At 41.8% G+C, this 144,179-nt stretch overlaps 5 protein-coding genes, 1 long non-coding RNA gene and 1 pseudogene across 9 annotated transcripts; 3 read left to right on the top strand and 4 right to left on the bottom strand.

Annotated features, from left to right (window-relative positions):
• The first annotated feature begins 923 nt into the window (after nt 1-923).
• Nucleotides 924-19,541, top strand: NMU (neuromedin U). 2 transcript variants are annotated; one of them, XM_053455133.1, is made up of 9 exons: nt 924-1,089; nt 10,877-10,935; nt 11,486-11,530; nt 11,616-11,669; nt 12,585-12,614; nt 15,764-15,841; nt 17,542-17,598; nt 18,153-18,191; nt 19,201-19,541. In XM_053455133.1, exons 1-8 carry the CDS (start codon nt 933-935, stop codon nt 18,186-18,188), a joined length of 516 nt encoding a protein of 171 aa, XP_053311108.1. In that variant the 5' UTR covers nt 924-932; the 3' UTR covers nt 18,189-18,191; nt 19,201-19,541. The 2 variants fall into 2 exon arrangements, with proteins under 2 accessions (XP_053311108.1, XP_053311116.1); XM_053455141.1 differs by lacking the exon at nt 15,764-15,841.
• Nucleotides 19,542-22,676: 3,135 nt separating this feature from the next.
• On the top strand, nt 22,677-30,627 carry PDCL2 (phosducin like 2). Its single transcript, XM_053458198.1, has 6 exons — nt 22,677-22,718; nt 23,188-23,308; nt 25,570-25,657; nt 28,855-28,998; nt 29,343-29,551; nt 30,368-30,627. Exons 1-6 carry the CDS (start codon nt 22,677-22,679, stop codon nt 30,505-30,507), a joined length of 744 nt encoding a protein of 247 aa, XP_053314173.1. The 3' UTR covers nt 30,508-30,627.
• A 1,726-nt stretch (nt 30,628-32,353) lies between these two features.
• CLOCK (clock circadian regulator) lies at nt 32,354-67,350 on the top strand. 3 transcript variants are annotated; one of them, XM_053458520.1, is made up of 22 exons: nt 32,354-32,442; nt 44,412-44,516; nt 46,873-46,963; nt 47,543-47,602; nt 49,817-49,965; nt 50,129-50,220; nt 55,588-55,677; nt 56,245-56,365; nt 57,066-57,179; nt 57,462-57,580; nt 58,147-58,229; nt 60,166-60,272; nt 60,980-61,127; nt 61,410-61,485; nt 61,952-62,096; nt 62,331-62,422; nt 62,679-62,771; nt 63,454-63,600; nt 64,390-64,590; nt 65,585-65,787; nt 66,036-66,291; nt 66,722-67,350. In XM_053458520.1, the coding sequence occupies exons 3-22, from the start codon at nt 46,944-46,946 to the stop codon at nt 66,881-66,883; spliced, it is 2,478 nt and encodes an 825-aa protein (XP_053314495.1). In that variant the 5' UTR covers nt 32,354-32,442; nt 44,412-44,516; nt 46,873-46,943; the 3' UTR covers nt 66,884-67,350. The 3 variants fall into 3 exon arrangements, with proteins under 3 accessions (XP_053314495.1, XP_053314476.1, XP_053314485.1); XM_053458501.1 differs by having other exon boundaries at nt 63,442-63,600; XM_053458510.1 differs by lacking the exon at nt 44,412-44,516 and having other exon boundaries at nt 63,442-63,600.
• Nucleotides 45,615-46,821, bottom strand: LOC128478997 (uncharacterized; annotated as a pseudogene).
• A 6,203-nt stretch (nt 67,351-73,553) lies between the features above and the next one.
• LOC128482658 (uncharacterized) lies at nt 73,554-74,866 on the bottom strand. Its single transcript, XR_008351009.1, has 2 exons — nt 74,827-74,866; nt 73,554-73,732 (listed from the first exon to the last, which is right to left on the bottom strand). It is a non-coding gene; the product is annotated as an uncharacterized LOC128482658 (long non-coding RNA).
• A 720-nt stretch (nt 74,867-75,586) lies between these two features.
• On the bottom strand, nt 75,587-83,019 carry TMEM165 (transmembrane protein 165). Its single transcript, XM_053458468.1, has 6 exons — nt 82,642-83,019; nt 79,112-79,334; nt 78,669-78,844; nt 77,590-77,772; nt 76,039-76,144; nt 75,587-75,763 (listed from the first exon to the last, which is right to left on the bottom strand). The coding sequence occupies exons 1-6, from the start codon at nt 82,786-82,788 to the stop codon at nt 75,687-75,689; spliced, it is 912 nt and encodes a 303-aa protein (XP_053314443.1). The 5' UTR covers nt 82,789-83,019; the 3' UTR covers nt 75,587-75,686.
• An 8,545-nt stretch (nt 83,020-91,564) lies between these two features.
• On the bottom strand, nt 91,565-94,428 carry SRD5A3 (steroid 5 alpha-reductase 3). Its single transcript, XM_053458458.1, has 5 exons — nt 94,166-94,428; nt 93,562-93,692; nt 92,963-93,154; nt 92,208-92,336; nt 91,565-91,864 (listed from the first exon to the last, which is right to left on the bottom strand). Exons 1-5 carry the CDS (start codon nt 94,372-94,374, stop codon nt 91,605-91,607), a joined length of 921 nt encoding a protein of 306 aa, XP_053314433.1. The 5' UTR covers nt 94,375-94,428; the 3' UTR covers nt 91,565-91,604.
• Between the last annotated feature and the right edge of the window lie 49,751 nt (nt 94,429-144,179).

Genomic DNA, 144,179 nt, shown 5'->3' with positions numbered 1-144,179 from the left:
ACTGACTTTAAATTGAAATTAATTTATTTATTTAAATAGCTCCATCATATTCAGCAGCGCTGTACAAAGTTTGATGTTTGCTTCCTCCCATACATGTATGGAGAACTGCGTTTGTCCGCATTCAGCTGTGTGTAAACTCAAAAGAATAGCATCAATTACAATTATACATCACACATTCTGCAGGGCAGCACTTTACATGTGCTCATTAGCAATATGTAAAATGGATATTATGTATGGAAACACTGCTGAATCTGGTCACCCTAGTCCGGGGGCGGGGCTATGATACAATTGGTGGGATTTTTCCCTACATTGGGTTGCCTATTCACTATTATTAATAATATATAAAATGAATACAGATCCTTATAAATGTAGCCATATGTGTTAGAAAACTGAGCATATGGGGTGACATCACTAGATCTGGGGGGCAAATCCAGCCATTTTTGTAGCTGTCAAAATCCATTCAGCAGACAGCTCACTCCACAACAATGAGGGAAAGGGGAATGCATTGAAAACACATAAAAGGAGCACAGAACGGATCCAGTGAGGATGCTGCCCAAAGCCCTCGTTTCTTTAGATACTCTGGTGGCTCTATGTGGAATTTGACTGCCTTTGGCTATTAATATGTATGATGTTTTCACAGTAGCTAAAGCAACATCACCAATCTGATCCATGCCCATCTCCTTCATCCACACCCCCTGGGAGCCCCGGCAGGCACATCTTTCGTTAGTCACCAAAGGGTAAACCGTTGCTTGCACGCTGTGGGGGGCAGGAATGATTCAGCGGGTGGTGGGTGGTGAAGCCGGGCTGATGACGCGCTCCGGAGCGCAGCTCAGCGATCGCTCCATGCAGTCTCAGTATAAAAGCGCAGCGCCGAGCGCACAGCACACACCGCGAGCCTCCGCACCGCTCAGGGAGAGCTGCACTCAGAGGGGATGCTGACCCACACGAGCTGGAGGAAGAAGCAGCCAGCCCTGCACAATGGCGATGAGGAGAGACCCCCAGGCAGTCACCAGCACAGCTTCAGGAGGCATCCTCTGGGTGGGCTACTACTCGCCCTCATCTTGGCATCGTGGGCTTCCACCTCCCAAGGTAAGATTCCTCCCCATACACTGGGCTCCTGCCACCTGGTTGCAGCAAGTGCCAGACATGCCTTTTTCACTGTTCTCTTTCCATCTTCATTTCCAGTTTTACTTGCAAACTGAACTTTTTTGTCATCAAACACACAAACTTCATTTTCCCTTCTTTTTCTACATTTTTCTGCTAACTGTAGTTTTTAAACAGCCATCTATTTTATATCAATATTTTCAGGTTTTCTCTCCTAAATATGTTAGTTTATTTCTGACCTACAGTGTTTCATTAGCACTAAGTCATACAGGTGCACAGTATGTGTTTGGTGTGTGGCATTGTACAGCGCTACAGAATATGATGGCGCTATATAAACAAATAATAATGATAATAATGTGTAGAATGGTTTCTGTATGTTAGATCTTGTCATACATCATACAGGCGTGTAAGTTAGATCTTGTCATGCATCATACAGGCGTGTAAGTTAGATCTTGTCATGCATCATACAGGCGTGTAAGTTAGATCTTGTCATGCATCATACAGGCGTGTAAGTTAGATCTTGTCATGCATCATACAGGCGTGTAAGTTAGATCTTGTCATGCATCATACAGGCGTGTAAGTTAGATCTTGTCATACACCATACAGGCGTGTAAGTTACATCTTGTCATGCATCATACAGGCGTGTAACACACTCTGGCCATTAATTTGGCTCGTGTTCTGCTGGAGTTGCACACACAGCCCAGTGACCTCTCCATAAACGCAGACAGAACTTCTCTTTCCTGTCTGTCTTCATAATTTCGTTTTCTCCAAATATCGGTCATTAAAATGCAATGTATTAGTGCAATAGGAAGCTGGAGCCCGGCTCCAATGAGGTTATTAGGAACTGCGTGTGGATGGACTTCAATTCATAAACCTGAGCTGAGATCAATCTTTACTTGAATCAAATAAAGGACTCGGCGAGACCGAAAATCATAATTCTAGATTTGGATTTCAGAGTTGAGATTTCATCACTTGTTGCTTTTGAGGGATAAAAGTCTGCAAAGATAGGCGACTCATTTCAACACTTTAATCTAACTTCTGGAACATGTCTAACAACGATTTATAAAGGGCTTCACGTGTACATTTTATAAAGTGTGATATCATTAGAGCAACCCATGGAAAGTCACTTGTCATATTGTGCACTGGAATCACTCATTATAACCCCCCCAACACTAAATGGGTTTAAAAGAAAGTAATTTGAATGTATAATATTCCCAGTGATTTGGGGTTTTTTTTCAAGAGGTTCTTTTATATTTTAAAGGCATGCGGTGTCCCTAGATTAGAATGGATATATAATATTTATATATTATTATATTATAGTATTATATATAAATATATTATTATATTTTAGTATTATATAAATATATTATTATATTTTAGTATTATATATATATATTATTATATTATAGTATTATATATATATATATATATATATATATATATATATATATATATATATGTGTATATATATATAATGATGTACAATATTCTGTCCATCCAGAGAGTTTGGCTTTTATCACTATACTCCTATACTATATGCTTTTGGTCAGCAGTGTGTTTCCAGTTTCTTTTATGTCTCTCTTTTTATTATAAATGTAATTCTATTTTTACTGTATGTGGAGTTTTCTCTTAACAAGGCAAATAATGAAATCTGTACAGTACCAGCATTGTGTGCTACTGTATAGCCTGGTACTGAAGGGGTTAAATTAAATTATACACCAATTTGAAGATTTGTAAAAACCCCACAATTTCTCTATATATTTATATATTGTAAGCTGGTTTGAACAGGGTCCTCCTCGCCTGTTGTTTCTGTGAGTCAAATTGTTCTGTTACATACTACTTGTTCTGTCCTGTCTACCCTTTGTACAGCGCTACGGAATAGGATGCTGCTATTTAAAACAATAATCCTAAAAATATCTCTAAACTCTTCTTTTTAATATTAGTTCTTTAGCAGTAGCACTGCTTGTAAAACTGTCGTCCAGGTGGGCGTTAAAATCACATATATACAAATTAATAGAAAAATGCAAAAGTGTATGTTTCGAAAAGTACTCCTGCCATAAAAATACCACGGCTGTACTTAAATAAAAGGCTTTAAATCTGTGTTTTTTTAGCTTCTTCTCCAAAATCTCAGGTATAATATACACGTTTAATTCAGAATTCACAAAACCTAGAGATCTTGTTATTTTTATGCGTTCCCTCTCCAGGGGAAGACGTGAGTATTATACATGAGATTTGAAATCATTTCTTTACTGTTTCGGTACTTTATTATTTCGTTCTGTATATATTTTAAGCTCATGTTTCCTTTCTTCTGTCTAACCTCTGTCTAAAGCTGTCTAACTTTTTTTAAATTGGCAATTAATTAGTAATACCTAAACCAGCACAAAAAAAGAAAACTGTAAATCCTTTTTTTATTTTATTTTTTTAGTACTTTCCTTTTTTTTGACCCTTTCCTGGTCCATGAGACTAGTCCTGTTTTACAGGCTTTCATGCCAGAGCAGACTGGGTCATGAGCTGGACTCATTCTATATGGAGTCCTAAACACTAAAAGTGCCTGTCCTTTACTGACCAGGTTCAGTTATTGAATATGTTATGTAAGGTATTGAAAGTATGGAAATTGCCATTTGTGTGTTTTTTGTTTGTTTTTTAAATAGTTGAGTATTAATTTAGTAGGGAGTGTTTGACTATCGGAAATATTGTGTCACTTCTGGATCTGTTCGATTGGATAGCCTGATATAGAAATAGCGTTAATGATTTTTTTGTATGGTAAGGTCACACAAAGACCATTTTAACGGACATCTGGCATTAAAAACAAAGGTTTGGGAATCCTGGATTTTTGGGATATAAGGATGACGGGACGTTATTTCATAACACAGTTTAACTCGGTTGTTGGTAACTCTGTTAATGGTCCTGTCTGGGTCTGGTTCCACTGACCCCGTGACAAATACATGTATGCAGACCATCTTACATAAAACAGCTGCAGTAGCTACTGGAGGAGGTGTATTATTATTATTATTATTATTATTATTTATTGACTTCTATAGCGGGGTCATATTCTGCAGCGCTGTACAATGGCTAAACAGGACGAGTTAAGGAGAACTGTTTACTAGATCCATCGTATTTAGGCATCATGGGGTGGAAGGGTGCCAGGATACCACAGCCGACAGGTGGCATTGCTGCAAACAGGGGTCAAGTTCTAGCACTTTATTTCAGCAGAGATTGAAACAGATCAGCATTGTGATCATTTTCCAAAATGATGCTTTAAAAAAGGGTGAAAAAACGAATCCGTTGTATACAATGTCTGTTACAAGGCTGTCTTACACACAGCATCCTCTCTGAAGCTGGAGGTTAATGTCCTTATTACTGACATTTTCATAGGATTGTAAAGAAAATGCTATTTGGGTATAACTGGGAAAAAGCAGACTGGCTTTTCCAAATAAAATTAAATTCTCTTGGCAAGATTGAAACATTAAGACATTTAGAAAACATGGAAATGGTTTTCGTGGAGAAGACCCGACTCTGAATTGTGAAATATGTTTTGTGTATTTATACAATTCCTAAAACACTCCTACATTTACTAGTCTCCCTATTTAATATAGTTAAATTATTTTTTATGTGGAGCGGTTTCTCAATATCGGACCTTAAGTCCAACAGTGCAACATTGTTGTTGAACTCCCATGATTCTCAGACAGCATCTTGGTAATCGTGGTGAACCATAGAGATACATCTGCTAGCCTACGGCTGCTGGGATAGTTCTTGGCTACCTCTGGGTTAGCCTTCCAGGATCTCTTTCTACTAAAGCGTGTTGATCTTTAATTAACAAAGATGAATGTCTCTTAGGGAACAAGATCGTGATGAGATCTCCGCTGTTGGCGTGTCAGTAGAGAAGATGGTTCTTATATATAGAATATACAAGATAATATACAATAGTACATCTTTAAAAACATTGTTTCATTCCACCAAATATTTGCCCATTTTATCTGAATATAACGGGATAAAATAAAACAGTTTTAATTTGTTGTAATATTGTCACCTAAAATGCATGAAACCAAGTTTTACTAAATGTACCCCAGTTAGTGCATCACTATATAACCAGCATTATACAAAAAAAGCCCTTTTTTTCTTCAGTTCCCACAAATGTCTTGGTTACCAGCCCATTAACAGGACCTGACTAGGAATGAAAAGCAGCCCAGGAAATATTTGGACACCAGCCCCATATTGGGTGGTCACGCTTATGTGCTCACAACACACTAGGGGCGTAACTAGAAACCACAGGGAGGACCCCATTGTGCAAATTACCCCGGGACACTCCAACTTAACAAGCAAGACCTCCCACAGTGCCACCTCTGCCCCTTCACAGCCTGCCTGTACAACCTTTGCCCACTCAGCCTGTCTGTCCCATTTCTGCCCCTAAACACTTGTACATTCATTTGTTCGCTCATTCATTCACCCATTCAAAAGGAAGGGGTGCTTGTGTTAAGATCTGATGGCCACCATGCAGCCAATTGTTAAATGGTGACAAGCAGAAAAACTATTTCACATTAAGGGGGGCCACGCTGATCGCCTTACTTTGCCTCTATTTCAAGGGAAATATTTTTATTCACTCATGATATGGTGTTTAGATTCATTCTAACAAAGGTTTTTTGTGGCAACCTTTTATTAGACAATTCAGTGGATATACAACAAAATGTGAAATATACACTATATGGACGAAAGTATTGGGACACCTGACCATTACACCAACAGGGACTTTGATGACATTGCATTCTAAATACATTAAGATGGAGTTGGTGTAATTGTATGTGTGTGTGTGAGCATGGATGTGTAATTGTGTGTGTGTGTGTGTGTGTGTGAGTGTGGGCATTGATGTGTATTTGTTTGTGAACACAGATGTGTATGTGTATGTGTATGAGCATGTATGTGTAAGTGGGGTGAGATGGATTGTATGTATGTTAGTGAGAATGAGTGTGTGTCATTTGTGTAAGTGTGTTTACATATGTGTACCAGAGTTATGTTGGAAGAGGGGCAAGGGGCAATGATGGCACAGGCTAGCTGTTGAAGTTAAGGGTCCTGGGGCAATTTTCACACCAGGGCCCTGTGGTTTCTGGTTACCCCCCTGGATGAGGTCAGGGCTCTTTGCGGGCCAGTCAAGTTCTTTCACATCCGTTTTGGACCTTGCTTTGTGCACTGGGGCACAGTCATGCTGGAATAGAAAAGGGCCTTCCCCAAACATCCCACAAAGTTTGAAGCATAGCAATACCCTAAATGTCTTGGTATTCTGAAGGGGAGACACCCCCTGGAGTCATATCCAGACAGCCACTCATTCAGGTCTATTCATTAATATATTCTTTAACTCTGCGACCAGGATTTGGAGACCGGGGCAACTTTGACTCGGTGCATGTCCAGGAAAGATGTCCATGTGGGACATATATACATTATATATATATACACACACATACAGTTTTAGCAGTTTGCTGGTCTGGAGCATTCAGGTGTGTGTTAACACAATGCCACTGAGCAAAGATATCAGCAATGACCTTAGAGAAACCATTGCTGCTGCTCATGCATCAGGGAAGGGAAGTCCATCGTTATACAGTGAGAGATTATTCAAAGGTGGAATATCCAGAAGAGCAGGGTGGGTTGGTGCACCAACAGCCCTATAAACGCAAGGCCAGGATTAACAGATGAAACTACCAGGACTAATTAGGAGGGACTAAAAGGACCAGCCGGGTGTAATTCAGGACCTTCTTATCAAAAATCAAAAGCTGGTTTGCACTCCTTTATAATGTCATTTCTGAATGCCGAGTCGCCCTGGGCATCATGGGACCCTCAGACCACAGAAGCTTCAATTTGACTATCCTTGTTTTCAAGTGGCTGGTTGGCTTTGTCGATTAATATCTTCATAAACCAAGTAATCTATGTCTAGTTTTAATGTCATTTAGCAATCATTTTAATCCTAACATGAGTCACATCGGTGTGTTTAATATTATGAGCATGACTTGAAATGCTATTCTACCTTATGTATTGTAGTATGGGAGATATAAAACACACAATCATGTCATCGTCACACAAAGGCTCAGTAATATGTATCAAACTACTGTTACACGTGTCTGGAATAGTACAGTGGGGTATAACTAATTAGGTGATCATGGGGATCACTTTGCTGATCTTCAACTAATGCTATTTATTAAAGCGGGATTGTAACACTTGGCATTTCAGATTTTAGTTTTTTTTTAGCTACTGTAACTGCTTACATCAGGTATTTCATATGTTTTATAGTCGGTAATAATTACCACAAGGAGTGAACAGTTAATGTTAAATAAAAACCTGATTTTTTTCTTCAAACCAATTCAAGAAAATAGAAAGGTGAGTGAAAATGAGTGTTTATTCCCTCATTGAAATTCCAGTAGATATACCAACAGGTTGGAATCTCCCGAAATAATGTGTATTTTGCACACAAAGGGTGTCTCCAATTAGAAGATGCATATTTAAATTTGGATAATTTTTAAGATGATCTGACGAAGAGTGTGCAGGCAGAAAATTCAATTTTTTATATATTTTTTTTCTACCTTCTCTGAATAATTCCAGATTATTATTAGCATACATATTTCAAAATATCCTTAACCCCTTAATGACAAAGCCCATACATGTACAGGCTCAAATTGCATTGTTTTCAATGGGTTTAGGGACCGCCCATTGTCCTTAAGGGGTTAAGGTAAAAATCACTTTGTGGATATTCCTGTCTGTATTGTTGAAGTTGAGCTAAGCCAGGGTAGCCGTTTTGGTTTTCATAGCTTGGGTACTTGCTTAAGCCACTAACATCTGTATGCCATCTGTTTGTACCGTAATGCACATGAATTATTGCTTCATAACGTAGGAATTATGACATTATGATAATGTAGAAGATTGGAGGCCTAACTTAGTCAAGCATTTTTTATTAGCTGTCAGATCTGTACATCTCCATAGACCACAATCGGAATAAATCATCATACTAATTATTTACTGCATATTTCTGCAATAATAACTGTCTCCAGATTTAATGTTCAAATCACATTAATACATATCATTTCTAGTTTTAGTTTGTTTTAAGGTGACTTTTGCCGTAATGTCAAGTTGTTGCATTTTTTCTGAGAATAAATTATATATTGAGAAACTATTGGTGGTAAATAACGTGATTCTGGGTCAAGTAATGACAATTCAGAGATAAAAATCAAGTGAAACATAATTGTATTGTGGAGTCAATCAGCAAGTTCATCAATGATCTGTTAAACCTAGATTTTGCCTAGCGGATGGGGTGCAAAGTACGGAAATGAGAAAAACATATATATGTGTACATTAGATGCCTTCAAAAGGGGTCTGGATATTTTTTTTTTTAGAAAGGCATGCCATACAGGGATATAAATAGAATAATGTTAATATTTTAGAGCTTCTTGATCCAAGGAGAAATCCTATTGCCTCTTGGAGTCAGGAAGGAATTTTTTTTCCCCTGATGGCAGAATTTGAAGAAGCTTAATTAGGGGGTTTTTTTGCCTTCTTTTGGATCAAGAATAGGAAGGTTAGGTAGAAGCGTTGAACTTGATGGACTTAGGTCTTTTTTCAACCTTATGAACTATGTTACTATATTTGTAACTATGTATTAACAGTGCCTAAGAAATGCCTTACTGGTACCTAACATACTTGTTTGGGTGATCAAAAATCCAACAGAATCAAAATATCCAATCAAGATAGTATACGTTTGTCTTAAGCACTCATCACAACAGGTATAAAGGTGTAACAAAGGACACATTTTCAAGTGGCAGGATATAGCTCTGGTATAGCTATCTGGACTAATGTTCTGTCCTTAAAATGAGGGTTTATAGGTTGGTAGGCAGTGCCCTCGATATTACACTTGTGATCCGAGGTATGGCATAGAACCTTGGGAGGGTTGAGATGTTGACACAAAGGTGAAGGAGATCAGGTGGTTGAACTGCCAGAGCTTGGAAGATGGAACCTGAGTCTCAGATGTCACACAATGAGAGGATTATCCTCTTTGTCAATCAAAAGCGGTCATAAGAGACCCCGTTGGTGGTGGATGCCAGTATACCTGTGACCTCATTACTGTCTTACTGGAGGATTGAGCATGTCATGGATGATATGTGGTGGCATTTTCTGTCCTGACCATGGACATGCCTGGTTTATCTCATTGATTTTTTTCAAAAGCACTTGTAAGGAAATTCTTAATGGAGCTTTGCTGAGACGTGTTAAGGACTGAGTTGATCCCTAACTTTCCGCTAGTTAACAACTTTTAGTTTCTCTTTAGCAAAAAAAAAAAAAATCCTATTACTTCTGATTACTCGTATTATATCTAAAATAATGCATGTTTACAGGATAAAACTTTAAGAAAAGCTAACAGCTCTCAGCACATATTACTCTTGGGAAAGGTTGATGGTAGAAGTGGTTAAAAAGGTACAACAGAGGGTAAAATGGAGTAAAGAGGAATAAAATGCTAAGGTGTGATTTAAAGTTTATATAGTATAAGCAGATATTTCATCACAGAAAAGGCAATGAATAAATGGAATAACTAAGCAAAAATTGTAGAGTTTAATACAAAGAGGTTAAGCTTAAATAATATAGGCATTGGGCTATTCTCAACATATTTCATACCGTAAGGTATGAAATATTACTGCAGATACTAAAATGGACAAAATGAGCCGATCTTCCATGCGTTAAACCAAATGAATGCTTCTTTCAAGGTTAAAACACTTTTTTTTTTCTTGATATGTTCTGTAGTACCAGCATTAATTTGCTCACCGTGCAAACGATTTGTCAATAAATTGCAGAAAATAGAAAATCTTTCTTATGTTTTACTATTTTTTTCGTATTTTAATGAAGTGCTGCGTGTTGCTCATTTAATTAAAACCAGGAACTAAACTAATCATCAAGATGATAACCTTACTGTAATCTTAAGCAATTATACGCAAAGCAAGCAAGGCAATAAGCTATAACTAAATCAAATAATTAAGAGCAGGATTTATACCGCCACTTTAGTTTATGTAATTATTCCCTTAAGTGCCACATAATAAGGTATTCTGAGTCCCCCCAGGTGTATAGAGAGAGGAAGGAGAAAAGATCCTTTTTTAAGGCATGAGCTCCGTCCTAGCAACAGGCGAGTGCAGCTGTTGTAATGTAACTGTTGGCAATGGCACATATATATATATATCTATATATATATATATATATATATATATAGATATATTATAGATATATAGATATATATATATATATATATAATTATATTGTTAATACAGGAAAGCACTTTCTTGGATATTCAGGCCTGATCTAATGTCATAAATAACATAAGGATTGTTGATTGCTTCTAAATTCACAGCAGCAGTTCACAGGCTAAGCTTGCCATTCATTTGCTCTTCAGAGCTGGCTCTTGTGATTTGTGTCTGTGATGTCCTATATGTGATCACCAACCTACCTTGTAGTCTGTACCGATAGAGGCTACCCAATAATGATATCATGGTGAGATCACACGATGACCCGGTAAAAATGCAGTTAATATATTACCTTTTCCTAATCCTGTATCAACAGATTCCACAATGCAGTATACTGGATTATATAGAAAATATCACATACATTTTAAAGGGAATTATTGCATGGGGCAAACATCCTAAGGTTAATACTGTAGCATCTCTTGTTAGATTTTATACTGTTTATATTTGTCAAAAGCAAGATACAATAGCTACATTGTGTAACATTATGCATGCCCTTTTGTGTGTTTATTTTGTAGGTGCACCTTTCTCGTCATACACACTCCAAGCAGAGCCGGACCTGCAGTCGCCGGTGGGAGTAAGTACTGACACTATGGAGGTTGTGTTGGCTCGGCACAGTCCTCCATGCTAAAAATGGGCTCGGGGGTAATGAAAGATCTCCATTGAGCGGCAGCTCACCGGGGAGCCTGTTTACCCAATGGGGCAATCTGCCTTGGATTTGTTGTAGATGAGCTGCATCCTTCATGGACCAGGCTCGTGTAGATTGCCCCTGACTGTGGGTGTGCCTGCTAACCACGGCACTTTCCATTCACAAAGACCCTAAAATAATACTTCTTTGGAACATTGCTTACAGTACAATATGGGACCGCAGGCAAACCCTAGGTGGTGGGGATAGGAAAGTGCTGTTCTCAGGTATGTTAGTTCTCCATTATCTGGATACCTCCTTGATAAATGCTTGATACACTTGGAAGTTGGAGTTATCCGAGGTCTCTGTGCCTCTGTTCACTATTTAAAGTTGCCATTTGGCTCATCTCGGTTATATTATTTGAACTGGCGTAATTGCTGATGAATTGAGCGTATATATTTCAGTTTTCATTGACACACATTTCATATTTCTGTGTTTACAGATAATGGATACATGTTCCGAAATTCTTTCAGATTCCCAGACAGTGGTAAGTTCACATGCATCATCGTGTATGTTATTACCTGTATTTATGTAGAGCTGTGAATTTGCACCCTTTTGTCTTTGGAATACAGGTATCATATCCATTAAAAGTATTTTGCTTGAAGATTATGGCTGAAATTCTGCAGGTAAAAACATTTTTTTAAACACATTGTGGTTTTGGATGCATCCAATGATAAAATACCCAAATACCATGCGGTGTACATGCCTGCTGATTGCTATTGTAAGACATTCACAGATTTCCCTACAGTGTTAGATGCCAAGTGATCATTGGGGTGGAAGAACATCTAGGATGCCTCTTCAGGAGATCCCTTATCTGTCAGAAAACGCCCCCGGGGCTGAACGTAGTAGAGCCACCAGAAGAAATCTTGTTATCCTCAGAACAGACCCGTTCCATCCATTTAACCCACCTATTGTGCTGATTCACTTGACCTAGTATGGAAAATAAAACTTATATATGGTCACATCCCTTATAGAGTTGGTAACACAGGTTTGCAGGAAACCAAAGCTGATGATATCCCTTGTGATACTTGTGGCTTACTGGGCAGATCATGAGTTATGCCCCATAGCATAAAATGGTATCCCTCAATAACCACTAAAATTCTGAACAAAATCAGGCATGGCACAACATAGTTAGGGTATACCTTTAATACGCACTAATTTTCTTATGGAACATAAGGACTGATGACTATCCTAGGGTACAAGATACAAATTCCTTAACAAAGACGAATGAGAGTTCCGGTTCTGTAACATGGTGTGACGCCATTCATTTTAATACCACCCAGCACACCAAACTCAGTATCTAAATTGATTTAAGCCATCTAGATGTTCGGAAACATAAATATGCTATAAGCCTGATAATGTTTTTTAAGGCATCAGTCTGATGTCCCCCAAGTGAACACCTTTGTTTTTAAAGAGGACCGGATGGACTTGGTTAATGACGCTATACATGTGAAAATATAAGATGTTCTAATTATCACAAATTGTCGTTTATTAAGTTTTTTTTCTCAAATTCTCCACATTTCATTGTTTTTGCTGCTCAGGACTCTGAAGAAAAAGACAACACCAAAAGGGTAAGTTTTGTACTTTGCACTGTGGAGATATCCTTAACAACTGAATTAGTTCTGTAGTGAACAAAAGCATTTTAATCTCTTTTCCGCACAGTTCTTATTTCATTATTCAGTCATGTCATGAATCAGACATCACTGTAAATTTACACAGTTTGTGGGAGATCCCCATATTTAACATTAAACTTAGGTTAGTTTTAGGGAGGATTTTTCCACCATCTTTGCTTAGCAAGGCCACACGTTATAATATAAATGAATTATTAAGATGATTGTCCTTTAATTTAGATTAATTAGTGGGTTTGTAAGAATATATGGTTGTGTGAGGATCTTTATGATATATTGATGAATATTTGCTCACTGAATTCAAAAAGTTGCTATACCTAGTCCACCATTTTCTTTATTTTTCTAGATATCTAGATCACTAGATCAGGGTGCTAGGGTATTCTAGGGTATTTCTGATTAAATACTTTGCCGATCAGTAAAAAGCCAACATATAATTGTAATATTGTTCATATGAATAAATTTTCATATCTTTAGATAAGACCTCAAGCTCAGCCAACACATTAATTATAATGGCTACTGACTCACTACTACTTCAGTGTGACTGGAATTTTTCAGAATACCATGTCTTAGTCTTTATGCCAAAGACACATCGCACCACCACCCAAAATACACAGGATGAGACATACTTGTTATTATAACTATATGACATGTTCACGAGATCATCTCTGTCAGAAGTTGGCAACTGGCAAAACACGTAGGACTGGACAGGACCCTCTATCGAGGAACACAAATAACGTCTGCTATTATGTAACAAGAACAGATGTTGTACCAATTGTTTTATCTTAACCCCTTAACGACAATCCCCGTACATGTACGGGGTTGCCGTGCAACGTGTTAACGACAATGCCCGTACATGTACGGGCTGCCGTTAAATAGCTGCATCGCCGCGATCGCCTCACAAGTGAGGCTGACCGTGGATCCGGGGAGGGCAGCCCTTGGCAGCCCTCCCCGGAAGAAAAATGGCCGCCGCCGCACCGATCATCAAAGATCGCGGCGGCGCCCGGCTAAAACTGCTTAGGAAGCGATAGGAATCGCTTCCTAAGCATAAACTGTGTTGCTGACATGCCTGAGTATCGAGGCATATCAGCAACACTACCCCCCTACCCCGATCGCCTTGTGATTGCTCCGAGGAGCAACCACAAGTGCCATCCTGTGAATGACGTTGCCGTCATTCACAGGATGGCATTAACAATAGATCTGAGTTCACAGAGGGTCTATCCAGACCCTCTTGAGAACTCTCGAGCTCCTCCTGCAGGTTGAATGCAGGTACTGCATTCAACCATGCAAGGTCAATGGAGCCCAGCTCACTAATGAGAGTGACTGGTAATTAAAAAAAAAAAAAAAAAATTGGTCAAAAATGTTTAAAAAAAAATTAAAAAAATATTGTAACATGTAAAAATCCCCACTGTCATTAAAAAAAAAAAAAAAAAAGTTTTTAATAAGCAAGTCCTAAAATTCTTTATCATTACAAAAATTCCAGCATGGAAAGAGTTAAAATATTGGCATTACAAATGCCCATAGGGTGTCTAGTATTAAAAAATATATGAGTTGATGGGGTAAATTGAATTGGCCGGGTTCAAAGATGTCCCAAATATGGGACATGGGGCAGATGTCTAAATGGCAAAAAAATACACACCTCACAAAGGCGGCATTTTACCTCCCAAATAACCCTACAAACCCATGCATGGGGGTATCTCTGCGCTCAGGAGATGTTACTGAACACATATTGGGGTGTTGTTTCACACGGACATAGACCAGGAGCGATAAATTTATACCTGAAGTACAACGTGTGTGAAAAAAATATAAAAAAAAAATGTCCTACCATAAAGTTTCACTAAGGGTGGTGGTAAGGTAGTGCATGGAAAGGGTTAAAATACCAGCATTTCAGATACCTTGGGGTGTCTAGTTTTTAAAAATATATGATTTGATGGGGTAAATTGCATTGGCCGGCTTCAAAGATACCCGAAATGGCACATGGGGGGAAGAATTACCAGATTTGGAAAAAAAGGTTTTGAAATGGCAAAACGCTACCTGTACTTATTGCCCCATAATGTGCAGAAAAAAGCAAAAAAACATAAAAACATTGGGTATTTCTAAACTCAGGACAAATAGTAGAATCTATTTAGCAGGTTTTTTCATTAGTTTTTGCAGATGAGTAAAAGTTTTCTGTTTAAAAAGTGAGAAAAAGTAATTTTTTAACAAAAAATCCCCCATATTTTATCATTTTTTTTATAGTAAATTAGATGATATGATAAAATGAATGGTATCTAAAGAAAGCCCTGTTTGTCCTGGAAAAAACAATATATAATATGTGTGGGAGCACGAAATGAGAAAGAAGAAAATCACAGCTAAACAGTAACACTGAAAAACGTCAAAAGAGCCATTATCCCGCAATATTCTACGAGTAAAAACCCCTATTGTCCTTAAGGGGTTAAGCTTTTGGATGTATGTTAGGGACATTGGGCTCCAAATAAGACCTGTATTACAAACAAGCCGCAGGTATTCAGAACATGTTACTACCCAGGTAAAGAGGGCCATTGTGGTTGCAGTGAAGTAGTAGCTCAAGGGTTTAGGTCTATGAACATTGGTGAGAAGAAGGTGAATAAAAGAAAAACAAGCCCATTGGAAGCTTCGGCTGGCTCCTCATCTTCTGTACCATAGCCACCAACAGTCCTGACTGGCATAAACTCCCACTGGAGTACTTTGGAGTACAGTAAAAATACAATTCAATATTGAAAGGGAAAAAAAAAGAAATCACCATGGCAACAGAGATACTTTACATTTACTTCCTATAAACAGCAGAAAATAATTAGCACTATTCACGGAAATCACAGATTTGTTTTTCCATATATTTTATTTCTGCAACCACACATTGGGTCAGTGATTGTGTTGTTTATTGTATGTTGCGTTCTTTTTATTACAGAACATTTGCACATTCATTATTCTGAACTGTCAGTTTGTAAAACACTAATCTTAAGTAAGGTGGCATTTTCAGTTTGTGTGACATTATTTGTCCATGTATTAACAAAGAAAGCATTGTGTGCTCCTCAATCGGAGCTCCGTTGCTCATCCATATGTCTTCATGTCCTCAGTCCTCCTCTGTTGTGCATCCTTTGCTGCAACTCGCCCCTCAGCTTTTTGACAGAAGAATTAAGAGATCCAGATCTGACGTATGTACAGTTATGCATATCACCTTGTTATTTGTCGATTAGGTTTTTTTGTTCTGTTATCGCTTTGTTTTTAAATCTGAATGTCTGATTATAGTTCACATGTCATCTAACAATTTCACATGAGCCAAGCGATGCACCTTAATGTCACCTGGGTTTGATAACTCAACTATTAGTTCTAGGATAGTTAACTATGAGGTTATTATCACTTCTGCTGCTCTTAATGCATAGCTTGGGATGCACATAAAGTTATCCTAAAGAATAAACAAAGGTAGACTAGATGGGCCGCATGCACAATGCCTATTTTTAGTGATTATGTGCTTAAGACAAGGGGACCTACAAGTTAGGAACCAATGATTTATTGGTTGATCTCCAAAAAAGTCCCATGGTTAAGCTTCCAATATCTTCAGCGCGAACCTGGAAACAATCTGGGCTGAAAGATGGTTTTCTCCTGATCAAAACAACTCTTTAAATGAACTAAGTATTGCTGCAGGCGTTGAGACATAGTTGGCAAATTGGACTGAATTGGACCAGTGTAAATGTCAGTGATATTCCATAAGGTTTTTTATTCCATAATTTTTTCCCATTCTCCTTCATCTTGTTATAAATATAACTCTGTGTACAAAAAGAAATGCATGATTTTTTTTAAAATAATCAGGTGGTGTTTATGATATAATTAGAGAGGACCATCATTTTAGATGTTATGTGCTGAGGACATTAATAACTAACCCGTTTATATGCAAATGTAAGCAACACAGAACTTAAACTGACAAGGTGTCATATGGGGAATTCTAGGCCCATCAATAAAGAGAGTGAAAATGTATTAGATGAATTTCCCTTATGCACCATCCATAATTTGATGAGTGAGTATATACCAGTGTTCTACAGACCTAAATTACCAATAATTTCTATAGCCACTCCTCCCCCCGGAACTGCCTTATACTCCCTATATCCCACTATGCCCCTCTGAAATGCCTTATAACCCCCTATATGCGACTCTGCCTCCCCTATATGCCACAGTACATCCCGAGACTTGTCCCCATGCTTCGGACTCCCTGGTGTCTAGTGGGGGCAGCCGTGGACATCTGCGGAATGTGCGTAGACCATCTCTGCTGCTACCCGGCTCTTCCACCAGGGCTTCTATTAGTGAGCACTGGAAGGTCATGTGCTCCATCATAGAAGCCCCAGCGGAAGTTCCGGGGGTGGAAGCGTTGTCTGCATGTATAGTGCAGACGTTCACTGGCTGCCAGAGAGGATCCCCCTGCGCTCAGTCTGTCATAGAAGCCCTACGGAAGGGCCGGCAGCAGCGGAGATTGTCTGTGTGCATCATGCAGACGTTTACCAGCTGGCAGAGAGAAGGCTCCAGGTCCCCTGTAGCGCTGCGGGGGATCTGGATTTTAGTGTTATAGTCAGACCTCTATTTGATTATAAGACGACCTTGAATATAAGACGAGGGCTATGTTTCAGAGTATTTTCAGAGCAAATACGGTAAATATCTAAATGAAGGACGTCAATGACCATAAACAGTCCATTATTTCTAGGTATCTCAGTCTGGGTACAAAATGAATTATAGTTGCACTGTTTCTATGTTTTACACAGAGTATCTAAAAACTGAGCTCTACTAAGGCAGAGGCTTGTTTTTAAAAATGAATACATTTTATACATTTTCTTGGTATAATAAAATTGTTGTTTTTCTTTTTCAGGCACAGGTTCAAGGTCCGGGAGGTATTATAAGCAGAGGAGGTCATTTTGTGTTCAGGGTATGATATATCATTTCTCAGTTTTGAGGTTGGCAAAGAGGGCAGATAGCTTCAGTTGTTAACTGGGAAGCTGTGATTTTAGCTTTGGACACCCCCCCCCAAAAAAAAAGCAGGGAAAGTAGGTTTTTAGAAGTAGCTTTGTGAAATAATTAAACCTGAATACTTTCTTTGCCCCTTCAGGGAAATGACTGGCCTTCAATGAGCAGAGAACACTGGGCGACTTGGCCGCACTTGCCATAAAGCTGTAATTTCAGGGATTTTTGTTTTCCATTTTAGATGAAAGTTTTGTCCTTTATAAGAAAAGTGAATAAATTCTGATATATTTTGAGAATTCAATTGTTAATCCTAAGAGTGATAGACTAGGCTTTAAAGATACGTTATCACCTTCATGTTAGTGACTTGGTGCCCTGTGCTACAGTTAAAAGGCAACACAGATCCAGCTCTCCATGATTAATCCGTATGAAAATCTAAAAATATAACTGTTAAGAGCAATATACGAACCGTATGTTAGTTACTTGATCATATTGATTATCTGACTTGTCTTTAATGTTTAGCCACGCAATGGAAGGAGAGCAGTGGACTTCGACTGAAAGGTATTAATACTTGTTTAGACTTTTCATGATTTCACCATCAATATTATTAGGCGTATGGACTGTGATGTGTTCAATATAAAAATCTATTTAAAATGGTGACTATATCCTCAAAAAAATGGGTTTCTCTTTGTTACCCTTGAACCAGCTTCTTACTTTGTGTGAATTCTGGTTTCAAAGCACAGTGATAGCTATAATAGTTAAGGTTAATAGACCGGCTCAACGCCTAGTTTAAAAATCCTTCTTGCTTGTGCTTTTTTTATTTTGTACACTAAAATACCTTTCACACACCTGGTATTATCCAAAGGAAGGATGTTGAAAGGTCCTCATGATGACTGGTGTTGCACAGACTCCTATTTGACAAGGACTATCCACAAGAAACAGACACTGAGTTTAGAGAGGGATGCAGATTTGAATAGCATGTCAAATGTACATTGGATGTTGTTGGGTCTGGTGACTGATCCACCAGTAGCCAGTGTTAATTTACAATTTAACCCCTTAATGACAAAGCCCGTACATGTACGGGCTCAAAATGCATGGGTTTAGGGACCGCCCATTGTGCTTAAGGGGTTAAACCCTACAAGATGCGTTTTATTCATATAATATATTTATATATAATATATTTATTAGCTAATGAGTAGTACGCCTATATGGATCCATTTATCCCATCCATGTATAATGGGAATCATGGTTGAGCAATTACAAAGATGTAAAATTAAGGCATATATAAGGTGAGAAAGCTGTTTGTCCTTAAAGCGAAAAAAAAAAGTTCATTCATTCATTAATTGCTCTTACGTTTTAAATGAATTAGATATTGACAGCCATGTTATGTGTTATCCGCTTGTTATCTCTACAAATGAGCAATATATTAATTTCTCTTACTTAATACATTAAAACTGTGATGATGTAAAATTACATTCTGCTTAAATTCAAATATATTAATATAATTATAAATATGTTCACATCATTTAATTATCACAATATGTAAATTTTGCCATTCTTTCTATTATAGGTTGATCCAGGGACGCAGAACAGATAACATCTGATCTTCACAAAATATTTGGTCTTCTTTAAAACTGTGTAATTATTTAAAGGTCACTATAAAATGTAAATGTTCATATCTTAAATTATTTCGGCTGGCACCTTCAGCCTTTCCTTAATTTACTAAATATATTGAAAGCATTATGAACTTATTATATGATTTCCATCATTGTAATGTTTATAACTATGATGTAATAATGAAAACATGACTGGTTGTGTTTTAAAAAAAGTCCTGCATGTATGCTACATTAATCTTTAAAGTATGGCTAGGCATATTTATTTTGCCATGTAAATAAATGGACAGTTTATTCAGATCTTGTAATTTGTCTTTTATTCTGATTGTAGTAAAATTTTGACATGAATAAAGATATGTTTTTAAAAAGTTTGGACATCTTAGTAAAGGCAACTTTATAGCTCTCTGGAGTGATATTTGGAGGGTCCTTAGGATATTTGGAGGGACTCTGGGGATGATTACGGGGAGAGGACCTCTCAATGTCACGGTGCAGTCAGAAGGAGGGAAGACTGCACCGACTCTCAATGTCTTCCCCTGATCAGCAGTCAGTGTGGCAAATATTTTTTTTTTGTGTATGGTAGCGGAGGGAGTGATTGCATGTTTGGGAGCGTGGAGCGGGGCCCAAGAAAATTCTTGGGTCGGGTCCAATTTTTTCACTATAAAATATATTGGCAGCAGGGTCTAATATTTATGTATATATTGGCAGCAGGGGCAAATATGTATATATTGGCAGCAGGGGCTAATATTAACATATACTGGCAGCAGGGGCTAATATTTATATATATATCGGCAGCAGGGGGTAATATTAATATATATTCGCTGCATGGGCTATTATCAAGAAATATTGGCTGCAGGGGCTAATATTTATATATATTGGCTGCAGGGGCTACTATTTATATATATATATTGGCAGTAGGGTATAATTTATATATATATATAGGGTATAATATAAGTATATATCGGCAGCAGGGGCTAATATTAATATATATCGGCAGCAGGGTATTATATAAGAATATATTGGCAGCAGGGGCTAATATTAATATATATCGGCAGCAGGGGCTAATATTAGTATATATCGGCAGCAGGGTCTAATATTAAAGAATGAAAAATAACTGCCAGTTCAGCTGTTATTTTTCAAATCCTATTTCAATCACGGTCTTTACTTCAAAGAGATAAGCACATATTATGTCGTTAAAAATGGATGTCTAACGCATATATATATATTGTATATGTAGCATTTTATAATTGGCCCCCTACTTTGGTCCCTGTGCCCCCCAAATATGAAAGCTGGAGACACCACTGATCACTGGTTGCTAGGGAAACCAAGGGCTGTTGTTCCTTGCTGCTACACACAACAGGTTGGACACTTACATCTCTAGAAGACATGCAGGTACATCTCTATGTAGCAGGGATGTTGTATGTGTCCTTGGTTATGACAGTGATGGTAAATGGGATAACCTTCACCATGGGGATGAAGACAGAGGTTATATAGGCCAATAGATCGTATATAAGCCATTCACATAATATTCCTTTACATCTATATATGTTATATTTAAGTACATATATTAAAAACCACCATGATTTAAGAAAATATTTGGCTTTAAAATGGAATATGAGTTCAGGAGAGACTATATGGTTTACCTACATTAGGTATGTTGATCTTGGTGGAATGTACACTTGGATCCATGTAACCTGATACAAACATCCTAAACTAAAGATACATCTGGGGACGGGCCACCTATAGGCAAAGTAGGCGCCCGCCTGCAGCCGCAAACAGCCGCCTGCAGTCATTCATTAGAAGCACGGCCGCAGCTCGCGGTCAGTTGATGGGAGGCAGGCAGCCTCGGTCACTATGGGGAGGAGTGGGTGTATAAGTGGGTGTGGCAAAGGGGGAGGGTCTTGTGGGGTGGAGCCAGGGGGCAGCAAAATTATGTTTTGCCTAGGGTGGCAAAAATCCTTGCACCAGCCCTGTCTGGGGATGTATGTTTATGTTATATTTATGCAGACTAGAACTGGTGCCATTTTATTGCATTTCAGGTATGATTTTCATTGAACCATTTTAGTGGCAGAAAGTGTGTGTAATGAACTGCCTGTGTTACTCGTGATTAATTTAAGGCCCTTAGCAGAGATAAGCCACTACACAAAAATATGAATATTTCTGAGGATGAGCACATATCTAACAGATCTTCATGGAATTATTAAACCATAGAACCTTTGGGCCAAACAATTTGAAGGCTTCTTTAACTATGCCTTTCGGCCACAGTGTTTCAATAAGATGATTCTTGTGTAATTTCCATTTATAGTGTGTGTTCAGTGATTTTGAAGTATGCAGGGAGATAAGCCGTTATTCTATCATCAGCTTTCATTCCCAGTTTAAGTGATGTCTTAATGAGGCTGATGATGATTGTTTTGGATGAGAAGACTGGTCTGTACGTGAATCATCTAATTGGTCAAACGAAAGTTGTGTTGACGCTCTTAGGTCCTGTACTTGCACAGACAACCTCTAGGTCTAAAAGACAACGCTCTTTGATCCACCTATTCTCATCACAGGAAAATGTGAACTTTTAAGGATAAACCTTGCTCTTAAATAAAGCAAACCTTGTATTTCCTTTCTCCCTTGTTCTAAAATTACTATTTATAACCAGCAACATTTTTGCTACAATACTGACATCACCTTAGGCTACCTTTATAGACACATAGTCACACATTTTGGGTTTAAAGGTATTAAGAAATGTCATAACAGACAACATCATTCTTTGTCCTTTAAACTGAGTTGTCTGAAAATTCTTCATACATGCCTCAAGAAAGAAGGAAAGTAGAGCCGCTTGATGGCTCATAAATCAAGTGATTTTATTCAAAAGCAACTAGGAAATACCGTCGTACAAATTCGGCAAAGTGTATTAATATGTTAACAAAAAAATATTACATTCTTTAAAACACCTCTGGTTATCTGCTATTAGAATGCCTGACAGCTACCCACTCATTCAAAAGAACTAGTAAGATTACTGTAACCTAACTGTAAATGGATCAATATTCTCTTCATAGACACAGATTGAACTACATTTCCATATATTTTAAATCCATTCACTGTAATTAGCTTTTCATAGTTAGATACTAGTGTGTGTTAGGAAAAAGAATCCAATAGCAGTTGGTGCCAGGAACCACATAACTAATAACTCCTCTAAATCCTCCTCAGTCCTCTTTCTAAAGTAACAAAGTGACCAAGTATTCCCTTATACTGAACAAGGTAAATAATATATGTTTGAGTTATTTAATATTTATATCTGGGAAAGTATAAAACTAGTAATTATAATTGCAATAAAAGTTAGAAATAGTAACATTTAAGAGTACGCAGGAAGAAAACCAGTGACAGCTCCAAAATTCTTAATGTTGCCCTCAATAGTAGATACACAATTTGCTTAATAAGCTAATAAATGTTAAAAGAGAGCAAGAGATCTTCTCCAATGGATATATTGGTAAGTAACAACCCATGGCAGGGCTTTCTCAAGAAAACCCACCACTGCTTTTGGGTAAAGACCCTTGTTGTAAGACCACCAAAACTAGGGAGGGATCACTAGGGTATTTTAATCACTACTTTTTTTATGGAGCCAAACAGGCCGGACTACAGAGTGCTCCTTAATCACGCTGAACATTCACAAACTTGCACATCGTCCAAATAGAACAGCTGTCAGCTATTGACAGTGGACATGATGGCCTTCTAGTGGCCATAGGAGCGTTATTTGTGGAGAAGACATTACTATAAATGACATGTGGGCCTCTCCTACCTCAGACCATGACCTACTGCTCCAAATATTTCTCAATATGCACTCCAGGAAAGCCAGAAAAACATAATGTACCCCAAAAGGTTGTGTTTTTTTGTTTTTATTTTTGTTTTAGTATATTTGGACTTGTCAAAATCTAGGTTTTTTTTTTTTTTTTAAGTAGGATCCAAACGAAGATACAGAATGGAATGATGCTTTACGAGACTTCGGCATCATCCCTCCCAAAGAAGAGGAAAAGGATGAAATCGAAGAAATGGTTTTAAAAATGCAGGAAGAAGCTTCAGGTAACAGATGATTAGAGTTAGTAGTAATATATATATACAATACCTAACAAAAGTGAGTACACCCCACACATTTTTGTAAATATTTTATTATATCTTTTCATGTGACAACACTGAAGAAATGACTCTGCTACAATGTAAAGTAGTGAGTGTACAGCCTGTATAACAGTGTAAATTTGCTGAAATCAAAGCCTCATTTACACCAAAAATAATAAACAAAGTACACAACTAAATTCCTACATAAGCGTAAGGCATATTCTTCCTTCAAGTCACGTGAACTCCTTGGTTACAAAAATGCATATTTTCAATGCATTCCAAGACTCTCTGCCAAAAGTCAGTTTAAATATGTTAGCCTTCCCTAATCCCTTTTTAAGTTTAAATAATAAATCAGAAATGTAGGATTTATATCTGGTTATCTCAAAGTCTTATATTTATAGTAACAATTTCATAGATGTTGCAGATGTTGTCTTTGGCACTTTGTTTGCTTGTTGCACTTAACGCTGTAGCAAGGCGCTGAAGAACAAAAGCAGATCATGCATTGACATCAGTGTTTGCCATCCAGAGCATAGAACTCAAAAGGTTCACCAGTTAACCTTTAAACACCAGTAAACCTTTAAACACAACTATTCTAATGGGCAGACTAGATGGGCCGAATGGTTCCCACGGACTGCCTTTTTATTATATCCAATGTTATTGGATTATCCACAGATGTTTTGCTGCACAGCATATAGAATTACAATGTTATACTTAAACATGCAGTATATTTAAATAAACTAAAACAAATTGTCCCAGCTTCCAGAGACATTCACATATGCTATTTATGTAATTTCATAAAGGAGCATGAATTAAATACATTACAGTTTGGAGGAAGCATACTAAGGTTTGTATCATGTAATATGCATCACTCACAGTGTAATATGTTTTTAATAATGCATGAATAGGAAAAAAAAGATTTGTTAATTAGATTAATTAGAAAAAAGGAACACTATATTAATAGTAAATAGCAAATCTGTATAATGTTTGAATGTACAGTACCAGACTATGATCCTAGGCATTGTTATACCAACCATATGATCATAAACATATCTCTATAATAAGACAGACTTGGGTAACTATCTAAGTGAGTAATGCAGTATGTTGTCGCATTGTTTTCAGTTACGGTTTAAACAGCTTTATAAAACTAACTCAATGGCAAAACACCCATGTACTTTCAAAGTAAAATACACTGTTGAACATAATTAATAACCGGTGTCACACCCTAGGGGTCATTTTACTGACATTTTGCCCTTAAGTCCATGAGCCAATTTTAATGGTATTATACCATGACTAGCCCTTTAAGCTAGAAACATTTGGTTGTAAGTACCGTATTTCCCCAAGTATAAGACGCACCTTAATTTTGCGGGCCGAAATAAAAAAAATCAATAAAAAATTACATAAAGTTATTGTACTGGCTGCCTGGGCATGATATGAGTGTGATTGATGTTAGCTGCTAGCAATTGTTAGCAATCACACTCCTATCATGCCCAGGCAGCCATCACATGCACATCACTTTCAGCCTCCCTGTGCCCCCTACACACGGATCCATGCTAAAACAAACACACACGCACACTCGTTCATTCATTTACTCCCCCACCTTACCTGAACTGCAGACTTCCGTGGGCGCCACTGTTTCCCTCCGCGTTGCTCGAGCAGGAACAGGAACTGAGCTGAGTCATGTGATGTGCATTCACGTGACTCCACTGGGTTCCTGTGTCGCTGCGACAGATCAAGAGACACTGCTGAGCAAAACAGGTAAGCAGCAGGTCCCCTTTCCGGTCCCCTTTTTAGTAAAAAAAAAAATAATAAAAAAAAATAAATAAAATCGACCACCACTGTATAAGACGCACCCAATTTTTAGACCCCAAATGTTTCTAAAAACATGGGGAAATACGGTATTTACCGTGCAAATGTCAGGTAATCTAAATGATACAGGTACACTCTTATCAGTAGAAGTACCTGCTAAAAACATCCAATTGAAGATATGTATTTGTCCCAATCTGTTTTTAGTCCGGGACAATCGTATGCCAGTTTTTCTGGAGCTACCGCTGAAAATGCAGCCAGGGTGAAAATTCTTCATACTCTCACTTAGGGTTTCTCAGTGCCCTGAACCAACAGTTTATACCCCAAATGTAATAATCATAATAATTAAACAGTGAGAAGTGTGTTAACACCAGGCTTACATTTAAATGATTTGCAAAACTGACATTGAAATGTTTTTATCTTAGTTAAACCATATGAAAAAATGACCCTGGAAGCTTTAAAAGAAGCAGAAGATACATTTCAGGAAGAGGAGAGAGCCATCGAAATCTACAGGTAAACATTTCATTATATTCTTCATTTAATGTTAAAATGACACAATGTGATTTCAACCCACAAGGGTGGATTTTGTCACAGTTTTTATATGTAATTACTTATTTTTCACATTAAATAAACATCTTAATTAGAAATGAAGTGTATGTGAAGAAGTTTATAAATATGTTTGTGATGTTTTGATCGATAAATAGATTTTGAAAGCATGATAAGAAACCATTCTAGATTGAGAATTCATTTGAACAGGACCCTCGTAACCTTTTCTTTCTAGTCCAAATTTTATTTTGGATGCACTACTTGTTATATCTACTTTCCCTTTTGTGGAGCGCTGCAGAATATGATACAGTGCAATACAGGGCCGACCCTAAACCAAATGGTACCCCGGACAAGACTATTTGATGCTCTTGGGTATATTAGATACCATTATGTTTTTTACACAATTATTGAGTGTTTACACAATTTAATTTCTAAGCAGATTTTCTGCTTGGCTTGCTGTTTCCGCTACACATTTTGGGCTGTAGGACACTGTGAGCAATCCAAACACACCAAACATTCTGAGGGACATCAAGTGAGAAAAAGAAGCACATGCATGTCAGACCACAACCTGCCCTAGTAAAGCAGCCTGGGACTGCCACCATCTTTAACCTATCTCCTTAGGAAGAATATCCAAGTACCTGACACCACCCTGATCCAGGCACCCCAGGCAGTTGCCTCTATGCCTTATGATGAGACCGGCCCTGGTGATATACATATGTATTATTAATAAAAAATAATAACAAATAATAGCATTATAGTGAATAATAATACATTTTAAAAGATGAAGAAAATGAATGAAAATTAACATCAAGAGGAGCCAGTAATTAGTTAATAACAACAATATACATAATATGCATAACACTATTTTTATTCATTTTTACTTTTAAATATGCATTGTTCCATTTAAATAGTCATCAATGTTTTTTGCACTGTCACTTTATTGATCAACACATGGATTTGATAATTATTTATTTAATTTAATGAAATTTTTTCTTTTTTCATCTTGTATTTAAATATGTTGTAGTTATTATCACATTGAAGATTCATGAATTGATTATATATATTTTGAGTATTTATGCACATTCATTTATTTATTAATATGCAGTACATGCATGAGGAGATATAATTATTTATGCACCTTAATCACTGTATTTATTTATTATATTTATTTATATAATATATTTATTCTAAATATACATTTAATGCACTTTAAACCCACACGTAATATGTATATGTTTATTGGGTTCGTTCCTGGAGGCATAGGTGAGGCTGACGTTGGCACAAGATAGTTGTAACGAGTCCCTGGGAAGTTCCGGGCCGAAACCTAGTGCGCCGGTGCGGCGATTCGCCGTCCTTGGGTCCTGTCTTTGGTCGGGCGCCCCGCCCGTGGCGCGCATGCTCGGGAGATAGTCTCTCGGGCTTGCGTGCCATGAGGTGGGACGTCCGATACGAAGCAGTGAATTGTGGGGCGGGGACGCAACACCGGCGCCAATTAAGGTTTCGGCGCGCAACTTCTAGGGGAGGGGTATAAATATTAGCGTAGGATGAGGGAATAACAGCGACCCCTTGAAAAAGGAGAACCGAAACGGCGTAGGGGAAGTGGTGGACAATATGGGTAAGGAGCATATCGCTCTTAGAACAGTATTTATATCATTGTATTGAACTGTAGACTTTGCATTGATGTCGTTAGTGCTTTATATATTTATCAAGTGAAGAGGTGCACTCCATAGTGAGTATTATTAATTATGCACTTTTTGATGGTCATATATTTGATAGATGCACTCTATATAGAGTAATATTCAATTACATCCAAATGACTTAGCACTTTATGATTCTTATGTTGATTTATATGCACTTGAGACACTTTATACAACATACAGCCATATTTCCTCCATGTGCTCTGATTTTCTTCTTTAAATCTCTGTTGTCTATATAATGAAATACTTTATATATGTTTTTTACCAATTTTTTGTACAATAATAAAATAATATATTTTATATAAGGGCTTTTGTAGAACTCTTTTCTTGCTCAGTGTACAAAGTTTATAGGAGTTGCCCCCCTTTTGAGGATGTGATCCTTATACATGCCACAATATTTATAACATTATGTTATTTGTGAATAGTGTGGTTGGATTCTTTTGTGTTATATTTTAAAAGAATAATAAATAATAATATTAATAACAAGAATGCATTATAGTGAATAATAATGATAATACATTTTAAAGGAATACATAATAATAATAACAAGAAGAATGCATTATAGTGAATAATAATAATAATAATAATTGTAAGCTGTTTCAACTCCTAGGCAGTAAGAGCGTGCCACAAAACAATTAATTTATCTGATTACAGATTAGTAACTCTTGAGTGACAAAGGGTTAAGGCCTGGAAATCATTTTTAAAATACATTTTATTTTTTCTTCCCACTGTACACTGGGTTTATTTTGAGTATGGTTTGCAACTTTGCATGTATGGAGCGCCATCTAGTGAGAGCAGACAACACTACACAAAATGAATTCAGCGAGCAATGAGATTATAGCAAATATTATACATGATTTATCAACAATATAAATATTCTTACGAGTCACAATAATCTGTAGTAATCCTGAGAAAACAGTCTGCCGCTTTAGGTACAGTCAAACTTCAAGATAAGTACATGTAGGGGTTAAGCTAACTTGCTGATTCTCAGGGCCCCTGTGATGTCCAAACTTGTTCGAATTCCTTTCCTACATTCATAGTTACAGTCTCCCAGTCTTAATCTTACAGGTAACTGAAAAGTTATATTTAAATAAGCAGTTAGTCTGTCTCTCAAAGACCCATTTCCGAGCTATGGCAGGTGTGCCAGGTATTACTATACATTGAAGCTTCACATAAAATGGTATGATCCATTATATACTGCATGCTGAGTTTTTGTTGGACAAAAATGGAGGTCCATATTCAGGCATCAGATTTCTGATATTATTGACATGATCCAATATCTTTTTACATTATTAATAAAGATAGATATGCCATTTCAGCCTAAGATAAAGTTGGGATCTTTAGCTGAAGTTGATACCTTTTCGTGGTCTCTTCTTCAGATAGAATCATTACATTAAAGACTACATTAATAAGGAGAATCCCAATTAGGCTAAAGCTATCTGATCATTTCTCATTGTCCGATTTTAGGAGAAAACGCATGCAGGAGCTTAAATCTCTACAGAAAAGGCAGATATTTGGAGAACTTCTTGAGATTCCTGGAAACGTATATGTGAAAGAAGTCACCTGTGCACAAGCAGATGTTTGGGTTGTCATTCATCTTTATAGATCAAGGTAATGTATATATAGTTCAGATATATGGATTTCTATACCAATACTGTTTTACCATTCCACCAATTTTTCTTTAAAATAGTACCAAACTATAAGGGTGCGGCCTATAATTGGGCCAATACGATATATGGCTCCCCCTGCCTCCAACGACGAATGGAGGCCAATAGGAACTAAGTAACTCATATTAAACCAATCAATTACTACTGCGGCCTTTACAGTTTTAGGCTACAATTCCTATAAAAGCTGCAAGATGGACACAATTAAACTACATAGAACTCAAGCAGTTTATGTTACTTTAGTTTTTCTTAGTCTATGGTTCTATTTAACAATAAAATATCCTCTTCCAGTATTCCGATGTGCAATCTGCTGAACTATCACCTCGAAAAGCTGGCTAGGAAGTTCCCCGGAACGAAATTCCTGAAAGCCGTTGTCGATAGCTGCGTTCGCAACTACGAAGACCACTGCCTACCAACAATATTCATCTACAGAAATGGTCAGATTGAAGGATCGTTTATCGGTGCGGAACAATGCGGAGGGACAAGCCTGAGTCTGGAAGGTAGCGACTTGTCACGTAACTGAAAATATGTTTATATTTACCCATATTGTAATAATCATCTGATGGGATGAGGTGTGAGATCTACTCGGTTGCTTTTGTGTCCAGTGTCCAAAAATGATTAAAAATGTAAAAAAAAAAGGCTTTGGGCACTCAACAGTACTAAACTCATACCTCCCAACAGTCCTAGTTTTCACAGAACAGTTCTGATTTTCGGGCAGAGTCCCGCTTTAGCGACCAGTTCCGACTATGTGCCAGTTGTGTAGATATTTCAAAATATCTCCCTATGCCTACATGCTCCAGTGTTGGCTCTGCAAGTGATTTTGGGTGGTCTAACAAGACCCCTGTGCACAGACGCAAAAAGTGATCATATTTATTTTAACGGGCGTGGTTTTCTTCCTGATAATTGGCTCTAAGCAACTGATCAGTGATGTGAATATAGTCCACCGACACGGCGTTACGCTGCAGCTTCTCCTAAAGGTAATTGTTTTACAGCAGACACTTTAATATGCAGTCTTTCTTAGTAAGGTTGATTTAGACACCAGACTGTCCCTTAAACTCGGCAGAGAGGTCGATATGAGGCATGAGCCAACAGCTGTGAACTGGGTGGCACTAATGGACACACACAGGGGTTACGATCACCTAATCACCAACCTACTTGTGCCCTTTTGCTGGCGTTGCACATGGTCGTGTGACATTACACTGTACAGGCGTTAAGACATCAGGGCTTCTTAAACAGAGAACAATGCTGTAATAATGTGTTATTCTACCATATGATTCTTCTACAATATGATTAATAACTGTTTAATTATCATTAAGAATTAGAATGGAAGCTTGCAGAGGTCGGCGCGATCAAATCTGACCTGGAGGAAGACCCAAAGAAGACGATTGTTGATATGATGATGTCATCAGTCAAGAAAAGCAACCAATGGAAATGGCCGGAACATCCAAATAAATAATGGGGCTCTGCACCTCATTCAGGAGGAAATGATCTGATCTGGAATTAGCTGTCAAAAAGACCACTGACATCTTCTGGTGTGAACGAATAATGAATAAATAAGGATGTTATAGTGTGAGAACATGAAGCAGTTGGACTTGTGTATTGATAAGATTTACAAGATGGCACAACTCCAAAAAACTTTGAATATTTTCATCCCAAAGTCTTGTTATCCCATGTGACACATAGTGTATATAAAAAATGTGCAACAGAACCCCCTACCCTGATAGCCTTGTGATTGCTCTGAAGAGCAGCCACACGTGCCAAGATGGCGTCACCAACTGAAAAATCAATGAGCTCACAGAGGGTCTATCCAGACCCCCTTGAGAACTCTCAAGCTCCTAAATGGAACCCAGCTCAATAATCCGTGTGATAAGTAAACAAAAAAAAGAAAAAAAAAGAAAAAATTTGGTATCAAGGTAGCAAGTCCTACAATTCACGCTATATCTTCACAAAAATTCCCACATGGAAAGAGTTAAAAATATTGGCATTATAAATGCCCATAGGGTGCCTAGTTTTTAAAAATATATGGTTCGATTGGGGCAAATTGCGTTGGCCGGCTTCAAAAGATACCCGAAATACCACATGGGGCAGAATGACCAGGTTTGGGGAAGAAATGGTTTTGAAATAACAAACTGGTACTTATTGCCCCATAACATGCAGAAAATAGCAAAACAAAACCAAAACCAAAAACACTGGGCATTTCTAAACTCAGGACAAATAGTAGACTCTATTTAGAAGGTTTGTGCATTAGTTTTTGCAGATGAGTAAAATATTTTTCAACAAAAAGTGAGAAAAAGTCATTTTTAACAAATAAATCACCATATTTTATCTTTTTTTTAAAAGAAAAAGTAAATAAGATGATAGGATACAAATAATGATATCTAAAGAAAGCCCTGTTTATCCTGAAAAAAACAATATATAATATGTGTGGGAGCACGAAACAAGAAAGAAGAAAATTACAGCTAAACAGCAACACTGAAAAATGTTAAAAGAGCCACAGTCCCAAAATGTACTACGAGTATGAAACAATCTTGTCCTTAAGGGGTTAATAAAAGTTATACTTACTTCCTGCATTTGGAATAATTTTATTAATTTGCCATATTTCTTTTCATTCTTTTGATTCACAGCCTTACAGTAACAGTGACCCCGTTTATCAGATATATTCCTAAAGGCTTGTAACAGAACTTCCTTCCCATTTATTATAGTGACTTATTATAGTGACTTATATCACCTCTAGGAGAAGTTATTTACATCGTTTAGCAAAAGAAATTATGTCTTAAGTATGGATGCAAACACGGCAAAATAATTAACAAAAATAAAATATTTTTATCTGTAAAAAAAACAAACAATAAAAAGATTTGCCTGTGAAATCAGGTCTCACCAGTTACACGGTCCTTAGACTTTAGACTACACTTAAATAGTGAATTTATTATATTGGTTACTGACTTGCTTTATAAGAAGACAACAAAGTGGCGTTACAATGAAAATTAACAATAACAAATAATCGCACACATGAAGACATTCTGGTACATAGGAGGGAAAGGGGCCTGCTCTCAGGAGTAACAGAGCCGCAACGGTGAAGGCTGGGTTCTCGCATCTCGCGGAAATCCAGCGACATGACGAAGCACCGAACCGAGAATCCCCGCCATACTCCGTTCTACTCACAGCTTCCATACACTCCGCGATGTGGAAGTGCGAGTCACGTGACGACGCTTTGGATCCGTACGCATGCGCAGTAGCCGAACATCCCATTCTGGCTAGAGATTCCCCTTTGGCGGCTTCCTGGGTTGGGCTGCGCATGCGCGGATGGGCATTGCCCGTATTGGTGTGAGAGAGTGAGGTCCTCGGTACGTCTAGTACGCAGGCAGCGACAGGCAGAGTTTTGTCATCCAAGGTAAGGCGGCAGGCCCGAGAGTGAAGAGGAGTCCGTGTGCCGCGCGGGGAGCTCCGGCTGCGGTGTCTATGTGTGCGGTGTGTTGGGGGTGTGTAATCATCTTTAATGTATATAACGCCCCCCCCTGAGATGTATGTTTCATATGGGAGATTTCCTGCTTCTCCAGTAGGGGACCCTACCTCATAACTATTGCTGGCCATCCCTCTCCATGCATCGTTCGCCTCCTGTGCTGTATATCTGAACACCCTGTATAGATGGAGCACTTTGCAGCTGATGTGTCATCCTGCTCCCGTCTGTATCGGGCCCCGATTCACTCCTGTGTTTTTGTTGGAGGGCTGCTTGCATTTCATCGGCTTGTTTGTTAGGAAAGATCACCCCATCTGGACATCTGTTTAGGGAAAATGGGCCATTTTAGGCTAAGAGATTGCAAGCTCTTGGGAGACAGTCCATTTGTGCACACCTGTTGCCATGGGCCATATAGTCTCTGATTTAGGCACTCTGGGCTCTCTACTCTGTGGGAAGATGTGTATTGATCCTGGGGCATCATCTCAGAGGCCTGATATAGTGGGGAGTCTTGTTATACCCAAATCATGTTTCAGGGCTCCATATAATATATATTATATCTTACCCCCTTGCCAACTTTTGTAGGAAGGCCTCTGGTGCACCCAATCCTGATCATTTCTTGGGAAATTCCTTGTTTGTTTTTATGCATCACAGCCTCATTCTTCACTTCTACAGCTTTCATTCTCATTCACACTGGAGGTGTTCTTGTTGCCGGGTTTGTTTTCCCTGATGTATGGAAGCTATGCTGATAATTATGTGTGATGTGTATACATAAGAATACCTTCATTGCATACAGGCTTGGTATATGTGCTTTTGAAGGTGGTCGTTAAGTGGAACAGCCTTCCGGCAGAAATGGTAGAGGCTCGTACAGCGAGGGAAATTAAATTTGCATGCAATAGACATAAGGTTTGTTTTCGAATGTAATAATAGACAAAGATTATGTTTTACAAAAACGGTTTGTCGGCAATCCAAGCGTTAAAGGGGTTCGCGTGTTCCCTTTCTGTTCTTTTAGGGTCTCAGTCACATTCCCACGTTTATTCTTGTTAGATTTTCTACTGTTTGAAAGAAGTTTGGAGTTGTTTATTTTGTTTGGGCTTGGAGTTGTTGATTTATTTGTTCCTGACTTGTTTGGGTTACCAAGTGATTTATATGAACGTATTAAGTTATCATCATAGTCTGCGTAGACAAACTGTCCCTTTAAGTATCTATGCGAGCGCCAACTGTCCCAAGATATTTCTTTACTGCCCGCATTGCCCCGCTGGCATCAGAACATAGAAACATGGGATTTGAGGGCACAACCATTGCCTCATCTGTAAAGACTCGGACCTTGATCTTGTCTTGGATTCAGGACAGAATTATGCCCTCACCGCGCATGTTTATTCCCTCACGGTATTTATAGTCAATTCATTGACATGACTTACCAATTTCTGTAAAACTTTAGATTTTACATTTAATTAGTTGTTGGTATTATTATATTTCAAGTGCAAGGAAAATCCTTATCAATGTTAACATGCACAGAATTAAAACCTCATGAACATAAAACATTCAGGTAGAGAAAGGGAAAAGCCCTGATCCTCTGAACTTACAATCTATGTGGTTGGGGGAGGTTTAAAAAAACATGTTTTAACAGGAAGGGCAATGGGAAAATGTCTTTCATTGCACCTTAAGTACTGTGCTGTACAGAGTAATTTGTTTTTAAAGTTTGGTTTTATGTAATTTTGTTCCAATAAAGCTCCTTTCTCTGCAGACCTGGCGGCTGTCATTGTCAGTCATGTGATATTTTTGGTGCCTGCTCACGGCGCTGGGCTGGTTCTTTATGGCAGTGATAATAAAGTCTCGTTAATTCATGGACGGGGGCGTTTGTAGGTGAGCTGAAAATTTTGATTGTGAATTATGAAGGGCCGGCTACGGCAAGCATCTGCTACGCGATGCAGGTCCAACCGGGGGCCGTCTCCTGACCTGTATCTCGGGTTTAGGTTTGCGTTACCCAGGCACCTCGGCCCTTGCAGGACTTGTTCACCTGGAACGGCCCTTCACAAGACATCAGGGAGTCAAAATCTGCTTACAGAGTTGAGTGAATACAGACCACCGCGCATGTTTTTTCAGCATTGAACTTTTATATTGGTAACACAAATTGGGGGGTAATGGAAATACTGTGCCTGCCACAATGTGTCACCCCACACACACCTGGCAAACTCCCTTGTTGGAAAATAAAATAATAACACATGTTTTTATAAATATATTTTACAAAAATATGGAAAGGTGCAGTTTGATGAATAACAGATCACTCTCAGCCAAACCGGGGACAAGTGTGATATGCGTTGTCAGGCATTAGGTTTGTCATTTAACTATTGAGCGTGTTCTGCAGCGTGCCCTGTAGCTTCCGAAAATATGTGAAAAACCTCTGGACATTTCTGTAATCCGGAAACGCAGCTGAATATGTTTCAAAAAATGCTTACCGACATGAAAGCGTGTGTGTGTGTGTGTATATGTATGTATATATATATATAACATGTTCCGATGAGTGCCCTGTAACTGAAAATATTTACTCTTGTTGGTTATTTGTTGTTTTTTTGGTCACGGTTACAAAGCAGCGCACTAAAACTAAAACTAAAAAAAATGCAAGGCTTTAAACCAGCAATGTACGTTTTCTAATATTTGCCTATAATTGGCATGATGTTGTAGTAATATCATATATAAGAGTTATTTCCTCTATCAAGATAATATATTTTGAGATATCATCTACCTCTATCTTTTTCTCTAATATTTTCGTTTAACGCTATTCATACTAACTGACTATACATCAAAATGTGGTATCAACAAAACTTACAGCCGTATCTTTCATCTGTGATATGTGTGTGTTGTTGAAAATTGTGAGCCGGTCCTTCTCATCCAACATCAGTGCCTGACTTCACAGATGCTCTACAGGATGAATGGGCACAAATTCCCCAAAAATCCCCAAAATCTTCTGGAAAGTCTTCCCAGAAGAGTGGAAGCTGTAATCGCAGCAAAGAGGAGACCAACTACATATTAATGTATTTAGAATGCAAAGTCTTAAAAGCTCCTGTTAGTGTATTGGCCATGTGTCCCAATACTTTTGTCCATATAGTGTGTGGCACACAGTCGTAGATGGCACTGTGGCGACGAACATCTGTAATGCGTAGTGAAAACAGCAAGTCGGTATTCCAGCTAGTCCAGAGTTTATAGATTATGCCGTGTGTAACGTGCGTATCGGTAAAAAAGCATAGATAAGCCGGTTCTATTGATATTTCAACCCTTACAGTTCAATGAGTAAACTATAGAGAGAAGCACAGACGCTTTTATTCACCATGGCTTTGCAGGAGAGTTGGGCTTTAATTATTTTACCACCTTAACTGCACATTTTAGTAGACTAGCTCTGAGACATATATGAGAGAATTTGGGACAAAATGTTACAGATTTATCAATTTGTCATGCGGGGACCATTGGGTATTTAGTGAGAAGGGGCGAGTTGAACTTTTTCAAGTTACTTTCAAACAGAAACAAATACAGCTGAGAGCACCTCCAAGTGCCGGGTGTCCTTTTAAATGCAGTTTGGTATTGCTGCATTACACTATAATTCATCAAAAGAACACGTATGGGATATTAAAATTCTCTTAAATACCAGTACTTGTCTGTTAGTCTCTTCAGACGGGGGGGGGGGGTATAGGGTTTGCTGCAGCCACTACAGTGAGAAGTGATTTTTAATTTCCTTCTCTCGTGATTTGCGTAATTTATTCCTCCCCTTGAATGCCTTTGTTGGCGTGGGGTAAGGAGGAGGCAGGCCAGGTAAGGACAGGTTATGCCGCTTCTGTCACTGTTTCAAATATTTTGAAAACCAAAGTCCGCGGGCTGTAGAGCGTTCTAATCAAACTATTTAAGTACAGTATTTTTGTGGTCTCCACACCGAAATGTTTCCGCTGATCACCCTCATATCTTTTGTTCTGCACCCTTGTGGTGATCTAGCAGAGAGAGGCGCTTTGGCACGGATCACCAGGTGGTGAGATGATGGAGTTCAGCCCTCTGCTCTGTGCAGCAGGGTAACAGATCAAACAATAGTGGTTAGGCTTAAATACTGGCTAATTCTTTTCCCTATCGACCGTCGTTACGCAAATGATTTTGCTTTCGATTAAAGGGAACGCGTGTGTGTGTGTATATGTATGTGTGTATATATATATATATGTGTGTGTGTATATATATATATACACATATATATATATATATATATATATATATATATATATATATATATATATATATATATATATATATACACACACACACACACACACCCATAGCGGTGAGAATGGAATTTTTTTTGTGTGTGATATATACATATAGATATATCTATATATCTTGTATACACACTGATTCACATATGCACACATCATTATATAAAATGTATTTTATTTATATTATATACATTATTAGAAAGCCTTGGGAACTGTTAATTTCAGATTTAATAATATATTTATATTAGAATACACAAACAGTGATTACTAGACATGAGCAGTTCAGAGAATGAACCCCTCAGGAGAGTTGAGACGTCTCCTGATTGGCTGAGACTTCCTGCATGCAGAGCTCTTGTTTCCTGGATTGAGGACCTAGGACATAAAGTCCCATTGCGGGACTGTCCTGGGCAATACAGGCCATGTGGTCACCCCGCTGACACCCCATGTAAATAAGAATACATCATACAGACAGCTTCAGAATTTAAAGGGCCCACACAACTATTATATCCGTTAAAGTGCATACAGTGGCTGGAGCATCTCTTTAAAGGGACAGTCATACCTGCTTCACTGCCATTATCAAAAGCAATCCGAGTAGTGCTTCTCTAAGAAATTCTGCTTGTTGAGTTACCAGATAGCAGTTTTCTGCAAGTTTTCAACACGCCAAGATCACATTGACCTGTAATTTGTATTTGACCGAATATATGTTTGAGCTGTTTTATGAAGTCCTTGTTTGGCCAATTTGACACTTAGTATACACACCTCCTAATGATTTCAGTAACACAGTGTAAATATATAAAGCCTTCTACTCTTTTTATTGTTTATAGTTGTGGGAAGCTGCCTGCAGACAGACAGAGCGAGGATGTCTTTTGCACTAAGCAGATTGACATCAATGGTTGGATTATAGGCAGATGGCACTCTGGTTAACTATACGTTCCTGTTTTTATCCTTTGATAAATTGGGATACTTGATCTTTTTTTGTTGATTATTAAGGACATGAGCTCTGCTGTTCAGTTGCATTCAGTCATATGTACAGATCTCCATTCTCTAAATAGTAGTAGCAGTGTCATTTTAAGGTTGCTATTGCACCTACATTGCTTAATTTAACACTTATGTAAGAGAAGCATTGGAAACATAATTTCTATGGCAATACCAGTGATGGTCTGAGTGCCAGTTTTCTGAATTAAACAAAGTTGCAGACCTCAAATTGCCAACACTGCATTTTCAGTGCCTACTCCTGGTGTAGTTCAGTGTTTTTGTCTTCCAGAACAAAACATGACCCACACAAGTGCATGCATACACTACATACATACATACATCACACAGCTTGGCAGATATATAATATTGCCAAAATAAATTATGTATCTGTGTGTATGTGTGTGTCTGTGTATATGTATATATCGAAGATAAATGCAAAAATTTTAAGAATCTGAATTTAGTTTAACCCTTTTCTCATGATTTCCATCAACCACCTTGCCCCATCCTGTTTAATCTAAATGTATACAAATATATAGTTGTGTGACACCCTCTTTGAATTATATGGCTTTACGTATCGGGGCATAACAATCAACTGTTCCTTAAAAATTAGAAAAATACAACCTCAGATGAACACCAACAAATGACATATTACACCGTGTCATATTTATTCAACAACAATAATGCCAAAATGGAGAAGCTATGTGTGAAATATGAAGTACACTTTATGATTCAACAACCAACTTTAGCAGCAGTAACTTGATGTAATCTTTTTCTGTATGGCTTTATCGGTCTCTCACACTGCAACACCTTGATTCCTTTCTTTTTCAGCCATTCTGTTGTAGATTTGCTGGCATGCTTGGGATCATTGTCATGTTGCATGGCCCAATTTCAGCCAAGCTTTAACTGTCAAACAGATGGCCTCACATTTGACTCTAGAATACTTTGGGATACAGATGAGTTCTTGGTCGACTCAAGGTTCCCAGATCCTGTGGCTGCAAAACAAGTCATCACCCCTCCACCACCGAGTGGAACTCATCCTGAATTTGCGCAGGTATATCTAGTTATAAGGTTACCTTACTGCTGCGTTTCATAACTTTGAGTAGTACAGCACTGCAGAATCTTAATGTAAGTTGATAAATAATGTTTTATCTCACCAACTCAATATATGTTTTGGGAATAAGCCTCTTTTAATGTTTGCATTTCTGGGTGTGTGTGTATGCATTTAGAGGGCTTAAGAAATTTCAAAAACTTAAATTCTAGACATCTATTGTAATATGCTGAAAACCTGGGTACTAGAAATAAGCATCTGAATCCTAAGAACATGATGGCGTCTCCTATGATACAAATATAAAATATTTATATATTTCATTAGTCTGTGAACACCATTACACAATTTGGAATTAAGAATACTGAATGTTTCACTAGGAGCAAAACTAATAACTAATAAGGAAAACATAGGGTTTCCCATAACGCAAAATAAAATGAAAATCCATGAAACGATGAATGTACTATAGCCCTTTTCGATTTGATTACACGCTAATTATTTTAATGCTGTGCTGGAGTGCTTGGAATTGAATGATTCCAATAGGTTTAATTCTCTCAGTTTAATGATTGCATTAGTGCTTAATCTAAAATTTAGTTCGTGCAGCTTTATTAATGTTCAGTGTGTTTGATTAGTCACATAATAGCTAATTATTTGATATATTCCATCAAAATAGCACTGATCTTTCGTCATATAATTTGCTATAAAAAGATAAAATATGGTAAACATTTAGAAAATGGAAACTTATTTGGAAACTTTTTTGCCCATCTTCAGAAGCTAATTAAAAATAAAACCCTGATAAAAAGATTCTGTTTGTCCTAAGTTTTGAAATAGCCATTGTTTTTTTGTGTGCGAAGACAATAACACCAAGTAGCGTTTTTCTATTTCAGAACCATTTTTTTAAATTGGGTCCTGCACCCATGTCCTATTTGGGACATCTTTAAACCCGGCCAATTCCATTTACCCCATCAAACCATATGTTTTTGAAAACTAGACACCCCAGGGTATTTCAAATGGTGGTATTTCAACTCTTTTCATTCACTAATTGTAAGTCTAGTGTAATTTGTAATGTTTTTGTTTGAGTTGTTGCTGCTAAGAAAGTTTTTTGAAAAAGTCTGTGTGTTCTAGAACTGAACAAATCTTGGATTCAAGGCTGTTTTCGTATGTGAGCTTGTTACTAATCGGGATATCTGGTGTACCATGTCTGACAAGAATCCAATTGATTTTTATCGGAGGAGCACAGGTCGATAACAGCGCTCGTTGCTAGGAGCGTACTCTACCTTTCCTGCACTTATTTGTAAATAACAACTTTAGAGACCCCAGATCTTAAACTACCCCAAGTTAACACATTGCTAACTATGTTGTACAATACACAAAGCATTTCAGATATACTGTATAAGGATCTGCATCCCTTTCAATAGTAGTAGCGGCGTGTACTGTGCTCGAACAGTTTGAAAGACAATTTGATTTGTCTGTCTGCATGATCTCTATGCTATACAAGCCTATATGCATATTTTTTATCAACTGAGAAAGTTAATTGATTGTTTTTATTAGCTGTTAAAGGAACATTCCAGCCCTATTTCCATGTGAAGTTGGGATAATGCAGTTCATGGGGCCCACAGGTAACAGAGGGGCCCCCAAGGATGAAGAGGGCCTTTTGAAACTGGCGCTGATAGGCTGTTTTCTGTATATATACAATATCTGTATATATATATTATTTACCAAGCTTCCTCTACGCTAAGTGAAAAGCATATGTAGTGTTTTAGTATGGATGCAACACTTTTCTTTCCATTGGGGTTAATTATTTTGTATAATGGGTAAAAGAATGTCTTTTTTACTGTATGTCATAACATAGGGTTATTTTCTAAAATAAAAAGAACTGAAGGGGTTAATACATGACAGGGAACATGAGTGCCGGCGGGAGCCCTCTGAAACAGACCCATCAAGGTTGTGGGACCATCATTGAGCGGCATCTCACAATGGTCAGTTCCGTATAGAGGACGTTGTTACAAACTTAACATAGACTCTGTTTTAATAAACGTTAGATGTCCAGCCACGCTGTTTGGACTTTTCCTGATTCATCCAACTAAACATTCGCAGATGCTTGTTCTAATAGTCATCTCTGAATGTCACCTCATACTGATTGACCCTTTTTTGTACATATCTATGATTATAAGAATTTTGTGATGGTTGCTTTTTTTATACTTTCTATTCCCCTTGTTGTTTAGGGCCTTTCTTTTCTTTACATTTTTTTTTCTTTCTCCCCCATTTGTTCCGTTTAAGTTAATTGCATTTGTGGCGTGACAGCTTGAACCTGCATTAGGTTGGTGTGACAGCTTGTCATTTGGCTACTATGGTGATGCAAATGGCACTTCCTTGAGTCACATGATACTACATGAACCCAAATGAATTATTTTTAAGCTGTCACAGGGCGCAGCACGGACTTAATTTTTTACCTAACCCCAAAGAGAATCTCTTGTTTTTCTTTATAGTGTGCCTTCTCTCTGTTCTGGTGAGCGAAGCCAGGCACCCGCAGTGCGGGCACCGATGTTTTCTGATCCACGGTGCATATGGGCTCTGTGTAGAAAGACTTCAGTCTTCATTTTATATTCTGTAATAATTTGCAGGTAATTTTAGGGTTTCTGAATGGGCTTTGATCACTTAACGGTATCTTCCTAATACTTCTGCCTGCACCCCCTGCTCTGCTAGTCACCCGGGCACAAGACTGGCACTGGCTATATCAATGGTGGCTTTCACAAGGCGGGCCATTTTTTAGTAGCCACCTGATTTTCTCAATAACCTGAAAACTGGTATGTGCCTACAATTTTGTATAGTGTGGAGTACTAGCTGCAATATCCTTAGGATGGGGTTTGTAAAAAAATGAAGTTTAACAATTGTTTTTTTTATATGCATGCTAATATACTCTAAGGAAGGGGCGTCCAACCTGCGGCCCTCCAGCTGCTGCAGGACTACATCTCCCATCCTCCTCAGCCAGCCCCTTAGCTCAAAGAGCATTATGGGAGATGTAGTAGTAGTTCTGCAGCAGCTGGAGGGCCGAAGGTTGGATGCCCCTGCTAAGGGTATGGACTTCTACTGCTGCTTATTAAGATTATTTTATTAAAACCGTGCGAGAGAGAGTAGTTGCCGTGTGCTGAATTCTGCCAGATGTCAAAGCTTTCTGTATTCCGGTAATGATAACTTGTATTGAACTGTTCCAGATCTTCCCCTGCAGGCATGTCAGCAAGTTCATTTGGTTTGTCCAAGGACAGGGCCAAAGGTTGTGAAAACAGCTTTCCAGTAAAAGTTTTCCTTTGTAATGTTCAGCCAGTCGGTCAGTTTTAAACCTGGGCAAAAAGTAAGCTTGTTTACCTTTATTCGCACTTCTGTAGGGCTACGGTATTTCGGGGCTTACAGCTCGTCAGTATGTGTGGCTTTTTTGAATATCTGTAGACTATTATTATTTTTAGTGTAATAAAGTTCAAATTCTCAAGATTGTAAGCTTGCGAGCCAGGCTCTCTCTACCTAATATATCAGTTTGTCTTAGTCTGTCAATTCTTGTCTTTTCATACCCCTTGAATATATGTTAGAAGTGCTGTGTAAATTGTTGGCGCTATATAAATAAAAGATAATATAAAAATAATAAATACTAAACTACACACACATATTACATTTCTGAGAACTTGAGTATCTGTTTTGCACAGGCAGACATATATGTTGCTGCCATCTGACACATTGCCCCTGCTCTCTTACTATATATAATATTACTGTGTCCCCTGAGAGAGCGTCCATACTAAATACATTTCTTATAATTGTTTCCAGGCACCTTTGCTTTAAGATAACAGTACTTAAAGCCCCATGTGAAAAGTTGATACAGTTGAGCTTGGGGACAGCTTGTGTTCCCCTATTGACATCTATGTTCCTCTGGCCATAATTGGAGGCATCTTGTTACCTACTCTGTACGTGGATGGAAAGTTCCCCTGATATGACCATGTGTAGAACCTGAACATATTTGAATATTGTGATATGATCCCTCATCTGACCTGAAGCATGTTTTATCCAAGATACTAAGCCTAATTTAGTAATTGAATGCATCTACTGTTAATCTTCCTTATCTGCTTCATGATGAACCCAAACACCAAGGAGACGGCAAACGGTTTGTAGTGATTACAGATCACACTGCTAGCTCCCTACCATCACAACCTTCCATGTTCTCCATATAAGCAGAGCCAACCTGAGATTTTCCTTGTAATGTTCAGTGGGGGAGCATTGCACGGTTGAGGGTGATTGCCCAGTAGACTGATGGTTTTAAGTATAAACAGAGTTAGTGTAAAAAAAAAAAAAAGGGGGGGGTTGAGAAGGGGTAAGAGTTGCAGGAGTAAAGAGTCTACGATTTCTACGATATTTCAGAAATATTGTGAATAAAATGACTGTAAAATTATCTGCACACATTTAAGTTTGTTCCATGTCCTTAAATATTTATAAACATCTTTTTTTTTTCTTCTCTTTCGTGTAATTCATACCCTACAGCTATCTGTGCTCTATACTAAGCTACTCAGAAAGTAGGTAACTGGGCCAGCAGGTTACTGGGACATTAGAGAATGTGTGAGTTCATTGACTTGTTCCGGCATCTCTTTACAGCTCGTGCCAGATCAGTCTCTGCCGGTCTGTTTACACAGCGCTGTATTGTTGTGGTTTTCACATCCTCCCGAGAAGAGCGTCCACGTGTTGTTTCTGTGTATTTATAGCGTCTCCCATGTGCGCACGTGTTAAAGCCTTATTAAACAACTATAATATACGTTCTACTTTGTGTATATCTACATGGCAATGTGAAAAAGAGAAGTACATATGAGATGTGTATTTTTCTTTTTTTTAATGAGAAATGAATTGGCAAACATTAAAATGGGGGGGTAAAAATCCAGGGGACATCAGATTATACAGCATTTATAATATACAATCATATCTAGAATGTACGCAAATCAGAGTCCTGGAACCCAGAAAGACAATACTTACTGCCAAAGTCCCACAACAAAGTGAAAAAACACACTGGGCTCCACAGAGATGGAATATTTTAATTTTTTTAATGAATTAGATACGCTGATAACTTATGTGTTAGGAGGGTGTTGCTTTTTTATCTGTAGTAATTTGAAATGCACAGCTCTTTGAATGTTTGTTGGTCAGGTGCCTAAGAAGCTTAGATGTCTCTATGCATGGCATACTCTAACATTCCATAGGTTATTCCCTGTGACCTTGTGGCCCTATTTTCATTGCCTAATATAAAGGCCACGTGTCAAACTTCAACTTCCTCAGAGAAGCACGGTTATTTTTGAGAGGGTCTTCTTTTGGGTGTGAATTAAGAAAATCCTGCCTGCGCCTCAACCCATGGCACAAGTACAAGCTCAGCTTTATCCACCACGTGGATACAACTCTCCCCAACAGTGACTGTTTCTTACGATATTAATCTGGTACGAGTTCAAGGAGAGGATTCTGATAAATGCATGAAAAAACTTCTCATTTGGGCTGCATTAAAGTCCATGTAGATTGCTAGAGTTTACCTTTAATATTCCGGGCAGCACGGCGAATAATAAAACATTTCACTTTGTAATGTTTCTATTTTTTTCTTTCTTTCTCTCCCCTTTCAGAGTGGAATGTCGAACGTGAAGGACACTGAGATTTGAATATTTTCTAAAGAGCTGCTTATCCTGACCCTGAATTATTTAACTTTACTTGAAAGAGAGCACAAAAAGGTAACCACCTCATTCAAGTTGCTGTACAGTATAGAGCTCCATTTGGTAGACTTAACACGCGGCATTATTGCTGCATGGTTCACATAGCCATCATATGTAGCTGGTGCCTTACTCTCTACCAGGTGTTGCTCTTGGTAATCAAAATTGACGTTATCTTTATTTCCTCATTGAGCCAGTGTGATACACATGCATGCCTTCAGACTTACTAGTCAAAGCAACAAAACTCATTTGCCCACCATTCACACAAAGCATTCATTCAATTTTACATCTGGGTCAAACTTTTACACACCATAACTCTGCTGCTACTCTCAGTATTTTTTCCAGCCCTGTATGTGTGTTGACAAGAGATCCAAATATGTCTTATACATGATACAGGTGGAATTCATTGGAATTTGGTTTTGTTGACCTTCCAACACCTTACTACAGGGGTCGGCAAATTTGGTTTGGATGTAGGAGCCAGCCACATTTTACTGGCACCTTGGGTTTGTCGAGCCTTGCTATACACTAACATACACTTATACACTCTAACACCTCCCAGTAACACACACGTAACATTCTTCACTCATACACCAATACACACACTCATGCTAATGCTATACTGTAATATAAACAACACCATACGCGCTAGCACCACACTCTTATACACAGAGTGGATCATTTTATATAAAAAAATGTAAAATTTACTAACTTATACCCATCACCCCTGCTGAGGTATGGGCCTCCAACTACAGATGTCCTGGGTGACTCTATAGCTGGTTTCAGTTATAGCCTATGTTTTTGGTGTTTGGCCTCAAGGTCGCGTCACCAGGTACTTCTTGGACAGCCTCTTTTCCTCTTGCCTTGAGGGTTCCACCTCAAAGCTAGTCTGGTGATGTTGGTTGGCTGCTTGGGTAGAGTGTGCCCTATCCAGCCCCATCTTCTCTTCCTGATTTATTCCTCTGCTGGGAGTTTGCAAGTTCTCATCCAAATATGGGTGTTGCTCCAGGTGTCTGGTGATCTTAAGAATCCTTCTGAGGCAGCTGTTGACGAAGGTCTGGACCTTCCTGATGGTTGTTTTGGTTGTCATCTAGGTCTCAGTTTCAGACAGTAGGACTGACTTCACATTGGAGTTGAACAGATGTTCTTGAGCTCTAAGAAGGCCACTCTTGCTTTGCCAGTCATTCCCTTGGCGTCTACATCAGCCACACCCTGTTGGTCGATGATGCTGCCCAGGTAGGTGAAGGACTACACTTGTTTCAGGTGGCTTCCATTCAGTGTTACTGGGTTGTTGCTGATGGAGTTTATCTTTAGGATCTTGGTCTTGTCCTTGTGGTTGTTGAGACCAACCTGTGACAACGTGGCTGCCACTAAGTTGGTCTTCTCTTGCTGTTTGGTGTTTGCTGTGTGAAAGGTGTGCAAGATTATCGGCAAAGTGCTGGTCATCAAGCTGGGCTCTAGGTTCTTTTTCTGTGCTTGCTGATGGATGTCTTCGATAAGAAAGAAAGGGAAAACAAGCATCCTTTTCTGACTCCAGTTCGGGCCTGGAGCTGTTAATGGATCACCCTATAGGACATTCAGTCATATGAGTTCTTGATCGGTGATCAACTTGGCTGTTATGCCATAGTGTCTCTCGATCCACGCTGTCAAATGCCTTCTCATAACTGACCAAGTTGATGTACAGTTTAATGTCTCTCGGTCCACTCTGTCAGAAGCCTTCTTGTAGTCTACAAAGTTGGTGTACAAGGATTGCCCCACTCTGATGTGGAGTTTTATCTGATCCGTGGATGATCTACCGGAAGCTCGCGCATCTCGTAGCCATGGATCAGCAGAGTCCTTCATTCTCTCTAGGAGGACCTGTTTGAAGACCTTCCCTGGCACTGACAGGAGTATGATTCCTCTGTAGGTCCACTTTCTTGGATCTTGATGAGGTATCTCTCCTTCCAATCCGCCAGAATCTCCTCCCATATCTTATTACAGGGATTATTGCATCTCCACTGAAACGTCTAGGTCTGCTTTCAGGCCTTCTGCTGGATTGTGATCAGATCCAGTCGAATTCCTGTTCTTCTTCATGGTGGTGGCTTTTTTTGATCTCTGCTCTGGTTTGCTTGTCACAGTTGATCGTGAGGTCTTCGCTGGCTGGGTTGATGTTGGTTGTTATAAATGTAAAACTAATTAATAATTGTCGTAACGGGAGCATTTCAAGTCTAAATACTTTTAAACATTTAGCAAATTAATCCCTGTGACTCCAAATTAAAAATGTTTTCACATTATAATATACTAAAGGTATCAAAAGGAAATCTACATCGACCTGTATGGGTCGTCCCATTGTAATAGCAGTTTCTCTGAGTTTATTTTTGTTTTTTTTTTTCCCCCACAGACAGACATACAAATGTCTACCGCACGGCTAAAGTGTTGCTTTTTCCAGTCCTTTCCCTAAGCAGCCATAAGATGAGCTCCATTGCAGACAGGTAATTCGGTAATTCCACTTCTTACAGATAACAAGTGTAACAAAGTAAGTCTCCAGTTCTTAGTACATCATGATTATATAAAAATATGAATAGAAAGCCAAAGCAACTATGCTTTGAGTTGGCAAGTTACTATTGATGGTAAATCAACTTATGTTCCCATGTGCTAGCAAATTGATATATCCATAGCACATGTGACCATAACCACCCTAATTCACATCATTTAATGCACCGGTTAACATGCGCAGAAACACGCGGAACTGTGCCTACACCTAGAATACAGTGGAATAAAGTAAACTTTACCTGTGCATTCTTGTGACAAGAAGATACGATGACAAGTTGATCTGCATGTGGTTGTATTATTGAAACATATACAGATTTTTCACAGTATCTCTAAAAATTAATACATCTAGAATTTATTGAAGAAAAGATGTCCTGCACTGGAACCCTTCTTATATAGAAAAAATAAAATAATGGATTATGAGGTATATTTTGTGCTATATAAAGTCTCTTGGCAGCATCTACAAGTCTCACTCCACTCCACTATTTTACCTGATCTACGGATGTTTCTTTCATTCACAGGGATGATGGTAGTATTTTTGACGGACTGGGGGAAGAAGATGACAAAGATAAGGCAAAGAGGTATTGTTCTTATAAATGTGTATGTATATTAATATTTTCATGTAACATTAACAGAAGCAAACTGATCTTGCTTTGTATGTTGACATTAACTCTTAACATAAATGAACACAAAAAAGTAATTTTTTGGAAAATGTAATGAGTCCGGCCCATTCAGAAGATTAAATGAAACGTTGTAAGCTTTCATAGTTTAGTTTTTTTTAATATTCAGATAAAACTTACAGGGAACGAGGCTGAGGTGAGGACCTGAAATACTGAAACCTGATATAATCAAGATGTTCTTAGGAAAATAAGGAATATCAAATGCAAAAGGTTTAAGCTGTTTGGTTGGCTTGGAATTAATTTGCAAAACATTATTATAATACTTCTTTGGTATTCTGAAAGGCAGTAAGAGGTACAAGGATCTCTGATATGATATGTTCATTTTATATTTCAGTTATAAATTGAATTTATCACTGAATTATGGCGCAGATCCTAATGATAAAAAAGTGCTCTCCAGTCACAGGCTGTAGAAGCCCGGGGGGATTCAGAGATTGAATTTAAGAGGTGTTTTTTGGTTTCCCATGATCACACATCCACTGTTGTAGTTTAAGGAATTAGCTTTGTAACTGTCCTGATGCAGGGCAAAGCAGTTACTTATTAATCCTGTTTTTATTTTTAATACTGCACCTTTCTAGACCAGCCAGCCCCAACCGCTGTTAAACAAACAGTTTGGTCTTAGTGGAAGAGAAAAGTTAAGGTCAGGGTGATAAATCTTACATTTAATATGTAACTAGATTAATTAAACTGTATTCTAAAAACAAGCTATTTTTTTTTAACTTTGCAAAACGTTATGAGCTTTTTAAAATCAGAGTAAATCAGAGCAAATGAAAATGATCAAATGACCTGCGTAATATACAACGACGAACCCTTTAAGGTTTGCTGCTATGTAAGAGGTCTCTACTTAAAGGGACAGTTTAGTGTCTCATTGACAAATAATGCATATTGAAGTACTGAATATAGCTCCCGATCCAGGGCTCCTCGAGGTCCCATGCCCACATCACTGTTAAGAAAGCGAAGCTGGTACTGGAGCTGGGTGATGGTGAGAATACCACTTGGACCTGGTGGCAGCAGAACATGTGTTTAGAAGACGCCCTCTGTTGGGGGGGGGGTAGTTATTTGAAATGGACCACTTGGCTATCAAATGCAGGTTTTTTTATGTTTACACATTAACCAAGCAATTCTTTTTGCTAAGACAATTTCATCAATGGGCTGAAGTTCAACATGTACAAAGGATTATCTTCCTGTCCAACCTGATTAGGATGAGACCTTGACATACTTGTTTTATATGTTAGAAAACCCTGTCTGTGACTAAGCGAGGGAGTTGAAATGCGATAGGGCGCTTCTGATGTTATCTTCTAGGTCACTAGTAGTTATTGTTATCAAGTTTTAAAAATACATATCAATAACATTCCAGTATCTATTTATGATGGTATTCCAGACCATGTGCATGTGCACCATTTGTGTTCCTCATTTCTGGCTTAAAAAACCTCAAAAAAGTAGGGTGTTTATAACTTAATTACTATTGTATTTTTTTTGTTTGTGTTTTATGTCTTTTTTGTAATGTGCTGTTGTAGAGCAGGACTAGGTATGACAAAGACTTAAAAGACAAAAAGAAAACCCAAAAACTTTACAGAATTGGGAAACTGGTTCATTAAAACCAATTTCTTTCCTCCTGACTTGTTGCCGCTTTATTCGTCTTAAATAACATGATGCTGCCACATCTTGGAAACATGAGTCTGATGGCATTTTTACTTTTCTGAGGTTATAGATTTTATCTGAGCCGTAGGTTTTCATGCATACTGGAGCCACAACAATTATGCTTCATATAAGTGCAAGAGTATTTGCTAACATTTGTTTTGTTGGGTATTCTGGATGGGTAATAAATCCATGTTTGCATGTGGACACCATGTAAATTTATAGGGACCTCTCGGTTATCATAGGCATTAGAGGGCATATGATGGCCGGAGTGTGTCTTAAAGGCTATATTTTGCAAGCGCATTATTGGATAATGTAGTTAAATGTAGTTCGCCTGGATAATATGAACACGGAGTAATTTTTGGCTCATTGTCCTTGAGCAGCGTCACAGTAAGAAATATGTTCATAAAGATTTAACGGAAATGTTGTCTATTAATAGCGATCTATTATTCTCTGATCATGTTTCTTTATGTTTTGAAGGGTGTCTAGGAATAAGTCAGAAAAAAAGCGCAGAGATCAGTTCAATGTTCTCATCAAAGAACTCGGCTCTATGCTGCCGGGCAATTCCCGAAAGATGGACAAGTCGACGGTGCTGCAGAAAAGCATTGATTTCTTACGGAAGCACAAAGGTAAGGAAAGCCATCTCCTTTATTGACAGTAATAGTTTTGTCATTTAGCAATTCTTTGTTGGGTTAATGTAAGCTTGAAACATGAAATGCTAATATAGATTGTAACCCTCTACATATTGGGAATTAGGAAATATTTCATTTTTAACCCCTTTTCTCCTTGAAGAAATTAGCGCGCAGTCTGATGCCAGTGAAATTCGCCAGGACTGGAAGCCCACGTTCCTTAGTAATGAGGAGTTCACACAGCTCATGCTGGAGGTATTTAACAATGATGGATTAAATGAAAGAAGTCTATCTTAAACAGTGTATTGTGTTAACTGGTGGGGGCTTACTCACAAAATGCATCAGTTTTCTAAGATCTTAGCATTGGCCTCTGCTTTACTTCATGGCGCAACTCACATCATGCTGAGTAGGTAGTGTTTACTTGTATAAGTGCGGTTATTGATAAAAAAAATTTTTCCCGGCGTATAGTGGCAGTACCGTTGGGGTTTGCTCTCTTCCCCGGGACAAACACTAAAAAAGATAGAAGGGGTTAAGCTCCACCCCCCCCTTACCCTATAACTGCACGTACCGGCGACCAGCAGTCAGTTCTTTTTTGTCCCGCAGGGACGAGCACTGGGGATTCTGCTCCATTCTTCTGCCTCGGCAGCTTGGATCCGGATCGGCCGGCACACGGGTTGTGTCCGGCGAAAGGGGGTTCCTGCAAGTCCGTTCGCTCCCCGGGTGGGAGCTCGGCTGATCTTTGCAGCACCGCGTTACAGAGTGAATCTGTAGCGGTGATTTGTTTCAAGCAGGGGAGGAGCATGCGCAGTACAGTGGAACGCACGCCCGGGTGGCTATGCGTTCCACTGATGATCCGGCCGTGCTACAGCGCATGCGCGGCTCGGATCATCCGATTTTGGCGCCAAATTCAAAATTGGCTGCCTATTTTATGCTGTGCAAACCTGTCTGACCACAAGAGTGTGTGTCAGGACAGGTTTCCGTGTTGTCTGAACCCCCCACACGGTTTTTGGTGATCTTTTTATTGATACGCCAAAAAATATGTTAACCTTCATCTCCAGAGAAGGATTAAATGCCTTCGGCTCCTCCCTTAAAGGCTTCATTCATGTCTAAACAGTTGGCTTGCCTTGAATGTAACTCCTCTCCCAAACGGCTACAGGTGCAGATATCCGGGCAAAAGAGAAACAGAAGGATATGCTGTCCTTTCTATCCTGGTTCCAGGATAATTTGTCTCAATCATTTCAAGGGTGCACGACAAGCGAAGTTCATCCACATCAGAGTTGTCATCTGGGGAATGTTCGCGTTCATCTATGGATGTGTCCAGTTCTGAAGGTTCAGAGTCGGAATCCGGTTTTTCCTTCGCAAAAACTGGGGAAATTTGTTACAGGAGTAAACCAGATATGGTTGAATCCAGAAGCTAAGAAAAAAGTTTTTTCCAATTTTGCCTCACCTAATGGAATTTGCACAGCGTGAGTGGAAACATCCAAGTGATGTGTGTTTGTTTCTAGACACTTTTAAACATATTTTCAAGCTTTAAGATGACATCATGTGGGGAGAGCTTCCTAAGGGTGATGTCCAGATTGCTCAGTTGTCTAGAAAACTACGTTGCCGATCGGAGAGGTTTCCGGCCTAAAAGATACCATGGACATAGGAGCAGAGACCGCTAATAGAAGAATCTTCCAAGGTCATCAAAGCAAAGCAACATCAGCTGGAGCAGCAGTAGCGAGAGCTCAAGGCTTATGGCTCCAGAAATTGGAAGACCACATTCGGGAGGATGCAGATAAGGATCTTTTTCACAACTTTTGGAGAATTTGAAGCTTTGTAATGAATTCTTTATGTCTAGCCTACATGGATCCGCAGGTATCCCTATTATAGGCAGAGATATTCCACAGCAGCGTGATCCTCACCGTAGGATAGATCTTTCTTTCAGAAAAATAAAGATTCCAGTTTTTACCCTTAACAGCTAGACAAGATAGGGCTAGACGGTTCTGTCAAAGTGGTAGGTCGCCTTCAGACTACCAGCAACCCATGGATCCGTCAGATTATATCAGAAGGCTACACCATAAAATTTTGCAGGTCTCCACGCAATTGTTTCCTAGTATCCTCTTACCCAGCGTTGAACAAGTATGCAGCGTTTATTATAGCAGCATCTACACTCCTCGAGCAGGGAGTTATAGAAAACGTTTCAAAGATACAGGTTCCTGGTCCCATAGCCGGGGCACTCTTCATCCTGTACCGGATCTGAAGTCCATCAACCAATATATTCCATATCAACACTTCCGTGTGGAAACCATCTCTTCGGTTACTCAAATGATTGAGAGAAGATTATGTGGCTTCCCTAGACCTACAGGACGCTTACCTGCAGGTGCCAATAGCAGTAGAGTCAAGGAGATTTCTGAGATTTGCAGTGAAGACAAGCAAAGGTTTCCATCATTTTCGGTTCAAGGCGCTACCCTTCGGCCTATCAATTGCTCCAAGAGTCTTCACCAAGATTCTCACTCCGTTGGCGACAGAACTGAGATTGAGGGGAATAGCTGTGGTTCCATATCTGGACGACTGGCTGATAAAAGCTTCATCCGCTGCACAATTTTTAACAGCTCTTCAAGTGAAGATCACTCTTCTCAAAGAACACGGCTGGCTTCTGAATGTAGCCAATTCACGCTTAACCCGACCACAGAGATCAAGTTTCTGGGGTTTCAGGTAAACTCAAGATCTCTACGCCTCTATCTTCCAATAGTCAAGGCCATACGCATTCGGCTAAGTGTCGCCGAGCTATAAGCGTATCCTCTCTGCTCTATCAGAAGGGTAATGAGCAGTTTGGGAGTTATGACTTCCACCATGCCGGCGATAGCCTGGGCACAGGCAAGAATGAGGCCTCTGCTATGGCACGTTCTGTCACACTGGTCCGGGACCGACGAGGATCTAGACAAGTACATTCTGATATCTCAGGATGTACTTCAACGACTAGAGTGGTGGAAGGTCAAAAGAAATTTGACAAGCGGACTGTCCTTCCAGCCCAAGCAGTGGCTGATAGTTACCATGGACGCATCCCAGACTGGTTGGGGAGCTCATTTCCAATTTCACACAGCACAAGGGAAGTGGTCAGTGCAGGAAGCGCGTCAATCGACAAACTTCAGGGAACTAAATGCCGTCTTCAAGGCTTAAGTACTCAAACCATGGATATTGAGCATCCCAGTGAAGATTCAATCCGACAACGCCACAACACTAGCCTATATTAACAGACAAGGAGGTATGAGAGTAACCAGTCTCCAAAGTTTATGCACAAAAATCATGCTATGGGCACATGAAAATCTAGAAGCTATCTCGGCGGTCCACATCAGAAGTCAGAACAATGTACTGGCAGAAACAGATGTTCTCAAGCAGATTGGTCCCTTCATCCGCCTATTTTTCAAGGGTTGGTGGCAATAGTAGACCTGCCGGAAGTGGATCTCATGGCGACAAGACTGAATCGGAAAGTCCCTTTTTTTGCCTCTCTATACAGAATGGTTTTCCCTCCTTTTTTTGGATGGTCTGGAGATCAAGTGGCGATTCAACCTGGCATACATCTTTCCTCTGGTGTCTATGATTCCTCGAGTCTTGCTCAAAGTCAAGATGGACAAGGCAAGAGTACTGGCAGTTATCCCGTTCTGGCCAAACCGGAGCTGGTTTTCCCACCTTTGCCAGCTTTCGGTGACATATGGGGACCTTCCGTTGTCCGCAGACGTTTTGGAGACAAAGGGAATTCCACTCCACATCCTTCAAATGTTCAGATTGACGGCTTGGTTGCTGCAAGGCTGATCATGAAATATCAAGGTATAGACTCAGTTATGACTACTCTCCTCTTGGGGTCAGTAAATCTCTCTACATCAAGATTTTATCTAAGAACCTGGAGGAAATTTCTTGAATGGTGTCAGTCTCAAGGCCTGCAGTCTTCTCCACCCATTCCGGTCATTCTGCGTGTTTTACAGGTGGGATTTAAAGCGGGCCTCAAGGTTGCAACATTTAAAAGGGCAGATGTCTGCTCTTCGTCATTTTCTGATACTCAATCTGGCGTCGGATCATTTCATTCGGAGATTTTTTTAAGGCCATCACGATTAGAGACCTCCTGTTACATCGTTTTTTCCACCGTGAGATCTTACCGTTCTGCTCAAGGCTCTATGCTCGACTCCGTTTGAGCCTCTCCAAGAGGTTTCACTTATATTCCTCTCCCTGAAGACAGCATTTTTAGTAGCTGTCACATCGGTACGACGGATTGAGGAACTCCAGGCTCTCTCGGCCTCAAAAGGTTTTTTCTCATCTTTCATCAGGACGACGTACTTATGTATCCTAGGCCGTCATTCCTGCCTAAAGTCTTATCTCAAGCTAATATTAGCCAACCTATAGTCCTGCCAACGTTTTCTCCAAACCCTATGACACCAGAAGAAAGTGACTGGCACTGTCTAGATGTTAAGAGAGCTCTTACCATATATTTGGGGCGTACCGCTTCCATTTCGCTCATCTGACCATCTGTTCCTTTAGTTCCATGTAAGATCTTCAGGTCAAGCTGTATCTAAATCTACCCTGGCCAGATGGCTCCCATGCCATCCGGCTGGCATATGACTCCTGTGGTGCGACTATTCCTCCTCCGATTGAGGCTCACTCCACACGATCCTTCTCTGTCTCTTGGGCCTCCAGGTCTTCAGTCTCTCCGGAGGAGATTTGTGAAGCAGCAGCGTGATCCTCATGGAACACTTTCATTAAACATTATAGACTGGACATTTCCTCTGCTTCGGCAGCTGAGTTTGGACGTCAAGTCCTGCACGCTGTTAAGATCTAACTCCCTCCCTTTTTGGGGGGGATCTTGCTATATCCCAACGTTACTGCCACTATACGCCGGGAAAAACAGTAATTTTACTCACCGTAAATTCTCTTTTTCCCAAGTATAGTGGCAGTACAGGTTTCCCTCCCTAATTTCGTTATAAGATAATGTTTTTCCATCCTTTGGTCCTCTTGTTATTAACTGACTGCTGGTCGCCGGTACGTGCAGTTATAGGGTAAGGGGGGGGTGGAGCTTAACCCCTTCTATCTTTTTTAGTGTTTGTCCCGGGGAAGAGAGCAAACCCCAACGGTACTGCCACTATACTTGGGAAAAGAGAATTTACGGTGAGTAAAATTACTGTTTTTTTTTATCCTAGTTGACATTTGGGTATATATATTAAAGCGACGCTCCACTTTAATGCATATGATAGCTGTGTGGTCCCCATTGCAAATACCTATGTAATCCTTGCATATGTATTTGCCTCCTTCCTGGTTCCTATTTATTCGGATTGTATGAGATGTGTTTGTTTGAAAATCTCTTTAAGGGTTCTGGTTGAGTGAAAACAGAACCGTGGGGGTGTATGGGGGTTGAGCTGCAGGTTTTCCTTTATTGCACGTTAATCGTTGATGAGGCTGCGTAAATCCTGGTTATAAAGCAGGTATTTCCCATTTTGCAGCATTTGGAGCGCTACCTGCCCACTCCATATTCTAGAGTTCTGCGCATGTGCTGATCAGTCTGTTATTAAAGTTTGCCGGCACTCTGAACACATGCTAAATAATTATCACTTAACGTTAATGTTTTCTGATTATTTTATTTTTTTGTTTCAGGCACTTGATGGATTTTTCCTGGCTGTTATGACAGATGGCAGTATAATCTATGTTTCAGAAAGTGTGACTCCCTTACTTGAACATTTACCCGTAAGTTCAGCGGAACAGCATGCTACGTTTTCTTTTTGAAATTGACTGCCTTTTAATTATTTGTGATTGCTCGGTGTTCACATAATATTCCCTCTGCGTCCCTGATGAGGGGGTACATTGTACTAAAATACACGAAGACATTTTTACAAGTATCTACATGTACAGAATAATAAACTTTTTCATATAGCTGCCCCTGCCCAATCTAGGATATCCAAACTATTTGGGATTGTGACGAGCAACAAAGGCTACAACTATATGAAGGTTTACGTTTTGCAAGGAAATTGTATTTTTTTTTTTCAGTAATCAAATTGATCTGAAATAATTTATCAAATGTGATGGGGAGATATCAATACTGTATTCATGTAGTTCATAGCTGATATATCATGTATAATGTGTGGTGTGTGTGTGTGTGTGTATATATATATGTGTGTATATGTATGTATATGTATATGTATATATATATATATATATATATATATATATATATATAGTGTATATATAATTAAACTTGTAGTGATTGTTTCCCTGAAACTTAATAAATTTATCCTATTCTTTCTGTTTTTCTAGTCTGATCTTGTTGATCAGAGTATATTTAATTTTGTCCCCGAGGGGGAACATTCAGAAGTTTATAAAATACTGTCTACACGCACATTGGAAAGTGGTTCTTTGAACTCGGACTATCTGAAAAGTAAGTTTCAGTAAGACTTTCATATTATTTGAGTAAAAAAAAAAAAGCTATTTTGTTGAACTTGTATAATGTGTACTCTCAATGACAAAGGCAATTCACGGTCAAAGCATGTTATATTAACACGCAATCCAATGTATCCAGTTCTGGTTGCAAAAGCATTCTCTGTCTTGGACCATGCCACAGACGCCGGTGGGTCAACCACATCAGCCATTTTTACGTAACCAGCTCCTTAACAACGAAAAAGGTTAACCTTCTTCCTGGTCATAGTGTCACAAATGGGGGCAGTATAAAACATAACCTTGGTCCGTCCAACAAGTCAGACACGGACAGGCCCAGAATCAGAGCTAACAAGTCACATAGACCCACTTTATTTTCTGGATTTGTGAGGGTGGTCTGTGCACCCGGGCCTTCCTTGGGTAAGCTTCCAAGAGCACTCCTTCTTCTGGAGGGAAAGTGCATGAGGGGGAGGGGGGCTGTCCCACAGAAAAAGACAAAGCACCTCCACATAACCCAGAGAGTTCTCGGGTAAGGGGATTGGAGGCCATGATATAATTTTCCCGTAGACTTGATTGGAGTTTTTTTTTTTAAACTCTTAGCGAACGTATTGAAAGGCAAGTGCTTCTGTGCTTTTGCTTTTTTTTTTTTTGGTTACTAAAACGATTGTGGAAGTTAACACAAACATGTGTTTCTCTTATTCCAGCAAAAAATGAACTTGAATTCTGCTGTCACATGCTGCGAGGCACAGTAGACCCAAAAGAGCCAGCTACATATGAATTTGTAAAATTTATTGGAAACTTCAAGTCTTTAAATAATGGTAGGTTACGTAATATATCGTCATGGCTTTTGTTGAAGAAAATGTAATCTTACGCTGTTAGTCTACCCCTTTCCTTTGGTGTAAGATGGTAGGAAGGAAGGTGAGTTAAGGACATGTTACTTAGTCTTGCCGCAAACACAATGAATTTCAGCTCTCCTGTGAGTCTAAAGTCTTGAAAACATTTACACTACTTTTTAAAAATGTCTTATTGATGGTTTGGATGCTTATGGAAGAAGTACTGCTTTGTAGAATGCTAACCACCTACTTATTCGTCCTTTTCAGTGTCTAATTCCACGCGCAATGGTTTTGATGGTGCATTACAGAGATCTCTTAGACCTTCCTACGAAGAGAGAGTCTGCTTTGTAGCTACTGTCAGGTTAGCTACCCCCCAGTTTATTAAGGTATAACTGACGTAATCTCCATTCCTAAATTGGTTGATTCTTTGTTTTACTTCTTATAAGGAGCATATAAAACATGTTCTGTGAGAGAGATGTCCCAGCACAAATATTGTAATGTAAAAAGTAGGGTGGGAATATCCGTTTAATTTACGGTGGTGACACCCTGAAATATTGTGTACATCATGAACAAACTCTCCCGAGAAAGTGTGTAGTGAAACGGCTTTGAACAAATGGCTTGAACTAGCCAATTATGGCTTTAATACTCAAAAAGCCCACTTCTATTTTCTTTTCCTTTTTCACAATGGTGGCAGTAAGAGAGCTGTTTGGGAGCATCAGAAACAGTATAATAAGTCCCAATCATGCATATGGCGGCTCTCTTGGCCGACCTTGGTGTAGGGGACGTTCGGCTGTCAATATGTATGAAAGTGCATATGTTTGGTTTATGTGTCCCTTTACGCTGTTATATGTAGTCATTTAAAAAAACTAAACCGAGGTGGCTGATGCTGGTGATGGTGTCTTCCTGATATGTTTGTTTCACATGGTAACGCTCACGTCTTTTGCACCTTAAGGAAATGTGTACCGTGGAGGAACCCAATGAAGAGTTTACATCCAGACACAGCTTGGAGTGGAAATTTCTCTTTTTGGACCATAGGTGTGTATTTGGTATTAGTTAGTGAATATTAGTTTGTGACGGTGCTTATGTGTCTCTGGTGGGTATTTTGACGGTTGTGGGCACAGCATTCTTCAAACAGGATTAAAAATAATGCCAGCAGGGGCCCCTGCCCGGGACTTAAATTAAAACATCGGCTTTTTTTGTTTGTTTTTTTAACTTTATTTAACATCCTCCATGTTAAATAAAGTTTTTTTTTAACTTTATTTAACAGGGAGGATGTTAAATAAAGTTGAAACAAAAAAAAAGCCGATGTTTTAATTTAAGTCCCGGGCAGTTGCCCCTGTTGCCATGGTGCCCTGTGCATCTTGTTTTCAGGCGCTTGGATTAGCTGGCAAAGTATATAACGCAGCCAAGTATAGCTAGTTCTACAATAAGGAGATACATGAAAACTTCACGAGCAACCGCTCGGCGCCACCTCACTCTCCGTGACTCCGTTGCGGTGCCGGCGTTTCACATTCAGCTGTGAAGCGTGCACTGCGGCAGAACGGGAAGACGGACGCCTCCCGATCCCACAGCAGGACTAGGTAAGTAAAAATAATGGGAAGTAGGGAGAGGGGGGAGGGGAAGGCAGTGAGAAGGGGCAGAGGGGGGAAAGGCAGTGAGAAGAGGCAGAGGTGGTAGATAGTGAGAAGGGGCAGGGGGGGGGAGGCAGTCAGAAGGGGCAGAGGTGGTAGATAGTGATAAAGGGGGAGAGAGGACAGATAGTGACAAGATTTTTTTCCTTTCTTTTTTGGGGATGGGGGGGGGCGCCAGAGGAGTAGTTCGCACAGGGCGCCAGAACACCTAAGGCTGTGTTAGTCTTCTGGGATACCTGCTCCGTGAGGCTCAGTTCAGCAACCTCCTCTCAGGACACACACACACTCACCATCACACACAAACACCCTCTGTGCTTAACTGGTTGGAAACCTGCCTTTTAAGCCCCTGGCCACCTCCTAACTGGCTGAATAGTCCCAGGTGTGCCTTATTGCCTCTCTCTGACAGTGGCTTACATTGTGAAAATGAACTATTTCTCCACTACTTCTTTGCAATCTGTCACAGGCGCCCAGTGCGTTTCCACTTTTATTATAATGTTGTAATTCCTCTGTGTAATGAATGAGAACAAACACTTCAAAATGTGTAGTTGTTTTACTTATTTCTGTACATTGTGGCCAGGCTACAGTATAATGCTAAAAATGTTCCCGCTTATTCTGACGCAGATTTATAGTCACAGAACTAGACATTACCTGAAAAAAAAAGCACTTGAACTGCCTTAGTGTGGCCAAGAACAGAACTCTGCATTGTTCTTGTAGTTTGTTATATTGTTGCACATAATGCTAGCTAAATTCATATTCTTTATGTACAACACAAACTAGAAACCATATTTATACAATAAACAATACAACTGCTCGGTCTTAGTCAACCTTCCTGATGTTCTGACTAATGACCATCTACGGAGAACAGGATTTCGTTGTACAAACAGGACTTTATTAGCTTTTCCGTAAACAGTTCCGCACTTTTTGTTTTTATTGCGTTTTTTTTTGTTTTTTTATTTTTTTTTTTGAGCAGTGAAAGTCACCCAAAACATCACAATGCTGACAACAATGACAGCCTCCAGGTCAGCAGATAAAGGAAAAAGTTTATTGGAACATGATGAAAAAAACATTGTCAATGGTAACCTACATTATTGTATACAGCACTGTATTTTATGCTGGAAAAAAAACTATTTTTCCAAGGAACCTGTGTTTCCACAGAGTTTGAAATGCATAAAATGTAGGTGCCAGAAGTAACATGTTACTGAACCGTACATAGCGAGTACAGCTTACACGGCAAAGGAAAAGGGTCCGCTTTGGGTGCAGCTGCTGCTGTGTCTTCTCTCGTTCGCCTTTTATAACACCCTTTTGGTGTTTGATGGACGTCTGTTTCTCTTGCTTTTCAGGGCTCCGCCTATAATAGGATATCTGCCTTTTGAAGTATTGGGGACCTCCGGCTATGATTATTATCACGTGGATGACCTGGAAAACCTTGCAAAGTGCCACGAACATTGTACGTAATGTAACCCGTCTCTTTTTATCACCCGCTTTGGCCAGTCAAGATTGATGTAAGGGCACTAAATACGTAAAAGTATTGAAAAGTTAAACTAGACGATGAACAATACAGCATGATTATATTATTGACTATAGTCGGTATACTCCCGTAACAGAGGCTGTGAGGTGGTTTCAGTAATGGAAATGTTAGTCGGAGAGATGTCGTGTCTATTCACTAAAGGGAGCGTTGGCAGGAGAGTTTGCACATTACGCTACCAACTTTCTCTTTAGTGAAGTAACCCCTTTGACTTTACTAAACATTATAACGGTCCTACTCCGAAGCTTCTTTTGCAGGAAGAGCTTGGCGGGCCCTGTATAATGCATAGTTAAAGCAGTAAGAATTCTTTGACATCTCCCCACACACTAAATTATACATTACACAGGGTCAGCTCAACCCATCTAGCTGAAGGAAGTGATTGTATTAGCTGTATAATTTCCCAAATATGTAAGCTTTCAATAAAATGAATGCACAAAATACTGCTTATTTGGCATAATATTTTTACACAAATGGGTCTTGCTAACAAATATTACACTGGTACCAGTGTATTAAAAGTACCAGTGCAGTGTGAGATCCTATGTGTAGCCAGGACTTCTGCGGGGTCATCCTAATACTAGAAAGGCGTGGGAACATGTGGCCCGTGTTTAATCGTATGTTTTGTTTTCTAGTAATGCAGTATGGCAAAGGCAAGTCTTGCTATTACAGATTTCTGACCAAAGGACAGCAATGGATCTGGTTGCAAACGCGATACTACATCACTTACCACCAGTGGAACTCCAGGCCGGAGTTCATTGTCTGCACACATACTGTAGTGAGGTAACCCGCAGCTCTGTGTATAATGTGACATTTTATTTATAGACTAGCAGCAGATTCATTAGCGCTGTTAGAATAGCGAGTGAGTGATATCAATAACATTAATATACGCTAACACATGCTAATGCCGAATGAGACACGTGCCACGCTCTGGACAGCCTATGATCTATTGTATTTTTTAGATGTATGTATATATATCATAATGAAACAGAACTGTATTTTTTAGATGTATGTCTCTACACACATCTATAATATGGTTTATATTCAGTAAATTTAATTTTGCAGCTACGCAGAGGTAGGCGCGGAAAGAAGACGGCAACTGGGAATTGAGGACTCTCCTCCGACTATTATCACAGATAAAGTGAGTACTGCTGCTGTTGTAAAGCTTTAAGGATAACCCTTTCCAGCATGCACTATATATTTTTTGACGTCACTGTATCTCCAAGAGAATGACGCTTCAGGTGCATGCTGGAATACCTCTTCCGACTGAAGTGGGCTGCTGAAGTACCGTCTAATTTGTGTATTTAAACTGGCCCATGTCACTTTTTCAAATTCTACATTTTAGAGTTTAATAACTTTAAAATCCAGACAGTTTTTCTACATTGAAGTTAAATAATTTCAGCCTTATTACCAAAGCAATAAACTCTCTTTAAAAAAAGGACAGTTATATGTACTTTTAATATATTTCACAATTTCATTATTTTTATTTCTATTTTCTTTCCACTTATTGTGTTGCAGTTATTAGAGCTCCAGGTACTTGTATTTTTTATTATTATTATTTAGTAATATATTTTCTATAACAATAGTCTGTGCTGTTTCTGCACTAGAACCAGGACTCCGGGTCAGACAATCACATTAACACCGTCAGCCTGAAGGAAGCGCTGGAAAGGTTTGAAGACAGCCAGACCCCATCTCCATCTTCAAAGAGCTCTATCAAATCATCCTCTCACACGGCTGTGTCTGACCCATCATGTGAGTATGAGAGATGAACACCTAGTGTGATCTGAGGATCACGGGAAAGATGGTAGAACGGCACTCCTATTGGTTTGATGCTGTTGTACTTATGCATTAAGAAGATATACAGAACACTGTATTGCTACATCATTGGCCTCTGGTTGCAAAGTAATAACCGGTTATATGCCCTGTTAACATAAGCTATCACATTGTTTTGTATCCATTTATGATGACACCTATCTGTTTCTCCAGCTACACCAACCAAGATCACAACAGACACCAGCACCCCTCCTCGACAAACTATATCCGGGCTTGACAAGCAACGGTCATCAATTAGTGGCCAGGTACTGTCAAATACACAACTCTTTTACCGTATACTGGATAGCTGTGACATTAACTTTTATTTCTAATTACATTTATATCTGAATTTTATAAAGGGAAGGTAACTAATCACGCTTTCCAACCCTTAAAGACATGACATTGCATCAGTATTTATTACATGAATAATTAAGAGCAGCAAAGTACAGCACAGTATTATTAAGTATCCGTTAAGTTCATGGTGGTAGTAATAATAATAATGTTGTGTTTGTGTCCTTGCAGTCTATGAGCTCCCAGTCAGTTAGCACACAAATGTCTCAATCAGTAATGAAGCAGACCACAGCCGCCATCCAGCTGCAGCCGGCAATGAACCAGGTGAGTGTCTCCTTCCGTTCGGTGGGCAACGTGTCTTGAACTGCCTCGTGAAGACCCCCACCTCTTTGCTTTACAAAGGCCAGTTCCTCTGTTTTATGGCTGAGGATTTATAAACAAAACTGTATGTTGTCATAGAATATAAGGAACCAACAACTTGTTTCCTCAACTACTGGACTAATTCTCTATTTTTCACTCAATTTTATACTTTCTCAGCAAATAGTGAGAAAAATGTTAATGACCTAAACGTATCGGATTCCTCTCACTTAGAAATACGGCAGTGAATAATAACATGCAGGTGGATCATATTAAATGGTTCCCACACTGGCCGGTTTTTCCTGGGCAATTGTTGACGACCACCTGCTATAGTCCATCACTGAAGGATGGGACATGTATAACCTAACAGAAGGAAAACAGTCAAGTAAAATGTTGAGTTTGATATTGATACAACCCATAAGTTACAAAAAAAACCCATCCAATTGAATTTGGGTATTCTTACCCAAAATCATTTTCATCTCTACTCAGTGGAGATACCGTGTTCTAGCTTCTGTCTCATGTGGAGATGCGTTCTCCAGTGATAGAGTATATTGTGGTTGGTCATCACATGCAAGACACCCACGCTTTTAAATAAAAATGTAAATTGAGCCACTGCTGTGTTCTAAATGGTTTTCAGCCCATCTTTCAGTTCACGGCACAGTTTGGAGCCATGAAGCACCTAAAGGACCAGCTTGAGCAGAGGACGCGGGTCATCGAGGAGAACATTCATCGGCAGCAGGAGGAGCTGCGCAAGATACAGGAGCAGCTGCAGATGGTGCATGGCCAGGGATTCCAGGTGAGCTCGGTGTCTGTTCGCCATGAGAGGCATTTCTAGGCATTTCGGTCATACATGGCCCAGGTGTGTGTTTGTCATTTAGTATGATATAAATGCTATGATATCAAGAAAAGGTTTCACCTATAGTGATTATACATAACAAGTGCAAAATATAGTCAGGCAGAAACTAGATGTGTCAAGAAAACCAAACACCCGTTAAACGCTACCCATTTTCTTAAATTATTTGGTGAGTTGATGGGCTGAGAAGGGTGTTTCTTTAGATATTTTTTTTATGTTGCCGAAAGCGTAAGGTGACATTGATGTTTTGAATACTTTTACTTGTTTGATTTTCATTATTTTGTTTATTTTCTTTGCAGAATGAGAAACTTTTGATGACCAAACTGCACCCTGATCCCTCTGTGATCAGCAAGCAGGGAGATCAGAGTGTGGAGAGGGCCAACGCTTTTCAGGGAACCCAGCGGGTTCTCTCTTGAAGGTCACTCATGCGGTGTCAGCGATGATACCATAGAAAGGCAGTGTCTGTACTTCCATGTGGGTGTTTTGAACCGTGATGTTTTTTGGTTGCCTCTTATCTCTGCGTGGCCATCCTCTCTGCTTAGTGCCGGGATGCGACGTTATGTATCCCAGAGCGCAGCCTCTGAAGGCACTTGACACAGATATAGAAAGATATGGAGATATGTGCCTATTATTTAGGAGCACCCTTTTACAGATCTAATACCTGATACTGTTAAAAGATTGTTTTCCCTCCTCAGGCTGTAATTTACTGAACTTCCATCTGTTTTCCTGTAGATGTTCTTGCAGCAGTCAGCACAGGGGCTAAACTTTGGTCCGGTGCAGGTTTCTACGGGATCCACATCCAGCCTGCAGCAGCTTCCGCAGCTCACCATGCAAGGGCAAGTAATGCAACCGAGCCAGCTTCAAAGCGGCATGAACTCTGCTCAGCTGACAGCCCAGCACATAATGCAGCCTCCGTTACAAAACACAAGCCAGGTAATGTGTGTGTTTCAGTAGCTGTTGTCTAATTATTAATGGTACTTTGTGGCCCTGTAACAGAGTGAATTTGCTGGTGCCAATGATATTCATCCCTCATTAAATAAGCCACCCCAAAATTGGTTACTTCGGATCATTTTGACAACTGATATTCATGATGATATCTAAAGTAATTTTAGTTTCATTTTCTTTCTTTTACATAGAGCCAGGATTAGAGTATGACATCATTGCTGACAATCAATGTTATACTCTTGCTACCGTATTTGATAGACGACCCCTCTAAAATTTGAATATTAATTTAGAAAAAGAAAAAGCCTGAATATAAAACGACCTTGTGAGAAAAAAGTTTTATTAGTAAATATTAATTGACATGTAAACTTTTTTTTCATATGTAAAAAAAAAAACTATGATTGAGAAAAAATGCATTTTTGGTTTTTATTTCCTTTTACTTGCCAACCTGCCCCCAGTGATACACATCTGCCCCACGGCTTGCTACTCTGCCCCCTCAGATATCCTTATACACCCCCCTATATGCCACTCTGCCCTCCAGATATGCATTATACGACTTGCCCCTGTGCTCCAGACTCCCTGGTGTCAAGTGTTTGCAGAGGTGGATGTCTGCGCGCATCGTGCAGCCAGAGAGGAGGATCTAGGTCCCCTGCAGCGCTGCGGGAGATCTGGATCTTAGTCGTGTAGTCAGACCTCTATTTGAGTTCTTATTGAAAGACGACCTCGAATATAAGATGGGTATTTTTCAGAGCATTTGTGCGGAAAAAAACCCTTGTCTTATAATCAAGCAAATACGGTAATTTGTGAGGATGTGTCACTTTATTGTTGGCGAGGAATGTGTCTTTACTGTATATTGTTGTAGCAATTCAAGAAATGCTGCCAGAACCAATTTTTTTCATTGCTGTCAGGGTTTAAATGTTCACAAAAAAATGTTATTACATGATTGAGTTTTAATGGTTAAATATTTTTACACTTTTTTTTTTAGCAAGGCCAGCAGACCCTCCATGGAGGACACAATCAGCAGACCTCTCTCACCACCCAGACGACGGGGACTCTCACTGCTCCGCTCTACAACACTATGGTCATTTCTCAGCCATCCGCTGGTAATATGGTACAAATGCCGTCGGGGCTGCAACAGAATAACCAGGGAGCTGCCGTGTCCGCGTTTCCTCAGGACAGGCAGATCAGGTCAGTAAAAAGTCAGCTCCTTTCCAGATTTCTCCCCATCGCTATTTCAGATCCAGATGGTTATGTTTGTGAGTCTGATGGTCGGAATCTGCGAGTAATGCAGGGACTTTTAATTCCATTTGAGTTGTTCTACCACGCTCTCGCCTTTCTGTAAGCCTGGTTATAAGGATTTATATTTGTCGCTATTCATGATTGAGTTGTCTCCCATAACGAAGTTGTTTTGTGTTCCTTCTTCTACCTCTATACAGATTTTCTCAAGCTCAGCAAATCGTGACTAAGCTGGTGACGACTCCTGTGGCTTGTGGAGCAGTTATGGTCCCTAGCACCATGTTCATGGGTCAGGTGGTAACTGCTTACCCTACGTTTGCTACACAACAGGGCCAGACCCTTTCAATAACCCAGCAGCAACAGAATCCACAGGAGCCGCAACAGGGGCCGACAATCTCCGGTGTTCAGCAGCCGGCTCAAGCACAGCTCAGCCAGCAGCCTCAGCAGTTCCTGCAGGTAACGCACCCAAGGGCTCTGTTCTCTTTGCTGTCTTTAATTTACCTTTTAAATCATGTCTCCTGAGTCGATTCCTGTTAGTCATATAAATAATGAGGGGGCTTCACATACTTTTGGGATTTACTTTTCTCTAAAACTGAGGAAATGCGATCCTCCCGTCGCCTCTATTTTCTCCTCCTTTGCTTAACCTCTTAGTTAACCGATCAGGGGCTCGTCCACCAAAAATAGTGGAAGTTTCCCAGAACATCAAAACCCAGCTGTGACAGCTTTTTAGAATTGTTCTTGTCGATAATATGTGGTCCCTCAGTTTAAAGACAATGCCAAATGTTGCTGGATTTTTACAAGGTGTAACTAGCTCTATTTGCTATTTGATTTGAAGAGATATACAAATATACCAGAACTTTTTAGTATTTTTTGTTTCTTCCATCAGACATCCCGGCTAGTTCATGGAAACCAGTCTGCGCAGCTAATACTGTCCCCTTTCCCAGTACAACAGAATACTTTTACCCCATCTCACCACCAGCAGCCACAGCCTCTGGCTCGGCACAGGGCCGACAGCATGAGCGATCCCTCCAAAGTTCAGCAGCAGTGAACTCGGACAGACTTCTGCGAATGCTGCGGTGCTACAAAGAACTCATAAGGGGCCGCTTACTGTGCCTGGTGCCAGTACCGGGGCGTCTAGAATCACTACAATGTGTGTGAATGTGTGCTACGGGGCAGCAGAGCTCACGCAGATCATGCAAAACCAGCATCTCTTCAGTGTTTCATTCTTCTGATTTACTATGGACTCGGTTGACTGTTGCACAGGTCTTGCCTTGGCTCGGGTGTAGACCTGTTTGGTACTAGGGGTGCTTGCAAGCTCTTGCCTCCAGACATCCTTCATGATGATTAGTGAGAAACTGCTTTATTTCTCCATGTGTCTTGCACAGGTAAATTTTTACTTTCATAAAAGGACTATGCCATTTCAGATATATTTTACCCCGACGTTTACCGTCACGGTGACTTGGTAAGATTCTGTAGGCGAAATCAACGCTTTGCTCTGTGGGATCCATTCATATAAAGGCCCGTTTCTGCTTCAAGGTATTCACCTACAAGTGTAATGGGCCAACTCACGGGGGCCACTCGTAGCCTTAGATCTTGCTGAGTTCCATTTTTTAAATTCATTTTATCATCGTCCACAAGCTGCCTAACTAACATGTATCATGTGGGTTTATTGTGAGTTACCCTGGGGAGGTTCGTTCCACTCAAGATATGCTCCACTAATGGTAAATTTGGTGAACTTGTTTTGTCCCGGCATCATGATTAACCCCTAATTTATCACATGCTAAACTTGGGGGTTAGAAAAATTATCCTTCATGCAGAACAACAGCATATGTCAGGTTTTTATGGCTTTACTAAGGTTTAAGCAGAGGCTACCACGAGGATATGTCTCGGTACTGCGGACATTGGCTGACGTGCAAGAGTTCTCTCTTCTTGTTATTGTTGGTCTTGTGATTAAATAATCTGGCCATATGTGACATGCGTTACCTCCTCAAACACTGCTTCTGTCCCCGATTTTGTATTGCTTTTGATACAATGGTAAGGCTCCAAGTGTTGCAGGCATCCTTTGTTACCAATCAAACAACATGGATTGTCGACGGACTGAACTTGTTTTCAGAAGCAAAGAGATATCAGACAGATATTATCACTATTTTTCTAACTCCGTAACACTATATGAAATTGGTTTATTGTATAGACGGTGTAACATAATGTGTACATATTTGCATATATAATATGGATAATATATTACAACAGAATTTTATACGCTGCATGGCTGGAGATTTTAACATTTGTCCAAATCCACCCTTTCTGAAACATCTTGTTTTGTACTTTTTTTTTTCTTTCTTTCTTATATATGCTGTTTACATGCTGCTGTTAGCCTTGTTTTTGTGATTAATCAAATATTTTTCTGTGGAATAGTACTCTAAGCTGACAGCGTGATGTTATATGTTTTTGGTAGGGTGTAAACTTATGTCATAGTGACCTAAATATCCATCCACTTTTTTTATCCAACTACTGGTTCATCATTGTTTTATAAGTAGGACTTTGCACTTTTTTGCAGATGGTTTAAAAAAAATTACCTCTCAAAGCTATTTTTGTCTATTTATGTAAAATATTTTAAAGCGAAAAATCTTCAGAAAAAAGAGACATCGTATTGGAAGTTCCGTTCTAGGAGTGATTTGCACAAAATTCTAAACACGTACAATATATTTTTTGCCATTTTGATGTCCTGTTAGTCGAAAGGATGCTTTTAATTTCTAACCCCCCTGTCTGTGTTTGTTCAAATCTTTTAGGGTCTATCCTACAAAATATAAGGAAAATATATCTTATCTATATATATATATATATATATATATCTGTATACAGTGCCTTTACACGCTAATTCAGGTGACCCCATAACTGCTATGATGTGCACTTTCTGTCCTGCGAGTTCATTGCATTGGACAGATAATTATGGTTTGAATGTTTAGGGCAAATTATGTTTCTAATGAATAATTCCATCATAGCCATTTTAAGAAGCTCGCGTAGCGTTCATAGTGAACCTCCCAGCCGCTGGATGCAGATGGCATCTGTCTTCATGGGATGTGGTGGCCATTCCCCCATTGGGGTAAAGAAATACATTGTGGCCCCTTCAGAAAGTAAGATCACGGGAGGAGAGGCGAGCTAGGAGCGTGCGAGTAAATACTTCGTCGCAGCTAACGGCATACAAGGGTGTAATATTTAGGCCCATGTTGTACAACAGAGTTAGAGGATGATGAGTTTCCCATAGTATATATAATAGGAGAGTATATGAAACCATATGTTCTCACCTTGCTGGTGAATTAGTTGCTTTTGCTGCGGGAGGCTGTTAGAGACACTATGGACGCTAATGGCTGGAATGTCATCCGAGTCACAGGAACGTGGAACCTTTAATGGTTTTATTGTGAAAAAGGAATTAATTGGAACGTTCTGATTCACCATCGAGTCAGTAAAGTGTGAACGTCAATATATGATTTTATTTATCGAGTATGTTTAAAAAAAAAAAAAAAAAAAAAAGAGGCCAAAATCCTACCGGTGATGATCGTTATTTCCAGTCTGTTTCTCTTGGCAATGGCTTTCATTCTGGTGACTGGACTGGAGCAGATTCCTAGATAATGTGCACCCTATTTTAAAGGGGGATCTATTAAAGTAGAGCTACAGCTTTACCATCATCATTGTTTTTCAGTTGGTTTAGTTGCACGTGAGATTAGGTTTAAAAGTGACTATTTTAGCTGTCAATAAGGAAAAACTTTAAGTAGTTAGTTTGTTTTTCCTACCCCGCCCTCTATAGCTACCTGAACCAATTAGCTTGTGCTGAAGGGGAGGAGTCATGAGAATCATGCCGTAGTTTGTTTTTCCTACCCCGCCCTCTATAGCTACCTGAACCAATTAGCTTGTGCTGAAGGGGAGGAGTCATGAGAATCATGCCGTAGTTTGTTTTTCCTACCCCGCCCTCTATAGCTACCTGAACCAATTAGCTTGTGCTGAAGGGGAGGAGTCATGAGAATCATGCTGTAGGTGTTAATATGGCTGGATTGCTGATAACCTATTTAATCTCAATAAATGCTGTTTTAACCCTTTAACGCCATAATGCTGGACTGCAGCATGTGGTAAAAGTCTCTTAACCTTCTATGATTGCTGCTTCAGCCGGTTATCTGGTCCTAGAAATAGCTTTTTCTGAGATTTATTTCCAGAATCATATTAATAAGAGCAGACTTTGTAAAAGGACAGCACTTTCCAGAAGGTGGTAGGAATATAAATGTGTTATTTCTAAAGTAGGTGTGATGGCGCTCGGACCTCCTTCAGGGCTGGCGGGAAGAGATTGTGAATTCTGCATTATTTCATTTTTGGTCTGCTCCTTAACAAACGACTTTCCTATGAATAGCTCCGTATCGCTAATCACCGTTACACGCGTGGGTAAGGCAAATATGTAAAATCCAAGTGCTACAGCGCTCTAGCCCGTGAAATAATCGCTTGGTACTGTTGATTAATGGCTTGATTTGGTCTCTGTCACGCTTGGAAACGGAGGAAATCTTTATTTATATGGGTTAACGTTCAGTGGAGACAGAAAGATAAATTGAACTTGTGACAAAATCACTTTTTGCGTGATCAAAATCAATATGTAAATGGTGGCATTTGGGTGGTGTTGGTTTATTTCCCCATTTCTTCATGTCTGCACCCACAGGTGCCCGTTCCGGCTGCCATCTGATTTGGCTTAACATTTGAGGCGTGAGGCTTTGGCTTCTAACACGCCAGGCTTGTTTGCCTCTCATTAAGGTACGGCTTCATGGAGCGATACATAGCAGAGACCAGACGTGTTCCAAAACGTTTGCATACCTCTCCTCCCCACGTCCATGAAAGCATTATTGATAAATGAGATGTATAAACACCCAATGAATCGTCTGCAGTAGTCCTAGGTTTCTGCCCTGTGAACTGAATACGTTATGTACCGGTCGATTTATTTACGGTCGGTGTATATGTATGGCCACATAAAATAAAATCTCACGCTGGTACAGAGTCTGAGGAACCAAAGATATGTTTTGAGAAGCCCACCTGATAAGATATGTCAGTTCATTCATAAAATCTCACATGTGGCTGTATGTTTTGATGTACCACGTTTGTTAGAGAATAAATGTTATAATTTTGTAACTTTGTGTTAATTTTTTGTCCCTAAAACTCCTTTTACCATGGCGTTTGATTTTTGTACACATTCTTGGTACTTCATGCCATCTGGATGGTTCCAGAGCACAGCGAATGCACTGATTTAGGGGTAAATTATGTAGAAAAGGGGCAAAGGGTTGTATATTAACCCCTTCGCGACCTTTGCCGGTTCAGGACCGTCATGACATGAAGGTCGCTAAATGACCTTTGACGGTCCTGAACCGTCATAAAATAAAATAAGCTTAGAAAGTGATCAACGATCACTTTCTTCGCTTAAACGGCGTTACTGTAATGCCTCGATGTCGAGGCATTCAGTAACGCCGAGATCGGCATCGGGGGCCATGTCTGGCCCCTCCCCGGGGCGTCAACAGCCGCCATACATTGTATGGCGGCGGACGCCCGTTTTAAAAGCGTTTAGGAGGCGATCGACGATCGCCTCCTAAACTTAAATGGTGTCGCTGGAATGCCTCGATCAGGAGGCATCCAGCGACACCAAACACTTACCTTTGGATGGGCTGTGACCGCTCCGGAGAGCGGTCACAGCCGCAGCTGCCGGTGATCTTCGCCATCAAGCAAGATGGCGGCGGCCCGGGAAATAAAACAATAAAGGTGATAGAGTTAGCTAGACGGTCTCCAGACCCTCTAGAGAACTCTGGCTCCACTTGCAGGTTGAATACAGGTACTGCATTCAACCATGCAAGTCAATGGAACCCAGCTTTCTAATCACTATGTGATTAGTAAAATATTCAAAAAAAAAAAATAAAAAATGGAAAAAAATAAAAAAAAAAATGTGCTAACATTTACAAATAATTATGCAGTGATGTCACTAGATGAACCATCCAGTACATTGCAAAATGTGTAAAAAAATATAAAAAAAGTATTAAAAAAATAAAATAAAATAAAAAAATAAAGTTTATTATTTTGAGCAAGTGCTAAAATTTCTCAAAAATCTCAACAAAGAGTTAAAATAAAAGCACTTCAAATACCCAAGGGGTGTCTAATATATAAAAAAATGGCTGATGGGGTAAATTGGAGTGGCCAAGCTCAAAGATAGGGCATAGGTACAGACTGACCAAAATGGAGAAAAAAAGCGCACTTCCCAAATGTGGCATTTTAAATCTCAAACAACCCGACAAACCCATGCATGTCGGGTATCACTGCACTCAGGAGATGTTCCTGAACACATATTGGGGGGTTGTTTGACAGTGACATATACCAGGACCTGTATATCTATAACTAAAGTACAATTTGTGTGGAAAAAAAATAAAAAAAAAAATACTATTACAAAGTTTGACAAAGTGTAGTTCTATAATTGGTGCATGGAAAGGGTTAAAATAACAGCATTTGGAATACCCTGGGGTGTCTAGTTTTCAAAAATATATGGTTTGAATGGGTTAAATTGAGTTAACCCGCTTCAAAGATATTCCAAAGAGGAGATGGAGGCAGAATGACCAAATGACCACCTGGATTACGCATGCCCCAAAAGTAGCCTTTTACCAGCCAAACAATCTGACAAACCCATGCATGTGGGGTATCGCTGTACTCAGGAGATGTTCCTGAACACATATTGGGGGGTTGTTTGACAGTGACATATACCAGGACCTGTATATCTATAACTAAAGTACAATTTGTGTGAAAAAAAAATAAAAAAAAAATACTATTACAAAGTTTGACAAAGTGTAGTTCTATAATTGGTGCATGGAAAGGGTTAAAATAACAGCATTTGGAATACCCTGGGGTGTCTAGTTTTCAAAAATATATGGTTTGAGGGGGTTAAATTGAGTTAACTCGCTTCAAAGATCTTCCAAAGAGGAGATGGAGGCAGAATGACCAGATTTGTTAAAAAAGATTTGGAAATCATAAAACGCTGCTTGTACTTATTGCCCTATAACTTACAAAAAACAGCAAAAAAACATAAAAACATTGGGTATTTCTAAACTCAGGACAAGTAGTAGAATCTATTTAGCTAGTTTTTTTACTTGCTTTTTTAGGTGAGTAAAAGATTTTTCAAATAAAAGTCATAAAATGTGTTTTTTTTCAATTTTTCACCATGTTTTTTTTTATTTTTTTTATAGTAAATAAGATGATACGATCAAAATAATGGTATCCGAAGAAAGCCCATCTTGTCCTGAAAAAAACAATATATAATTTATGTGGGTACACTAAATGGGTGAGGAGAAAATTACAGCTGAACACAAGCACCACAAAAGTGTCAAAACAGCTGCGGTCCCACAGGGTACAAAACGAAAAATGAGCCCGGTCCTTAAGGGGTTAAAGGTGGCGATCGCAGTATGTTGGGCGTCATGTTCATAAGACCGCTTGTTAAATGTTTTTTATACAGAAACCGCCATGTGTTCACATGTTTGCGAGAATAACCGTCACGTTTCATCGTACTTCACATTCTGGACATAAATTTTTCTGCAACAGACTGAGAGCTAGCTGGCTGCTTTGGAGACGGCATAGTGCACCACGGCAGGGGCGCAATAACACCGTGTTATTCCACATTCAATTGATAAAAATTGAACAAAGATACACACAAAGGATTGCTTAAAATACTTTAATAATTTACAGCCGACTTCCTTTTTCATTGTCCACAAACATTGTGTTCCTATTTACCATTCGTTTGCTTTTGAACTGGGGCTGGTAGAGAAACTTGACTTTCCGGTTCCCATTCTAGCTATTTGTACGCACCGGATAAAAGTCTACAGCAGGGGCGTCCAACCTGCTGCAGGACTACATTTCCCATCCTTCTCAGCCAGCCCCTTAGCTCAAAGAGCATTATGAGAGATGTAGTCCTGCAGCAGCCGGAGGGCCACAGGGTGAGCGCCTCTGATCACAGCATCAAATGGTGGCCATGGCTGCCTTTTACAAACCACACAAAAAAAAAAAAGGCAACTAGAGTCGCCAAACAAAATCTGCGACCGTTATTTTCTGTATGATTGCAGATGTTTATATCCCCCCCCCCCATTGAGAACGTTTTGGATTTATGACCCCTTCACGACAAAGCCTGTACATGTACGGGCACACAATGCATTGCCCTTAAGGGGATAATACTTGGTTTGGAGTGCTATGGCGGAGTCATGTAGACAGACTACTGAATTATTATATGCAAGTCCCTTAAACGTCAGGAAACAGACTAGTATCCTGTACGGATTTTTCCATCCAAAGACAGCTTTGTCATTTGGCCTAAAATAACCTGACTTATTTTGTACAAACAGTTTAAGCACAATGATGGTATTGGGGGTAGTTTTTCACTTAACATCTCTAAATAGAACCACATTCAGTGCAATATAAAACCGGACCAAATGTTTTGAACAAGTAATTTTTGGGAAAAAAACAACCCTTTTGCACGTACGGGATAAACAGAGGTTAAATTCTTCAATCCTCATTCTTAAACCAAAACTCGAATTTACTGTTAAGCAGGACGCTGTCGCTAAAATCCACGACGTATCCAGAGAAGTCAGGGTAGTCGTCTCATCCTTGCAATAACTTGCCGTTCAGACCGGGAGGCCACGCTGGACACCAATCTCACCCTCGGTCACTACATCAGTCTTTGGCCATGCACTACATGGAGCATTGGGAAGTGTGCCAATTGTTTGTAGTTTTATCTACGCCATAGAGACATATATCCTAAAGATATTGCTTTATATTATAAAGTCACAAAATATCTAAGTAGCAACACTAACCCCTGTCCCTCAAGGCACACGACCAAGAGCAGGACACACAATGTAAATGGCTCTCGCATGGAGGAAGATTCTACACGGCCTCTTCCTTACTATCCCACTCCAGAAACTGTCTAGTCCAGGGGTGTCCAACCTGCGGCCCTCCAGCTGCTGCAGGACTACATCTCCCATACTGCTTAGCCAGCCTTTAGCTGAAAGCAATATGGGCGATGTAGTCCTGCAGCAGCTGGAGGGCCGCAGGTTGGACACTCCTGGTCTAGTCAATGGGTGACCGGAGTCTTTAGAGGTTTTTAAAGCACGCTTGTTAGGCTAAAAAGAAAAAATACAGAGCAAAACATATCTAAGTTTAGCTCCCAGGTTTCAAAATGTGTTTGTAGCATCTAATCTAAAAATATAAAAACAACAACTAGGTTATAGGGTTTAATCAGCACCCTGATCATCACAATCTGAAATCACCAAGACTCTTTATTTATACGCATGTGAATAGTTTTATTGCTGTTCTGCGTAATTTGTTTTGGTGGACAGGTGCAGTTTAAATCTTCTGGTCTCACAATTTATGCCACGATGTTAGGTATTGTAACAAATATGTAATCCGTTTTAGTGGAGAAAGTTGATATTTCCCCATCTAGCATGCCACTTCCAATCTAAAAATCTTTCACGTCAAATATTGACAATGCAATTACTGCATACTGTGTGCTAATGGCACACAATATTAAATGTACAGTAATGGTAAAGATAATGGGGTGATGAATAGATTATTATAGTATTGGAATCAGTAAATTCATAACATAGAAAGAGACCTCCCTAAACATCTCCCAAGAGTTTAACAACCGCTGAAGCAGACCATACAGATTAAAAGATCATTTCGATTGAGTGATTCTGTACAGAGGATCTTTCATTGTAACCTACAATTTATACATTATATACATCGTACAGTACAAAAAGAAAAAAAAGGGTATATCCAGCCAGGACTTAGAAAGGGGAACAAAAATGTTAAAAACCGGAATCTGGACTTATAAATAACGCTGAGAAAGCAAAAGCCAGGAAAACAATGCCGCCAATGATTGTCACTGTAAAAGAAAACAAAGAAATTGGTCATTAGTAATACTAAAAAGGCATTTAACTGCTAATATTCATCCACAAAAGGTTACACATTAAGCCGCAATAACTATTGTACCAAATTAATAAAAATAAAATAAGTCTTTATCCATGCATAGATTTTAGATACGGTAGGGAACACGTAAACGATGAACACATCTTTCAGTGGATATCCCAGAAGCGACCTTTACACGGCATATTGATTTATAAATACAAACAGCTCTTGTCACAAGAAACAGATGCTCACCGGTTCGAACTGAGATTTTCTGCGCTATCATTCTTCCTCCAATGACTGCTAAACCGGTGCAAAGGCAATGTCCGATGGTGCCCCCCACGGCAACGCCAAAGGGGTCCTGTATTAAGAGAAGTAAACAGTTATGCTGCAAGCGCTTGGATAAGAAAGGATTCCAGCCCCCTGTAATAAAATGAGTCAGATGTACGGCTTATGTACCGGTTCATCCATTACTGTCGATATTATGTGACTATTTTGCTGCAGTCCTTCCAACATAGGTAAATCATACTAATTACTAAAATTAAAGTGACAGTATAGGGTTATATTTATCGTGTAAGCCCTCCCATCCATATAGTACTCCAAAATGTGTGTGCATATGTTGTTTATTACACAACTGCACGTATTATACCTTATACCATTGATAAGGCCTAAATACATCAGTTATTGCATTTTATTAGCAGTATGATTCATCAGGCTAAACAGCTATCTTGGCAAATAATAAAAAATCCATCCATATACCGTATTGGCTCGGATATAGGCCGCCCCCGTATATAGGCCGCACCCTAAAAGTTTGGTGCTTTTTTAAAGAAAAAGTTTTTTTTCTTTAAAAAAGCACCAAAAAAAACATGCTGCCACTGTCCTCCCCCCCGAGATATGCTGCCGCTGTCCTCCCTCCCCGCGATACGCTGCCGCTGCCCTCCCTCCCCGCGATCCGCTGCCCTCCCTCCCCGAGATCCGCTGCCCTCCCTCCCCGCGATACGCTGCCCTCCCTCCCCGCGATACGCTGCCCTCCCCGCGATACGCTGCCGCTGTCCTCCTCTGCCCCCCCTCCTCGACTTACCGGAGCAGACTCCCGGGTGTCTTCAGGGCCGGCGAGGGACATCTACGCAATACGCGTATGCAACTTCCGGTACCGTTACCGGAAGTTGCATTTGCGTATTGCGTAAATGTCTCCCGCCGGCCCCGCAAGACACCCGGGAGTCTGCTCCGGTAAGTCGGGGGTGGGCAGAGGTAAAACGCTTAGATAACCTCCCGTGTCGGCACCCCCCCCCCGTGGGAAGTGCTGGCAGGGGAGGCTGTCTGAGCGTATCGGGGAGAAGGATGCAGGTCCCCTGCACCGCTGCGGGGGATCTGTATCTTAACCCCGCTGCCTGCCCGGCGCCCGGGACTGCATGTCCCGGGCGTCGGGCGCTAGACCCCGAATATAGGCCGCACCCCCACTTTAAAAACTTAAAGTGGGGAAAAAAAGTGCGGCCTATATTCGAGCCAATACGGTATATCTCCTGGGGGGTTATACAGCTAAAGGTAAAGCCTTTTACATGATTCCGTGTTTCTTTGGATAGAATGAATTTTACTTTTATCTTGCACAAACCGCTAAAAACACCCAGTAATTTAACATTTCAAACAAACACATAAAAAGACTATGGACATTTTAGGGTTAATATATGTTACGGTTAAAGTGCTACCTGAAACCTTCACCAGAAAACACAGATAAATAAAACCATACCAAAAAGAATAAAATTTGTTAGTTTTCTACCCGAAAAGACCAGTACATTGCGCTCTCACCTCTCTGGCTGCCAAAACAATAGTTGTGAGCTGAGAGCGGTCTCCCCATTCTGCCAGGAACGTTAAGGTGAATGCTTGCACAAATATCGGAGAAATAAACTGCATCCACCTCTTCTTGGGTACGGTAGGCCCTCCGCCACTTTCCAAATCCGACGGTCCATTTAGTAGCTTAGATCGCTGGAGCTATTAAGAAAAAAGCAGTAACTCGCTGTGTAAACAGGGATAAAATTCTTTAACAAAGTGTTCTGCCGCGAAGGAGGAAAGTTAAATAACACGGGTGCGATGGGACATCAGCACAATATATAAGATGCATTCATTTAGCGTCCTGCAAAACAAATTAATTGATACACGCCGGCTTTCTTATCAGGAAACAAGTGTTACTTGGTATTCGCGAGTTAGTAGCAGCATTCTGGGGGATAACAGGTATTAAAAGAAAATGTAGCGACCAACTAATTGAAGAGCATTAATGTTTGTACTTTGCCATAGCTAAATAAGGAAAAGGAGGGTAAGAAATTACAAAAATATATACTTTTACACTAAGATGCATTATATGCATTAGTTACTGCTGTACTTGAGGGGGGGCACTCATCAGGGGGTGTCACACAGGGCCAGTAAAGCACTTTGAAACAATTTTGTACCAGCTCAGGGAGCCAGGAACACAGTGGGGTAACCTCATGTTACTTGACGAGACCCCCGTGGTTAAATGTGTCTGCTTGCACATGAGCCTGCAGAAGAAAGCTAAGGATGAGGCCCAGTCGCAGAGTCAAAAATAGTCACATTATGGGAAGTGAATGAGGGAATCTGTATTTTAGCTTGGAAGACAGAACATGAATTACTGCTAATAGGTACAATGGGTTTTCCTATGTTAGGATGCTAGCATTTAACATTGATTAACCTTGGGGCACACCCATTCCGCGTAAGACTTATTCATAGAGCATATCTGTTAGCGGAAACTTCCAACAGTCAGTGTTTTGCTTCAGGATATGTGTTTATTACACTCTGGGAGATGCTTTATTAACAGGACTGATGGTGTATTTATGCAAAACACAGAGAAAAGGGTACTATCCTTTAAGACTTACTTCTTCATCTTTTCTTTTGATTTCTGCTTGAACTTCCTCAAGTTCTTCTTGACCTTCATCCGGACTCATTTTTAAGCCCTCTCTTAACATTCGAATACCGAATATTGCAAAGAGTGCGGTTGACACGTAATACGTGTAGATTCTGGGAATGACTGTGGTGGCATATCCAAACAAAACTAAAACAAATTCAAAAATGTTACTTTATAATGGGGGAAAATAATGAATGAGAAAGATGGAGATGAGGGGCTCTGGTTCAAAAGGAAATGAATATAACTGCAGAACTTGTTTAAGCAGGAGAAGAATGCATGTTAAAGGACATACAAAGTACTTTCTTCACTGGTGGGGTGTATGGAATACGAACAGAACATTTAAATGCTAATATTTGTATTAAACCAATTTTCAAACAGGAAAGGTTAAAAAATAAAAAAATTAAAAAAAATCACCTGATAAACAGGTCATCAGACCCAAAGCAAGCATCGCCCCAGCCAGCACCGTCAGGCGATTATAGCGCATGGCCATGATTGCAGCAATGAAGAACGTCTTATCTCCCAGCTCCGACACAATGATAACAGAAATGGCAGCCACAAACGCATGAATGAATCCCAGGTTACCGGATGAGAACTCTTCGTTGCCGGTATGTACGGCAGAAGGAGGCGTGAGCAGCTTCTGTGGAAACAAAAAGGATACATTTAATAAAATCTGACATTATTACTTAACATTTAACTGACTGACCCAGGGAAATGTATATGAATGATACCCTGGGACTGTTGGCAATAAGTACAAAAAAGAGCACTTTGCTTTTTTTAAACAAACTTAGTGACAGAGTATTATGTCATTTAACGGGTCGGAGGTCAAACCACATTCCAAAACGGTTACAAAGCCAAGAGTAACAGAGCAATAAAGAAACGTTCTGTCCAAAACAAACACTCTGCATTCAGATAATACAAACGTTAAACAGCTCATTGTATGTTTGCACTCAGCCCCTAGAGCGAGCACTGCGTGTTCTTAATGTGTGCTGCGTGAAGCTGTACATGGATAGCACGCTGTTGGAGTATAACAATCAAATACAAGTTTTAGTAACAACAAATGGCGCTGTGATGAATATAACCCTGTGCTGAGTGAACGCCGGTCCAGTATTAGTGCTACGAACACCTAAATGCAGTACTTTTCCCAGTAGATCTCCCGGGGAATCTGGAATTATCATAGCAATCATACGGTATCTGGCAGAACTTCTGCTGATGTAAAAAGGTCAGAACGACCCGTGTCATTCAAGAGGTCATGAGCCAGATAAAAATGGGATAAAAACCAGCATGTGCTCCCATTGTACACGTCCAGGAGGAATCCTGACAATGAAAAGTGGATTAACATTGTTCCAACTCCCTTAAGATTACTTTTATTTTGATGTTTTAATTGTGAAACCACCAAAAAGAAATTATATTTTTGGATTATTTTGGATTATTTTATTTTTGAAAAGCTTTGAATAAAACGTCTGCTTCGTGTAATACGTCTTTACAATCGGAGTAGATTCAAGAGCCGATACTAAATGAAGCAGAACGGCGTTCAGATAAACGAGGAATGCAGCGGAGCAACCGGCTGACTGAATAAACAGGAGATTAGAGAATAAAGATGCAAGCCCTGTGTTATCGAATGTGAAACGCGTCTGCATCCTACATTTATAAAAGAGGAGAAAAAAACAAACCTACATACAACCCATCTGGTTTTACTATCCCGAGATATTCCCAATTCCTACTGATCCAGACGAATCCAAACAAAAGAACGAAACGGTCTATGTTACTAAAGTCAACCACAATGTAAATAAAGATATAGGGAGCAGAAACAGAATCTGCTGGCACTAAATAAATGTGACGTGACGTAGCGTGCGCCCCTCACTTTGTTACACTAGCAGAAAGCGTATTAAAAATACTCACAAAGTACTCACATATCCATTGTTCAGTGCCGAGGCTTCCCAGGGCATCACACTGTCCATTTAACAGTAATTTGGTGTGACTGTCCCTCAGCTCAGCAGCCATATTTTTCATTAATAAAACCAGAAAGAAGACTGGATAGAACAAGTGTGTGAAAACGCGCTCCCGGTGCCCGTGCACAAACCCTGCCCCGCTAATAACAAGAAGCCACCACTGCGCAGTGGAAGAGTCTAGACCATAGAGGATCACACACCGCTGCGTTGGTAAGCCTTGGCTCCTCTGTACCCCTATTTCCAACTCAGAACTCCATACCCAACTCCTCAATATTTCAGTAGAGGCAGGGTGGGGCAAGACCGGAGGCAGAAGTGTCCATGACCACCACACCTACCTTACCCAAGGAGCCAACGTGTGGTAGTGAGTTGCAGAGCATTGCAAGATGACCACATGAGACCTACTATGGAGGCCTAGGCTCCCTAGGCAGAGAATCTCCCCTACAGGTAGTTGGATCCTAACACAGCAACACTGAGTCTTTACTTACAAGCAGAGAGCCTTGCAGGTTCCTATCGGAGTGAAACACGTGACTACAAAACCTGTTACCAGCTGACCCTTTCACATGACAGGAAGTACAAAGCTTCCCTCATCACCGACCGCACTCCAGAAACCATTGAGTCTGCGTCTCTGTGGGTACCCCTTCTGCGGGAGATACACCTCATAAAAAAAAATGGGCCCCCAAATCACCCAGCATTGAATGACAGCAGCATAGGTGCCACTTCTGCCCCATTGTTAATCAACCCCTGCCAATGCTCAGATAGTAGAGACTGTAGAGCACCATTAACCCAATTAAGATGACTGACTTCATTCATGATTCCTGGCCGCCAGAAACATTATAATAAAAGGTTCTGCTAGATGAGTTCCTGAAATCCTGAGCGTTCTGCCACTTCCATCACAGAATGAAACACATGCAGTCCACCAGGCAACCCCATCTGTAGCTCTTCCCTGCGTTCAATGCCGACGGCATAGAAAAAAGCTAAGATATTTTTTTTTCACCTTCCACAAACCCAATAGCTCTACCGTGATTTCCGTCACCCTATAGAATAACACTGTTGTATTTAGACATCTAACTTTAACCTGGAAACGGTTTGATTGGCCACACTTGGTAAAGTTTTTGGCTTACAGAGCAACAATAAAAAAGGCTCATTTCAGGGTGCAAAATTATATTCATTGGGGTTTAATCGCTAAAGCGGCTGTTTGCAATAGATTGGAACATTCCGACACCCCAAAACCAGTGAGCTTCTCCCACAACAGCAGCTCAAGTGCTTGGTCCTGCGTAATAAACACTTAAAAGGGGATCTCCCGCAGGCGTTGTTGTTGTGTAGTCAGCAGGGTACTCGTGTGCTCAGCTAGTGATACTAAAGCTATGTGTTGGAAAGTTTACCCAAAACTTTTCCATTCGCGTTTTCACAGCACTCCAGCATCACCTCTACCAGCCGGAGCGTGCTGGGCAATGACATCCTCCGATGATGTCAGACACCGTACATGAAATTGTGCATTGCCAAAAATAACGCTGTAGCCCGATGCCTTTTTGGCCGTATGCAGCTTCCATAGGGGGCATCAGACACCGTCTAAAATAAGGCAATAACCTACAGCCTTTTCAGCAATACCTGGCCATGCACACAAGCAATGATGTCACATGCCACTGCCCCGAGGGCCAGAGAAGAGCGGCAGAGGATCACAGGTGGGCGAGTATGTTTGTTAAAGCCCAAGTTCAGCAAAATGAAAGATTTACCAGGACTTAAAGGATTTGGCGCATAGTATTACTTATTACTTGTATTACAAAATATGGGCATTATGTCAAAGGCAAGTCATACAAATTTGTCTATTTATCTTTTGACCTATTTAGCGAATAAACCCCCATGAAGTGTCTATATGAAGACATATATAACTGTTGATGTATAGTTTGGATTCTGAAATACACCGTAAAGCTTCGAATATCAGCCCCTCTGAGTTGCCCTGGATTGTTCGGGCTATTCAGGGCCCTGGGCTCTCACCTCGACGCGCACAGGCGGCTCGGGTCTCTGTGGCAGCGGGGGCTCTCGGTTACGGTGGGTCCCGTCATCCTCCTGGATGGCCAAGGCCAAGCTAGCAATCTGCAGCAAGCAGACAGCGACCAACGGCAGCCACGGTGGGGAGCTCATTGTGAGGGGATAAGCCGGCTTCCCGTTCCCGCGAGAAGAATAAGCCACAGGACCGGCTGGGGAGGGAGACGGTTTCGGTGTTCTCCTTTGTTAGAACTGCAGTTGGCGGGTGTGGAGAGCCACCTGGATGACTATTCACCGGCTCCACACGGCCCGTCCAACCGGCTTACCGCGTCCCGTCCCAGCACGGCGAGCGCAGTCACCAGATCGCTGCCATCGTCAGAGCCCCAGGATCCCACCCAGGCTACGCAGAATGACGTTGCAAGTAAAACGAGCGCCCATTGGCTAAGCGAACTGACACGTACAGCCATGAGGAACTGACGCAATACGTAGGAAGGGTTAAACGCCACATACAAGTCTAGCCTACTGACTACCAAGAATAGAGCTTATTCTTTACTGCTTGAAGGGAGAAAAAGCCATAAGCCACAATTGTGCTTTAGCGTTTATACCTCTACAAGCGTTACACTCCAGCCCACTTAACGGAGCATTTAAATCATTTGAATTAATAAACATACGGTGCGCTCTTCTTCCTCTTTAGGAGAGTAAATTAATTAAAACACCCCACACGGTTTCCATAGCGGTGTCGGAACTTAAAACCATATATGTGTGCACTCGAATATATAAGTATATGTATGTATGTATATACATATTTATTATTATTTATTTTATATAGCGCCATCAAATTCCGTTGCGCTGTACAATGGGTGGACAGGACACAACAAGTAGTATATAACATAACAAATTGACTTACAGAGACAACAGGTGAGGAGGTATATATATATATATATATTTATATATATATATATTACAAGCATGAACGATTGCCATTGTACAGTACAGTTTAAAGAAGTTTTACATGTTGTTTCAGGACGCATAAGTAACATTTAACTGCATTACATGTGCCAATTGTAACTCCCAGAGTTCTCAGCTTGTGTTTCATCATAATCAGGACTGTTTGATGGGTTTCAGGTCCCTGGGTTGTTTCTCAGTAAGCAGCAATGGGGCTTTCATTATAAAAAATAAAAAGGAAAGTTCTAGAAATAGCTAAATCACACATACCGGTATATTTATTTACTTAAAAGCCTAGGAGTCGCTACAGTGGGGCAACTCCCCAGATTATTCCTGAATTTACGTTGTTGTACAGAGTTGCTAATTTTTTCTATCCTATATTGCGCTTATTTGATAAATATTGGTGACAAACCCAGACATTATAATATTGTGGAAATTCAGTCGTGCTCCACGGGCTGCATGTGCCTGGCTTCCCAGACCCAGTGCTCAACTACTACGGTTACTGCTGCATCTCCTTGACCGTCCTTACTATGGGAGAACCTTTTTTTTTTACATTTCTGTAATATTGTGGAAATTCAGTCCTGCTGCACGTGCCCCATTAGCCCAATTTTTACACTTCTTGGGCCTTTGGCAAAAGTTGTGGCTAAAACTCAAAATAAAAAATAGGTTATTTTATATGGGGACACACACAGCTTGTAGGGATGTCTGAACTCTCCTACACAATCCGACATCTTATACCAAAGATTCATGGCTGACCCAAGGGATAGACTGAAACTAACGGCTTTATTCACTAATGGGAGAGTTGTAGTTTTAACTCTTACACAACTTTTTATTTTGGAGTGCTAATAGTGGCAGGTTCCTCCAGCAAGAATGACTGAGCTGGCATGTATAAAGTATAGTTGAGTGGGTCAGAAGACTTTGATGAACTCTCAAGTATTTAACTATACATTATACGGGACCAGCCAAGCTGTTCCTGCAGCAGAAGTTCCCTGGGTTGGCCCTTCATAGTGAAGTCAATGAGTAGAAACTCAGCTGTCCTGTCCAAACTATCCTGACAACTTTCACTCTAGTGACATTTGTAACTATCACCATCGCAGGTAGCCAATGCACAGCCTACTTAAATTCATACTTTCTCACCACAGCTCTGTAGTGCTCATGCGCGCACCCTTGGCAACCGCAGGTGTTCAACTCAACGCAGTGTTCTGGATAGCAACTGTTCAGCCAATGACCATAGAGAAAGGTGGGAGACTCGTCGAGTAGAGTTCTGAATACAAAAGCTACATTAAAATCATGGCCTCATTACAGTGTTTTGAACTTTACTGATTGCATAACCGGCTTAAAGTGGTTCTTCATATCGATAGGTTTGTTGATGATGTATGTAATCTGATTCAAACCAAAACACCACAAAATGTTTGATTTAAGGTTCATTTGCATATAAAATGTTTGTTTCAGTATTATAAAACTAGCTGGATTTTTTCGGAATTACATCTATTGTCTATACGTACATAATGTACTAAGTGTATTAATAGTTTAAAATAAATTCATGGAGTCAAATACCACAGCTATCTAGATTAGGTAAGGTTGTGCGGGAGTGTTGCATGATTGAATGAGTGAGTGAATGTATAAGTGTTTGGGGGCAGAAACGACACAGGCAGGTTGGGGCTAGTGTCCAAATATTGCCAGGGTTGCTTTTTCATTCCCAGTCCGGCCCTGAGTAATTGACTCTGTGAGTTGAGTTTATGGCCAGATTGCAGGTCTTTACCAACAGGTCTTTATATGAGTTTGTGACCTTTTGATGTTATTTATGTAACAAGTAAGGTATTTAGAAGTGTTTTATTCACACAATGTAATCATTTTGTAGACACATCATTGTGGCATTCATGGCTGTAGAACATCGTGATAAACTTGTATCCAGAAAACATTCGACTTCTTAGAAAAGAAGGACATCAAGGTGGAAAAGAGGCACAAGGGGGTTTGATGCCACAAGAGGGACTGTTCCACCTAAATGTTCCCATTTATAAGAAACAAAGGCCACAGACGTACCCACTTGCAATTATTGGTACTAAACATCTCTTGTGGCTCTTTGGAACAATGTGTGTTGCACAAGATTATCAAGAACTTGGTCTCACGTGAGCATGCTAAACCAGTACCACTGTGCACAAGCCCTTACTTCCTACCGTTAGGCTTAAGCACTGCCATGTAAGCAGCATAGAACGAAACTTAATTAAATTAACTTAAAAAAATGTACTATTGTCATATAGGACATGGGATACAGTGAAAAGAACCAGACACTCACATCAACACAACTAGACATTCAACACTAGCACACACTCTACCTAGTGCACATACACACACTAAGACTCTAAAACACACACTCAGACACACCCGTACTCTGACACTCAAACTAACACAACAAGATACACACACTCATGTACCCAAAACACATTTTTACACACTAACTTACTCAAATACACACACTAAAATACTGTTTCTGGGTTCAGAAACATACCCAGATGTACACACCCATGCCATCTTACCTGGACACACACTTTCACTTATATAGCCAAAGACATATTCACACACTAAAATACCCATGCACAAGCATACCCAGGCCCTCACAACCACAAGATACCCTATAAAAACACATACTATGAACAATATTGCATTAATTAGCTCCATAATACAACTGAACTAGTTTATAATGTAAAACCATTTAGATCCAAAAATAGGATATGAACACGAGGAGGAGCCTTCCAGGGATCCGCAGGATTTTATGTTATGCTACTGTTTGGGAGTGAGTTTTCTGAATGAAAATGTATGTTTGGGGGGTTTTTTTTGTTTTGGTTTTGTTATGTGTCATGTTTCACATACCTGATACAGATACAAAGTAAAATATATATGAAATACAGACATATACAAATGCATTTGTTTCCTCCAGGCATTTGGGTCTGAGACCAAGGACCATTCGGAGCCATCACTTTCAAAAGTTTCTACAGTCTAAATTTATAAAGTCCTCCAGAAGAATATTTAAGGTGACATATTCCTTTGTAATAATTTAAAAGAATAACTTACAGACAAAAAGAATTAGGAGACTAATAAAAGTTTATTATTAAATCAAATAAAATATGTGAACAAAAGCAAAAGGTATACATTTACCTCAAAGGAGGTAAAACACAGGGCCACCTCTGGACTCGCAAAGAGTCATTCTTCAGCACTCAGGAGAGGAAATCTCTGAGGGACCATGGCTGAAAGAATCGCCTTTCCCTCTGGGCACTAAAAGGTTAATATAAAACCAGTTTGACTGTGCTACACTACACTGCACTTTTTACTGTAGACTATGCACTATTTCTACATTTACTATGGGTTTTACTAAAAGACAACTTTAACCCCTTCAGTCCCCTATAGATGTACCTGCATGTCCTAAAAATGTATTTAGCAAAGCCCTTTAGGACGTACACATTCCTGCCGCTACAAGGGAGATCAGGCGTCATCTGGGGAACCTGCATTTCTGAGTTGGAAATCTAAATCAGTTTCAAACACACCTCTCTACACAGTGTATGTTCCTCCCACCACATATAGGTAGCAGGTGCGATCTGCAATACAAATGTGTGTACTTTACATTATGTTACAGGTAAAGGAAAGTTCTTTATCTTATTTTATTCCCATTACTGGGATTTACCTATAACTACCTATACCACTATCAATGAAAAGAGTAGAAAAAGAAGAATAAATTATTATTTCGGTTTCATTATAGTTCCTATTGTCATATTTGATATTTTTGTATGTTTCTACCCATTGATGGGGTTTAATAATTCAATCAGTGTATTTAGTTAAAACTTCAAGTGGTTTAAGAAGTGACCATTCTCTATCTTCTTGTGATAAGAATACTATAGGCACATTCCCAAAGGCAATAGTTACAAAAAAACAAAACACTTTTTTGATTATCTTCACAAAAAAGTTCCCACATACAGGATATGAAAAGCAACATTTCAGTAAATTCTCCATAAACTTCAATGACTTTCACAATGCTGTTTGTCACAACTAGGCTTTAGCTGGTGAATTAGAGGAGTGAAACATGACAATCATATTCATGTTGCAATATTCAAAGTATGTTAAAGTATAAAAACAAGGGCTGGTGGAAGGATTTTTGTCACCAGAATTGCATACATGCGAGGGCCGCACTCATTTTTCACTGTGAGAAACTATGGCCTTTAATAAAATATGCAGATTAAAATAAAGTAAATGATATACCACCTTTACTTTTCCTCTCACTGATTTCTGGGCCTAGAAAGTTTTGTGACTACAAATTCAGGACTCAGGATAATTAAAAATGAAATAGTTCTATTTATTCTAGGGATACACCATAATGAAAATTCTGGACCAAAACATTCACGGTTCACTTAGCCAAAACCGAAAATGTCCCCCACCTTTAAAAATAATAATAAAAACTCAAATTTTTAATAAAAGTAGGTAACGCACCACAAATGGACAAAAAAATTAGCAATGACTTGGCATGATAGGAGTGTGATTGCTAACAGCAATCACACTCCTATCATACCCAGGCAACCAGTAAATGCTGGTACCTAGGCATGATGGGACTGTGCTTGCTGTTAGCAATCACACTCCTATCATGCCAAGTCAGCCAGTACATACTGGTACAGGGTGGCTGTAAGTGATGTGTAGACCCCATACTGCTGGTAGCATCAATACACAAGTGGGGCAGCTAGCTAGGTTTCAGCATGTACTGGCTGACTTGGCATGATAGGAGTGTGATTGCTAACAGCAATCACAGTCCCATCATGCCTAAGTTCCAGCACTTACACATCCATGCTATCACACACACACACACACACATTCATTCATATACTCATTCATTCACAGATTAATTCCCTCAATCACGCATACTCATTCAAACACCCTCCCCAACCCCTTACCTGCACTGCAGCTCTCTCGATGCCGCTCACAGACTTCAGCAGAGGGCGCGGCCTTCCTCTGCGTTCTCTGGTACTGCACAGAGGAAGCAGGACTGGAGCAGAGTCATGTAGAAGGTAAGTAGCAGGGCTCGAGGTGCGGCCCGCATAAGATCAGTTGCCCTGGCTGCCGATCTTACGCGGGCCGCACCTCGAGGTCTAGCGGGCCGCATGTTGGACGCCCCTGCCCTAGGCAAAGCCCCTTTGGCTCTGCCCCTTACTGCTGCTGCCATATCATCTCCTTTACTCTGAGGGATCAATTAATCAAACTGGTCTTGGTTTTTGGAGAAATTGAGTCCCATGGCATGCTGCTGAATGTGTGTATCCACTGAAGAAGTGCAGCTGTTGCTGGTGGTCCTGCAGTGTAAAAGTGAGTGTGGATCTTTTCCTTAACCTTAAGATGGTGCTGTTGTAGGTGAAAGAGTCCAAAAGGTGCCAGCGAACACCCCCTTTCAGAGCGCCCCCTGAATGTTGTTCCTGAATCAAAAAATGCCCCCAAACAGCCTGAAACATTTTGTCCGTGTGGATTTTGCTCGCTGTGCACAAGTCTACTATGAACTGTGTTCCAATGCACAGAAACAACAAGGCCTTTATTCCTTGGTTCACTCGATAAAATGAAGCCGGTATTTAACATGCCAGAATGATTACTCACTTATATGTTTCTCTACTCCCCCGCCAGACCTTCATTACAGTGTAAACTGTCACAATACTTTTTAATCCCAGGTCCATCATATGAGTGGTAGTATCTCCAGTGAAACTCTTATATTTCCCTCTAGGTTGATTTACTTTACTGAAACAGAATTTAAACGTAATTTCACTTTGATTAAAACCACCTATGTTTACTTGGAGAACAAAAGAAAATTAACAACAACACTCAACCTCTTCCAAAGTCTTACTTAGGATGGCCACTGTTCTCCCCTTACTGTAACAGATATAAATAAAATCTGTCTATATGCCAACAGGCATACACACAATGTTCCTCTGGCGAGGGGCATATTTACTGTGGAACATGTGTGTAATATGGGAGATGAGAGGTTAAACGAGTTCTGCATTTGGTGAGAAGGTGTGCTTTCAGGACATTCCCTTAGAAAGCAACCTGTGGGATAAACATAAGAGGACATAAGTCACATACAACAGACCAAACTGGTTATAAGGAATCGTGCCATAAGTGTAGGTTAGGGGTCAACTTCAGAACAAAAGGTGTCTAATTATTGAGTGCCCACCATGTCATAATATTATGTCGGTTAAAATTGTTGCCTTTTAAGCCAAGTCATTCTGTTTGTGCCATCCTCTAGGTGTGTACTTCTTCTTATCTTGTATCTTCTTTTGTAATCAATGTGTATTATATATATGTATATTGTGAGATTTTGTAAAGCTGTCAGACCTGCGTGCTTTTGCATAGATCTTCCTACAGCTGATTGTATCCAGAATAAACTTTCATGCATTCAAAGAATTCACGTCTCTTGATTTCCACACCATTAGTAGTGTCAGTTGGGAGACGGGTTGGCATTTCAACTCCCAACTTTACTATGCATTAGGATGGAACGTCCACAGCGTGCTTATCAATAAGCAGGAGTGACAACATTCTCTCGATCCAAATACCAAATGGATAGCAAAACATTCAGCTGTACTATACAAAGAAGAAATACCGTATTTGCTCGATTATAAGACAAGGTTTTTTTCAGAGCAAATGCTCTGAAAAATACCCCTCGTCTTATATTGAAGGTCATCTTATAATCAGACCTCACATGGAGGTCTGACTACAAGACTAAGATCCAGATCCCCCGCAGTGCTGCAGAGGACCTGGATCCTCCTCTCCAGCAGCCAGTGGACGTCTGCACGATGCGCGCAGACATCGTCCGCTACTGCCGGCACTTCTATGACTGAGTACCGGCGTTACATGACCTTCCGGTGCTCCACCATATAAGTCCCGGCGGAAGTATCGGCCAGCAGCAGCGGAGGTTGCATGGATATCCACCGGACATAGAAGCCCCAGCAGCAGCGGAGGTTGTCTGCACGAATTGCGCAGTCGTCCACCGGCTGCCCCCACTTGACACCAGGGAGTCTGGAGCACCAGGGACACATTGATGTCCAGTGATGCATTGGTAAGTAGGGGGGCATGAGGCATATCAGCGGGTTAGATTGGCAAATAGGGAGGAATAAGGCATATCAGGGGGGGGCAGAATGGCATATAGGGGGGCAAAGTGGCATATCCTGGAGGCAGAGTGTCATATAGGGGGTATAAGGCATATCAGGGGGCAGAGTGGCATAAAGAGGGTATAAGGCATATCGGAGGGCAGAGTGGCATAAAGGGAGTATAAAGCATACCTGGTGGGCAGAGTAGCAAGCCGTGGGGCAGATGAAAGGAAATGAAACCATAGTTTTTATTAAATATAAAAAAATAGCTTACATGTGAATATTTACTAGTAAAACTTTTTTTTCCTAAGGGTAGTCTTATATTCAGGCTTTTTTTCAAAAATTAATATTAAAATTTTGGGGGCTCGTCTTATAATCGAGCAAACACAGTATTACCAGTATTCAGTGGCAAACTTCCAGATACTTTAAATACATGCAACAAGGTCTGGTCTTACATAACACATGGTTAATGTGTGTGTGTGTGGGGGGGGGGTATTGAAGGCCAAGCTATTTACTGTATAACGCTATGATATATGATGGCGGTATATAAAATAATAAATACCCAGGACCAGTTCCAAAAATAATTGTGTTGAGGTTAGCATTTCATAACACACAATGAAGTATCCAAGTCAGACTATCCAACTATACTTAAAACATCAGTAATATGCAGTGTCAGGTTTTGGTCTGGGGTCCATATATGACAGGGGGTGTAGGGGTAAATTACAAGATTACACGGCACAGAATATAATTAGGGACATCCTTAGACACAAGCCCCAGTCATGAATGTATTTCTATACTGAATCCCTCAAATTACGTATACAGGAGAGAAGCTCTAATGTGTCCTGCGGGAAGGAGCGTCACTCAGAGAATCCACACAGCTGTACAAAAAAGAAACGTGTAAAACATACACGTCAATTTTATTTAAAATACAAACGGTATAAATGCTTTCCTGTTGGGAGGGTAGGACTTAAATTTGTCATGATAAAACTCATGAGACAGAACTGCTTCCAACGCCTGGCTGAAGAGAACATATGTAACCACAAGCCACCAGGTCGTGTTCACAAGTCCAAAGATAAACGCTATGGAGATGTAGATCACGAGCTCTGCAAAATAATGCGGGCAGGATACTTTCTCAAACCAATCTCCACGGGGCACCAGATAGTTCAGATTTACAATATTCCCTGAAATAAAAACATAAAATATACACTACATAGCATTCATTTCTTTCTAGACCCAACAAAAAAGAGTTTATCATCATATTAATAACCAGGAATGAGAACATTCTTTCTCAATCCAAATAAGAAATTTACATTCAGCCATATTATACAAAGAAGAAATAACCAGCATTCAGTAATAAACGCGCAGATACATTTACTACTTGCATGGCTTCAATACTGAATTTTTCAAAACTCAATAGCTGACCAATAGCTTGGTATAGCAAGAGCAAGACTCGGCTCCGGCTTCCCATTCATTCATTCATTCATTCACTTACTGCTTGTAGGATTCGGAACAAAACTTTCTCACCTGATTTATTTTTCCTGAGATTGGCGAATATAACGTGACACCTATGCTGATGTATGGAGCCCCAGAGATAAAGCATCAGCCCAAAGACATGGTACCAGCGGGCCTGCGTTATAAGATCTTCAACGGATACTGTGAAAAACAGACAAAAACCATCTCAGAATAAAACACGAGCAATAGCAGTGCAGGAACAAGCGCGTTAAGGGTCCTGGTGAAAGATAGCTTATGCCCCCCCCCAACAAAAAAATAAATATATTTTTAATCATAAACGTGAAAACATAAAACACTTTAGGGTCTATTCACTAAGCAAAGAAATTTCAAGGGACGGGGGAGAAACTGGCATTACTGAGTTTTTAAATTTTACTGCACTTCTCTTGAAATCCATTCCCTACCCATTACTCCTTTCCCCGCATGTATTTATTAACCTCTTCTGTCTCCTCATATCTTCTTTTCTATTTTATTTGTACTCTCCCATAGCGCACATGCACCTCCGCGCACGCCAACGCACCTCCACACACACACCAACACGCCATTGCACGTGCCAACACACATACTTCCAGACAACCCTATCTATGAGAAGAGGCCGTCGTCCTCCGCACCTGGGCTGGGCACACCATTAGGCCGCCGGGCGACCACAACATTGAGAATACGCCAGCGCATCCATGGCCTTGTTGGTAGGGACTAGAATGCTTTCCCGCCAGGTGACTGGTGTTCTAATGATTAAGCATATGATTAAGGATATGAAGCATGTCACTTACGTGCCCCGCTGTCCGGACGTGAATGGATAAATACAGTCACACCTAATAGGAAGTAATAGACTAGGCCGAAACAATATTGCACAAGATGAATGACTCCTTCGGAGAAGACACTCACAAAGAGGCACTCAATGAGTCGCCGGACGCTGTGCACCCAGATGAGAGCAAGAGCCAGGACAGCCGAAAGTTCTCCACCTGTATTCAGAGAAAATGAACACATTAACTTCAAATGTATAATACATAAATAAGTCATATGCCTACACCATGCATATTTACATTCCCTTACTGTATTAGCCTCTACCACGTCTGCTGGGAGGCTATTCCATTTATCTACCATCCTCTCCTTACACCTAAACCTCTGACCCTCTACAATTAGATGATGCCCTATTGTTCTAACCTTTTCTTTCTCCTTCGTACTTTGTTAAATCCCCGTTTGTATTTGAACTCACCTGTTTCTGTAGGTCAAATTGTTGTTACTACTTGTTATGTTTTCCCCTTGTACAGCGCTACAGAATATGATGGCGCTATATAAATTAATAAACAATAATTCCCAAATAAAATCCCTGGGAGCCATTACGCAGGTTTTCCACCCATCGACTCACCTGTTTGCTGGGCATCGACATTTAGGAAGCTGAGTAAGGAAGTCATCCATTCTGGGACCTTAAAGCCCGTTAATGTGAGAAGGAGGAGGCCGTTCCACGTCACCGACACCACATAGAAATGAGAGAACCACCTGCGGAGCCGGAGACACAACAGCGCTTAGCATACGGGTTATTACTGTACAGTACCGGCATACCTAGAGGTCGTTGGGGAGGAATAGCATATCGCTGACATTATTATTACTTCAAAGAACCGCAAGCAGGTATAACATTCACTGGGGAGGAATAAATCATAGCTAGACATAAATCTAATCACAGAGGCCAGAAAGATCACAAAAAAGAAATCAGACCAGCTTCTAGATTCATCATTTAAAACAAGATACGAGTTAGAGCTGTGCAGCCGGGATCAGGCATACAGGCGAGGTTCCCATATTCTACTCCCAAACCATACACACGGGGGAGGTGCGGCTGGTAAAGTGCTGAGCATCCTGAAACATACTGGTAGCGATGAGAAGGGGGGCTCCTTAAAGGAAGGAAAGAAAGGAAGGGGGGCTTCTTGTAGGAGGGGAAGGGGGCAGGTTCTCTTTGTACGGGGGACACCAGTTACCTTTTGGGGACATCAAAGCAGTGCAGCCAGGCAGGGCGCTGGATGCCTGTCTTGGTCTTTCCGTACCGAATGGCATCCTGGAAGACAGTATACACTAGGCTACCCCGGCGGCCCAACTTGTGCGCGAGGAGAGCTACGAAAAACCCCACGTCTAGAACCAGCCACACGCCGGCAATCACACTCCCGCCGGGCACCGCGGGCCACTGCATGGCTCCACCGGGAGAATCCAGCGCAGGTAGCAGCGGCAACTCATCCACCCGCGAAAAACCGGAGAGGGGATCCAGATGAACAGCCCGGGGATCCCTGCAGCACAACCCCTGGTATGCCGACCAACAGCGTCAGGTTTCACCAGCGCATGCGCAAAGGACGGCCGAACCGCGGCCCCAGCGAACCACGTGACCCATGCATCGTTGCTAGTTGCTACATTCGTACGAGGACAGAAAGCGTACGTTCATTCTAAGTGCTTCTTCTTTTGACCTCTTCTCCCACCCGAGTGCTTTTTTTTTAATAGCTAACTTTTTCAGCAGACCTAAGTCTATATCAACTACAAAAACTGTTTAGTCATTAAATGGTGTAATGTAATGCTAGAGTCGTATATAGGCGGAACAGATTCCAAGGAGAGTTGGCAAAGGCAGTAAGGGAATTTAGACATGCATGAGATCGTGCAAAAATGAAAACTAATACAGGAATACAAAACACAGTCGTCTTCCCGAAATAAAATGTTGATTAGAATTGTTATGTTTGATTTACACAGTATAATTATGTAATATACACTTTTAGGAATCCTCGTAGGTATTTTATCTTTATATAGCAACAACCAACTCTACTGGTCTGTACTATACAGGTTATACAGCCAACACAGACACATTAGGATCTATTCACTAAAGCGAGAGTTGTGTGCCATCTCCTTGACTTCACTATACATTACGAAGGGCCAAACCCCAGTGAACTCAGCTGGGGGACATACTAAAACGAATGACAAAATGGAATGCCCATAGACTATAATGGGGAGGAATGCCCATAGACTATAATGGGGAGGAATGCCCATAGACTATAATGGGGAGGAATGCCCATAGACTATAATGGGGAGGAATGCCCATAGACTATAATAGAGGGGGAAAGAATAATTGATTTTTAAATAAAAGTTTAAGACATATCTAGATCTTTGGCACACATTCTCCCCTAGCACAGACACGGGATCTAAACCTCATATTATGTGGGATTATAGCTGTTTTCTATGGAATGACAGGTGAATGACAGTTTTGAGTGAATGCCCATAGGATAGAATGGGAGAAAATCAAACCTGTTTTTCAGACAAAACCCTCTGAAATATCATATAGAACTTTGGCACATATACTCCCCTAGTACACACACAGGATCTAATACTCATACTTTGTGGGATTATAGCTACTTTCTATGGAATGACAGGTGAATGACAGTTTTGAGTGAATGCCCATAGGATATAATGGGAGAAAAATTAAACTTGTTTTTAGAGAAGACCCTCTGACATATCATATAGATCTTTGTCATGTATACTCCCCTAGTACAGTTACAGGATCTAAACCTCATATTATGTGGCATTATAGCTGTTTTCTATGGAATGACAGGTGAATGACAGTTTTGAGTGAATGCCCATAGGATAGAATGGGAGAAAAATTAAACTTGTTTTTTAGAGAAAACCCTCTGAAATATCATATAGAACGTTGGCACATATACTCCCCTAGTACACACACGGGATCTAGAACTCATACTATGTGGGATTATAGCTGTTGTCTATGGAATGACAGGTGAATGACAGTTTTGAGTGAATGCCCATAGGATATAATGGGAGACAAATTAAACTTGTTTTTTTAGAGCAAACCATCTGACATATCCTATAGATCTTTGGCACACATGCTCCCCTAGTACAGTATTGAGTGAATGCCCGTAGGATAGAATGGGAGAAAAATGTAACTTGTTTTGCAGAGAAAACCATCAGACATATGATGTAGATCATTGGAACACATACTCCCCTGTTACAGACACATGATCTAAGTGTCAGATTAGGTGGAATTATGGCTGTGAATTATGACAGTTGAATGACAGTGTTGAGGGAATGCCCATAGGATATAATGGGAGAAAAAACAAACCTGTTTTTCAGAGAAATAGATAGATTTTTGTCATGTATCCTCCCCTAGTACAGTTATAGGATCTAAAACTCAGGTTATGTGAGATTATAGCGGTTTTCTAGGGAATGACAGGTGAATGACAGAATTGACTGAATGCCCATAGGATATAATGGGAGACAAATCAAACAGTTTTTTCTGCAATAAAACCATCTGACATATCATATAGATCTTTGTCATTTTGAACACTGGTGACACTTGTATTATGTTGGCAGTTTTAAGGTGATTTGTAAAAGGCATGCTGCATGATACCATTGGCAACAGAGGCAGCATAAAACCATGCAATCAGAGGGAGAAAATGTCCCTGGGCATGCATCCTCTGCACATGTGGACCATCTGCTACTCTCGTTTTGGAGAAGAGATGACAGATATGTAACCAATGGTCTTTCAAAGACAGCGACATGCATGTTCATTTTCAGAAGTGCTTTGTGCTTCTTACTATATGAACCACTGCTCCATTTTTTCCTGTTCTGCGTTTTCCATTTGCACTCTTTGTGTTGTGCTATGTTAACAGTAGGGCTGAAACAACTAATCGATAAAATCGATAATAATCGATAATGAAAATCGTCAGAGTGGAGTATGGGAGGGGAGGACTCAGAGTGGTGTATAGGAGGGGAGGAGCCAGAGTGCTGTATGGGAGGGGGAGGAGCCAGAGTGGTGTATGGGATGGGGGAGGGGCCAGAGTGGTGTATGGGAGGGGGAGGAGGCAGAGTGGAGTATGGGAGGGGGAGGAGGCAGAGTGGAGTATTGGAGGGGGAGGAGGCAGAGTGGTGTATGGGTGAGTTATAGTGGTGTATGGGGGTATAATGAATTTCAGGGTAGCAGAGTGGTGTATGGGGGTGTAATGAATTTCAGGGAGGCAGAATGGCATATCTGGGGGAGTTAGAGTGGTGTATAGGGGGAGGTAGAGTGGTGTATAGGGGGTATAATGAATTTCAGAGTGGCATATCTGGGGGAGGCAGAGTGGTGAATCAGGGAGTATAATTAATTTCAGGGTGGTGCAGGACATTTATGGGGAGCGGAGTGGCATATCAGGGTGCACAGTGGCATATAGGGAGGTATAAGCATTTGCTCTGGAAAAAACCTTGTTTTATAATCTGGTAAATACGGTATATGTGATATTGACACACCTGGAAATTTCTAAGCTTGTCACCCAAACATTTTTGGCCCTCTCATACATTCTCACACATTCTTATTCAATCGAGATCCCCATAATTAATTCCTGTATATCTTAGACCACGGTTCGCATAACATAAAATACATAAGCCATTTCCCATAGTGTAACACAGTGGATACATCCCAACCACATGTATCGATAAAATGGGCCTCTCACCCTTAGACAAGTGATCCAAGTGCACTGTGCACTGCTTTAAACCCCAAATACTCCAGGCTGGGAATCCTGAACAATAATAAAAGAACGAAATTACAACATGTCCTGGGGGCGGTTGCAAGGAATTGAGATTGTATTATTGAATTATTGTATATGTGCAAAGTTTGCGTGCAGATCACGGATACAGGCTTATTTTATTCCCACAGTATACATACGTTTTGATTGCTGTAAGTTTTCAATACCAAATGATTGTAATCACTTATGTCTACAATAACAGATTTAAACACCAGGGAAATAAAAAGAAAAGCGGCCACCTATCTATGGCAACAGCCTATCAATGTCTGCGTTTGTGTCCCATGGCAATTAAGAGTTTGTGGCAAAAATTATAAATGACACAAATGTTGTAATGATATTTCTAATACTACATTTAGTTACAAAATTGTTAACTTAATAAATAAAACCTTTGAACAGTATAGTATATATACTGTGTGTGTGTATATATATATATATATATATATATATATATTGTATATTTTTTTCTTAGCTCTCTGCCAACATAAACCTTCTGGTCCAGGGCAGGAGAACGTTGACTCCAATCCAGCTTCAGTCCCCTCTAGGTGGAGATCTAATCTCTGTTAATTAGCCGCTGGCATTTTTACAATGGAATTTATACTAGAAAAAATGTAAGAGGGGGGAAAAAAAGGAGCGTTAAGAATGATTCAAGGAGCTAACTCTATACCATAAACCACCCAAGATAAAAGAGGCCAGAAACAAAATCAGAGTCCTGTGGGCTATAGAGGCAGAATCATCTCTTTCCCAGGTACATACACTCTGTGATTTACGTTCATTACATACAAGATTTACTAATCACATATGTTGTTCAGGACCTGCCATTTTAGTCGTATACATGGGAAAAAAAAGTATAGGGGTCATAGCTTTCTTATTAGAGTAACGTTTTTATTTTAGGATATTCTCTAATCCACCACCCATTCCCATGGTATGGGTATTGCTTTGAGGTTGATATTCTAGAACGCTCGTCTTATCTTATTTTAATTTTTTTTTAACAAACACACATTTTCCTCTAATTCAATTAGCAATACAAATAAAAATGCTATTTTTTTAATATATTTTAAGGAAATATTGTTTAATAAAATAATGTCACTTATTTTGTTTGGTTACGGCAAAAAAATAGTGTAAAGGTGACTAAACTATCCTTCTTACATCCTTGCTAAACTATCCTCCCTAAACTATCCTTGCTTTTTGATGCTATTGTAGCGCAATATTTTGTCTTATAAATATCTTAAGAAAGTAATTATATATCGATAATACACAATTATTGAATTTCATTTTTAATAATAATAATATTTATTATTATAATTATCTTATATGGCACCATCATATTCCACAGTGATGTTCTATGGGATATATATATATATATATACCTTCTCTACTATGTTTTATATTATGTTTTGGTTGCTGTTTTACAGAATGGCTCTGGATAACTCTGGAAGCGAGATGGTTGCAGACACAAACTCTGAAAAAGGAGTTTTTTCTTTGTGGGCTGAAATATGAAATGCTTAAGAGCAGGGCCGGACTGGGACTGAAAAGCAGCCCTGGAAACATTTGGAGAGCAGCCCCATATAGTTTATCTCGCGATTGAGCTCTTATACCCACACGCACCCCTTATACACACCCGAGTCACACTATTTGCCGTACAAATAACTATAAAACATTCTTTTTATCATATTATTTGTATTAAAATACCAGAAAGCAAAACTGTTAAAAGGCCCTAATAAATGAAATATATTACACATAATGGAATCAAAACATTTACTACTGCAAACATTTTTAGATTGAGACATTTTTTGTTTTTGTTTTTATTTCCTTTTATTTGCCAACCTGCCCCCCCCAGTTATGCACATCTGCCCCAGACTTGCCACTCTGCCTGCTTTTAACCACCTATATGCCCCTCTGCCTCCAGAAATGCCTTATACCCCCTATATGCCACTCTGCCATATAGGGGGTTAAAAGGCATATCACGCGAGTCGCTGTTGCCCAGAACCTGATGCAATCTTTCCCTTCCTCTAATAGGGTTACCAACAGCCCCTTCTACCCCCTTTTTATTTTCTTTTGCACAGAGCCCCATGTCAAGGAGCTTTCAACTACTTAAGTTAATAGAACCTGATTAAGTTAGTAGAATCTGATGTCTTTTCGTATTGCAGGGTATATCCAGAAAACAAACACAGATCAATTCTGGTGGAGTGCCAGACATCTGCCCCAGGCTTGCCACTCTGCCCCCTTTTAACTCCCTATATACCCCTCTGCCTCCAGAAATGCCTTATACCCCCTATATGCCACTCTGCCATATAGGGGGTTAAAAGGCATTTATAGAGGCAGAGTGGCATATAGGGGGTTAAAAGGCATTTATAGAGGCAGAGTGGCATATAGGGGGTTAAAAGGTATACCATGGGGCACTCCAGAAAAGCCTTATGCCCCCCCATATGCCACTCTGCCTCCCTGATATGCCTTATACCCTCCTATATGCCACTCTGCCCCATGATATGCATTTTAACCTCATATATGCCACTTTGCCTCCAGAAATGCCTTGTAGCCCCTATATGCCACTCTGACTCCAGAAATGCCTTATACCCCTATATGCCACTCTGGCATTTAGGGGGTCAGAAGGCATATCATGGAACAGAGTGGCATATAGGGGTATAAGGCATTTCTGGAAGGAGAGTGACATATAAGGGGCATAAGGCATATCAGGGAGGCAGAGGGGCATATGGGGGGCATAAGGCTTTTATATAAAAAAAATATTATACAGTTTGTTAAAAAAAAATAAAAATTGTTTATTTACCTTCTACTTCTTCCACAGGACATCCGGTGCTCCAGCAGTCTGAGTGTGAGGGGGCGGAGCTTTCACCCCTCACGCTCCTCCCATCACTATGCGGCCACTATGCGGCCATCAGATTAATGGAAATTTAATCGAAACGGCCGATGCGTGCTGACACCGCCGGCCGGAGCTACTTTAATTCTTTTTTTTTTTTAAATTGAATATGCCGGATCGGCTTGCCATATAAAGTAAAATAAAAAAAAGTATTAAAGTAGCTCCGGCCGGCGGTGTCAGCACGCATCGGCCGTTTCGATTAAATTTCCATTAATCTGATGGCCGCATAGTGATTGGAGCAACATGAGGGGTGAAAGGTCCGTGCGAGGGGGCGGGGCTTTCACCCCTCACGCTGCTCCCATCAGTAGGCGGCCATCGCACACGGCTGCTGAGCGCTGATGCCGGCGGCCGGCGCTGCTTTAATACTTTAATAAAAAAAGAATTGAAGTAGCGCCGGCCGTTTAGATAAGATTTCGGGCAGCCGCCCGGCCTACGAATCTGCCGGCCCACCGGGAAATTTCCCGGTATCCCGGTGGGCCAGTCCGGCCCTGCTTAAGAGAGAGAGAGAACCACAATTTGGGCAACATTCTAGAAAGCTGTTACAAAACATGACACAACAAAAGTTTTACTGAGAGGGTGGTTGATGCATGGCACAGCCTTCCAGATGAAGTAGTAGAGGCTTAACCAAGGATTGATTAATTTTAATATTAAGTTATACATATACTTGGGAACTAGCTTGGCACTCAAATACAACACTTCTGAATTAAGTCACCCGTACTCAAGCAGGGGTATGTTTCAATAATGTTCGTGAGCTCAGCTGTTCTGAGAAAAGTTAAAAGGAGCGCTAATTCACATACAATAACACTTTCTATAAATGTGTTAAATAATGGACTTTAATGGTTTCTGACTATGCTTGGCCTGCTGTGTGATTTTTAACTCAGGCGTGCAGGGACTTCGATATTCTCTTTCTTTGTAAAAGGTCATGTTATTACTCTTGAGTGGCAGTACGGGAAGAGGAAAATGACTACATTTTTATGCCCTTTCTATAGCAGACTATACAAACAGGACCTATGAGATCATCATGGTGTCTATTGCAGGAAGTATAATGCTGGTATTTGCCGTTATCTTATTGCTGGCAATCATAAAAAAGGTACGTCATGTGGCATTGATAAAGATTCTGCAGAAGACCCAGACAGATAAGGGTGATTTTAAGGATGGGGGATTATATACTTGTAATTTACTTGTAATTATATGTATGCCCTCAAACGGTATTTATGCTTAAATGTAGCTATGTCTTTAGTTTTGCCCTGGTCTTATACATATTTGGGAGGTAAAGCAAGCCTTAGGTGTTCTGGCGCCCTGTGCGGACTACTCCTCTGGCGCCCCCCCATCCCAAAAAAAGAAAGGATAAAAAATCTTGTCACAAAACTCCCCTTTCTCACTATCTATCCCCTCTCCCCCTTTATCACTATCTATCACATCTGCCCCTTCTCACTGCCTTCCCCCCTCTGCCCCTTCTCACTATCTACCACCTCTGCCCCTTCTCACTGCCTTCCCCCCCTCTGCTCCATCTTACTGCCTTCGCCCCCGCCCCTCTCCCTACTTCTCATTATCCTTACTTACCTTGTTGAGTTCTGCGGTGAGAGCGGGAGGCGTCCGTCTTCCCGCTCTGCCGCGGTGCACGCTTCACAGCTGAGCGCCGGAATATGACATCATATTTCGGTGCTCAGCATGAAACGCCGGCACCGCACGGAGAGTGAGGGGTGCCGAGCGGTTGCTGAAAACTTCACGAGCGACTGCTCTGCGCCCCTGCCTGGGACTTAAATTAAACCATTGTTTTTTTTTTGTTTTAACTTTATTTAACATCCTCCATGTAAAATAAAGTAAAAAAAAAACTTTATTTAACATGGAGGATGTTAAATAAAGTTAAAACAAAACAAAACAAAAAAAACCCTGATGTTTTAATTTAAGTCCCGGGCAGGCGCCCCTGTTGCCATGGCACCCTGTGCGGCCGCACAGGTCGCACACCCCTTAGGCCAGCCCTGTTGGGAGGGACACATAACCTACCTCCTCATCCTTTTACTGAGCGTAATCTTGGAGTACCAGGACATGACTTCACATAATAACGTCTCCAGAGGGCACACAGGTTGGCCAAAGGGGTATTAGGGAGGTCTGTGCCTGCTGTGATGTCAAATACACAGGAAAGCCTAGATCTAGATTTTACTTTGCAGTCTTATTTAGTGAGTGCTGATGTTGGTGTGATAAGGCTGTCAAGCGAGCATCGAGATTGTTCTTAATGTGTTTTTACTCAGCTCAACAGTTGAAAGGGTGATAGTAGGGTATTACGTCAAAGTTGATACTTTATTGGACCAAGATACAAAACGATGTAAAGTTACAAAGGTTTTCAGAAAGTCACGGGTCTCTCCTTCAGATGGAACATTTTCTGTGAATATCACTTGTCTAAATGGTTCTTTGTCCTTCGCACAGGCGTTGGGGTGGCTGTGACTCCTCTTACAAAGAGTACGCAGAAGAAACAGAAGTCTCAAGTGTCAACGTGAATCGGAACACACATGGCAACATCTCCACAACTGACTTCAAAGGCCCGGTGCATGTAACTTATGTTACAGAGAAGGAGAAACCACGCTCGGAGATTCCCATCAGTAAGGTGAAGCTATCCAGAGATGCTCTTCTCTATATTTCTCTGATAACCTGTATGAACCTTCCCGATGACAGTGATTCAGAAGAAACTCTTTAAAGATGACAATGCATCAACATGATTCTAAGAATCATTCCTAGAGTCCTTACTTGATATGGCCACTTTCACGTTCCCATGAAACCACCAAACTGTTTAAACATAATGAATTATATCATTAATTAGAGAGAGAAAAAACAATTGAAAAAAGTGAAATAAGTGCATTGATATTCAATAAATGAATAAGAAAGAGTTGAATTAAGAGTTCACACTAGAAAACTTGTTCAAGGCTCCACAATATAATAATATCTCCATTTGTCGGGCTTTTGTATTGGACCCACTTGCCAGATAAAATTGAAGATCTGTAACCAATGTGATGAAAACCAGGAATACATCGCTCATAACGGGATTCAGATTGAATTAATTAATTTTTATTTATGTATATTTTGAAGAAGCCAGGTGTTGTATCTTTAAAACAATATCAACATGTTGTCAGTTCCATTGTACAGTTGTGTCTATGTTAAGTATCCATCGTGTATTTAAAATATTTGAAATAAAATTAAAAGTGTAGCAAAGTCTTGGTATTGTTCTTACTGAGCTCCACAAGCAAAATGGACACTTAACTGCATACGTTGTATGATTTCTATTGAAAGGTGTATGTTTGGACATCAGAGGTCTCTCCTACAGAAGAAATGGTGACGAAAAGACCTCTGAGGTCTAGAAAGCTTATGTGCTTATAGCATGGACCAGGTTAAAAAAGTATAAAGATCAGTGGGTGCAGGGTTATGTAGCAAGAAGGAAAAATAGGAAACTAGAAATGTATGTACCTTTGGTATCCAGGTAGATAATTCCGATACCAGCCTGGAGTTAATTTTTAATTTTTTTATATATATATGACACCCCAGCCTAAAAAGCTTCCATCCACCAATTGGTGTACTCAAAACAAAAGTGCTCTGTGAAGACATGTAGAGTATGTTCTCTCCTCCATACACAATGAAAGTTTGGTGCTGGTACATGTCAGAGGTAAGGGTTATGCACAGTTCCCAAAACCACAGTGCATTATCAATAACAATAAAACATGGTGGGGTATACCTTTCTGATCAAAGTCAACAGCCCTACCTAGTGTTAGGCAAAACCACAACATGGTATACAAAAGTTGTGATCTACCTGACCCAAGTTTCCGTGTTTAATACATAGGTACTTTAAGATAAATTTGGAACTGGAAAGAATTACACTTTTCTACAGTTTCAGCTAAAGATTTTGAGAAACATCCTCTGATCCAAAGACAAAAATGGCATTTTCTTTGTACAATCTGCTATAAAAAAGGTATTAGGACAGACTCCTTAGGTACCACTGCCCTTCCTGTCCCTCTCTACCAGGTCTCTGTATCATACAAAAATAGGGAATTGGAAATGTTTTCAATAATATATATATATATCGTTCTGCTTTTGCTTTAACAGTAGGATTGCAATGACATCCTGGAGTGTTTTGATTCTGTTTTAGTTATGTTTATTTTTTATTAATACTGCTGTATTTTTGTAATACTGTATTTTCTGACACGATCACAGTATGTTGATCTCCTCTCCGTATCTGGTCTTGTTCACTGTTCATTCTAGAGTCTTTCGGACCCTGGTATGCTTACCGATTTGTTTTAGCGGACCGTTGTTTTACTGTGCAAACGCGGGAGGTGTCTCTCATTCCTCTAATGTACACACTACAACTTGTCTTTACGCATACCTTGAATAAATGGAGATTTGAATTGAGATAAAAAAAAAACAAAAAACCGTAGGATTGCTGCAACTTAATAAAACAAGATGAAAATGTAGGGTATTTTGATGGCACATGACCTACATAAAAACTCTACGCAGCTATAAAAAAGTTTTTTCCAGGCAAGTTAAAAAAAAAATAATGTAAAAAAACCTATGCATGTAGGGTATTTCCATAATCTAAAAAACACATACTGGATTTCTCTGCCATAACTCATAACCTGTGCCAAAAAAATTCTAAAAAACACAGAAGCGTTGGTGAAAAAAAATTCAACAAAGTATTTCTATAGCTAATTTCGGCAGTGATTGGTGGCCAAATGTCTGCTTGGACTGTGTCCTGAAACCACTAGTGACATATCCTAGATTGGGTGGTGTTTATGACTTCTTTGTTTAAAATTTCCAGTTACAAACCCAACATACTAAATGTAAAAAAAAAAACAGTTCCAAAACAGCAATATACACCTTATAAGCCCAATTAAAATGCTCGAAATGCATATACAATCTGGACACCTGAATTGTTGTTGGGGGTATGTTCTGTCAATTTAACTGATTTAGTGAGGGTTTAGATATATATGAAAAATATGGGGTTTTAGTATTTTGTATAACATTACTCATTCTAAATGTTTAACTATGATGTGTGTGAAGATGTAAGTGATGTCTAAACATGAGACGCACGGATGCAAATTTGTAACCTTTTAAATTCATACATTGTCCTTTTTGTACACCTGTGCATTGGTGTTTTCTAATAAAGCATGAAATACCTGGCAAAGGGCCCTGAGGAAGCCAGCCCTTCAGCTCTTTAGCATACACACGGGTTGGGCCCGAACCATTGGTCTGGATAAACTCCATTCATTTTTGTTATTACATATGGTTACAGCTACTTTTAGTCAATAGTATAAAAAACACAACAGAAACTGATGGTCATTTAATTTGTTTATTATTAATTACAAAATTAATAGTCCAATTAATTAGGCCAGAAAGCAATGATCATGGTGACAGCTACCTCGAGACTCACGAAGAGTCACCTTTCAGCACGCAGGAGAGGAAAAACCACCCTAAGGGTGGAAACCTCTGGGGAACCATGGCTTGAAAGATTGTCCTTCCCTCTGGACACTAAGAGGTTAACTGTGTATTTATACCTGTAGAAAAGAAAAGGCAAAACGTAATTGACAACATGGAAGCACAAAGCTTCTGTGGATGATTATGCCTCCACCGCAAGCTCTTTCCCTTTAATAGACTGCGTAACATCATCAGTTTAATATAAACGGACATCGCATTAAAAATAGACATCACATTAAAAATAGACATCGCATTAAAAATAGACATCGCATTAAAAATAGACATCGCATTACACATGGAGATAGCATTCAACATGGATGTAGACCTACTCACAGACATAGCATTAAACATGGACATAGCATTAAACATGGACAGAGCATTAAACATGGACAGAGCATTACACATGGAGATAATGATACACATGGACATAGCATTACACATAGAGTTAACATTAAACATGGACATTGCATTACACAATGACATAGCATTAAACATGGATATAGCATTAAACATGGACATAGCATTTGTCACGGAGCTGGCTAGTCCGACCGACTACCTCCGCTGTCTTGTGCTCCCTTAGCCTGGGACAACACACTTCCCCCGGTTCCCCAGGCACTAGCCGAGACTCGGTGTAGGGTAAAACCAAACGAAGACTGATTTATTTTGGACACACGGGGCTGGATATATCCATCAAAACACCCATTTGACTGAAGGGCAGGGCAGGTTCATAAAGGCAGGGTAATCACAGGTAACAAGGCCCAGCTGGATGTATTGGCTAGGGCTCAACCCAGGTAACAAGGCACACCTGAGTTCTGAGTGCTCCAGAGGGCGGAGGGCAGCCACTAGTGGTAGCAGATTTAAACACCACAGGTATAAAAAAAAAGCCATGGTTCAGGCAGCGAAAAAGTGGTTCCTGACAGTACCCCCTCCCCAAGGAGCGGTCACTGAATGCGAACAGTCTGAACAAAATCTGTACACCTTTAATAAACTGAGCAGAAGGGTGTACTTAACGTGATTTCTTCTTTTTCTTTTTCAGTAAAGCTTGTTCACAGATCTCCAGGTCTTCATTTCTGATTATATTGCCATTAGAGGTAATAACACAATCAAAGGAAAGGTTATCTGTGGTGCAATCATAGGTCAAATTAGGACTGGATGCTGAAGAAGTTGATGAGAAGGTATGATTCAGTGTTTTCTCTTTCCATGTACCAGGGGTCACATAGCTGCCCTGTACCCAGGGCACTACTGGGGGCAGGGGGGTAGTACCAGAACTGCACTGGTTCAAAACAGGAGAAGCAGACTTGGTATGGGAAGCACTGATGGAAGGTCCCTTCCTCCTCAGAGATGGAATAGGGTCATGTATCTTTGCTATCAGTCCAGAGGAGATATTAGGGGCTATGGTAGTCTCTGGTGTATCACACTTTGCTGAGGTAAGAGTGATAGGAGTTGCAATCATGGCTGAACAGAAAGCAATAGGAAGTTCATCCATATGGGAGCAACCCACACTGCCACAGACTGTAGAATCACAGACGCTGCATTCCATCACAGAACAGTCATCAGGCTTCAGGCTTCAGCTGGACATCCACTGGAGTTTGAGAAGCATTAGGAATCACCAGGGGTGGTATATACTCCATGGGTTCACTGTCCTGGGGAATAAAGCTACTTCCCCTTTTAGGAGAGCTCTGTGCTTGTAACGTAGACTGTTCAATCAGTACAGAGGGTTTGGGAGGTTTCAGAGGACATTGGGTGATCCAGTGTCCCTTTTTGCCACAGTAAAAGCAAGCCTCATCATCACGCCTTTGTTGCAATTCGGTGGTGGTAAGGGGTTCACGTTTCCTAGAAGATTCCTTTTTCATACTGGTAACAGGCTTGTTGGATTTCTCAGGTGATGTAACAGATGTAGGTGAATAGTCTTCATGAGGACACAAAGCAGGGAGTCTGCTTGGAAGGACACAAAGCAGGGAGTCCACTTGGAAGGACGCAAAGCAGGGAGTCCGTTTGGAAGGACGCAAAGCAGGGAGTCCGTTTGGAAGGACGCAAAGCAGGGAGTCCGTTTGGAAGGACGCATAGCAGGGAGTCCGTTTGGAAGGACGCATAGCAGGGAGTCCGTTTGGAAGGACGCATAGCAGGGAGTCCGCTTGGAAGGACGCATAGCAGGGAGTCCGCTTGGAAGGACGCAAAGCAGGGAGTCCGCTTGGAAGGACGCATAGCAGGGAGTCCGCTTGGAAGGACGCATAGCAGGGAGTCCGTTTGGAAGGACGCATAGCAGGGAGTCCGCTTGGAAGGACGCATAGCAGGGAGTCCGTTTGGAAGGACGCATAGCAGGGAGTCCGCTTGGAAGGACGCATAGCAGGGAGTCCGCTTGGAAGGACGCATAGCAGGGAGTCCGCTTGGAAGGACGCATAGCAGGGAGTCCGCTTGGAAGGACGCATAGCAGGGAGTCCGCTTGGAAGGACGCATAGCAGGGAGTCCGCTTGGAAGGACGCAAAGCAGGGAGTCCGCTTGGAAGGACGCAAAGCAGGGAGTCCGCTTGGAAGGACGCAAAGCAGGGAGTCCGCTTGGAAGGACGCAAAGCAGGGAGTCCGCTTGGAAGGACGCAAAGCAGCGAGTCCGCTTGGAAGGACGCAAAGCAGCGAGTCCGCTTGGAAGGACGCAAAGCAGCGAGTCCGCTTGATCAGGACGCAAAGCAGCGAGTCCGCTTGATCAGGACGCAAAGCAGCGAGTCCGCTTGATCAGGACGCAAAGCAGGGAGTCCGCTTGATCAGGACGCAAAGCAGCAGGAAGGACGCAAAGCAGCGAGTCCGCTTGATCAGGACACAAAGCAGCGAGACCGCTTGATCAGGACACAAAGCAGCGAGTCCGCTTGATCAGGACACAAAGCAGCAAGTCCGCTTGATCAGGGCACAAAGCAGCAAGTCCGCTTGATCAGGACACAAAGCAGCGAGTCCGCTTGATCAGGACACAAAGCAGCGAGTCCGCTTGATCAGGACACAAAGCAGGGAGCCCGCTTGATCAGGACACAAAGCAGGGAGCCCGCTTGATCAGGACACAAAGCAGGGAGTCCGATTGATCAGGACACAAAGCAGGGGACCAGGAACAGTACAGGTGCCAAGCCACAGAAGAAAGATCCATAGACTTCAATACAAAGGCCCTGACTGAAGGGCAGGGCAGGTTCATAAAGGCAGGGTAATCACAGGTAACAAGGGCCAGCTGGATGTATTGGCTAGGGCTCAACCGAGGTAACAAGGCACACCTGAGTTCTGAGTGCTCCAGAGGGCGGCCACTAGTGGTAGCAGATTTAAACACCACAGGTATAAAAAAAGCCATGGTTCAGGCAGCGAAAAAGTGGTTCCTGACAATAGCATTAAACATGGACATAGCATTGCACATAGAGATAACATTAAACATGGAGATAGCATTAAACACTGACACTGTCTTACACATGGATAAAGCATTAAACATGGACATAGCATTTGTGACAGTGTAAACCCCAGGGAGATGCTTAGTGTGGCATTTGGGTAAATATGGGTCCCTGGGGTGGAGCAATTGGAGAGCAGGGTGGGCCAATGCTCCGTTTCCCCATGCTGTGGAAATTCCATGCCGAGTTTTCCAGGAGGCAAGAAATCTGCAGGATCCGGTCCGGGATTCCTATGGGGCCGGCATCAGGCACAGGTGCTGGACATTAAAAGCCCCTGGAGCTTGATACTCAGAGAGACTGTTGGGGGAAGAGGAAGTTCCCTGTGCTCCTAGGGCAAGGAGAGGCCCTGAAGAAGACAATCCCTGAGCCAAGTGAGGCAATACCTGCCTGGACGTTTTGTGTGTTGTCTGGGGGAGGTTTTCCAGAGCCTGGCGTAGCTGGGTCTGGCTGGGAGGTTGAGGTAGTGGGTGATTAGGCTGGTCAGTCTGGACCAGCATAGTTCAGTTAGAGAGGGCTCCAATTGGGAGCTAGGTTTTCTTTTGCTGGTTTCACAGATATGCAATACTTTTATCCAGCAAAAAGAAACTTCACGTCCGGATCATCAATAAGTCAACACAAACACATCAAGGCCATCCTCCATAAGCATATGTATTTCAGCCAGCAATTCACAAGGGCACATACCATGCAACAGTCAAACGGTGGTTTTTGGGGTTTAAGCGGTTAAAATAAAGCGACTTTTTTTTCTCTTTTTTTTTTGGTTCCTGCTTTCTGCCCATAGACCATAGCAGTGCTTTGCCCGCATCCTCCACCATATGTGACAAACCCTATAGCATGAGGGTCATACATGTCACTTTTAGGGGTCCTAAGCACCTAAGTCCTCTAGGGCAATTAGAGCCAGGAACAGCAGCTCATTTTTTTTTTTGTTTTTTTTCGTATTTTTTTTTTGGTTCCTGCTTTCTGCCCACAGACCATAGCAGTGCTTTGCCCGCATCCTCCACCATATGTGACAAACCCTATAGCATGAGGGCCATACATGTCACTTTTAGGGGTCCTAAGCACCTAAGTCCTCTAGGGCAATTAGAGCCAGGAACAGCAGCTCATTTTTTTTTGTTTTTTTTTTTTCTTTTTTTCCTCCTTATTTTAACCGCTTAAACCCCAAAAACCACTGTTTGACTGTTGCATGGTATGTGCCCTTGTGTATTGCTGGCTGAAATACATATGCTTATGGAGGATGGCCTTGATGTGTTTGTGACGACTTATTGATGATCCGGACGTGAAGTTTCTTTTTGCTGGATAAAAGTATTGCATATCTGTGAAACCTGCAAAAGAAAACCTAGCTCCCAATTGGACCCCTCTCTAACTGAACTATGCTGGTCCAGACTGACCAGCCTAATCACCCACTACCTCAACCTCCCAGCCAGACCCAGCTACGCCAGGCTCTGGAAAACCTCCCCCAGACAACACACAAAACGTCCAGGCAGGTATTGCGTCACTTGGCTCAGGGATTGTCTTCTTCGGGGCCTCTCCTTGCCCTGGGAGCACAGGGAACTTCCTCTTCCCCCAACAGTCTCTCTGAGTATCAAGCTCCAGGGGTTTTTAATGTCCAGCACCTGTGCCTGATGCCGGCCCCATTGGCATCCCGGACCGGATCCTGCAGATTTCTTGCGTCCTGGAAAACTCGGCATGGAATTTCCACAGCATGGGGAAACGTAGCATTGGCCCACCCTGCTCTCCAATTGCTCCACCCTAGGGACCCATATTTACGATCTGGATAGCACCTGTACCCAAATGCCACACTAAGCATCTCCCTGGGGTTTACACTGTCACACATTACACATAGAGATAACATTAAATATGGACATAGCATTAAACATGGACATAACACTACTCATTGAGATAGCATTAAACATGGAGATAACATGCAACACATCGGAAGGATTTCATTTTGGAATGTATCGATTTTATTTTGAAATATAACTATTTCTGGTTTGAACACCAGTTTTACCGTCATCTATGTGGGACAGCCATGGGTGCCAGGTTCGTGCCGAGTTACGCCAACCTTTTCGTAGCCGAATGGGAAGCAGAACAGATATGGCACAACAATCCATTTGAAGCAGACCTGGTGCTGTGGAAGAGATATATCGATGATGTGTTAATTATATGGATTATAAGTCCGCTTGATCAGGACGCAAAGCAGCGAGTCCGCTTGATCAGGACGCAAAGCAGCGAGTCCGCTTGATCAGGACGCAAAGCAGCGAGTCCGCTTGATCAGGACGCAAAGCAGCGACTCCGCTTGATCAGGACGCAAAGCAGCGAGTCCGCTTGATCAGGACACAAAGCAGCGAGTCCGCTTGATCAGGACACAAAGCAGCGAGTCCGCTTGATCAGGACACAAAGCCGCGAGTCCGCTTGATCAGGACACAAAGCCGCGAGTCCGCTTGATCAGGACACAAAGCCGCGAGACCGCTTGATCAGGACACAAAGCAGCGAGTCCGCTTGATCAGGACACAAAGCAGCAAGTCCGCTTGATCAGGACACAAAGCAGCAAGTCCGCTTGATCAGGACACAAAGCAGCAAGTCCGCTTGATCAGGACACAAAGCAGGGAGCCCGCTTGATCAGGACACAAAGCAGGGAGCCCGCTTGATCAGGACACAAAGCAGGGAGCCCGCTTGATCAGGACACAAAGCAGGGGACCAGGAACAGTACAGGTGCCAAGCCACAGAAGAAAGATCCATAGACTTCAATACAAAGGCCCTGACTGAAGGGCAGGGCAGGTTCATAAAGGCAGGGTAATCACAGGTAACAAGGGCCAGCTGGATGTATTGGCTAGGGCTCAACCGAGGTAACAAGGCACACCTGAGTTCTGAGTGCTCCAGAGGGCGGCCACTAGTGGTAGCAGATTTAAACACCACAGGTATAAAAAAAGCCATGGATCAGGCAGCGAAAAAGTGGTTCCTGACAATAGCATTAAACATGGACATAGCATTGCACATAGAGATAACATTAAACATGGAGATAGCATTAAACACTGACACTGTCTTACACATGGATAAAGCATTAAACATGGACATAGCATTTGTGACAGTGTAAACCCCAGGGAGATGCTTAGTGTGGCATTTGGGTAAATATGGGTCCCTGGCAGAGCCGGCCTTAGGTGTTCTGGCGCCCTGTGCGGACTACTCGTCTGGCGCCCCCCCATCCCAAAAAAAGAAAGGAATAAAAACTTGTAACAAAACCCCAATCACTATATACTACGCCAACCATTGATGTGGTGTAGGCCTACCACTTCATTGTCTGGCTTAGTAGTAGGGATGCACCGAAACGAATTCTGGACTGAAACCAAAAGTGCAGCATTTACCTGGCCGAAACCGAATATGACCCCCCCCCACACCATAACACATAACAAAACAATTAAATAACAATATTTTTATATATATATATATATATATATATATATATATATGATTAACAGCAATCACATTCTTATCATGCCCGCAGATTCCAGGATGTACTCGTAGACTACTTGGCATGATAGGAGTATGATTGCCCTATGTACCCCGTCTCACTCCATTCTCCCTATCTACCCCCTCCTAACTATCTACCCTCTCCCTCTTTGAAGTTCACTTACCTTTCAGAAGTCCTGCGGTGAGGGTGCAAGGCCTCTGCCTCCCAGCTCTGCCACTGTATGGAACAGTATAGAGTGATGGGAGTTATGATGTACTTTAGAGCATAATTATATAATGAAAAATACATTGGAAATGGTACAGCATAACACCCATCACTCTCACACCCTTACCAATCCACACACATCCACCAATCCACACATATATACCAATCCACACACATACACCAATCCACACGTATACCAATCCACACACACATACCAATCCACACACATACACCAACCCACACATATACACCAATCCACACATATACACCAATCCACTCCACACATATACACCAATCCACACATATACACCAATCCACACATATACACCAATCCACACATATACACCAATCCACACATATACACCAATCCACACATATATACCAATCCACACATATACACCAATCCACACATATACACCAATCCACACATATACACCAATCCACATATATACACCAATCCACACACGTATACACCAATCCACACATATACACCAATCCACACATATATACCAATCCACACATATATACCAATCCACACATATATACCAATCCACACATATCCACCAATCCACACATATACCAAACCACACATATATACCAATCCACACACGTATACACCAACCCACACATATACACCAATCCACACATATACACCAATCCACACATATACACCAATCCACACATATACACCAATCCACACATATATACCAATCCACACATATACACCAATCCACACATATACACCAATCCACACATATATACTAATCCACACATATACCAAACCACACATATATACCAAACCACACATATATACCAAACCACACATATATACCAATCCACACATATACCAAACCACACATATATACCAAACCACACATATATACCAAACCACACATATATACCAAACCACACATATATACCAAACCACACATATACACCAATCCACTCTCACTGTCACTCTATGCTTTCCTACCTTTCCTCTTTCAGTTTCTTTGCCTCCTCTTCGCTCTTCTTCTTAGTTCTTCTGTCTTCTCTTCTTCCGGGTCAGAGGGCACGGAGACTGGTGGGCGCGGCTTCAGTGCTGTGCGCCGGGATCTGACAGCAAACCCCGGCGCACAGCAGCTGTTGCCGCAGGGATCACAAGGGAGCGGTATCGGAGGTCTGTTAAAGACCTCCGATACTGCTCCCTTGCGAGCCTGCTCCTCCAGCGGCGGACATTACTGTCAGTCTCTGGAGGGGTGCCGGGTGCCCCCATACTGGCGGCAGCGGACCCCGGGCGGCAGGGGCGTCGGACCGCGCTGCGGCGGACCCCGCGGCGGCAGTGGCGTCGGACCGCGTTGCGGCGGCGGCGGACCCCGCGGCGGCGCCCCCTGGAGTGTGGCGCCCTGTGCGGTCGCACACCCCAAAGGCCGGCCCTGGTCCCTGGGGTGGAGCAATTGGAGAGCAGGGTGGGCCAATGCTCCGTTTCCCCATGCTGTGGAAATTCCATGCCGAGTTTTCCAGGAGGCAAGAAATCTGCAGGATCCGGTCCGGGATTCCTATGGGGCCGGCATCAGGCACAGGTGCTGGACATTAAAAGCCCCTGGAGCTTGATACTCAGAGAGACTGTTGGGGGAAGAGGAAGTTCGCTGTGCTCCTAGGGCAAGGAGAGGCCCTGAAGAAGACAATCCCTGAGCCAAGTGAGGCAATACCTGCCTGGACGTTTTGTGTGTTGTCTGGGGGAGGTTTTCCAGAGCCTGGCGTAGCTGGGTCTGGCTGGGAGGTTGAGGTAGTGGGTGATTAGGCTGGTCAGTCTGGACCAGCATAGTTCAGTTAGAGAGGGCTCCAATTGGGAGCTAGGTTTTCTTTTGCTGGTTTCACAGATATGCAATACTTTTATCCAGCAAAAAGAAACTTCACGTCCGGATCATCAATAAGTCAACACAAACACATCAAGGCCATCCTCCATAAGCATATGTATTTCAGCCAGCAATTCACAAGGGCACATACCATGCAACAGTCAAACGGTGGTTTTTGGGGTTTAAGCGGTTAAAATAAAGCGACTTTTTTTTCTCTTTTTTTTTGGGTTCCTGCTTTCTGCCCATAGACCATAGCAGTGCTTTGCCCGCATCCTCCACCATATGTGACAAACCCTATAGCATGAGGGCCATACATGTCACTTTTAGGGGTCCTAAGCACCTAAGTCCTCTAGGGCAATTAGAGCCAGGAACAGCAGCTCATTTTTTTTTTTGTTTTTTTCGTATTTTTTTTTTGGTTCCTGCTTTCTGCCCACAGACCATAGCAGTGCTTTGCCCGCATCCTCCACCATATGTGACAAACCCTATAGCATGAGGGCCATACATGTCACTTTTAGGGGTCCTAAGCACCTAAGTCCTCTAGGGCAATTAGAGCCAGGAACAGCAGCTCATTTTTTTTTGTTTTTTTTTTTCTTTTTTTTCCTCCTTATTTTAACCGCTTAAACCCCAAAAACCACTGTTTGACTGTTGCATGGTATGTGCCCTTGTGTATTGCTGGCTGAAATACATATGCTTATGGAGGATGGCCTTGATGTGTTTGTGACGACTTATTGATGATCCGGACGTGAAGTTTCTTTTTGCTGGATAAAAGTATTGCATATCTGTGAAACCTGCAAAAGAAAACCTAGCTCCCAATTGGACCCCTCTCTAACTGAACTATGCTGGTGCAGACTGACCAGCCTAATCACCCACTACCTCAACCTCCCAGCCAGACCCAGCTACGCCAGGCTCTGGAAAACCTCCCCCAGACAACACACAAAACGTCCAGGCAGGTATTGCGTCACTTGGCTCAGGGATTGTCTTCTTCGGGGCCTCTCCTTGCCCTGGGAGCACAGGGAACTTCCTCTTCCCCCAACAGTCTCTCTGAGTATCAAGCTCCAGGGGTTTTTAATGTCCAGCACCTGTGCCTGATGCCGGCCCCATTGGCATCCCGGACCGGATCCTGCAGATTTCTTGCGTCCTGGAAAACTCGGCATGGAATTTCCACAGCATGGGGAAACGTAGCATTGGCCCACCCTGCTCTCCAATTGCTCCACCCTAGGGACCCATATTTACGATCTGGATAGCACCTGTACCCAAATGCCACACTAAGCATCTCCCTGGGGTTTACACTGTCACACATTACACATAGAGATAACATTAAATATGGACATAGCATTAAACATGGACATAACACTACTCATTGAGATAGCATTAAACATGGAGATAACATGCAACACATCGGAAGGATTTCATTTTGGAATGTATCGATTTTATTTTGAAATATAACTATTTCTGGTTTGAACACCAGTTTTACCGTCATCTATGTGGGACAGCCATGGGTGCCAGGTTCGTGCCGAGTTACGCCAACCTTTTCGTAGCCGAATGGGAAGCAGAACAGATATGGCACAACAATCCATTTGAAGCAGACCTGGTGCTGTGGAAGAGATATATCGATGATGTGTTAATTATATGGATTATAAGTCCGCTTGATCAGGACGCAAAGCAGCGAGTCCGCTTGATCAGGACGCAAAGCAGCGAGTCCGCTTGATCAGGACGCAAAGCAGCGAGTCCGCTTGATCAGGACGCAAAGCAGCGAGTCCGCTTGATCAGGACGCAAAGCAGCGAGTCCGCTTGATCAGGACGCAAAGCAGCGAGTCCGCTTGATCAGGACACAAAGCAGCGAGTCCGCTTGATCAGGACACAAAGCAGCGAGTCCGCTTGATCAGGACACAAAGCCGCGAGTCCGCTTGATCAGGACACAAAGCCGCGAGTCCGCTTGATCAGGACACAAAGCCGCGAGACCGCTTGATCAGGACACAAAGCAGCGAGTCCGCTTGATCAGGACACAAAGCAGCAAGTCCGCTTGATCAGGACACAAAGCAGCAAGTCCGCTTGATCAGGACACAAAGCAGCAAGTCCGCTTGATCAGGACACAAAGCAGGGAGCCCGCTTGATCAGGACACAAAGCAGGGAGCCCGCTTGATCAGGACACAAAGCAGGGAGCCCGCTTGATCAGGACACAAAGCAGGGGACCAGGAACAGTACAGGTGCCAAGCCACAGAAGAAAGATCCATAGACTTCAATACAAAGGCCCTGACTGAAGGGCAGGGCAGGTTCATAAAGGCAGGGTAATCACAGGTAACAAGGGCCAGCTGGATGTATTGGCTAGGGCTCAACCGAGGTAACAAGGCACACCTGAGTTCTGAGTGCTCCAGAGGGCGGCCACTAGTGGCAGCAGATTTAAACACCACAGGTATAAAAAAAGCCATGGATCAGGCAGCGAAAAAGTGGTTCCTGACAATAGCATTAAACATGGACATAGCATTGCACATAGAGATAACATTAAACATGGAGATAGCATTAAACACTGACACTGTCTTACACATGGATAAAGCATTAAACATGGACATAGCATTTGTGACAGTGTAAACCCCAGGGAGATGCTTAGTGTGGCATTTGGGTAAATATGGGTCCCTGGCAGAGCCGGCCTTAGGTGTTCTGGCGCCCTGTGCGGACTACTCGTCTGGCGCCCCCCCATCCCAAAAAAAGAAAGGAATAAAAACTTGTAACAAAACCCCAATCACTATATACTACGCCAACCATTGATGTGGTGTAGGCCTACCACTTCATTGTCTGGCTTAGTAGTAGGGATGCACCGAAACGAATTCTGGACTGAAACCAAAAGTGCAGCATTTACCTGGCCGAAACCGAATATGACCCCCCCCCACACCATAACACATAACAAAACAATTAAATAACAATATTTTTATATATATATATATATATATATATATATATATATATATATATATATATATATGATTAACAGCAATCACATTCTTATCATGCCCGCAGATTCCAGGATGTACTCGTAGACTACTTGGCATGATAGGAGTATGATTGCCCTATGTACCCCGTCTCACTCCATTCTCCCTATCTACCCCCTCCTAACTATCTACCCTCTCACTCTTTGAAGTTCACTTACCTTTCAGAAGTCCTGCGGTGAGGGTGCAAGGCCTCTGCCTCCCAGCTCTGCCACTGTATGGAACAGTATAGAGTGATGGGAGTTATGATGTACTTTAGAGCATAATTATATAATGAAAAATACATTGGAAATGGTACAGCATAACACCCATCACTCTCACACCCTTACCAATCCACACACATCCACCAATCCACACATATATACCAATCCACACACATACACCAATCCACACACATACACCAATCCACACGTATACCAATCCACACACACATACCAATCCACACACATACACCAATCCACACATATACACCAATCCACACATATACACCAATCCACTCCACACATATACACCAATCCACACATATACACCAATCCACACATATACACCAATCCACACATATACACCAATCCACACATATACACCAATCCACACATATATACCAATCCACACATATACACCAATCCACACATATACACCAATCCACACATATACACCAATCCACATATATACACCAATCCACACACATATACACCAATCCACACATATATACCAATCCACACATATATACCAATCCACACATATATACCAATCCACACATATCCACCAATCCACACATATACCAAACCACACATATATACCAATCCACACGCATACCAATCCACACACGTATACACCAACCCACACATATACACCAATCCACACATATACACCAATCCACACATATACACCAATCCACACATATACACCAATCCACACATATATACCAATCCACACATATACACCAATCCACACATATATACCAATCCACACATATACACCAATCCACACATATATACCAATCCACACATATACACCAATCCACACATATATACTAATCCACACATATACCAAACCACACATATATACCAAACCACACATATATACCAAACCACACATATACCAAACCACACATATATACCAAACCACACATATATACCAAACCACACATATATACCAAACCACACATATATACCAAACCACACATATACACCAATCCACTCTCACTGTCACTCTATGCTTTCCTACCTTTCCTCTTTCAGTTTCTTTGCCTCCTCTTCGCTCTTCTTCTTAGTTCTTCTGTCTTCTCTTCTTCCGGGTCAGAGGGCACGGAGACTGGTGGGCGCGGCTTCAGTGCTGTGCGCCGGGATCTGACAGCAAACCCCGGCGCACAGCAGCTGTTGCCGCAGGGATCACAAGGGAGCGGTATCGGAGGTCTGTTAAAGACCTCCGATACTGCTCCCTTGCGAGCCTGCTCCTCCAGCGGCGGACATTACTGTCAGTCTCTGGAGGGGTGCCGGGTGCCCCCATACTGGCGGCAGCGGACCCCGGGCGGCAGGGGCGTCGGACCGCGCTGCGGCGGACCCCGCGGCGGCAGTGGCGTCGGACCGCGCTGCGGCGGCGGCGGACCCCGCGGCGGCGCCCCCTGGAGTGTGGCGCCCTGTGCGGTCGCACAGGTCGCACACCCCAAAGGCCGGCCCTGGTCCCTGGGGTGGAGCAATTGGAGAGCAGGGTGGGCCAATGCTCCGTTTCCCCATGCTGTGGAAATTCCATGCCGAGTTTTCCAGGAGGCAAGAAATCTGCAGGATCCGGTCCGGGATTCCTATGGGGCCGGCATCAGGCACAGGTGCTGGACATTAAAAGCCCCTGGAGCTTGATACTCAGAGAGACTGTTGGGGGAAGAGGAAGTTCCCTGTGCTCCTAGGGCAAGGAGAGGCCCTGAAGAAGACAATCCCTGAGCCAAGTGAGGCAATACCTGCCTGGACGTTTTGTGTGTTGTCTGGGGGAGGTTTTCCAGAGCCTGGCGTAGCTGGGTCTGGCTGGGAGGTTGAGGTAGTGGGTGATTAGGCTGGTCAGTCTGGACCAGCATAGTTCAGTTAGAGAGGGCTCCAATTGGGAGCTAGGTTTTCTTTTGCTGGTTTCACAGATATGCAATACTTTTATCCAGCAAAAAGAAACTTCACGTCCGGATCATCAATAAGTCAACACAAACACATCAAGGCCATCCTCCATAAGCATATGTATTTCAGCCAGCAATTCACAAGGGCACATACCATGCAACAGTCAAACGGTGGTTTTTGGGGTTTAAGCGGTTAAAATAAAGCGACTTTTTTTTCTCTTTTTTTTTGGGTTCCTGCTTTCTGCCCATAGACCATAGCAGTGCTTTGCCCGCATCCTCCACCATATGTGACAAACCCTATAGCATGAGGGCCATACATGTCACTTTTAGGGGTCCTAAGCACCTAAGTCCTCTAGGGCAATTAGAGCCAGGAACAGCAGCTCATTTTTTTTTTTGTTTTTTTTCGTATTTTTTTTTTGGTTCCTGCTTTCTGCCCACAGACCATAGCAGTGCTTTGCCCGCATCCTCCACCATATGTGACAAACCCTATAGCATGAGGGCCATACATGTCACTTTTAGGGGTCCTAAGCACCTAAGTCCTCTAGGGCAATTAGAGCCAGGAACAGCAGCTCATTTTTTTTTGTTTTTTTTTTTTCTTTTTTTTCCTCCTTATTTTAACCGCTTAAACCCCAAAAACCACTGTTTGACTGTTGCATGGTATGTGCCCTTGTGTATTGCTGGCTGAAATACATATGCTTATGGAGGATGGCCTTGATGTGTTTGTGACGACTTATTGATGATCCGGACGTGAAGTTTCTTTTTGCTGGATAAAAGTATTGCATATCTGTGAAACCTGCAAAAGAAAACCTAGCTCCCAATTGGACCCCTCTCTAACTGAACTATGCTGGTGCAGACTGACCAGCCTAATCACCCACTACCTCAACCTCCCAGCCAGACCCAGCTACGCCAGGCTCTGGAAAACCTCCCCCAGACAACACACAAAACGTCCAGGCAGGTATTGCGTCACTTGGCTCAGGGATTGTCTTCTTCGGGGCCTCTCCTTGCCCTGGGAGCACAGGGAACTTCCTCTTCCCCCAACAGTCTCTCTGAGTATCAAGCTCCAGGGGTTTTTAATGTCCAGCTATAGGGTTTGTCACATATGGTGGAGGATGCGGGCAAAGCACTGCTATGGTCTATGGGCAGAAAGCAGGAACCCAAAAAAAAAGAGAAAAAAAAGTCGCTTTATTTTAACCGCTTAAACCCCAAAAACCACCGTTTGACTGTTGCATGGTATGTGCCCTTGTGAATTGCTGGCTGAAATACATATGCTTATGGAGGATGGCCTTGATGTGTTTGTGTTGACTTATTGATGATCCGGACGTGAAGTTTCTTTTTGCTGGATAAAAGTATTGCATATCTGTGAAACCAGCAAAAGAAAACCTAGCTCCCAATTGGAGCCCTCTCTAACTGAACTATGCTGGTCCAGACTGACCAGCCTAATCACCCACTACCTCAACCTCCCCATTGGCATCCCGGACCGGATCCTGCAGATTTCTTGCGTCCTGGAAAACTCGGCATGGAATTTCCACAGCATGGGGAAACGTAGCATTGGCCCACCCTGCTCTCCAATTGCTCCACCCTAGGGACCCATATTTACGATCTGGATAGCACCTGTACCCAAATGCCACACTAAGCATCTCCCTGGGGTTTACACTGTCACACATTACACATAGAGATAACATTAAATATGGACATAGCATTAAACATGGACATAACACTACTCATTGAGATAGCATTAAACATGGAGATAACATGCAACACATCGGAAGGATTTCATTTTGGAATGTATCGATTTTATTTTGAAATATAACTATTTCTGGTTTGAACACCAGTTTTACCGTCATCTATGTGGGACAGCCATGGGTGCCAGGTTCGTGCCGAGTTACGCCAACCTTTTCGTAGCCGAATGGGAAGCAGAACAGATATGGCACAACAATCCATTTGAAGCAGACCTGGTGCTGTGGAAGAGATATATCGATGATGTGTTAATTATATGGATTATAAGTCCGCTTGATCAGGACGCAAAGCAGCGAGTCCGCTTGATCAGGACGCAAAGCAGCGAGTCCGCTTGATCAGGACGCAAAGCAGCGAGTCCGCTTGATCAGGACGCAAAGCAGCGAGTCCGCTTGATCAGGACGCAAAGCAGCGAGTCCGCTTGATCAGGACACAAAGCAGCGAGTCCGCTTGATCAGGACACAAAGCAGCGAGTCCGCTTGATCAGGACACAAAGCCGCGAGTCCGCTTGATCAGGACACAAAGCCGCGAGTCCGCTTGATCAGGACACAAAGCCGCGAGACCGCTTGATCAGGACACAAAGCAGCGAGTCCGCTTGATCAGGACACAAAGCAGCGAGACCGCTTGATCAGGACGCAAAGCAGCGAGTCCGCTTGATCAGGACGCAAAGCAGCGAGTCCGCTTGATCAGGACACAAAGCAGCAAGTCCGCTTGATCAGGACACAAAGCAGCAAGTCCGCTTGATCAGGACACAAAGCAGGGAGCCCGCTTGATCAGGACACAAAGCAGGGAGCCCGCTTGATCAGGACACAAAGCAGGGAGTCCGATTGATCAGGACACAAAGCAGGGGACCAGGAACAGTACAGGTGCCAAGCCACAGAAGAAAGATCCATAGACTTCAATACAAAGGCCCTGACTGAAGGGCAGGGCAGGTTCATAAAGGCAGGGTAATCACAGGTAACAAGGGCCAGCTGGATGTATTGGCTAGGGCTCAACCGAGGTAACAAGGCACACCTGAGTTCTGAGTGCTCCAGAGGGCGGCCACTAGTGGTAGCAGATTTAAACACCACAGGTATAAAAAAAGCCATGGTTCAGGCAGCGAAAAAGTGGTTCCTGACAATAGCATTAAACATGGACATAGCATTGCACATAGAGATAACATTAAACATGGAGATAGCATTAAACACTGACACTGTCTTACACATGGATAAAGCATTAAACATGGACATAGCATTTGTGACAGTGTAAACCCCAGGGAGATGCTTAGTGTGGCATTTGGGTAAATATGGGTCCCTGGCAGAGCCGGCCTTAGGTGTTCTGGCGCCCTGTGCGGACTACTCGTCTGGCGCCCCCCATCCCAAAAAAAGAAAGGAATAAAAACTTGTAACAAAACCCCAATCACTATATACTACGCCAACCATTGATGTGGTGTAGGCCTACCACTTCATTGTCTGGCTTAGTAGTAGGGATGCACCGAAACGAATTCTGGACTGAAACCAAAAGTGCAGCATTTACCTGGCCGAAACCGAATATGACCCCCCCCACACCATAACACATAACAAAACAATTAAATAACAATATTTTTATATATATATATATATATATATATATGATTAACAGCAATCACATTCTTATCATGCCCGCAGATTCCAGGATGTACTCGTAGACTACTTGGCATGATAGGAGTATGATTGCCCTATGTACCCCGTCTCACTCCATTCTCCCTATCTACCCCCTCCTAACTATCTACCCTCTCCCTCTTTGAAGTTCACTTACCTTTCAGAAGTCCTGCGGTGAGGGTGCAAGGCCTCTGCCTCCCAGCTCTGCCACTGTATGGAACAGTATAGAGTGATGGGAGTTATGATGTACTTTAGAGCATAATTATATAATGAAAAATACATTGGAAATGGTACAGCATAACACCCATCACTCTCACACCCTTACCAATCCACACACATACACCAATCCACACATATATACCAATCCACACACATACACCAATCCACACACATAAACCAATCCACACGTATACCAATCCACACACACATACCAATCCACACACACATACACCAATCCACACATATACACCAATCCACACATATACACCAATCCACTCCACACATATACACCAATCCACACATATACACCAATCCACACATATACACCAATCCACACATATACACCAATCCACACATATACACCAATCCACACATATACACCAATCCACACATATACACCAATCCACACATATACACCAATCCACACATATACACCAATCCACATATATACACCAATCCACACACGTATACACCAATCCACACATATATACCAATCCACACATATATACCAATCCACACATATCCACCAATCCACACATATACCAAACCACACATATATACCAATCCACACGCATACCAATCCACACACGTATACACCAACCCACACGTATACACCAACCCACACATATACACCAACCCACACATATACACCAATCCACACATATACACCAATCCACACATATACACCAATCCACACATATACACCAATCCACACATATACACCAATCCACACATATATACCAATCCACACATATACACCAATCCACACATATATACCAATCCATACATATACACCAATCCACACATATATACTAATCCACACATATACCAAACCACACATATATACCAAACCACACATATATACCAAACCACACATATATACTAATCCACACATATACCAAACCACACATATATACCAAACCACACATATATACCAAACCACACATATACACCAATCCACTCTCACTGTCACTCTATGCTTTCCTACCTTTCCTCTTTCAGTTTCTTTGCCTCCTCTTCTTAGTTCTTCTGTCTTCTCTTCTTCCGGGTCAGAGGGCACGGAGACTGGTGGGCGCGGCTTCAGTGCTGTGCGCCGGGATCTGACAGCAAACCCCGGCGCACAGCAGCTGTTGCCGCAGGGATCACAAGGGAGCGGTATCGGAGGTCTGTTAAAGACCTCCGATACTGCTCCCTTGCGAGCCTGCTCCTCCAGCGGCGGACATTACTGTCAGTCTCTGGAGGGGTGCCGGGTGCCCCCATACTGGCGGCAGCGGACCCCGCGGCGGCAGGGGCGTCGGACCGCGCTGCGGCGGACCCCGCGGCGGCAGTGGCGTCGGACCGCGCTGCGGCGGACCCCGCGGCGGCGCCCCCTGGAGTGTGGCGCCCTGTGCGGTCGCACAGGTCGCACACCCCAAAGGCCGGCCCTGGTCCCTGGGGTGGAGCAATTGGAGAGCAGGGTGGGCCAATGCTCCGTTTCCCCATGCTGTGGAAATTCCATGCCGAGTTTTCCAGGAGGCAAGAAATCTGCAGGATCCGGTCCGGGATTCCTATGGGGCCGGCATCAGGCACAGGTGCTGGACATTAAAAGCCCCTGGAGCTTGATACTCAGAGAGACTGTTGGGGGAAGAGGAAGTTCCCTGTGCTCCTAGGGCAAGGAGAGGCCCTGAAGAAGACAATCCCTGAGCCAAGTGAGGCAATACCTGCCTGGACGTTTTGTGTGTTGTCTGGGGGAGGTTTTCCAGAGCCTGGCGTAGCTGGGTCTGGCTGGGAGGTTGAGGTAGTGGGTGATTAGGCTGGTCAGTCTGGACCAGCATAGTTCAGTTAGAGAGGGCTCCAATTGGGAGCTAGGTTTTCTTTTGCTGGTTTCACAGATATGCAATACTTTTATCCAGCAAAAAGAAACTTCACGTCCGGATCATCAATAAGTCAACACAAACACATCAAGGCCATCCTCCATAAGCATATGTATTTCAGCCAGCAATTCACAAGGGCACATACCATGCAACAGTCAAACGGTGGTTTTTGGGGTTTAAGCGGTTAAAATAAAGCGACTTTTTTTTCTCTTTTTTTTTTGGTTCCTGCTTTCTGCCCATAGACCATAGCAGTGCTTTGCCCGCATCCTCCACCATATGTGACAAACCCTATAGCATGAGGGCCATACATGTCACTTTTAGGGGTCCTAAGCACCTAAGTCCTCTAGGGCAATTAGAGCCAGGAACAGCAGCTCATTTTTTTTTTTGTTTTTTTTCGTATTTTTTTTTTGGTTCCTGCTTTCTGCCCACAGACCATAGCAGTGCTTTGCCCGCATCCTCCACCATATGTGACAAACCCTATAGCATGAGGGCCATACATGTCACTTTTAGGGGTCCTAAGCACCTAAGTCCTCTAGGGCAATTAGAGCCAGGAACAGCAGCTCATTTTTTTTTGTTTTTTTTTTTCTTTTTTTTCCTCCTTATTTTAACCGCTTAAACCCCAAAAACCACTGTTTGACTGTTGCATGGTATGTGCCCTTGTGTATTGCTGGCTGAAATACATATGCTTATGGAGGATGGCCTTGATGTGTTTGTGACGACTTATTGATGATCCGGACGTGAAGTTTCTTTTTGCTGGATAAAAGTATTGCATATCTGTGAAACCTGCAAAAGAAAACCTAGCTCCCAATTGGACCCCTCTCTAACTGAACTATGCTGGTGCAGACTGACCAGCCTAATCACCCACTACCTCAACCTCCCAGCCAGACCCAGCTACGCCAGGCTCTGGAAAACCTCCCCCAGACAACACACAAAACGTCCAGGCAGGTATTGCGTCACTTGGCTCAGGGATTGTCTTCTTCGGGGCCTCTCCTTGCCCTGGGAGCACAGGGAACTTCCTCTTCCCCCAACAGTCTCTCTGAGTATCAAGCTCCAGGGGTTTTTAATGTCCAGCACCTGTGCCTGATGCCGGCCCCATTGGCATCCCGGACCGGATCCTGCAGATTTCTTGCGTCCTGGAAAACTCGGCATGGAATTTCCACAGCATGGGGAAACGTAGCATTGGCCCACCCTGCTCTCCAATTGCTCCACCCTAGGGACCCATATTTACGATCTGGATAGCACCTGTACCCAAATGCCACACTAAGCATCTCCCTGGGGTTTACACTGTCACACATTACACATAGAGATAACATTAAATATGGACATAGCATTAAACATGGACATAACACTACTCATTGAGATAGCATTAAACATGGAGATAACATGCAACACATCGGATGGATTTCATTTTGGAATGTATCGATTTTATTTTGAAATATAACTATTTCTGGTTTGAACACCAGTTTTACCGTCATCTATGTGGGACAGCCATGGGTGCCAGGTTCGTGCCGAGTTACGCCAACCTTTTCGTAGCCGAATGGGAAGCAGAACAGATATGGCACAACAATCCATTTGAAGCAGACCTGGTGCTGTGGAAGAGATATATCGATGATGTGTTAATTATATGGATTATAAGTCCGCTTGATCAGGACGCAAAGCAGCGAGTCCGCTTGATCAGGACGCAAAGCAGCGAGTCCGCTTGGTCAGGACGCAAAGCAGCGAGTCCGCTTGATCAGGACGCAAAGCAGCGAGTCCGCTTGATCAGGACGCAAAGCAGCGAGTCCGCTTGATCAGGACGCAAAGCAGCGAGTCCGCTTGATCAGGACACAAAGCAGCGAGTCCGCTTGATCAGGACACAAAGCCGCGAGTCCGCTTGATCAGGACACAAAGCCGCGAGTCCGCTTGATCAGGACACAAAGCCGCGAGACCGCTTGATCAGGACACAAAGCAGCGAGTCCGCTTGATCAGGACACAAAGCAGCGAGACCGCTTGATCAGGACGCAAAGCAGCGAGTCCGCTTGATCAGGACGCAAAGCAGCGAGTCCGCTTGATCAGGACACAAAGCAGCAAGTCCGCTTGATCAGGACACAAAGCAGCAAGTCCGCTTGATCAGGACACAAAGCAGGGAGCCCGCTTGATCAGGACACAAAGCAGGGAGCCCGCTTGATCAGGACACAAAGCAGGGAGTCCGATTGATCAGGACACAAAGCAGGGGACCAGGAACAGTACAGGTGCCAAGCCACAGAAGAAAGATCCATAGACTTCAATACAAAGGCCCTGACTGAAGGGCAGGGCAGGTTCATAAAGGCAGGGTAATCACAGGTAACAAGGGCCAGCTGGATGTATTGGCTAGGGCTCAACCGAGGTAACAAGGCACACCTGAGTTCTGAGTGCTCCAGAGGGCGGCCACTAGTGGTAGCAGATTTAAACACCACAGGTATAAAAAAAGCCATGGTTCAGGCAGCGAAAAAGTGGTTCCTGACAATAGCATTAAACATGGACATAGCATTGCACATAGAGATAACATTAAACATGGAGATAGCATTAAACACTGACACTGTCTTACACATGGATAAAGCATTAAACATGGACATAGCATTTGTGACAGTGTAAACCCCAGGGAGATGCTTAGTGTGGCATTTGGGTAAATATGGGTCCCTGGCAGAGCCGGCCTTAGGTGTTCTGGCGCCCTGTGCGGACTACTCGTCTGGCGCCCCCCATCCCAAAAAAAGAAAGGAATAACAACTTGAAACAAAACCCCAATCACTATATACTACGCCAACCATTGATGTGGTGTAGGCCTACCACTTCATTGTCTGGCTTAGTAGTAGGGATGCACCGAAACGAATTCTGGACTGAAACCAAAAGTGCAGCATTTACCTGGCCGAAACCGAATATGACCCCCCCCCCACACCATAACACATAACAAAACAATTAAATAACAATATTTTTATATATATATATATATATATATATGATTAACAGCAATCACATTCTTATCATGCCCGCAGATTCCAGGATGTACTCGTAGACTACTTGGCATGATAGGAGTATGATTGCCCTATGTACCCCGTCTCACTCCATTCTCCCTATCTACCCCCTCCTAACTATCTACCCTCTCCCTCTTTGAAGTTCACTTACCTTTCAGAAGTCCTGCGGTGAGGGTGCAAGGCCTCTGCCTCCCAGCTCTGCCACTGTATGGAACAGTATAGAGTGATGGGAGTTATGATGTACTTTAGAGCATAATTATATAATGAAAAATACATTGGAAATGGTACAGCATAACACCCATCACTCTCACACCCTTACCAATCCACACACATACACCAATCCACACATATATACCAATCCACACACATACACCAATCCACACACATAAACCAATCCACACGTATACCAATCCACACACACATACCAATCCACACACATACACCAATCCACACATATACACCAATCCACTCCACACATATACACCAATCCACACATATACACCAATCCACACATATACACCAATCCACACATATACACCAATCCACACATATATACCAATCCACACATATACACCAATCCACACATATACACCAATCCACACATATACACCAATCCACATATATACACCAATCCACACACGTATACACCAATCCACACATATACACCAATCCACACATATATACCAATCCACACATATATACCAATCCACACATATATACCAATCCACACATATCCACCAATCCACACATATACCAAACCACACATATATACCAATCCACACGCATACCAATCCACACACGTATACACCAACCCACACATATACACCAATCCACACATATACACCAATCCACACATATACACCAATCCACACATATACACCAATCCACACATATACACCAATCCACACATATACACCAATCCACACATATATACCAATCCACACATATACACCAATCCACACATATATACCAATCCACACATATACACCAATCCACACATATATACCAATCCATACATATACACCAATCCACACATATACACCAATCCACACATATATACCAAACCACACATATATACCAAACCACACATATATACTAATCCACACATATACCAAACCACACATATATACCAAACCACACATATATACCAAACCACACATATATACCAAACCACACATATACACCAATCCACTCTCACTGTCACTCTATGCTTTCCTACCTTTCCTCTTTCAGTTTCTTTGCCTCCTCTTCGCTCTTCTTCTTAGTTCTTCTGTCTTCTCTTCTTCCGGGTCAGAGGGCACGGAGACTGGTGGGCGCGGCTTCAGTGCTGTGCGCCGGGATCTGACAGCAAACCCCGGCGCACAGCAGCTGTTGCCGCAGGGATCACAAGGGAGCGGTATCGGAGGTCTGTTAAAGACCTCCGATACTGCTCCCTTGCGAGCCTGCTCCTCCAGCGGCGGACATTACTGTCAGTCTCTGGAGGGGTGCCGGGTGCCCCCATACTGGCGGCAGCGGACCCCGCGGCGGCAGGGGCGTCGGACCGCGCTGCGGCGGACCCCGCGGCGGCAGTGGCGTCGGACCGCGCTGCGGCGGCGGCGGACCCCGCGGCGGCGCCCCCTGGAGTGTGGCGCCCTGTGCGGTCGCACAGGTCGCACACCCCAAAGGCCGGCCCTGGTCCCTGGGGTGGAGCAATTGGAGAGCAGGGTGGGCCAATGCTCCGTTTCCCCATGCTGTGGAAATTCCATGCCGAGTTTTCCAGGAGGCAAGAAATCTGCAGGATCCGGTCCGGGATTCCTATGGGGCCGGCATCAGGCACAGGTGCTGGACATTAAAAGCCCCTGGAGCTTGATACTCAGAGAGACTGTTGGGGGAAGAGGAAGTTCCCTGTGCTCCTAGGGCAAGGAGAGGCCCTGAAGAAGACAATCCCTGAGCCAAGTGAGGCAATACCTGCCTGGACGTTTTGTGTGTTGTCTGGGGGAGGTTTTCCAGAGCCTGGCGTAGCTGGGTCTGGCTGGGAGGTTGAGGTAGTGGGTGATTAGGCTGGTCAGTCTGGACCAGCATAGTTCAGTTAGAGAGGGCTCCAATTGGGAGCTAGGTTTTCTTTTGCTGGTTTCACAGATATGCAATACTTTTATCCAGCAAAAAGAAACTTCACGTCCGGATCATCAATAAGTCAACACAAACACATCAAGGCCATCCTCCATAAGCATATGTATTTCAGCCAGCAATTCACAAGGGCACATACCATGCAACAGTCAAACGGTGGTTTTTGGGGTTTAAGCGGTTAAAATAAAGCGACTTTTTTTTCTCTTTTTTTTTTGGTTCCTGCTTTCTGCCCATAGACCATAGCAGTGCTTTGCCCGCATCCTCCACCATATGTGACAAACCCTATAGCATGAGGGCCATACATGTCACTTTTAGGGGTCCTAAGCACCTAAGTCCTCTAGGGCAATTAGAGCCAGGAACAGCAGCTCATTTTTTTTTTTGTTTTTTTTCGTATTTTTTTTTTGGTTCCTGCTTTCTGCCCACAGACCATAGCAGTGCTTTGCCCGCATCCTCCACCATATGTGACAAACCCTATAGCATGAGGGCCATACATGTCACTTTTAGGGGTCCTAAGCACCTAAGTCCTCTAGGGCAATTAGAGCCAGGAACAGCAGCTCATTTTTTTTTGTTTTTTTTTTTTCTTTTTTTTCCTCCTTATTTTAACCGCTTAAACCCCAAAAACCACTGTTTGACTGTTGCATGGTATGTGCCCTTGTGTATTGCTGGCTGAAATACATATGCTTATGGAGGATGGCCTTGATGTGTTTGTGACGACTTATTGATGATCCGGACGTGAAGTTTCTTTTTGCTGGATAAAAGTATTGCATATCTGTGAAACCTGCAAAAGAAAACCTAGCTCCCAATTGGACCCCTCTCTAACTGAACTATGCTGGTGCAGACTGACCAGCCTAATCACCCACTACCTCAACCTCCCAGCCAGACCCAGCTACGCCAGGCTCTGGAAAACCTCCCCCAGACAACACACAAAACGTCCAGGCAGGTATTGCGTCACTTGGCTCAGGGATTGTCTTCTTCGGGGCCTCTCCTTGCCCTGGGAGCACAGGGAACTTCCTCTTCCCCCAACAGTCTCTCTGAGTATCAAGCTCCAGGGGTTTTTAATGTCCAGCACCTGTGCCTGATGCCGGCCCCATTGGCATCCCGGACCGGATCCTGCAGATTTCTTGCGTCCTGGAAAACTCGGCATGGAATTTCCACAGCATGGGGAAACGTAGCATTGGCCCACCCTGCTCTCCAATTGCTCCACCCTAGGGACCCATATTTACGATCTGGATAGCACCTGTACCCAAATGCCACACTAAGCATCTCCCTGGGGTTTACACTGTCACACATTACACATAGAGATAACATTAAATATGGACATAGCATTAAACATGGACATAACACTACTCATTGAGATAGCATTAAACATGGAGATAACATGCAACACATCGGAAGGATTTCATTTTGGAATGTATTGATTTTATTTTGAAATATAACTATTTCTGGTTTGAACACCAGTTTTACCGTCATCTATGTGGGACAGCCATGGGTGCCAGGTTCGTGCCGAGTTACGCCAACCTTTTCGTAGCCGAATGGGAAGCAGAACAGATATGGCACAACAATCCATTTGAAGCAGACCTGGTGCTGTGGAAGAGATATATCGATGATGTGTTAATTATATGGATTATAAGTCCGCTTGATCAGGACGCAAAGCAGCGAGTCCGCTTGATCAGGACGCAAAGCAGCGAGTCCGCTTGATCAGGACGCAAAGCAGCGAGTCCGCTTGATCAGGACGCAAAGCAGCGAGTCCGCTTGATCAGGACGCAAAGCAGCGAGTCCGCTTGATCAGGACGCAAAGCAGCGAGTCCGCTTGATCAGGACGCAAAGCAGCGAGTCCGCTTGATCAGGACGCAAAGCAGCGAGTCCGCTTGATCAGGACACAAAGCAGCGAGTCCGCTTGATCAGGACACAAAGCAGCGAGTCCGCTTGATCAGGACACAAAGCCGCGAGTCCGCTTGATCAGGACACAAAGCCGCGAGACCGCTTGATCAGGACACAAAGCAGCGAGTCCGCTTGATCAGGACACAAAGCAGCAAGTCCGCTTGATCAGGACACAAAGCAGCAAGTCCGCTTGATCAGGACACAAAGCAGCAAGTCCGCTTGATCAGGACACAAAGCAGCAAGTCCGCTTGATCAGGACACAAAGCAGGGAGCCCGCTTGATCAGGACACAAAGCAAGGAGCCCGCTTGATCAGGACACAAAGCAAGGAGCCCGCTTGATCAGGACACAAAGCAGGGAGCCCGCTTGATCAGGACACAAAGCAGGGAGTCCGATTGATCAGGACACAAAGCAGGGGACCAGGAACAGTACAGGTGCCAAGCCACAGAAGAAAGATCCATAGACTTCAATACAAAGGCCCTGACTGAAGGGCAGGGCAGGTTCATAAAGGCAGGGTAATCACAGGTAACAAGGGCCAGCTGGATGTATTGGCTAGGGCTCAACCGAGGTAACAAGGCACACCTGAGTTCTGAGTGCTCCAGAGGGCGGCCACTAGTGGTAGCAGATTTAAACACCACAGGTATAAAAAAAGCCATGGTTCAGGCAGCGAAAAAGTGGTTCCTGACAATAGCATTAAACATGGACATAGCATTGCACATAGAGATAACATTAAACATGGAGATAGCATTAAACACTGACACTGTCTTACACATGGATAAAGCATTAAACATGGACATAGCATTTGTGACAGTGTAAACCCCAGGGAGATGCTTAGTGTGGCATTTGGGTAAATATGGGTCCCTGGCAGAGCCGGCCTTAGGTGTTCTGGCGCCCTGTGCGGACTACTCGTCTGGCGCCCCCCCATCCCAAAAAAAGAAAGGAATAAAAACTTGTAACAAAACCCCAATCACTATATACTACGCCAACCATTGATGTGGTGTAGGCCTACCACTTCATTGTCTGGCTTAGTAGTAGGGATGCACCGAAACGAATTCTGGACTGAAACCAAAAGTGCAGCATTTACCTGGCCGAAACCGAATATGACCCCCCCCCACACCATAACACATAACAAAACAATTAAATAACAATATTTTTATATATATATATATATATATGATTAACAGCAATCACATTCTTATCATGCCCGCAGATTCCAGGATGTACTCGTAGACTACTTGGCATGATAGGAGTATGATTGCCCTATGTACCCCGTCTCACTCCATTCTCCCTATCTACCCCCTCCTAACTATCTACCCTCTCCCTCTTTGAAGTTCACTTACCTTTCAGAAGTCCTGCGGTGAGGGTGCAAGGCCTCTGCCTCCCAGCTCTGCCACTGTATGGAACAGTATAGAGTGATGGGAGTTATGATGTACTTTAGAGCATAATTATATAATGAAAAATACATTGGAAATGGTACAGCATAACACCCATCACTCTCACACCCTTACCAATCCACACACATACACCAATCCACACATATATACCAATCCACACACATACACCAATCCACACACATACACCAATCCACACACATACACCAATCCACACGTATACCAATCCACACACACATACCAATCCACACACATACACCAATCCACACATATACACCAATCCACTCCACACATATACACCAATCCACACATATACACCAATCCACACATATACACCAATCCACACATATACACCAATCCACACATATATACCAATCCACACATATACACCAATCCACACATATACACCAATCCACACATATACACCAATCCACACATATACACCAATCCACATATATACACCAATCCACACGTATACACCAATCCACACATATACACCAATCCACACATATATACCAATCCACACATATCCACCAATCCACACATATACCAAACCACACATATATACCAATCCACACACGTATACACCAACCCACACATATACACCAATCCACACATATACACCAATCCACACATATACACCAATCCACACATATATACCAATCCACACATATACACCAATCCACACATATATACCAATCCACACATATATACCAATCCACACATATATACCAATCCACACATATACACCAATCCACACATATACACCAATCCACACATATACACCAATCCACACATATACACCAATCCACACATATACCAAACCACACATATATACCAAACCACACATATATACTAATCCACACATATACCAAACCACACATATATACCAAACCACACATATATACCAAACCACACATATATACCAAACCACACATATACACCAATCCACTCTCACTGTCACTCTATGCTTTCCTACCTTTCCTCTTTCAGTTTCTTTGCCTCCTCTTCGCTCTTCTTCTTAGTTCTTCTGTCTTCTCTTCTTCCGGGTCAGAGGGCACGGAGACTGGTGGGCGCGGCTTCAGTGCTGTGCGCCGGGATCTGACAGCAAACCCCGGCGCACAGCAGCTGTTGCCGCAGGGATCACAAGGGAGCGGTATCGGAGGTCTGTTAAAGACCTCCGATACTGCTCCCTTGCAAGCCTGCTCCTCCAGCGGCGGACATTACTGTCCGTCTCTGGAGGGGTGCCGGGTGCCCCCAAACTGGCGGCAGCGGACCCCGCGGCGGCAGGGACGTCGGACCGCGCTGCGGCGGACCCCGCGGCGGCAGTGGCGTCGGACCGCGCTGCGGCGGCGGCGGACCCCGCGGCCGCGCCCCCTGGAGTGTGGCGCCCTGTGCGGTCGCACAGGTCGCACACCCCAAAGGCCGGCCCTGGTCCCTGGGGTGGAGCAATTGGAGAGCAGGGTGGGCCAATGCTCCGTTTCCCCATGCTGTGGAAATTCCATGCCGAGTTTTCCAGGAGGCAAGAAATCTGCAGGATCCGGTCCGGGATTCCTATGGGGCCGGCATCAGGCACAGGTGCTGGACATTAAAAGCCCCTGGAGCTTGATACTCAGAGAGACTGTTGGGGGAAGAGGAAGTTCCCTGTGCTCCTAGGGCAAGGAGAGGCCCTGAAGAAGACAATCCCTGAGCCAAGTGAGGCAATACCTGCCTGGACGTTTTGTGTGTTGTCTGGGGGAGGTTTTCCAGAGCCTGGCGTAGCTGGGTCTGGCTGGGAGGTTGAGGTAGTGGGTGATTAGGCTGGTCAGTCTGGACCAGCATAGTTCAGTTAGAGAGGGTTCCAATTGAGAGCTAGGTTTTCTTTTGCTGGTTTCACAGATATGCAATACTTTTATCCAGCAAAAAGAAACTTCACGTCCGGATCATCAATAAGTCAACACAAACACATCAAGGCCATCCTCCATAAGCATATGTATTTCAGCCAGCAATTCACAAGGGCACATACCATGCAACAGTCAAACGGTGGTTTTTGGGGTTTAAGCGGTTAAAATAAAGCGACTTTTTTTTTCTCTTTTTTTTTTGGTTCCTGCTTTCTGCCCATAGACCATAGCAGTGCTTTGCCCGCATCCTCCACCATATGTGACAAACCCTATAGCATGAGGGCCATACATGTCACTTTTAGGGGTCCTAAGCACCTAAGTCCTCTAGGGCAATTAGAGCCAGGAACAGCAGCTCATTTTTTTTTTTGTTTTTTTTTTCGTATTTTTTTTTTGGTTCCTGCTTTCTGCCCACAGACCATAGCAGTGCTTTGCCCGCATCCTCCACCATATGTGACAAACCCTATAGCATGAGGGCCATACATGTCACTTTTAGGGGTCCTAAGCACCTAAGTCCTCTAGGGCAATTAGAGCCAGGAACAGCAGCTCATTTTTTTTTGTTTTTTTTTTCTTTTTTTTCCTCCTTATTTTAACCGCTTAAACCCCAAAAACCACTGTTTGACTGTTGCATGGTATGTACCCTTGTGTATTGCTGGCTGAAATACATATGCTTATGGAGGATGGCCTTGATGTGTTTGTGACGACTTATTGATGATCCGGACGTGAAGTTTCTTTTTGCTGGATAAAAGTATTGCATATCTGTGAAACCCGCAAAAGAAAACCTAGCTCCCAATTGGACCCCTCTCTAACTGAACTATGCTGGTGCAGACTGACCAGCCTAATCACCCACTACCTCAACCTCCCAGCCAGACCCAGCTACGCCAGGCTCTGGAAAACCTCCCCCAGACAACACACAAAACGTCCAGGCAGGTATTGCGTCACTTGGCTCAGGGATTGTCTTCTTCGGGGCCTCTCCTTGCCCTGGGAGCACAGGGAACTTCCTCTTCCCCCAACAGTCTCTCTGAGTATCAAGCTCCAGGGGTTTTTAATGTCCAGCACCTGTGCCTGATGCCGGGCCCCATTGGCATCCCGGACCGGATCCTGCAGATTTCTTGCGTCCTGGAAAACTCGGCATGGAATTTCCACAGCATGGGGAAACGTAGCATTGGCCCACCCTGCTCTCCAATTGCTCCACCCTAGGGACCCATATTTACGATCTGGATAGCACCTGTACCCAAATGCCACACTAAGCATCTCCCTGGGGTTTACACTGTCACACATTACACATAGAGATAACATTAAATATGGACATAGCATTAAACATGGACATAACACTACTCATTGAGATAGCATTAAACATGGAGATAACATGCAACACATCGGAAGGATTTCATTTTGGAATGTATCGATTTTATTTTGAAATATAACTATTTCTGGTTTGAACACCAGTTTTACCGTCATCTATGTGGGACAGCCATGGGTGCCAGGTTCGTGCCGAGTTACGCCAACCTTTTCGTAGCCGAATGGAAAGCAGAACAGATATGGCACAACAATCCATTTGAAGCAGACCTGGTGCTGTGGAAGAGATATATCGATGATGTGTTAATTATATGGAGGGGAACACTGGATAAATTACATCAATTTAAAGAATACATCAACCAGAACCAATACAACCTAAAATGTACTTTCAACATACTAAAGCAAAGTGTTGAATTCTTGGATGTGGAACTATTCACAGAAGGCAATGCTCCAGAAATTATAAAAATGCTACCGATGCCAATGGTTTCATTGATTACACAAGCTGTCATCACCCAGCATGGTTAGATAACATCCCCACGGGGCAGATGATGAGAATAAGGAGGAACTGTACACGGGACCAGGACTTTATTAAACACACCACAGATATTAAAAGTAAATTTAGGGAGAAACACTATCCAATAGAGTTATTAGCGAGAAGTCAACAGAAAGTGGAACAAATGGACAGATCTCATCTACTAAAAGGAAAGCCCGAACATAATATGAACAAGAAAGATTTCAGTTTTTCATTCATTAAGGAATATAATACTAAGGCTCACCACATTAAAAAGATATTGTGGAAACACTGGCATGTCCTGAAGAGCGATGACATTTTAGGTCCCCTCTTACCGGAAAAACCTCAAATCATATACAAAAAAAACCAAATAATTTGAAAAACATTTTCCTCCCAACAAAGAAAACAGAAATTAATTTTAATACCTTTCTGGGCAAGAAACCCATTGTTTTTTGCCCATGCGGTAGGTGCAAGATGTGCACCTACCTACCAAGGAAAACAAACAGTTTTATCAGTAATAGGACAGGGACTACATACGAAATTAAGAAATTCATCACCTGCACCACCAAATCTGTAATTTATTTATTACAATGTCCATGTGGTGCACAGTATGGGGGAAGAACAACCAGACCACTTAAAGGAAGAATGTAGGAACATCTTGGGAACATTATGAATTCAAGCATTAAACACGGTGTCCTGCGATACTGTAATTCATGTCCTGTTTTCTCAATTAATCAATTTTGAATCATGGGAATAGACATTGTACCCCCAAATTGGAGAGGAGGGAATAGTGCAGAAAACATTTCAAGAAAGGAAACTAAGTGGATCTTTAAATTAGGAACATATAAAAAAAGAAGGCTTGAACATAAACTTGGATATTCACGCTTTCACCTAAGGGATCCTAACCCCCATTTGAAATAAATAGACACAGACTACTTATTCATTCATGGGTTCTTCAATATTACTTTTTACTATACACAATTCCAATATTTCATATTTTGTATTATTGTTTGGCATTTTTCCACCCTTATTGCTCTCTTTTCCGTGGATTCATATAGACATTTATGTATAAACAAAACCCATAGTATGTTTAGTTATAGTTCATATATCCACGTTTAATGCAATCACATCCTTAAACGTTTACATCCTATAGCGTTTATACTTAGCGTTCATGTTAATCCGTCTTCAAATGTCATTTCTTAACATCTGCACTTCACAGCACAGCAGGACACTAGGAGCCGATGCAACACCAAGAAAAGAGACATCCCTACGGAGAAGGAGAAGCCGTTTCTATGGGGACGCGTATAAACAGAATGACGCCAGTACGCACAATCAGCCTCCAATACGTCCTCACGTCTTGTGGAATGACGTAACAGCGCCACCTAGTGTACATGTGCGTACAACACGTCCTCATGTTCTGGGAAACAACGTTACACCGCCATCTAGCGTATATGGAAGAAAATACAACGAATTAACACATACAAAAAGAGTGGAAGAAGCGATCAAATACTTTTTTCCTGAGGAAGCCATTAAAGCCGAAACGCGTTGAGGAAAGACTTTTTATTTCACTTAATCGTTTGACTTTTACATATTTATATTTTATATATCTTAAAGTACTTTTTTTTAAAATTTAAATAAAATTATTTTAAAGGCATATTCCCGTAATAAACCTATATTTTTAAATATAAGCAGCAGTTGATTATTCTCTGGGGGTGGTTTTCCCGCTCCCTGGCTGGAAGAAGTTGCCGCACTGTATCACAGCGTTCGGGGGATTGGACCTGAAATTCCATGACATTTGGAGAAGAGATCCTGGACACCGTGGGCTTCCCCTACCCCCCTCCCTGAGCGCACCTTGCACATAATTTTATGTGCATTGGATCCCGTGAGTGCAACCATTTACTACCTTTTTCACGAGCTGCTATGAGAGGGGAATGAGAAACAGACACAAATCTTCAGCACTATTGTGAGTGCAACTAACGCAATATAATTAACACCGTATCGTCTGAACAGTCTACACTATTGTTGTTTCGTTTGTTTTTCTTACATGAGCGCCCCCTATTGAAATTGAACCTATACTTTACAACACCTGGAGAGAGTTGTTTTTAAGGAGGCAGCTGTGAGAAAACAAAAGGGAAGTATTTTTAAGAGATTTACTTATTTAGCACACACTATTTTTGGGGCACACCGGTTCTCCTCACAATCTTTTTACTAAAGCACACACAACCAGGCACTCACACTAACACAACCAGACAATCACCACTAATACACACACACCCAGACATTCACACTAACACCACCAGACCCATACATTAACACACACCCAGACACTAACACAACCAGACAATCAGCACTAATACACACACCCAGACATTCACACTAACACAACCAGACCCATACATTAACACACACCCTGACACTAACACAACCAATCAGCACTAATACACACAGACACTAACACTAACACAACCAGACCCATACATTAACACACACCCTGACACTAACACAACCAGACAATCAGCACTAATACACACACCCAGACATTCACACTAACACAACCAGACCTATCCATTAACACACACCCAGACACTAACACAACCAATCAGCACTAATACACACACCCAGACATTCACACTAACACAACCAGACCCATACATTAACACACACCCAGACACTAACACAACCAGACAATCAGCACTAATACACACACCCAGACATTCACACTAACACAACCAGACCCATACATTAACACACACCCTGACACTAATACAACCAGACAATCAGCACTAATACACACACAGACACTCACACTAACACAACAAGGCCCATACATTAACACACATGCACAGACACTTAAACTAGCACAAATGCATGCTATCATACCCAGAGAGACACACATAGACAATATCATACCCAGACACACACAGTAATAACATGCCTGCACACACAGTCATAACATGCCTGCACACACACTAACATAAAACAATAGAAGAATTCCGCGCATATTCAGCGAATATCAATCACTGATCTGAGGAGTAAGTATTTGGGGTTGCAAAAAAACACCCCCCCCCCCGATGTTTTAATTTAAACCCTGTGCGGACGCACACCTGTAAGGCCGGCCCTGGCGGGGGCTTCCCGGCCCCTTTGAGTGGCGGACCCGGTCGCAGTTGCGGCGGGCTTAAGGGGCAGGTGCATTTTTCGGTGCACAAGTTTATAGCAAGATGCACAAAACATTTCATAAAAGCCAAAATACACCTACATTTCCATTCCGACATGTCATGTTTGGGACAGTCTATTTTAGTAGTATTAATTTTAATTCCAACTATGTACCACATGAGAGATACAAAAATAAAATACCTGTATTAACACCAATATAGGCTATGCAATGTTATACTTCAAGTGTAAAAAAGGAACTATTATTTATTAACTCTAGTTACCTGGGGAAAGAAATATATTATTGCGAGCAGTTGATAGGAAAGCTACAGGTTGCAGGTGCAACTTATAACCGTTACAAAAATAAAAATGCCCTGGTCCCCAAACCTTAATAGAACTTAAGATACTGGAAACGGCATGTGATGTAATTCTCTGCACTAAGGGAATGACATCCGTAGTTCCCGCTGGTCTCTAATCTTTTGTTCGGAGCTTGGAAGACACTGACCCCGGCATATAACAGCCCTCTGCCATAGTGACCGTCGAACCAGTTGCCTCAGATTCTGGTATTGTTCTGTAGGCAGAGTAGTGGTGTAGCAGGAGAGGATGACCCGTAGCAGCCCCTGGAATTCTGATACCACATCCATGTGTTCGTCAAGGCGACCGAAGTCTGTCGTCCTGTCGGTTAATCCCGGTAGAAAGTAAGTGTCCCTCAGACTAAGAAGCAATCCCGCCGCTTGCCACCAATGTCACGGGGCTGGCTAGTCCGACCGACTACCTCCGCTGTCTTGTGCTCCCTTAGCCTGGGACAACACTTTCCCCAGTTCCCCAGTCACTCGCCGAGACTCAGTGTAGGGTAAAACCAAACGAAGACTGATTTATTTTGGACACACAGCAAGTGATGAGATGATACTGCTGGGGGTAGCCACAGAAGTCTTTACAAACCCAGGGCCCATAGTCAATAGGGAGGAGGCTGGCAGTCAGGCTTCTCCAGTGGTCCCAGTGATGGAGGGTTCCGTCACAGCATTAAACATAGAGATAACATTATCCTATGGGCATTCCATCAATACTGTCATTCACCTGTCATTCCATAGAACACAGCTATAATTCCACTTAATATGAGGTTTAGAACCTATAACTGTACTAGGGGAGTATACATGACAAAGTTCTATATGATATTTAAGATGGTTTTCTCTAAAAAACAAGTTTAATTTTTCTCCCATTATATCCTATGGGCATTCACTCAATTCACATTCACTCAATCACTATAATCCCACATAATCTGAGTTTTAGATCCTGTGTCTGTGCTAGGGGAGAATGTGTGCCAAAGATCTAAATGATATGTTTTAAATTCAAAATCAATTATTCTTTTACCTTCCATTATAGTCTATGGGCATTCCTCCCCATTATAGTCTATGGGCATTCCTCCCCATTATAGTCTATGGGCATTCCTCCCCATTAAAGTCTATGGGCATTCCTCCCCATTATAGTCTATGGGCATTCCTCCCCATTATAGTCTATGGGCATTCCTCCCCATTAAAGTCTATGGGCATTCCTCCCCATTATAGTCTATGGGCATTCCTCCCCATTAAAGTCTATGGGCATTCCTCCCCATTAAAGTCTATGGGCATTCCATTTTGTCATTCGTTTTAGTATGTCCCCTCAGCTGGCCCTGTCTAATGTATAGATAATTCAGTGAGAGGTGTCCTTATATATCTATCCCTATAAAGGTGTGTAGGTAAGAATGGCGGTGCTTTGGTTGATGCAGTTGGACTCCCGTTTACTGCTCACACGGCTCTACGCCTGCCGCATATAACGGTATTATCCCTGGGGGCACAACGACCTGTTACAGTTCTGTATGATAAATACATCTTCATTTATTATCTACAATTACAGTGTCATTTTTAAAGAGAACATGAGTGAGCAAGCAAAGCACATTTCTTTTATTTCTTATGGGATTGAGAAATAGCTGTAATTTAACTGTAGGTTATAACAGAATGGCACAATCATAAAACAAAACATGGCAACAAAGAAAACAATGAAATGACCCCTGTTTAAAAGTCTGCATACCCTTAGTTCTTAATACTGTGTATTGCCCCCTCTAGCATCAATGACAGCATGCAGTCTTTTGTTATAGTTGGCAATGAGGCCCTAAGTTCTTTGGTCATCTTGCATAACCCCCATGTTTAAGATCTCCCCAGAGTGATATTAAAGTCAGGAGACTGCGATGGCCACTCCAGAACCTCCACCTTTTTCTGCTGTAACCACTGGAGTATCAGCTTGGCCAAGAGTGTCCCATGCGTAACTTTCATGTTTCTCATGGTTGTGACCATAAAGCTCTTTCTTGGCTTTTCACTCCAAATGACAGTGTGCCAGAAGCTGTGTGGCATGTAAAGGTGCTGTCAGGCATATTCACACCTGGGAACTCTCTGGGTTTGGCCCGGAAATCTTTGGGTGAGCACCGCTTCTCTGGTTCTCCGGGTCAACCCGAAACCTCGGGTCTTGACATGCCTCGCTCCCTGCCCATTTTCCAGGGGTGTTTCCAGTGATGTTGGTAGGAAAGCTCAATGACATCAGCAGGAACACCTGACGACAGCGGGAACGCCCACCGGAGACGGAGACGCCCACGCTGATGTCATTGGGCAGTCCTGGCCGTGTCCTGCAAGGGACTCCAGGTAGCTGGAGCTAAGAAGTTCCCAGGTATGGGCATATTGTTACCAGGCATTTTTGTGGCATTGGCGCAGTAAAGGCTTCTTTCTGGCAACTGGACCATCCAGCTCACCTTTGTTCAAGTATCGTCGTATTGTGCTCCGTGAGACAGCCACACCGTCTTTTTTTCCAGAGCAGCCTGTATTTCACCTGAGGTCACCTGTGGGTTTTTCTTTGTATCCAGAAAAAGTCTTCTGGCAGCTGTGTCTATAAACAGACCTCGTGTTCCCAGCACAGGTCCTAAGAAAAGTAAGAGATGGGGAAGGGGAGAAATATATATTATAGAATAGATACTAATAAAATGGAGAGATAAATCGAACGATATAGGAATGAGATAATGAGGAGGAGGGAGACTGGGGAAAGATAAAGAGAAGGGAAAGATATCGAGAAAGGGGAGAGATAAGGAAAAGGGGAAAAAATTAAAAAGAAGAAACATAAGAAAAAAGGAGGAGAGATAATGAGAAAGGAAAGATGTGGATAGATAAAGAAAAGGAGGAGACATGGGGACAAAGAGAAGGACAAATAGAAAGAAGAGCAATAAAGAGAAAATGTTGAGATGAGATAAAGAGAAAGGAGTGAGATAATGAGAGTTGAGAAAGGAGAGAGATAATGATCAGGGGGAAGATAATGAGAAGTGGGGGAGATAATGACATATGGAGAAAAGGGAGAGATAAAGAGAAGAGATAAAAGAGAAGGCAGATTGTTAGGGACAATAGGGAGAGATAAAGTGAAGTAGGAAAGTAGAGAAATGGAAGAGATGCGATAGAGAAAAA

Source organism: Spea bombifrons, chromosome 1, assembly GCF_027358695.1.
Source record: "Spea bombifrons isolate aSpeBom1 chromosome 1, aSpeBom1.2.pri, whole genome shotgun sequence".
Taxonomy (NCBI): Eukaryota; Metazoa; Chordata; class Amphibia; order Anura; family Pelobatidae; genus Spea; species Spea bombifrons.
The sequence above is the reverse complement of the archived record's forward strand: the minus strand, read 5'-3'. Positions and strand labels throughout refer to the sequence as shown.

Bases quoted from the DNA above. Each gene is read 5' to 3' on its own strand.
- NMU (XM_053455133.1), top strand. From the start codon at position 933: ATGCTGACCCACACGAGCTGGAGGAAGAAGCAGCCAGCCCTGCACAAT. The intron at 10,936-11,485 runs GTAAGTACTGAC...CTGTGTTTACAG, and splicing joins ACCTGCAGTCGCCGGTGGGA to ATAATGGATACATGTTCCGA. The intron at 11,531-11,615 runs GTAAGTTCACAT...TTTGGAATACAG, and splicing joins TTTCAGATTCCCAGACAGTG to GTATCATATCCATTAAAAGT.
- PDCL2 (XM_053458198.1), top strand. From the start codon at position 22,677: ATGTTAAAAGAGAGCAAGAGATCTTCTCCAATGGATATATTG. The intron at 22,719-23,187 runs GTAAGTAACAAC...TTTTTTAAGTAG, and splicing joins CTTCTCCAATGGATATATTG to GATCCAAACGAAGATACAGA. The intron at 29,552-30,367 runs GTAGCGACTTGT...ATTATCATTAAG, and splicing joins GACAAGCCTGAGTCTGGAAG to AATTAGAATGGAAGCTTGCA.
- CLOCK (XM_053458510.1), top strand. From the start codon at position 46,944: ATGAGCTCCATTGCAGACAG. The intron at 47,603-49,816 runs GTATTGTTCTTA...TATGTTTTGAAG, and splicing joins GACAAAGATAAGGCAAAGAG to GGTGTCTAGGAATAAGTCAG. The intron at 56,366-57,065 runs GTAAGTTTCAGT...CTCTTATTCCAG, and splicing joins GAACTCGGACTATCTGAAAA to CAAAAAATGAACTTGAATTC.
- TMEM165 (XM_053458468.1), bottom strand. From the start codon at position 82,788: ATGAGCTCCCCACCGTGGCTGCCGTTGGTCGCTGTCTGCTTGCTGCAG. The intron at 78,845-79,111 runs GTGATTTTTTTT...AATTTGTTTTAG, and splicing joins TCTGATGACCTGTTTATCAG to TTTTGTTTGGATATGCCACC. The intron at 77,773-78,668 runs GTAAGTCTTAAA...TTTTCTTAATAG, and splicing joins TCAAAAGAAAAGATGAAGAA to CTCCAGCGATCTAAGCTACT.
- SRD5A3 (XM_053458458.1), bottom strand. From the start codon at position 94,374: ATGCAGTGGCCCGCGGTGCCCGGCGGGAGTGTGATTGCCGGCGTGTGG. The intron at 93,693-94,165 runs GTAACTGGTGTC...CCGGCTCCGCAG, and splicing joins TGCTTTGATGTCCCCAAAAG to GTGGTTCTCTCATTTCTATG. The intron at 93,155-93,561 runs GTGAGTCGATGG...CTCTGAATACAG, and splicing joins TGTCGATGCCCAGCAAACAG to GTGGAGAACTTTCGGCTGTC.